The following is a 144,179-nucleotide window of genomic DNA, read 5'->3' as shown; positions in this document are numbered from 1 at the left end:
TGTATGCAGGGATGGTTCAACATTAGAAAAACAATTAACGTAATCCACCACACAAATAAAACAAAAGACAAGAATCACATGATTTTATCAATTGATGCAGAAAAGGCATTTGACAAAGTTCAACACTCATTCATGATAAAAACTCTCAGCAAAGTAGGAATAGAAGGAAAATTCCTCAACATAATAAAGGGCATCAAAAAAAAATTTTTTTTTTTTTTTATACAAAGCCAACAGCCAACATCACCCTAAGTGGAGAGAGCCTGAAAACATTCCCACTGAGATCAGGAACCAGACAAGAATGCCCTTTATCACCACTCTTATTCAACATTGTGCTGGAAGTTCTAGCCAGAGCAATTAGGCTAGATAAAGAAATAAAGGGCACCCAGATTGGCAAGGAAGAAGTCAAAGTATCTCTATTTGCAGATGACATGATCTTATACACAGAAAACCCTAAGGAATCCTCAAGAAAACTACTGAAACTAATAGAAGAGTTCAGCAGAGTATCGGGATACAAGATAAACACACAAAAATCAGTTGGATTCCTCTACACCAACAAAAAGAACATCAAAGAGGAAATCACCAAATCAATGCCATTTATAGTAGCCCCCAAGAAGGTAAAATACTTAGGAATAAATCTTACCAGAAATGTAAAAGACTTATACAAAGAAAACTACAGTACACTTCTGCAAGAAACCAAAAGAGACTTACATAAGTGGAAGAACATACCTTGCTCATGGACAGGAAGACTTAGCATTATAAAAATGTCTATTCTACCAAAAGCGATCTATACATTTAATGCAATACCGATCCAAATCCCAATGACATTCTTTAATGAGATGGAGAAACAAGTCACCAATTTCATATGGAAAGGAAAGAGGCCCCACATAAATAAGGCATTACTGAAAAAGAAGAACAAAGTAGGAGGCCTTACTTTACCTGATTTTAGGAACAGCCTGGTACTGGTACAACAACAGATACTTGGACCAATGGAACAGAATTGCAAATTCAGACATAAATCCATCCACATATGAGCAGTTGATATTTCACAAAGGCCCCAAAACAGTTAAATGGGGGAAAAGACAGTCTTTTTAACAAATGGTGTTGGCAGAACTGGATATCCATCTGCAAAAAAATGAAACAAGACCCATACCTCACTCCATGCACAAAAACTAACTCAAAATGGATCAAAGACCTAAATATAAAATCTAAAATGATAAAGATCATGGAAGAAAAAATAGGGACAACGTTAGGAGCCCTAATATATGGCATAAACAGTGTAGAAAACATTATAAAGAACGTAGAAGAAAAACTAGATAACTGGGAGCTTCTGAAAATCAAACACTTATGCTCATCCAAAGACTTCACCAAAAGAGTAAAAAGACTACCTACGGACTGGGAAAAAGTCTTTAGCTATGACATTTCTGATCAGCGTCTGATCTCTAAAATCTACATAATACTGCAAAAACTCAACTGCAAAAAGACAAATAAACCAATTTTAAAATGGGCAAAAGATATGAATAGACACTTCACTAAAGAAGACATTCAGGTAGCTAACAGATATATGAGGAAATGTTCACCATCATTAGCCATTAGAGAAATGCAGATCAAAACTACAATAAGATTTCATCTCAGTCCAACAAGGCTGGCATTAATCCAAAAAACACAAAATAATAAATCTTGCAGAGGCTGTGGAGAGATTCGAACACTTATACACTGCTGGTGGGAAGGTCAAATGGTACAACCACTCTGGAAATCGATTTGGTGCTTCCTTAAAAAGCTAGAAATAGAACTACCATACGATCCAGCAATCCCACTCCTTGGAATATATCCTAGAGAAATAAAAGCCTTTACACGAACAGATATATGCACATTCATGTTTATTGCAGCACTGTTTACAATAGCAAAAACATGGAAGCAATCAAGGTGCCCATTAAAGGATGAATGGATAAATTAATTATGGTATATTCACACAATGGAATACTATGCATCGATAAAGAACAGTGAGGAATCTGTGAAACATTTCGTAACATGGAGGAACCTGGAAGGCATTATGCTGAGTGAAATTAGTCAGTTGCAAAAGGACAAATATTGTATAAGACCACTATTATAAGAACTTGAGAAATAGTTTAAACTGAGAAGAAAACATTCTTTTGTGGTTACGAGAGGGGGGAGGGAGGGAGGGTGGGAGATGGGTACTCACTAATTAAATAGATAAGATCTACTTTAGGTGAAGGGAAAGACAGCACACAGTACAGGGGAGGTCAGCACAGCTGGACTAAACCAAAAGCAAAGAAGTTTTCTGAATAAACTGAATGCTTCGAAGGCCAGCATAGCAGGGGCAGGGGTCTGGGGACCATGGTTTCGGGGGACATCTAAGTCAATTGGCATAATAAAACCTATTAAGAAAACAATCTGCATCCCACTTTGAAGAGTGGCGTCTGGGGTCTTCAATGCTAGCAAGCTGCCATCTAAGATGCATCAATTGGTCTCAACTCACCTGGATCAAAGGAGAATGAAGAACACCAAAGACACAAGGTAATTACGAGCCCAAGAGACAGAAAGGGCCACATGAACCAGAGACTACATCAGCCTGAGACCAGAAGAACTAGATGGTGCCCAGCTACAACCGATGACTGCCCTGACAGGGAACACAACAGAGAACCCCTGAGGGAGCAGGAGAGCAGTGGGATGCAGACCCAAAATTCTCATAAGACCAGACTTAATGGTCTGACTGAGACTGGAAGGACCCTGGTGGTCATGGCTCCCAGACCTTCTGTTGCCCCAGGACAGGAACCATTCCCAAAGCCAACTCTTCAGACATGGATTGGACTGGACAATGGGTTGGAGAGGGATGCTGGTAAGGAACGAGCTTCTTGGATCAGGTGGACACTTGAGACTAGGTTGGCATCTCCTGCCTGGAGGGGAGATGAGAGGGTAGAGGGGGTTAGAAGCTGTCAAAAAGGACATGAAAAGTGAGAGTGGAGGGAGAGAGCAGGCTAAATCATTAGGGGGAGAGTAATTGGGAGTGTGTAGCAAGGTGTATATGGGTTTCTGTGTGAGAGACTGACTTGATCTGTGAACTTTCACTTAAAGCACAATAAAAATTACTTTAGAGAGGCGGGGCCAAGATGGTGGACTAGGTAGACGCTACCTCGGATCCCTCTTGCAACAAAGACTTGGAAAAACAAGTGAATCGATCACGTACATAACAATCTACGAACCCTGAACAACAAACACAGATTTAGAGACGGAAAACAAACAAATACGGGGAAGCAGCGATTGTTTTCAGAGCTTGGAGTCAGCGTCCCAGTCAGCGGATTTTCTGGAAAAACTAGTTTCCCAGTGATGGCTCGGAGACAGCAGTCCATATCAAACCACATAAAGAAGCAGACCATGACAGCTTCTACAACCCCCCAAACAAAAGAATTGAAACCTTTCCCAAATGAAGATACAATCCTGGAATTATCAGATACAGAATATAAAAAACTAATTTACAGAATGCTTCAAGACATCACAAACGAAATAAGGCAAACTGCAGAAAAAGCCAAGGAACACTGATAAAACTGTTGAAGAACTCAAAAAGATTATTCAAGAACATAGGGGAAAAATTAAAAAGTTGCAAGAATCCATAGAGAGACAGCATGTAGAAATCCAAAAGATTAACAATAAAATTACAGAATTAGACAACGCAATACGTAGTCAGAGGAGCAGACTCGAGCAATTAGAATGCAGACTGGGACATCTGGAGGACCAGGGAATTAACACCAACATAGCTGAAAAAAAAATCAGATAAAAGAATTAAAAAGTGAAGAAACCCTAAGAATCATGTGGGACTCTATCAAGAAGGATAACTCGCGTGTGATTGGAGTCCCAGAACAGGGAGGGAGGACAGAAAACACAGAGAAAATAGTTGAAGAACTCCTGACACAAAACTTCCCTGACATAATGAAAGACGAAAGGATATCTATCCAAGATGCTCATCGAACCCCATTTAAGATTGATCCAAAAAGAAAAACACCAAGACATATTATCATCAAACTCGCCAAAACCAAAGATAAACAGAAAATTTTAAAAGCAGCCAGGGAGAAAAGAAAGGTTTCCTTCAAGGGAGAATCAATAAGTTCAGACTACTGAGCAGAAACCATGCAGGCAAGAAGGGAATGGGACGACATATACAGAGCACTGAAGGAGAAGAACTGCCAGCCAAGGATCATATATCCAGCAAAACTCTCTCTGAAATATGAAGGCGAAATTAAGATATTTACAGATAAACACAAGCTCAGAGAATTTGCAAAAACCAAACCAAGGCTACAAGAAATACTAAAGGATATTGTTTGGTCAGAAAACCAATAATATCAGACACCAGCACAACACAAGGTCACAAAACAGAACATCCTGATATCAACTCAAATAGGGAAATCACAAAAACAAATTAAGATTAATTAAAAAAAATACTCATAACAGGGAATCACGGAAGTCAATACATAAAAGATTACAATAATCAAAAAGAGTGACTAAACACAGGAGGCATAGAACTGCCATAGGGAGAGTGATACACGGCGATATAGAACAATACAAGTTAGGTTTTTACTTAGAAAAATACGGGTAAATAATAAGGTAACCACAAAGAGATATAACAACTCCATAACTCAAGATAAAAGCCAAGAAAAACGTAACGACTCAACAAACATAAAGTCAAACACTACGAAAATGACGATCTCACAATTTACTAAGAAAAACGTCTCAGCACAAAAAAGTAAGCGGAAAAATGAAATTGTCAAAAAAAACACATAAAAAGGCATCAAAATGACAACACTAACCACTTATTTATCTATAATTACGCTGAATGTAAATGGACTAAATGCACCAATAAAGAGACAGAGAGTCTCGGACTGGATAAAGAAACACGATCCGTCTATATGCTGCCTACAAGAGACACACCTTAGACTTAGAGACACAAACAAACTAAAACTCAAAGGATGGAAAAAAATATATCAAGCAAACAATAAGCAAAAAAGAAGAGGAGTAGCAATATTAATTTCTGACAAAATGGACTTTAGACTTAAATCCACCACAAAGGATAAAGAAGGACACTACATAATGATAAAAGGGACAATTGATCAGGAAGACATAACCATATTAAATATTTATGCACCCAATGACAGGGCTGCAAGATACATAAATCAAATTTTAACAGAATTGAAAAGTGAGATAGACACCTCCACAATTATAGTAGGAGACTTCAACACACCACTTTCGGAGAAGGACAGGACATCCAGTAAGAAGCTCAATAGAGACACAGAAGACCTACTTACAACAATCAACCAACTTGACCTCATTGACTTATACAGAACTCTCCACCCAACTGCTGCAAAATATACTTTTTTTTCTAGCGCACATGGAACATTCTCTAGAATAGACCACATATTAGGTCATAAAACAAACCTTTGCAGAGTCCAAAACATCGAAATATTGCAAAGCATCTTCTCAGACCACAAGGCAATAAAAGTAGAAATCAAGAACAGAAAAACTAGGGAAAAGAAATGAAATACTTGGAAAATGAACAATACCCTCCTGAAAAGAGACTGGGTTATAGAAGACATCAAGGAGGGAATAAGGAAATTCATAGAATGCAACGAGAATGAAAACACTTCCTATCAAAACCTCTGGGACACAGCAAAAGCAGTGCTCAGAGGTCAATTTATATCGATAAATGCACACATACAAAAAGAAGAAAGAGCCCAAATCAGAGAACTGTCCCTACAACTTGAACAAATAGAAAGTGAGCAACAAAAGAATCCATCAGGCACCAGAAGAAAACAAATAATAAAAATTAGAGCTGAACTAAATGAATTAGAGAACAGAAAAACAATTGAAAGAATTAACAAAGCCAAAAGCTGGTTCTTTGAAAAAATTAACAAAATTGATAAACCATTGGCTAGACTGACTAAAGAAATACAGGAAAGGAAACAAATAACCTGAATAAGAAACGAGAAGGACCACATCACAAGAGAACCAACTGAAATTAAAAGAATCATATCAGATTATTAAGAAAAATTGTACTCTAACAAATTTGCAAACCTAGAAGAAATGGATGAATTCCTGGAAAAACACTACCTACCTAAACTAACACAATCAGAAGTAGAACAACTAAATAGACCCATAAAAAAAAAGAGATTGAAACGGTAATCAAAAAACTCCCAACAAAAAAAAGCCCTGGCCTGGATGGCTTCACTGCAGAGTTCTACCAAACTTTCAGAGAAGAGTTAACACCACTACTACTGAAGGTATTTCAAAGCATAGAAAATGACGGAATACTACCCAACTCATTCTATGAAGCCACCATCTCCCTGATACCAAAACCAGGTAAAGACATTACAAAAAAAGAAAATTACAGACCTTTATCCCTCATGAACATAGATGCAAAAATCCTCAACAAAATTCTAGCCAATAGAATTCAACAACATATCAAAAAAATAATTCACCCTGATCAAGTGGGATTTATACCAGGTATGCAAGGCTGGTTTAATATCAGAAAAACCATTAATGTAATCCATCACATAAATAAAACAAAAGACAAAAACTACATGATGTTATCAATTGATGCAGAAAAGGCATTTGACAAAGTCCAACAGTCATTTATGATAAAAACTCTCACCAAAATAGGAATTGAAGGAAAATTCCTCAACATAATAAAGGGCATTTATGCAAAGCCAACAGCCAATATCACTCTAAATGGAGAGAACCTGAAAGCATTTCCCTTGAGAACGGGAACCAGACAAGGATGCCCTTTATCACCGCTCTGATTCAAAATTGTGCTAGAGATCCTAGCCAGAGCAACGAGGCTAGACAAAGAAATAAAAGGCATCCGGATTGGCAAGGAGGAAGTAAAATTATCTCTATTTGCAGATGACATGATCTTATACACAGAAAACCCTAAGGAATCCTCCAGAAAACTACTGAAACTAATAGAAGAGTTTGGCAGAGTCTCAGGTTATAAGATAAACATACAAAAATCACTTGGATTCCTCTACATCAACAAAAAGAACATCGAAGAGGAAATCACCAAATCAATACCATTCACAGTAGCCACCAAGAAGATAAAATACTTAGGAATAAATCTTACCAAGGATGTAAAAGACCTATACAAAGAAAACTACAAAGCTCTACTACAAGAAATTAAAAAGGTCATACTTAAGTGGAAAAACGTACCTTGCTCATGGATAGGAAGACTCAACATAGTAAAAATGTCTATTCTACCAAAAGCCATCTGTACATATAACGCACTTCGATCCAAATTCCAATGTCATTTTTTAAGGCGATAGAGAAACAAATCACCAATTTCATATGGAAGGGAAAGAAGCCTCGGATAAGCAAAGCATTACTGAAAAAGAAGAAGAAAGTGGGAGGCCTCGCTCTACCTGATTTCAGAACCTATTATACAGCCACAGTAGTCAAAACAGCCTGGTACTGGTACAACAACAGGCACATAGACCAATGGAACAGAATTGAGAACCCAGATATAAATCCATCCACGTATGAGGAGCTGATATTTGACAAAGGACCAGTGTCAGTTAATTGGGGAAAAGATAGTCTTTTTAACAAATGGTGCTGGCATAACTGGATATCCATTTGCAAAAAAATGAAACAGGACCCATACCTCACACCATGCACAAAAACTAACTCCAAGTGGATCAAAGACCTAAACATAAAGACTAAAACGATAAAGATCATGAAAGAAAAAATAGAGACAACCTTAGGAGCCCTAATACAAGGCATAAACAGAATACAAAACATTACCAAAAATGACGAAGAGAAACCCGATAACTGGGAGCTCCTAAAAATCAAACACCTATGCTCATCTAAAGACTTCACCAAAAGAGTAAAAAGACCACCTACAGACTGGGAAAGAGTTTTCAGCTATGACATCTCCGACCAGTGCCTGATCTCTAAAATCTACATGATTCTGTCAAAACTCAACCACAAAAAGACAAACAGCCCAATCAAGAAGTGGGCAAAGGTTATGAACACACACTTCACTAAAGAAGATATTCAGGTAGCTAACAGGTACATGAGAAAATGCTCTCGTTCATTAGCCAATAGAGAAATGCAAATTAAAACTACGATGAGATTCCATCTCACTCCAACAAGGCTGGCATTAATCCAAAAAACACAAAATAATAAATGTTGGAGAGGCTGCGGAGAGATTGGAACTCTTATACACTGCTGGTGGGAATGTCAAGTGGTACAACCACTTTGGAAATCTATCTGGCGTTATCTTAAACAGTTAGAAATAGAACTACCATACAACCCAGAAATCCCACTCCTCGGAATATACCCTAGAGAAAACAAGAGCCTTCACACAAACAGATATATGCACACCCATGTTTATTGCAGCTCTGTTTACAATAGCAAAAAGCTGGAAGCAACCAAGGTGTCCATCAACGGATGAATGGGTAAATGAATTGTGGTATATTCACACAATGGAATACTACGCATCCATAAAGGACAGTGACGAATCTGTGAAACATTTCATAACATGGAGGAACCTGGAAGACATTATGCTGAGTGAAATTAGTCAGAGGCAAAAGGACAAGTATTGTATAAAACCACTATTATAAGATCTTGAGAAATAGTATAAACTGAGAAGAACACATACTTTTGTGGTTACGAGGGGGGAGGGAGGGAGGGAGGGAGAGGGTTTTTTATTGATTAATTAGTAGATAAGAAGTGCTTTAGGTGAAGGGAAGGACAACACTCAATACATGGAAGGTCAGCTCAATTGGACTGGACCAAAAGCAAAGAAGTTTCCGGGATAAAATGAATGCTTCAAAGGTCAGCGGAGCAAGGGCAGGGGTTTGGGGACCATGGTTTAAGGGGACTTCTAAGTCAATTGGCAAAATAATTCTATTATGAAAACATTCTGCATCCCACTTTGAAATGTGGCGTCTGGGGTCTTAAATGCTAACAAGCGGCCACCTAAGATGCATCAATTGGTCTCAACCCACCTGGATCAAAGGAGAATGAAGAACACCAGGGTCACACGACAACTAAGAGCCCAAGAGACAGAAAGGGCCACATGAACCAGAGACCTACATCATCCTGAGACCAGAAGAACTAGTTGGTGCCTGGCCACAACCGATGACTGCCCTGACAGGGAGCACAACAGAGAACCCCTGAGGGAGCAGGAGATCAGTGGGATGCAGACCCCAAATTCTCATAAAAAGACCATACTTAATGGTCTGAGTGAGACTAGAGGAATCCCCACGGCCATGGTCCCCAAACCTTCTGTTGTCACAGGACGGGACCATCCCCAAAGACAATTCATCAGACATGAAAGGGACTGGACAGTGGGTGGGAGAGAGATGCTGATGAAGAGTGAGCTAATAATATCAGGTGGACACTTGAGACTGTGTTGGCATCTCCTGTGTGGAGGGGGGATGGGAGGATAGAGAGAGTGGGAAGCTGGCAAAATGGTCACGAAAGGAGAGACTGGAAGGGCTGACTCATTAGGGGGAGAGCAAGTGGGAGTATGGAGTAAGATGTATGTAAACTTATATGTGACAGACTGACTTGAATTGTAAATGTTCACTTGAAGCTCAATAAAAGTTAATTAAAAAATTACTTTAAAAAAAAGATACGTCCACACACACACACACAAAAAAGAGTAAAGGGGTATGGAATCAAATGTATAAACACACAACTCCAAAGAAAAGTGGAGGAAGTTTCATTAATGGGGGAGGGATTTCAAAACTTTTCTAGTAAGCAGTAAGGGACTGGAAGTGTAGTAACTGAGAAAGCAGGGCAAAGAAAGATATAGGCATAGTCCACACATAGGAGGGGATCAGCTCAGGAGAAAGCCAATCTACCCTGCGAAATCCTGGAGAGGCTCTGGTTTAGAAAACACGAGGTCTGCCTGATGGTGAGAGTGAGCCCCAAGCAATAGGATAATTGAAAGTTTGCGTTAGATGCATCGACCTCCCCTAGTCTTTCTCTACGCTCCCCCATTCTTATGGGTAGAAATCACAAGAGCCAAGCATCTACACTCAGGCAAAACATTAGAGTTCTCCAAATAAATCAAAAATCCCTGAGCAAAAATCTCCACTTTTTGCACTTCGGGCTCCTCCAGCAGACTGTGTGGGTCCCCAACCAGTCACCTAAAAGGGAAGTCTAACAATGAACTTGACAAACCCTGTCCCTTACGCACTGCTCTCAACTAACCTTCTGTTGCTTTGTTCTTAAATCAATGGGCTGATAATGTTTGAACATTTGTGAAAAAAATGCTAATAGGTTTATGAATGGATTGATGAAGCAAATGGAAAAAACTAAGGCTAGGCACATTGCAAGTGAAAAAAAAAAAGCCAGTTAATTGCTGTTGTTGTGTTCTGTCAAATTGGTTTTGATTCACAGTGACCCTATATGACAGAGTGGATCTGCTCCCATAGGGCTTCCTAGGCCCTTTAGGGGAGAAGATCATCTTGTTCTTTCTCAAACCCCCAATCTCCTCAAGTGAGTACCAAATCCAGGAAAATAAAGCAAAAATGAGGAAAAAAGGTAATTATAGTACACTTCTTGGGTCTGTAGCAGCTACTTATTTACTAGGAATTGTGATATAAACATATTGGAAGTAGGAAAAGAGGGAAAGTCGAGGTGTGTGTGGAGGTGGATAAAATCTTATTTTACCATAATGAGATGTCAAACAATAATGTCTTGGCGGTTCCTCAAAAAGTTAAACATAGAACTGCCATATGACCCAGCAATTCCACTCCTGGGTATATACTTAGAAGACATGAAAGCAGGAATGCAAACAGTAAACCTGTACACCAATGTTCATTGCAGTACTTTTCACAATAGCCAAAAGGTGGAAATAACCAAAATGTCCATCAACAAATGAACGATAAAATGTGGTATATACTGTTTTAGAGTAAGAGCATGTACTGTGTTAAATTAAAAGTAAAGAGATTTATTGAAGGCTCAATAAATAAATAATGTTCAAACTGGGGAGATGCTTAGGCCACCATAGTGAAATCAAATGCTTGAAGGTGATAGAGTTAGAGAGGCATATTTATCTGGTAAAATCAGGAACTTATGGTACAGTTTTCTGTTTGGAAGTTACAAACTTAGGATAGTAAGAGGTGGGGCAACTCTAAGCAGGGATCTTAATATGATTGGTCTAAAGTATATATGTGGGCTACCTAGATTGGTTAGTCTTCTAAATTACAGAAGTATATGACTAAAGGGGGATTTACAGGGTGGTCACAAGGAAATTATAAGACATTCTTTCTGAGACCATTCTGTTAAGATAGCATCTTTAGCTACCATTCCCTGAGAATTGGTTGTGCAGCAGGTTTCTAATAAGGGGCTTGCATCGAGATCCTCCCTCAGGTACATTGTTGTCATATCCTTAACCACGGCGGGGGGGGGGGAACATTTCCTTAGTTAAAGGATTAAGTCTTCACAAAGGTTAAATGATTGTTGAGGAAGCAAGCACCGTTTCAAGATGGAGTCGGGGCTCAGGCCCTGGTCAGTCATTTTGATAAAGTCAAGCAGCTCAACTTGGGGGCTCTCACACATTCCCTCCTTTTGGTTAAGGATTTTATTGTCATTCTTTGATCACCATTATATGAATGCTTTCTTCTGCAGGGATTTATGATGGCAGGTAATCTTTTAGATGGCTATTTACTTGAGTAAGCTTTTAAAACCCCAGACACTACTGTTAGTAGTCAGACTTCATCTGACCTCTTTTCCCTGCCATGGCTTGGCATTCGGCTTCTGTGATCCTAGTTGGGGGTCCATGTGCAGTAAGGTCACATTGGAGGAACAACTTGACTGTTCAAAAGACTGGCCTAGGGTGTGAGCTTGAGTCTGTTAGGGAAATGAGCATCATCTATGTACGTGATACTTCTCCTAGGCATAGGTTAGTTTTCTGAGTAACAACATTGGTCATACATTTCATGCAGCATTTTACTATTCCAATAATTATTATGACACCAATCAGCATCATTAATCCAGTCAATAATAGTGATCTAACCAGGATCCAACTCCAGAAGGCAGCCAATTAAAAATATCTAGGAAAGGGAAGTTATGCATAGGAGTCGTTTGAAGCCAGGCAGCCCTTTGGCAGACTTGTCTGATGTCTTGTTTACTTCTCCCAATGTGTTTACCCAAGTACAAGAAGTATTGGCAACTGCACATACTCCTCCTTGCTGGGCTAAAATAAAATCGAGGGTAATTCTATTGTCTAACACAACTTTGACAAGGGAGTTTAAGGATTTTTGCTGTGCTTCTATGTTATCAGCAAGTTCATTGTTTACTTGTAGCACAGTAGTACATGAACTGTGAATATATTTTTCAAGTTCAGGTATACCAACAAGCAGTAAGAGGCCTCAGAGGAATGCCCATCCATCTGTCTGTCTATTATAGAGCTGTTGTTAGATCCCACAAGATCTCTTTAGTATCTGGCAAGAATTTTTAAATCACTGGTCCAATGGGTGCTCTCATTATAAGGCTCCAAGACTCCAACGGTCCCCAGGGTACATTGGCCATATATGCTCCATCTGTCTAAACAAGGTAATGACCAAGTGTAAGGCTCAGTATTGTCACTTTCTTTCAAACAGGCTGATCCACCACATAAAAATGTATATCCAGGGGGTGCATAAATCATTCCTGCTCCTGTCTGAGTATTGGGAAAATGGACAGTCTGGTTTGTTTTTTCAAGCCATTTTTCAGTAAGGGAGTCGTTGCAAATAGTCCTAATTCGGATTTTTCCTTAAGATGGGGGTAAACTGGATCTTCTTGATTGTTACAAAAGTCTACTACTGCTGTATAATATAGGCTATTGCCAATAAAGGGAATAGGGCACTCATTAGCATAAGTAACTTTAGGTTGTGTACAAATACAAAAGAGATAAAAGCAGAGCACTAAAGTATAAGTAGGGAAATTAAATGGATTCCATAGCCTGACATGAATGGCTAACTTGGGAATAGCACTGATATTAACAATGGCACTAAGTATAAAACTATGGTTAAAGATGGGCAATGCAAATGGGTCAGAATTGTCATGTCCTGCTTTCAGGATTTGATGTAGATCCAGCAATCAGCCAGAATATCAGTGCTACCTACTGAATGAGCTATTCTAGCAAAAGCATATTCTTTCCAATGGTTAATGAATGTCACAGTATATAATAAGAGAATACTTGAGGAAAGCTTCATAATGCCAAGAACACTAACCAGAAATAATATATGAAGGCAAATATTGTAAAAATAAGTTACAATAAAACAAGTTCCTCCTTCAGTTATTTGCATAGAAAGAACAAAATGTTAAAACAGAGGATTATGCCACAATAATGTAATAAGGCAATTTAAAAAAGTATAGCAAAAACTATAAAGCAAAGTCCAAAGACCTCAGCACCCTGCATAAGTGGGTTCCTAATTAAAATAACACAAAATAGCTATTAAAAATATGATAGTGATGAGGATTACTAATATAAGGTTGAGAATCATAACTCTGCCTTACCGATTAATGAAACTAAGCAAAGTCCAACGATTTCAAGAGCTTGCATGGGGTCTTGTTCTGTGATCCTGGGAGGAGCTGTCTATTTCTGAAGCCATCTGCTCCTGGCCACTAGGATGTTTAAGTCCCCAGTGGGTTCACAAGTCCAGGCAGGTTCTTTGGCTTTCTTTAACTGTTAAAGTTGAACTTAAGAGTTCACTCCTTCTAACTTGGTGGCACAAGAGTTGTTGAGCAGCACTAAGTAGGCTCCTTTCCAGTGAGGTTCTAAGAAGTGCTTTAGTTGATGCCTTTCCAATAGACAAAATCACCTGGGGGAAATTGTGGGTAATGACTGAGGTTTAGGTTCACCATCATTAAAATTCTTTAATTTGGGTGAAATAGGTTTTTGAATAATGTATCAGGGATTGGCAATATTTAAGTATATCTTGTAGGATTCAGTTGGGGTCTTTGTAAGCTGTATATGGCAAGGACATGGGTCTGCCAGTTACTATCATACGAGAGTGATTTTGTGTTTTCCAAATGGAGTAGATGTGAAATTTAGGAGGACTAAATGAAGAACGTTAGTCCAAGGCAGGGCCAATGATTCCCAAAGTTTAGCTATTGTGTTTTAATTATACTTATTTGTTCTTTCCACTAATCCAGAAGATTGTGGGTGGTATGGGCAAGTCTTCGATAAATTAGAAAAATCTTACATACTTCTTAGATCACTTTCCCAATGAAGTGAGTACCCCAGTCACTGCAGAGTTCTCAGGGCTCCCCAAGTAGGGATGATATTTTCTAAAAGCTTCTTTGCCAGAAGAGTGGCAGTAGCATTCTTGCAAGGAAAAGTTTCCACCCAATGTGAAAATAAACAAATCATTACTAGTACATTTTTATATCCATTTGTAGGTGGGAGCTGAATGAAGTCTGTCATTCAAGCAGAGTTCCAGAGAGTAATGGCTATTTCCTAGGAGACACTTAGAGATGTTTCCCAGGGTTGTAACAACGGCAAAGGGAACAATGGCTTGTGACGTGTTCAGCAGCTTCAAAAACTTTTCCCCACCAATATTTCTTTAAGGTTTCAATCAATCTGTTTCTTCCCATAAGGGAGTTCATGTGTATTAGCTCTGGCCATAAGGACATGCAAACGTTTAGGAAAGACAGGTTTTTGGTTAGGTCCTCTCCATAATCTAGTGGACATAAAAAAAGCCAGCCTGATTCTTTCCAATCTTCAACTTCTGCAATTGGGGGAATTTGATGTAATTTGAGAAGATCATCTGAAGTCATTTCATTAAGTGTGCAGTCTTCTATGATTACTTCATGAGTGTATATATTTCCCTCCTTTTCATCATGATCTGGTTCACCTGAGCTAGCATGATTATGCATGAAGATTCCTTTAGGTACTACAGGAGCAAAGTGGATTTGGGAGGCAGCCTGTTTAGTTGCTTTATCTGCTAGATTGTTTCCTTTAATTTCCTCTGTTTGAGGTATTCTTTTAGGCTGGTGAGCTTGTATTTTAACAACAGCAATATCAAAGGGAAGCAGAAGGGTTTCTAAGAGGTCTGCCACTAAAGGGCCAGTTTTTAATTGGAATTCCAGAAGGGGTTAGGAACCCCTTTGTTTTTGTATTCTGAATCTATACCGAGAAAAAAAAATGGTGTAAATAATTGCTGACTGTCCAGAAGCCAATTTGCAAGTCCTTACGAGCACAATCAGGGCCCTGGTGGTGCAGTGGTTAAGCGTTTGGCTGCTAACCAAAAGGTTGGCAGTTCGAATGCACCTTGGAAACCCTATGGGGCAATTCTACTCTGTTCTCTGTCCTGTAGGGTTGCTATGAGTCAGAATTGACTCGAAAGCAATGTTTTGTTTGTGTTTTAGTGAGCGCAATCAGTTCAGTTTGTTGAGCTGAAGTGACTTCGGGAAGGGCGCCATGTTTAAGAACTTCCATGGAGGTGATAACAGCATAGTCTCCCTGGTAATGAGAGCTGTTGGAGTGGGGCTCTAATACAACCCATCCACAAATAGAATCAAATCAGGGTTATAAAGAGGGGTTTCTTTTTAAATCCTTTCTAGGAGACAAAAGTAGCTCAGTTAAGACTAAGAAATCATGAGGATGGTGATTGCTGTAGTCTGGAGTGGGTAAAAGAGTAGCTGGGTTTAATAAGGCTACAGTGTGCAACCAGCTATTAGAAGCAGCCATAAGGAGGACTTCATATGAGGTGAGTCTGCTAGCTGAAAGCTGTTAGGTCAATGTTGAATTTAAAATAGCAGAAACTGCATGAGGTCCAAAGACAATAATAAAATTTCCTAAAACTATGTTTGCTGTTGCCTCCACTAGCCTAACGGTGGCAGCAACTGCCCTAAGGGAAGGAGGGTATCCTCTAGCAACAGAGTCTAGTTGCAAACTGTAACAGCTAACTGGCCTTCATTGTCCTCTATGCTTTTGGGTGAGGACTCCCAATGCATTCCCAGATACCTCATGTACAAAAGGTGAAAAATCTATATTATAATTAGGAAATTCTAAATCTGGAGTATCAACTAGAGACCTTTTCAATTTCTGTATGGCTTCTTTGCCATCCTCTGTAACTCGCAAAGGGTCTGGCCCTGAAGTTTTAAGTATTGATACAAAGGCTGTGCCAACAAAGAAAAGTTTGGTATCCAAGTTCGGCAATAGCTGCAGGGTCCTAAAAATCCTCTCAATTGTTTGTTGATGGTAGGGTCAGGGAAAGCTAAGATGGTCTCTTTCCTTTTGGGGTCAATAGTGGTCCCTTCTGCTAGGATCGTGTGTCCCAAATATTTAACTGATGGCTGAGCCAACTGTAGTTTTTCCTTAGAGGCTTTGTGTCCACTATTAGCCACATATGGTAGTAAAAGAATGGTGTCTTCAAGACAAGCTCATTGGGAACTAGAGCAGACCAACAGGTCATCTACATATTGCAATAAAGTAGACTGAAGGGCAAATTGCAAGGGTTTTAAGTCTGCATGCAAAATTTGAGAAAAATAGGTAGGGGATTGGTTGAAACCTTGGGGCATCAAGGTCCAGGTATACTGTTGATCTCTCCAAGTGAAGGCAAACAAATATTGGCTATCTAGTGTACAGGAATGCTAAATAAATCACTGCAAAGGTCTACTACAGTAAAATAAGTGGCCTTAGGAGGGACATTAGAAAGAAGTAAGTGAAGATTAGGGACTATTGTAAATCTAGGAATAACAATGTGATTAATGACCCTCAAGTTTTGTACAAACCGACAGCCTTGATTATTTGGTTTCTTAACAGGGAAAACAGGAGTATTTCAAGGGCTGATACAAGGAATAATAAAACCTTTAGCAAGGAAATCTTGGATAATAGGGGCAAGCCCTTCAGCTTCTTGTTTCAAAGGATATTGGGAAACTTTAGGTAACGGCTTGGAGGTATCAATTTGGATCTTAATTGGGTCCACTGATGGTATCTGGCCAACATCTATTGAAGTTGTTGTTGTTGGGTGCCGTTGAGTCAGTTTCGACTCATAGGGACCCCATGTACAATAGAATGAAAACACAGCCCAGTCCTGCACCATCCTCACAATTGTTGCTATGCTTGAGCCTATCATTACAGCCACTGTGTCTATCCATCTGATTGAGGCCTTCCTCTCTTTTGTTGACCCTCTACTTTACCAAGCATAATATACTTCTCCAGAGACTGGTCCCTCCTATTAACATGTCCAAAGTACATGAGACAAAGTTTTGCCATACTTCTAAGGAGCACTCTGGCTGTACTTCTTCCAAGACAGATTTGTTTGTTCTTTTGGCAGTCCATGGTATATTCAATATTCTTTGTTAACATCATAATTCAAAGGCATCACTTCTATTTCGATCTTTCGTATTCATTGTCCAGCTTTTGCATGAATATGGGGTAACTGAAAATACCATAGCTTGGGTCAGGCACACCTTAGTCCTCAAAATGACATCTTTGCTTTTTAATACTTTAAAGAGGTCTTTTGCAGCAGATTTGCCCAATGCAATACGTTGTTTGATTTCTTGACTGGTGCTTCCATGGTCATTGATTGTGGATCCAAGTAAAATGAAATCCTTGAGTACTTCAATCTCTTCTCCATTTATCATGATGTTGCTTATTGGTCCAGTTGTGAACATTTTTGTTTTCTTTATGTTGAGGTGTAATCCATAGTGAAGGCTGTAGTCTTGGATCTTCATCAGTAAGTGCTTCAAGTCCTCTTCACTTTCCGCAAGCAAGGCTGTGCCATCTGAATATTGCAGGTCATTAATGAATCTTCCTCCAATCCTGATGTCACGTTCTTCTTCATATAGTCCAGCTGCTTGGATTATTTGCTCTGCATACATACTGAAAAAGTATGGTGAAAGGATACAACCTTGACACACAGTTTTCCCAACTTAAATCTACATAGTATCCTCTTGTTCTGTTCGAATGACTGCCTCTTGGTCTATGTATAGGTTCCTCATAATCATAATTAAGTGTTCTGGAATTCCCGTTTTTCACAATGTTATCCATAATTTGTTATAATCCACACAGTCAAATGCCTTTGCATTGTCAATAAAACACAGGCAAACATCTTTCTGGTATTCTCTGCTTTCAGCCAAGATAAACCTGACATCAGCAATGGTATCCCTCATTCCACATCCTCTCCTGAATCCAGCTTGAATTTCTGGAAGTTCCCTGTCGATGTACTGCTACAACTGCTTTTGAATTATGTTGAGCAAAATCTTACTTGCATGTTATATTAATGATATTCGATAATTTCCTCATCCTGTTGGATCACATTTCTTTGGAATGGGCACAAATAAGGATCTCTTCCAGTCAGTTGGTCAGGTAGGTGTCTTCCAAATTTGTTGGTATAGATGAGTGCGACCCTCCAGTGCTGCATCTGTTTGTTGAAATATCTCAACTGGTAATCCATCAATTCCTGGAGCCTTGTTTTTCACCAATGCCTTCAGTGCAGCTTGGACTTCTTCCTTCAATACCATCGGTTCCTGATCATATGCTACCTCCTGAAATGGTTGAACATGGACAAATTCTTTTTGGTATACTGACTCTGTGTATCCCTTCCATCTTCTTTTGATGCTTCTGCATTATTCAATATTTTGCCCCTAGAATCCTTGAAATTCGAGCCTTGAATTTTTTCTTCAGTTCTTTCAGCTTGAGAAATGCTGAGTGTGTTGTTCTCTTTTGGTTTTCTAACTTCAGTTCTTTACACGTTTCATTATAATAGTTTACTTTGTCTTCTCGAGCTGCCCTTTGTAATCTGTTCAGCTCTTTTACTTCATCATTTCTTCCATTCACTTTAGCTGCTCTACATTCAAGAGCAAATTTCAGGGTCTTTTCTGTCATTCATTTTGGTCTTTTCTTTCATTCCTGTCTTTTTAATGACCTTTTCGTTTCTTCGTGCATGATGTCCTTGATGCCATCCCACAACTCATCTGGTCTTCAGTCATTGATGTTCAATGTGGCAAATCTCTTTTTGAGAGGATCTCTACATTCAGGTGGGATATATTCAAGGTTGTATTTTGGCTCTTGTGGACTTTTCAAATTTTTCTTCAGCTTCAAATTGAACTTGCATGTGAACAATTGATGGTTTGTTTTGCAGTCAGTCCCTAGCCTTGTTTTGACTGATGATATTGAGCTTTTCCATCATCTCTTTTCACAGATTTTTCTATTTGATTCTTGAGTATTCCATCCAGTGAGGCTTACATGTATAGTCACAATTTATGTTGTTGAAAAAAGGTATTTGCAATGAAAAAGTCCTTGGTCTTGCAAAATTCTATTATGTGATCTCCGGTGTCATTTCTATCACCAAGGTCATATTTTCCAAATACCTATCCTTCTTTGTTTCCAGTTTTTTACATTCCAATCACCAGTAATTATCACTGCATCTTGATTGCATGTTTGATCAATTTCAGATTTCAGAAGTTGGTAAAAATCTTCAGTTCCCTCATCTTTGTCATTATTGGTTGGTGTGTAAATTTGAACAATAGTCATATTAACTGGTTTCCCTTTTAGCCGTATGGATATTATCCTATCACTGACAGCATTGTACTTCAGGACAGATCTTGAAATGTTCTTTATGACGATGAATGTGATGCCATTCTTCTTCAATTTGTCATTTCCGGCATAGTAGACCATGTGATTTTTATGATTCAAAATGGCCAATATAAGTCCATTTCAGCTCATTAATGAATGTCTAGGATATTGATTTTTATGTGTTCCAGGCCTTATGCGAAGAACTAGAAGGTAGAACAGAAGCACTAAACATGTTATTGGAAACCCTGGTGGTGTAGTGGTTAAGAGCTATGGCTGATAACCAAAAGGTCAGCAGTTCAAATCCACCAGGTGCTCCTTGGAAACCCTTTGGGTGCAGTTCTACTCTGTCCTATAGGGTCGCTATGAGTCGGAATCAACTCTGTGGCAATGGGTATCAGGGTATTTCATTTTTGACAACTTCCAATTTTCCTATTCATACTTCATACATTCCACATTCAAATTATTAATGTAGAAGTAGTGGCCCATAATATTTCTAGTATGGAGGAAAGGCTGTCTGAATGGGTAGAAGAAGAAAGGCTGCATTACTGTAGAGGTAGGTTAAGTGCCTTTGGGTAACAAAAGAAATAAAAATCCCCCTTATCTGATTCAAAACCTGTTTGCTTACAGGTGCCTGGAAAATAAAATTTCTCCTTTATCAGTGAATTGAAAATGGCAATTCTATTTAGTTATAAGATCTCTCCCTGGTAGGTAAACTGGGGCATTAGGCAAGCAAAAATGAGTGCATGTCTTCAATAGGGCCTAAAGAAATAGGGACTGGTTGGGATGAGTCACTGTATGTACTTGATTAGTTACCCCCACAACTTGGGAAGTCTGTGTACTCCAAGGCAGGGGCTTCTGTAAACATTTGGGGTTTACTGTTGATGGCGTGACAGCAGTATCAATCAAAAATTTACAATATTGTCTGTTTACTCAGAAAGTTGTTTCTCCTTGAGGATTTAAAGCCACCATTGGGTAAGCCCCTGTAATCTCCCCAGAGCCTCTTCACTTCTGTTCATGTTGGGCTCAGGTAGGATATTCAACTTTTTTTTTTTAATTTTATGTAATCTTTCTTAAAATGCCCATGTTTCTTACAGTAATGGTAAGTGCCAGGTTTAGCATATTTAAAGGGTTTGAATTTACTTTGGTTAGGAGACTGTAATTGTTGTAATTGTAGGGCCTTTAAATTATTTGCCTTGGAGGTTTGAGTCTCCATTGTTTGAGAAAGTTCATGGGCTAAATTAGCCAGCTGGGCAATTGGAGCTGCTTTCCATTCCAGCTGGTGCCTTTTGACTAAGGCTGAAAGTTCATGCTGAAGGCTAGACACAAACACTGCATTAAAAGCACCCAAAACCACTGGGGTCAAAGGATCGAGACCAGAAAATTTTTGAAATAGTTGATTTTGGTAATCATAGACACTTTCATCCTCATTTTGTATAAAAGAGTCAATCTTTGTCCAATCTCCTACAGGGGGAAAGGCCTTATCAAGAGCACCCAGTAATTTCTTTCCCCTTTCTCAGGCTTCAGCAAGCAGGGTTTCAGCCATTTTGCCTGTGTCTAAGGCAAGATTGGCTTGAGGATCTTTTTAGTTAGCATGTTCTAACCACAATTGGGCATCTCCAGGGCTGACTAGCATATGCACTAATTGATAAAGGTCTGGCAATCCAGGCTAGTATACTTCAAGAAGGGTTTTAAATTCTTTAGCAAATTTATAATGGTCCTTATGCAAATTTGGAAAATCTTTAACAATACTATGCAATTCAGTGTGAGTTCAAGGAACAAAAGACATGCCAAGTTCATTCAGAGTTTCCCCAGTGCCAACTCTAGACCTCTGTGTGGGACAGAGCTTGAAAGGCATCTTGGGGATAGGTCTTACCATTTCAGTAGGTTCTTTAGGGAAAAAGGTGAGTTTGGAAAGGGTGTTAATAGGGGAGTAAGAAGTTAGAGACTTCAGCTGGTGAAGGAGCAGAGGGACTAAGGGTCTGAGGAATGGGAGTAGGTGCCTGACGTTCCATTTCTTTTTGACTCTGTTAATTTGAAAACAGTATCTTGCATGGAGGCCATTTGGCTCCCCTGGTGATTTTTAATGGCTTTCATATGCCAATCAAAATTGGCAGCCCATTGTGTTTGCCAAATTTGGGAGGCTTTCTTTTCTAATTGTGCAGGAGAACTAGTCTGTCCAGGTCAGAAAAGCCCCATATTGGCTACTGATTACCAAAAACTTGTTCATGTGAGTGGCCAGGGTGTCTGAAGACGGCCCCACTGAATCCTTAGAATGGGTATTCCCCACTTTTCTAAAACAGTAAACTGCACATGTTATAAAACCAGAATGTGCACTGAAACCTGAATGCATGCCAAAACTTGAATGTGCACTTAAGAAGACAAAGCGAGTACAAACTTAATGGGCTGAGACCTTGATTCTCCCAGAGGCTCTTAGGATCCTAGCAGGAGTTTGCCACAGGGTGGGGCTAGTGTTTTGCTTTAAGCAATGTGTACCTTCAGTGCATGAACTGTGGCTTGTAGCTGGCAGGCAGCCTAGTGCTCTTGCCCAGCTCACAATCTGGTTTATCCTGTCACTGGAGTCTTTAACTACTTTTATAGTTAGCGACTGCCCTTTCACCTATTACTGGTTGACCCGTGCCCAAGTTTTGTCTTGCAGCTTATAAGACCTAGGAGAATCATAGTAACAGCCTCACCAAACTCAATTTAGCAAGAAAATCATCAAACCACTCAGAGTATGAAGTGAAAATGAAAGTACAAGAAATCCACCAATAAATATTGAAGAGTTTCACACAAGAAAGCAGAGCTCAATTTGAGAGGCTTTTTACCTGAGAGGACACATGGGATTCTGTGGAGAAAGAAGGGTTCAAGGGGCCCATGCTGGTACCGAAGCTCCAGGTCCTCTATGTCCCGGGGGTCACCGAAGATAATATGCTTTCAAATCCCATGTATCTGACACTAAGAAATGTCTTAGAGTAAGAACATGTACTCTGTTAAAATAAAAGTAAAGAGATTTATGGAAGGTTCAAGACAGTTCAAACTGGGGAGACGCTTACTCCACCACAAGGAAACCAAACACTCCAAGGTGACGGAGTTAGAGAAGCATATTTGTCTGGTAAAATCAGGAAATTATGGTACAATTTTCTGTTTGGAAGTTACAAAATTAGGGTAGTTGGAGGCGGGACAACTGTAAGTGGGGATCTTAATATGATTGGCCTAAAGTGTATATGTGGGCTACCTAGATTGGTTAGTTTTCTAAATTTTACAGAAGTACATGACCAAGGGGGATTTATAGGTGGTCACAAGGAAATTACAAGACATTCTTTCTGAGACCATTCTGTTAAAATAGCATCTTTATCTAACATTCCCTGAGAATTGCTTGTGCAGGAGGTTTCCAATAAGGGGCTTGCTCAAGACCCTCCCTCAGGGACATTGTTCTCATATTCTTAACTTAATCACAGAGGAAAAAAACACTTCCTTAGTTACAGGATTAAGTTTTCACTAAGGTTAAATGATTGCTGAGGAAGCAAGCACAGTTTCAAGATGGAGTTGGGGCTCAGACCCAGGCCAGTCATTTTGATAGTCAAGTGCCTCTATTTTGGGGCTCTCACACATTAAGAAATGAAATTTTGATGCATGCCACAGCGTGGATGAACCTTGAAAATATCATGCTGAGCAAATTAAGTCAGCTGCAAAAGGACAAATACTGTATGATCTCGTTTATATGAAATAAGCAAATGTACAAAAATAAAAGATTATTAGCAGTTGCCAGAGGTGAGAGGTGAGAGAGAGGGGGGAACAGGGAGTTATTGTTTGGAGACATTGAGCTTATTTTAATGGTGGTGGAATACTTTGAAAAAAGATAATGATAATGGCTGCACAAAAATAAGAATGCAATCAATGCCATTACATTGTAAACGTAGAATTGTTGTATTGGTGAATGTTTTGATGTGTATATTTTCACAATAACAATTTTTTTAAAAGACAATCTCTCAAATTGCTAAATTAAGAAATAGTAGTATAAGCATATTGAGAAATATGGTGACCCATAAGTTAAAAATCATTTCAGCTACAGGTAACAAGAAAAACAACGGACAGTGGTTTTATTGATTTATTTTTTCAACTAACAAGAAGTCAAGGAACTGTTTATAACTTCTGCTTCATTAATATACTGAGTTTTCATCCTCATGCTCATTGCCTCATGGTCACAAGATGGCTGTCCCAACTCCAGGTAGTATGACTACATCCAAAGGCAGAAAGAAGAAGGAAGGAGACAGCACCAGCTCAGCATGTCTTTTTGCTCAGGAAAACAAAAGCTTTTCCAGAAAGGCCCTGGCAAACATATCATTGGTCATAAGTAGGTTGCATAGTCATCACTAGCTGCAAGGGAGGCTAAGAAAGCAAGTATGTGATTCTTCACCCTCTGAGTGGGAGAAGGCAATAGAGAAGAGGGTTGGGAATGGTAAATACCAGAAGAAACAGCTCAAAGGGTGCAAAGTAGTTGCCTCTAGGGAGCAGGACTTGCAGGAGGAAGGAGTGGAACAGGATGTTGCTGGTCAGGAGACATGCAGGCTCAAATTGCTGTTGTGCTGTTGACTCCTGTTGGATGAAAAGTAGTAGACTGGATGTTGGTGCCACTACAAATATTGTTATTTGTTTTAAAACTCCATTCTATGTGAAATGGGATGCTGATGACTATGATTGCCTTAAGTAGGTCATGGGGATCAGGCCAACACTGTGGGAGGCAGATGGGAGAATTTCCCAAAAAGAAAATGAATATGCAGAGGAGTGTATGCTGGAACAGAAAGTACATTTGGCCTGGGAAGGGGGAACAGAGCAATAACCACCTCTCTCTGACACCAAGGTGGGAGCTGGGGATCTGAACTGCAGTTAGGGATCATGTGGTCAACAACCAACCAGTTGGTAGAAGATGATCTTGCCCCCACAACATGATATCAGGCTTGGAGGCTAAGGAGAAGGATAGCCACTAGGCAGACCCCTTCAGAGGGACATGGGTGACATTTTCTAGGAGAGGTAATATCTGACATCCATTTAAAATTTCCCTTTTCAGTTTGGTAACGATTTGTTACCCTCAAGACTCCAGTAAATTTCTATTAAACACACACACAGAGAAAAGATATTGCACCCATAAAAGAAAGGATGCTATAAAGAAAAAGACACCTTTGGAAGATAAGAGTGTTTAGAAATGGGATTATTATAAATGCTGTCAATAAGTTGTACTCCTATAAAAAGTTGAATTGAAAAAAGTTGTGTGACAAATGTATTTACAATAATGACAAAAAAAGGAGTAGCTTTCAGGGGACAACTTAGTCAATTGGCATAACATAATTCACAAAGATAATGTTCTACCTCCTAATTTGGTGAGTAGTGTCTGGGGTCTTAAAAGCTTGCAAGCAGCCATCTAAGATGCAACTTTTTGTCTCTACTCATATTGAGCAAAGGAGAATTAAGGAAATCAAAGCCTCAAAAAATAAAATAGTCCACAGGGCTAACAGACCACATGAACCACAGCCTTTTCTATCCTGAAACCAGAAGAACTAGATGGTGCCCGGCTACCACTACCAACCATTCTGACCAGGGACATGATAGAAGATCCCAGATAGAATGAGGAAAAATGTACAACAAAATTCAAATTCTTAAAAAAGGCCAGACCTACTGGAGTGATAGAGACTAGAGGAACCTCCGAGACTATCACCCGAAGATACGCTTTGAACTTTGAATTGAAGCTATTTCTGCAGGTCATCTTTCAGCCAAACAGTAGATTGGCTTATAAAATAAACAATACCACCTGTGAGCAATGTGTTCCCTTGAACAATTAACTATATGAGACCAAACAGTCAACATTTACCCAAAAGCAAAGATGAGAAGGTAAGGAGGGGAAGGGAAGCTAGATCAATGGAAACAGAGCAGAATGGAAATGAGAGTGCTGACACATTGTAAAAGTTGTAACAAATGGCATGGAATAATTTGTATAAAAATTTGATGTGTAAACTTTCACCTAAAACACAATAAAATATTTAAAAATAAATAATAATAAAATGTAAAAAACAAAAAATAGAATATTAGTGTGTAAAAAAGGGGAGCATATCATAAATGAATACTTGTGCATAGAACATCTCTGCAAAAAAACACAGGAAGCCTCCAAATGGTAGCCTCCAAAAAGAGGACTTTGGTGCTGGCGGATAGGAGTGGGAGGGAGATTTTTCACTATATATTCTTTTATAGATTTTTTTACTTTTGAACCATGTAAATACACTTCTTAAAAAAATTTTTTTTCTTTTTTGGTTTGGTTAATTTACCTTGAACAAAATCTCTCAATGTTCCAATGATATTGAATTTTTTTGGTATCATAAGAAAAAAAAGAGTAGCAGCTGAGGTGTTTTATGTACAACCAAACACCTCATGGGCTTTGGTTCCTTGGTTTGGAGGTTTAGGGTCATGGTTTCATGGGACATCCCACTGAATTGGCCTAAGAACATGTTTAAAAACAAAACAAAACCCATTGCTGTCCGGTCAATTCCAAATCATAGCAACCCTAAAGGACAGAGTAGAACTGCCCCATAGGGTTTCCAAGGAGTGCCTGATGGATTTGAACTGCTGACCTTTTGGTTACCAGCTATAGCTCTTAAGCACTATGCCACCAGGGTTTCCAATAACATGTTTAGTGCTTCTTTTCTACCTTCTAGTTCGTGGAGTCTCAAAAGCTTGCAAGCAGCCATCCAAAGCATAATGATTGGTCTCTATTTGCCTGGAGCAACAGAGGAAGAAGGAGAGTCAGGGATAGGAGGAGGATATGGAAAAAAAAAATGTGTGGCTAATTGCCTCCATGAACAACTACCTCCTTAGCCACAAGACCAGAGAACTGGATGGTTCCTGGCGGCCATTACTGAAGATTTTGATCAAAGATTTTTTAGAAGAATCCTGATCAAGAAGGGGAAAATACAGAACAAAAATTCAAATTCTCACAGACTCCAGACTTTCTGGAGCCATGCAGGCTGGCTGAACCCCCCAAAACTACTGCCCTGGTACAATCTCTAATTCTTAAACCAAAAGTATCCCCTGAATTCTTCTTAAAATCAAACAATATTTTAGCTTAACTAGTAAAAAGTGCCTTGAGCATTATGCTGTTTTCAGAACTATCTACATAAGATCGAAACAGACGTGATGGCACTGGTTTTCTTTTTATTTTCTTAATATGGGGTCAAATTGACAACAGCAACTCAAAAGATTAGACAGAAATCTTAGGAGGCAGTGAGTTTATGTTAATGGGGGAAAACAACACAGAAAAGGAGGATGAGAATGGTTGCAAGACTTGAAGAATGTAATTAATGTCACTGAATTGTATATGTATAAACTATTGAATTGGTGTACATTTTGCTGTGTATATTCTCAACAACAAAATAAATAAAAATTACAAAAGAGCGTTTAGAAATGAAAAGTGATTGCCAAAATAAGAAAGTTCAATAGAGTTAAAGTCAAGAAAATGGGAGGTGGAGCCAAGATGGCAGAATAGAAAGACGCTTCTGGCGACCCCTCTTTACAACAAAGTCCCGAAAAAACAAGTGAAACAAGTATATTTATGACAAGCTAGGAGCCCTGAGCATCAAAGGCAAGCTTAGGAAATGAACAGAGGGGGAGGGGGAGGAAGAGACGGTTCAGAAGCAGAGAGAAGTACCAAACCTGAATTGCGGGGAGCCCTCAGGCACCATTCCCGGAATGGCGGCGGTGGTGGCCAGCTGGTCCTAGCTTTCGGCCGCAGTTTCCTCAGGGAGAAGCAGCCCAGCCACACAGCCTACTCACACCTCTGGAACCAGGGAAGAACGGCGCTCTCTGCAAAAGCTAAGTACTTGTGTATATTTTAACGCACCCCCCCCCCACCAAGCTGGCTTCAGCCGCTGAATTCCCTTAGCCTGAGATAGGCACTATTGAGCACCTAGACATCCTCCTGGCCCTGGAGAAAGAAAAAATTTGCATTTGGGGGAAAAGATAACTTGCCAGCTCCACTAACTGGGGGAGCTCAGGACAGAAGTGGCTTCTGTCCAGGCATAAGCAGTCCGTGGACTTTCAGCACTTTTCCCCTCTGCCTGGACCTGTTGGCAGACTCCAACCATTTCAGCTGTGCAGAGAAGAGGTGCGTGTTTGATGTTTGCCATTGCTTTGCCTATTAAACAGGGTCGTCACCTACCCACATCAGGGGCCTAAGGACTAGTAGCTCCACTCAGGTCACCCAGCCACCTGTGACAGGGGTACAAGGATAACTGGTACCTCCCAGTCCTTATAACCAAAAACATTGGGTGCCCATGGTCTGTCAGCAGAACCCACCCACCTGCACGCTCTAGGGAACAGGGATGCGCTTTCCTCAGAGACATTCGGGGGTTGGTTCTCCACACCCTGCCTTGTTCAGAGCGTGACCCCCTTGCTGCAACCAGATACCAGTACCTACACCAAACACCCCTGCCCCTCTAAGACTGTAGGACAGAGCCTGTACCACACACTTGATGATCAGCTACCCGGAAACCTGAGCTGAATTCATACAAGAAAACTGAATGGACCCCTAGACTGATATACCTGATAACAGCTCTAGCCATCTGGGGACCAGACGTCAGAGCTCCAAAAGCGAAAATAATCAAGCTAGCTCACTCAAGCAACCCATAGGTGTATACCAAAACAAAACAAAGAAGCTACAACACAGTAAGCAAGCATAAACTAATACAATAACTTATAGATGGCTCGGAGACAACAGTCAATATCAAGTCACATAAAGAAACAGACCATGATCACCTCAATAAGCTCTCAAAACAAAGAATCCAGGGGTCTTCTAGATGAAAGTGCATTCCTGGAATTACCAGATGCAGAATACAAAAGTTTAACATACAGAACCCTTCAAGACATCAGGAAGAAAATGAGACAATATGCAGAACAAGCCAAGGAACGCACAGATAAAGCAACCGAAGACATTAGAAAGATTATTCAGGAACATAATGAAAAGTTTAATAAGTTGGAAAAATCCATAGACAGGCAACAATCAGAAATTCAGAAGATTTACAATAAAATTACGGAAGTAGACAACTCGATAGAAAGTCAGAAGAGCAGAATTGAGCAAGTAGAAGCTAGAATTTCTGAACTCGAAGATAAATCACTTGGCACTAATATATTTGAAGAAAAATCAGATAAAAGAATTAAAAAATGAAGAAACCTTAAGAATCCTGTGGGACTCTATCAAGAGAAATAACCGACGAGTGATTGGAGTACCAGAATAGGGAGAGATAACAGAAAATATAGACAGAATTGTCAAAGATTTGTTGGCAGAAAACTTCTCTGATACCGTGAAAGATGAGAAGATATCTATCCAAGATGTTCATCGAACTCCACATAAGGCAGATCTTAAAAGAAAGTCACCAAGACATATTATAATCAAATGGGTAAAGGATATGAACAGACACTTCACTAAAGAAGACATTCAGGTAGCTAACAGATACATGAGGAAATGCTCACAATCCTTAGCCATTAAAGAAATGTAAAGGAAAACTACAATGAGATTTCATCTCACTCCAACAAGGCTGGCATTAATCCAAAAAACACAAAATAATAAATGTTGGAGAGGCTGCGGAGAGATTGGAACACTTCTACACTGCTGGTGGGAATGTCAAATGGTACAACCACTTTGGAAATCGATTTGGCATTTCCTTAAAAAGCTAGAAATAGAACTACCATATGATCCAGCAATCCCACTCCTTGGAAAATATCCTAGAGAAATAAGAGCCTTTACACAAACAGATACATGCACACCCATATTCATTGCAGCACTGTTTACAATAGCAAAAAGATGGAAGCAACGAAGGTGCCCATCAATGGATGAATGGATAAATAAATTATGACATATTCACACAATTGCATACTACGCATTGATAAAGAACAATGATGAATCTGTGAAACATTTCATAACATGGAGGAACCTGGAAGGCACTATGCTGAGTGAAATTAGCCAGTTGCTAAAGGACAAATATTGTATGAAACCACTATTATAAGAACTCAAGAAATAGTTTAAACAGAGAAGAAAATATTCTTTGAAGGTTATGAGAGGGGGGAGGGAGGGAGGGTGGGAGAGGGGTATTCACTAATCAGATAGTAGATAAGAACTACTTTAGGTGATGAGAAAGACAACACACAATACAGGCAAGGTCAGCATAACTGAAAAGCAAAATGAAAAGCAAAGAAGTTTCTGGAATAAAACTGAAATCTTCGAAGGCCAGTGTAGCAGGGGTGGGGGTTTGGGGACCATGGTTTCAGGGGACTTCTAAGTTAATTGGCATAATAAAATCTATTAAGAAAACATTCTGCATCTCATCTTGGAGAGAGGCATCTGGGGTCTTAAACACTAGCAAGCGGCCAACTAGGATGCATCAATTGGTCTCAACCCACCTGGATTAAAGGAGAATGAAGAACACCAAGGACAAAAGGTAATTAGGAGCCCAAGAGACAGAAAGGGCCACATAAACGAGAGACTACATCAGCCTGAGACCAGAAGAGCCAGATGGTGCCCGGCTACAACCGATGAGTGCCCTGACAGGGAAAGCAACAGAGAACCCCTGAGGGAGCAGGAGAACAGTGGGCTGCAGACCCCAAATTCTCATAAAAAGACCAGACTTAATGGTCTGACTGAGACAAGAAGGACCCCAGTGGTCATGGCCCCCGGACCCTCTGTTGGCCCAGGACAGGAACCATTCCCAAAGCCAACTCTTCAGATAGGGATTGGACTGGACATTGGGTTGGAGAGGGACGCTGATGAGGAGTGAGCTTCTTGGATCTGGTGGACACTTGAGACTATGTCGGCATTTCCTCCCTGGAGGGGAGATGAGAGGGTAAAGGGGGTTAGAAGCTGGCAAAATGGACACCAAAAGAGAGAGTGGAGGGAGGGAGCAGGTTGTCTCATTAGGGGGAGAGCAATTGGGAGTATTAGCAAGGTGCATATGAGTTTTTGTGTGAGAGACTGACTTGATTTGTAATCTTTCACTTAAAAAGCACAATAAAAATTAAAAAAAAGAAAACGTCCCAGAATATAGAATATAAAACAAAGCATGGAAAATATGAGAGAAAATAGAGGCAAAGACAAGTAATTCAACATCCAAATAACAAGTGTTCCAGAAAGCAAGAATGGGGAAAATAAATGGGAAGAAATTATCAAAGAAATGAAACAATGATTTCTCAGAGTAGAGGGACAGTAGTCTTCAGATTGACAGGGCACACCCACCCACTGCCCAGCAAAACAAACAGGGTGGAGTGGGGGGAGGACCCACTTCTGGGCACTTCATTGTGACATTCCAAAACACTAAATATGAATTTTGGGAAGATGGTGGTGTAAACAGTCTACCGTTTCAACCCTCCCCAACAAATAAAATGAGAAATACAACAAGGAAATGGTGCTTGGCTTTGAGGGCCTCTGAATCAGGGAGCAGAGGATGGCAACGGGGAACTGCAGACAGGCAAGAGTTAACAAATCAAAGAGTCACATACAGTAGGAAAATCACTTCTCCCACCATCCCTGTCCCTCCGCCCAGCCATGCAGGCCACCACCTGCTGTGACTAGGGATGAAATCTCAGCAAAAGAGCCTGCTTCCCTAACCACCACACCCCCTGCCTGTACAAAGAGACAGGACACCAAGCTTCTGCTCTAAAATCAACAAGGTAGACCTCCCTGGGGGTTCATTCAGAGCATGCCAGTGAATCCTCCATCTGGACACTGTCAGCTGCAAGGCTGCTGCAAATTACTACAGTGGGGTCTGTTCCTGCAGTAGAGTCTGCTCTCATTGTCAACAATCTACCTGCCTCCCTGAGACCCCATAGCTCACGCCACTGTAACCAACAGAACAGATCTCCCTGGGGGTCAGTTTGGGTCTGTCTGATGTCCCTTCCAGTCAGCACTGAGGACTGCTAAGGCAACAGTGTGCTAGGAAGCAGGCATCTTGAGTAGAGGCTACACTCACAGCCAACATACTACAGAGGGGGCTTTGATATCAATGAGGCCGGCCTGCCTGTGGGTCCATGTGGAGCATGACAGCCCCTCCCCCACCTGGACCCTGTCAGTTGCAAGGCTGCTGCCAATTGTTAGAGAAGATGCCCTGCAGTGGAGTCTCCTCCCATAGTCAGCACTCTGCCTGCCTCACTATTCACCCCATAGCTCAGGCCTCTGAAACCAACAGTACGGAACTCCCTGGGGGTCAATTTGGGTTAGTCTGCCCCCACTTCTGGTTGGCACTGAGGATTGCTGACTAAGGGTGCGTGTGCTAGAAGGCAGGCATCTTTAGTGGCGGCTGCACTCACAGCCAACAATCTACTGGGTCGGGGGCTCTAATAACAACAAGGCAGACCTCCATGAGGATCTGATCAGATCATGATACACCCTCTCCCATCCAATAACTACCGGTTGCCAGGCTGCTGCAAGGTGCTACAGAAGGCCCCTGCACTAGAGTCTGCTCCCATCGGCAACACTCTACCTGCCTCCATGCACATCTCATAGATCAGGTCCTTAAAAACAACAGGACAGACCTCTCTGGGGGTCAGTTTGGGTCTGTCTGTCCCCCTTTTTGGTTGACGCTTAGGACTACTGTCTGAGGCCACTGTGTGCTAGGAAACTTGTCTTGAGCGGAGGAGGCTGCACTCACAGACAACAGTCCACTAGGGGGATACTGATAGCAACAAGACAGACCTCGCTAGGGGTTCAACTGAAGCTTGACAGCCCCTTCCCCAACTGGTCACAGACAGCTACCAGGCTAATGTGAGTTGGTACAGAAGGCACCCTGCAGTGGAGGAGTCTGCTCCCATAGTCAGCGCATTACCTGACTCCCTATGCACCCTATAGCTCAGGCATCTGAGACCAACAGGACTTCCCTGTTCTCTCTCCCTTATGATTGGCTCTGAGGACTGCTCACTGAGGCTGCTCTATGCTAAGAAGCCAGCATCTTGAGTAGAGGCTACACCTACAGCCAACTTACTATGGGAGGGGGGCTCTGAGAGCAACAAGGCAGACCTCCCTAGAGGTCCATTTGGAACATGAGACCACCTCTCCCACTCAGTCACTGTCAGCTACTGAACTAATAGGAACTCCTACAGAAGGTTTCCTACAGTGGAGCCAGGAGGCAGATCACCAAAGTGGAGATTGCTCCCCCCGCCACCACAGGGCCACTGGGGCTCTGAAACCATAAAGACAGATATCTTGGAGGTCCTTCTAGGGAGTGACAACAACCCCTCCTCCTCCTGAAATGGAGGAAAGTCTGCCTGTGTATCCCCTGAATGCCAGCTCATATGTAAGCAGGCCCCACAGTGCAGGGAAGTAAGCCTCAGGCAAAACCAGAGGGCAACAACCAGCTGCAAAGATATCTTGCTGGGTACGGGTTTTCTCGGTGAAAATGTGGTTGCAGAAACAGAGACGGGAAGGGAGTAATAACCAGAGAGAGAGGATTGCACCCCCTGGTGGACAGATTGATTAGTTTGGGATATCTCGCCACAGTGGCAGTGCCCACAGGTGGACAGATTGACCATAGCATGTTCTCTGGTGTGCTTGGGAGACAATGAAAGTTGAAGACTGAGATCTAGAACTTTTGAATCCAAATTAAACTAAGGAGGGAGAAGGAGCTATCACAGAGAGGCAGCGGCAACAGTAAGCAAAGGCCAAAGGCTCTGCCCACCTAAGAGTTTTTTGCAGAAAGTAGTGGGGTAAAAACACCAAATACTGGGGAGAACTGAGAAAGTTAACACCCTCGAAAATTTCAGTGCTTCAACAAAAAATCACAAGACACATGAAAAGAAGAAAAACGATGGCCCATCAAAATGAACATGACGGAGGAAGTGAAAGTGCATCTATGGAGACCAAATAATGAAAAGAATGGAAGAATATAATACAACAATGTTAAATATAATTAAAGAGTTAGGGTCCATATCCTTATCAAAAGGAAGAAAATGCAGAACAGAATTTCAAATTCTCATGGAATACAGATTTTCTGGAGCCCTGGAGACTGGATGAACCCCCAAAACTATTGCCCTGAGATAATCTTTGAACCTTAAACCAAAAATATCCCCTGAAGTCTTCTTAAAACCAAACAATAGTTTAGCTAAACTAGCAAAAAAAAAAGTCTGCCTTGAATATTATGCTCTTTTAAGAACTATCTAATGGGATCAAATTGACAACAGCAGCTCAGAAGATTAGATAGGAAGCTTACAGGGCAGTGAGTTTATGTCAATGGATGACAAACAATTCAGAAAAGGAGAGTGAGAATGGTTGCACGACTTGAAGAATGCAATCAACGTCACTGAATTGTACATATAGAAACTGTTTTGCTGTGTATATTCTCAACAAAATAAATAAATAAAATAAATTATAAAAAAAGATTCTATAAAAAAATAGTACATCCCAGTGAATTGGCCTAATAACATATTTAGTGCTTATGTTCTATCTCCTAGTTCATTGCATAGTGCCTGGGGTTGTAAAAGTTTGCAAGCAGCCATTCAAGGTACAACAATTGGTCTTTATTCACCTGGAGCCACAGAGGAAGGAGGAGAGTCAGGAATAGGAGGGTATGGAATGTGTGGCTAATTGCCTCCATGAAAAACTGCCTCCTTTGCCATGAGACCAGGAGACCTGGAATGTGCCCAGCTACCATTACTGAACATTTTGATCAAAGATTTTATAGAAGAATCCTGATCAAAAAGGGGTAAATGCATAATAGAATTTAAATTCTCATGAACTCCAGACTTTCTGGAGTCATGAAGGTTGGGTAAACTGCTGAAACTATTGAGATAATCTTTAAACCTTAAACCAAAAATATTCCCTGAAGTCTTCTCAAAACCAAACAATAGTTTAGCTTAACTAGTAAAAAAAAAAAAAAAAAGCCTGCCTTGAGCATTATGCTCTTTTAAGAGCTATCTATATGGAATCAAACTGACAAAAGCAACTCAAAAGATTAGATAGGAACCTTAGGGGGCAGTGAATTTATGTTAACAGGGGAGGAACAACTCAGAAAAGGAGGGTGAGAATGGTTGCACAACTTGAAGAATGTAATCAATGCCACTGGATTGTACATGTAGAAACCGTTGAATGGGTGTATATTTTGCTGTGTATATTCTCAACAACAACAACAACAAAATAAATTTTTAAAAGAGTTAAGGGAAGACAGACAATGAACTAAAAGAAATAAGGAAAACAATGTAAGAACAAAATGAGGGTCTGAAAAAGAGATAAAAAACAAAACAGAAATATTGCAACTGAAAGGGACAATAACTGAAACGAGAAACACAATGGAAGGATTTAACAATAGATTTAAACAGGCAGAAGAATGAATTGGTGGATTAGAGGATAAGATAGTCAAAATTACAGAGGGTAAAGAGCAACAAGAATGGAACTCAAGAAGACTTAGCACAGTTTAATGGAATTATGGGATGACAACAACAAAACACGTAATATATATACATCATAGGAATTCCAGAAGGAAATGAGAGACAGAAGGGGACAGAAAGAATATTGGAGAAAAAATGATGACAGAAAATTTCCCCAATTTGACAAAGGACATGAATCTACAAACCCAAGAAGCTCAAAAAATCTGAAGCAGAATAAACCCAAAGAAATCTACACCAAGGCACATGATACTTAGGCTCTCAAAAGGTAAGGATAAAGAGAGAATCCTTAAAGCAGTGACAGAAAAGCAAACAGTCGCATACAAAGATCCCCAATAAGATTAAGTGCTGTTTTCTCCTCAGAAACATTGGAGGCCAGAAGGCAAAAAAAAAAGAAAAAACTGTCAACCAAGAATACTATACCCAGTGCAACTGTTCATCAAGAATGAGGGTGAAATTAAAACATTCCCACAAAACCAGGAGCTGAGAGAGTGCATATCCACCAGTCCAGCCATAAAAAAAAACAAAAAATACTAACAGGAGTTCTGCAGATGGAAGGGAAAAGACACTTGAAAGTAATTCAAAGCCATACATATAAAGACAGACCCCTAATAAAGGGAATTGAATGGACAACCATAAGGGCTAGTATCAAGGTATTCGTGCTTCATAATTCTAATTGTTTTCTCCTTAAGGCTTTTTTTTTATTATTAACTTTTATTGAGCTTCAAGTGAACGTTTACAAATCAAGTCAAACTGTCACATGTAAGTTTATATACACCTTACTCCATACTCCCACTTGCTCTCCCCCTAATGAGTCAGCCCTTCCAGTCTCTCCTTTCATGACATTTTTGCCAGCTTCCAACTCTCTCTATCCTCCCATCCCCCCTCCAGACAGGAGATGCCAACACAGTCTCAAGTGTCCACCTGATACAAGTAGCTCACTCTTCATCAGCACCTCTCTCCTACCCACTGTCCAGTCCCTTTCATGTCTGATGAGTTGTCTTCGGGAATGGTTTCTGTCCTGTGCCAAGAGAAGGTTTGGGGACCATGACCGCCAGGATTCCTCTAGTCTCAGTCAGACCATTAAGTATGGTCTTTTTGTGAGAATTTGGGGTCTGCATCCCACTGATCTCCTGCTCTCTCAGGGGTTCTCTGTTGTGCTCCCTGTCAGGGCAGTCATCGGTTGTGGCCGGGCACCATCTAGTTCTTCTGGTCTCAGGATGATGTAGGTCTCTGGTTCATGTGTCCCTTTCTGTCTCTTGGGCTCTTAGTTATCGTGTGACCTTGGTGTTCTTCATTCTCCTTTGCTCCAGGTGGGTTGAGACCAATTGATGCATCTTAGGTGGCCGCTTGTTAGCATTTAAGACCCCAGACGCCACATTTCAAAGTGGGATGCAGAATGTTTTCATAATAGAATTATTTTGCCAATTGACTTAGAAGTCCCCTCAAACCATGGTCCCCAAACCCCTGCCCTTGCTCCGCTGACCTTTGAAGCATTCAGTTTATCTCAGAAACTGCTTTTGGTCCAGTCCAGTTGAGCTGACCTTCCATGTATTGAGTGTTGTCCTTCCCTTCACCTAAAGCAGTTCTTATCTACTAACTAATCAGTAAATAACCCTCTCCCACCCTCCCTCCCTCCCCACCTCGTAACCACAAAAGTATGTGTTCTTCTCAGTTTATACTATTTCTCAAGATCTTATAATAGTGGTTTTATACAATACTTGTCCTTTTGCCTCTGACTAATTTCACTCAGCATAATGCCTTCCAGGTTCCTCCATGTTATGAAATATTTCACAGATTCGTCACTGTCCTTTATGGATGCGTAGTATTCCATTGTGTGAATATACCACAATTTATTTACCCATTCATCCGTTGATGGACACCTTGGTTGCTTCCAGCTTTTTGCTATCGTAAACAGAGCTGCAATAAACATGGGTGTGCATATATCTGTTTGTGTGAAGGCTCTTGTTTCTCTAGGGTATATTCCGAGGAGTGGGATTTCTGGGTTGTATGGTAGTTCTATTTCTAACTTTTTAAGAAAAAGTCAGAGAGATTTCCAAAGTGGTTGTACCATTTGACATTCCCACCAGCAGTGTATAAGAGTTCCAATCTCTCCACAGCCTCTCCAACATTTATTATTTTGTGTTTTTTGGATTAATGCCAGCCTTGTTGGAGTGAGATGGAATCTCATCGTAGTTTTAATTTGCATTTCTCTATTGGCTAATGATCGAGAGCATTTTCTCATGTATCTGCTAGCTGCCTGAATATCCTCTTTAGTGAAGTGTGTGTTCATATCCTTTGCCCACTTCCTGATTGGGTTGTTTGTCTTTTTGTGGTTGAGTTTTGACAGAATCGTATAGATTTTAGAGATCAGGCGCTGGTCGGAGATGTCATAGCTGAAAACTCTTTCCCAGTCTGTAGGTGGTCTTTTTACTCTTTTGGTGAAGTCCTTAGATGAGCATAGGTGTTTGATTTTTAGGAGCTCCCAGTTATCTGTTTTCTCTTCGTCATTTTTGGTAATGTTTTGTATTCTGTTTATGCCTTGTATTAGGGCTCCTAGGGTTGTCCCTATTTTTTCTTCCATGATCTTTATCGTTTTAGTCTTTAGGTTTAGGTCTTTGATCCACTTGGAGTTAGTTTTTGTACATGGTGTGAGGTATGGGTCCTGTTTCATTTTTTTGCAAATGGATATCCAGTTATGCCAGCACCATTTGTTAAAAAGACTATCTTTTCCCCAATTAACTGACACTGGGCCTTTGTCAAATATCAGCTGCTCATATGTGGATGGATTTATATCTGGGTTCTCAATTCTGTTCCATTGGTCTATGTGCCTGTTGTTGTACCAGTACCAGGCTGTTTTGACTACTGTGGCTGTATAATAGCTTCTGAAATCAGGTAGAGCGAGGCCTCCCACTTTCTTCTTCTTTTTCAGTAATGCTTTGCTTATCCGAGGCTTCTTTCCCTTCCATATGAAGTTGGTGATTTGTTTCTCTATCACATTAAAAAATGACGTTGGAATTTGGATCGAAGTGCATTGTATGTATAGATGGCTTTTGGTAGAAGAGACATTTTTACTATGTTAAGTCTTCCTATGCATGAGCAAGGTATCTTTTTCCACTTAAGTAGGTCCTTTTTAGTTTCTTGTAGTAGTGCTTTGTAGTTTTCTTTGTATAGGTCTTTTACATCCTTGGTAAGATTTATTCCTAAGTATTTTATCTTCTTGGGGCTACTGTGAATGGTATTGATTTGGTGATTTCCTCTTCAATGTTTTTTTTGTTGTTGTAGAGGAATCCAAGTGATTTTTGTATGTTTATTTTATAACCTGAGACTCTGCCAAACTCTTCTACTAGTTTCAGTAGTTTTCTGGAGGATTCCTTAGGGTTTTCTGTGTATAAGATCATGTCATCTGCAAATAGAGATAATTTTACTTCCTCCTTGCCAATCCGGATGCCCTTTATTTCTTTGTCTAGCCTAATTGCTCTGGCTAGGACCTCTAGCACAATGTTGAATCAGAGCGGTGATAAAGGGCATCCTTCTCTAGTTCCCGTTCTCAAGGGAAATGCTTTCAGGTTCTCTCCATTTAGAGTGATGTTGCCTGTTGGCTTTGTATAGATGCCCTTTATTATGTTGAGGAATTTTCCTTCAATTCCTATTTTGCTGAGAGTTTTTATCATAAATGGGTGTTGGACTTTGTCAAATGCCTTTTCTGCATCAATTGATAAGATTATGTGGTTTTTGTCTTTTGTTTTATTTATATGGTGGATTACATTAATGGTTTTTCTAATATTAAACCAGCCCTGCATAAAAAAAAAAAATTGCATACCTGGTATAAATCCCACTTAGTCATGGTGGATTATTTTTTTGATATGTTGTTGAATTCTATTGGCTAGAATTTTGTTGAGGATTTTTGCATCTATGTTCATGAGGGATACAGGTCTGTAATTTTCTTTTTTTGTGGTGTCTTTACGTGGTTTTGGTATCAGGGAGATGGTGGCTTCATAGAATGAGTTAGGTAGTATTCCGTCATTTTCTATGCTTCGAAATACCTTTAGTAGTAGTGGTGTTAACTCTTCTCTGAAAGTTTGGTAGAACTCTGCAGTAAAGCCATTCCTTAAGGCTTTTTAATAAGAAATGCATAAAAAGCAAGGATAAAATTGTTACAGGACACACGAAATATAAAGACGTAATTAGTGACAACAATAACAAAATGGAGGGTGGGAGACTGGTATAGGTATAGAGTTTCTTGTATGTTACTGAGGTTAAGTTGGTACCAACTTACCCTAAGGAACCCCGTTGCCATCAAGTCGATTTGACCCATAGTAGCCCTATGGGACAGATTAAAACTGCCCCATAGGGTTTCCAAGGCTGTAATTTTTATGGAAGCAAACTGCCACATCTTTTTCCTGTGTAGCAGATGGTGGGTTCGAAACGCTGACCTTCCTGTTAGCAGCCTAGTGCTTAACCACTGCACCACCAGGGCTCTTAACTTACCCTAGAATGTCAAAAATACAAATGTTTAAATGTAATATTCACGGTAATAAGAAAATATCTATAAAACATACACAAAAGCAAAGGAGAAAGGGACCAAAAATGCTCCCTACCATAAATCAACAAAATAAAAAATCAAGCAGTAGTAAAGAAAAACAAATCTTAAGACACACAAAAACCAAATATCAAAATGGCAGAAGTAAGTCACTTCTTATTGATAATTACAGTGAATGCAAATGGACTAAATGCTCCAATCAAAAGGCAGAGTGTGGCAGAATGGATTTAAAAAAAAATGATTCATATATAAATGCTGTTTACAAGAGACACACATTAGACCCAAGGGGACAAATAGATTGAAAGTGAAAGGATGGATAAAAATATTCCATGCAAATAATAACCAAAAGTGAGCTGGGGTGGCAAACTTAATATCAGAAAAAGTAGACTTTAAGACAAAATCTGTTAGAAGAGATAAAGATGGACATTACCTACTGATAAAAGGGTTGTCTTAGTTATCTAGTGCTGCTGTAACAGAAATACCACAAGTGGATGGTTTTAACAAACAGTTTATTCTCTCACAGTCCAGTAGGCTCCAAGTCCAAATTCAGGGCATCAGCTCTAGGGGAAGGCTTTCTTTCTCTGTCAGCTCTGGAGAAAGGTTCTTGTCATCAATCTTCCCCTGGACTAGGAGCTTTTCAGGACAGGGGCCCCAGGTCCAAAGGATGTGCTCTTCTCCTGGCACTACTTTCTTGATGGTTTGAGGTCCCCATATCTCTGTGCTGACTTCTCTCGTTTATATCTCAAAAGAGATTGATTTAAGACACAACCTAACTTGTAGATTGAGTCCTGCCTCATTAACATAACTGCCACTAATCCCACCTCATTAACATCATAAAAGGATTTACAAGACATAGGAAAATCACATCAGGTGACAAAATGGTGGACAATCACACAATACTGGGAATCATGGACTAGCAAATTTAACACACATTTTTGGGGGACACGATTCAATCCATAACCAGGGTCAATTTATTAAGATGATACAAAAATAATAAATATATATGCACCCAACATCGGAACACCTAAATATATAAAGCAAACATTAATTGGAGAGAGAAATAGATAGCACTAAAATACACCACTTTCAATACTGTACAGAACATCTACAAAGAAGATCAACAAGGAAACAGCAAACCTGAAGGACACTATAAACCAACTAGAGTTAACAGACATATATCAAACACTCCACCCAACAACAGCACAATATACACTTTACTCCAGTGCAAATGGACTATTCTCCAGGATAGACGACATGTTAGGTCACAAAGCAAGTCTCAATAAGTTGAAAAATACTGAAATCATACAAAGTATTTTCTCTGACCACAATGGAGTGAAACTAGAAATCAATAATAGAAAAAAAAAAACCTGGAAAATACACAAACATACAGAAATTAAACAACACACTATTAAATTACTAATGGGTTATGAAATCAAAATAAAAATCACAAATTTCTTAGAGTCAAATGAAAATGAAAGCACAACGTACCAAAATTATGGAATGCAGCGAAGGCAGTACTCAGAGAAAAAATACCAATAGATGCCTATATGTAAAAAGAAGAAAGATCTCAAGTCAACAGCCCAACTCTACAACTTGAGGAACTGGGAGAAGAGCAAACTAAGTCTAAACCTACCAGGAAAAAAGGAAAAAATAAAGATCGGAGTAGAAATAAATAAAATAAAAAATAATAGAATCAACAAAACCAGAAGTTGGTTCTTTGAAAAGATCAATAAAATTGACAAACTTTTAGTCAGGCTGACAAAAAAAAGAGAAAAGATGCAAATAACCAAAATAAGAAATGAAAGAGAAGACATTACAACGACCCAATAGAGAATTATTACAGAATATTATGAACAACTGTACAGCAACAAATTGGATAACCTAGATGAAATGGACAAATTCGTAGAAGCACACAACCTATCTGTGGTGCAATGAATTACCTAATATGGCCCTTCTAACCATGCACGGTCTTGTGACTCCCATAAAATGACTGGGTGGGACAATGCAAACAGGGTGGCCCACCAAGGGTATTGGGCATCTTGCTAACAATGCAAATGAAACCCTAACAAGAGGATTGGCCAGTTTTGCCATCCTAGAAGGCTTAAAGGGAGCCATTCCCAGAAGCAGGAAGCGGGCCTCGCTACCGTCAAGAAAGAAGAACCAGGAGTGGAGCACATCCTTTGGACCCGGGGTCCCTATGCTGAGAACCTCCTAAACCCAGGAGGCAGAGAGAGAGAGAGAGCGCGGTAACATCAGAGACGGTGAGAGACACCGAGGAGCAGTGGCAGAGAAATGGTGGCAGCAGAACCTGAAGACCAGCATGAGACGGCATGGTGGACTTCCTGGCCCATGAAGCAAGGCAGCTACAGTGAGTGTGTCAAACCACGGAACAAGAAAGCTGAAAGCTTTTCGGCAGGAGGCTTCCTGGCAGAGGGGGTGCCTCTGGGCACTTATTGTCAGAGTTAAAGAGCTTTGTAACACCTGTCTGAACAGGGCAGAGGCCAGGCCAGAGTGGGGCCAAGGGCCAAGAAAGGAGGCTTGTCCTGAGGGGGCCATGAGGAGTCTGTCCTGAGGGGGCCGAATGGAACCTGTCCTCAGGGGTCCAAGAGGAGCCCTGCATGGCCAAAAAGAGCTGAGAGAGCTGTCCTACATTGAAGAAAGGAGACTTTGCCTACATGCTTCCTGATACTGATCCTGATCCCTAGTTGTAACCTGTTACTTCCCTAATAAACCCCATAACCGTGAGTATGGTCTGTGAGTTCTATGTGGCCATTGCAACAAATTATCAAACCCAGCAGAGAAGTAGAGAGTACCATGGGAGGGATGGATGGTGTCAGACTGGTAAAAAGTTTGGAGGGTGGAAGTATGTTTGACCTCCACCTCACAGGAATCAGTCTTGGGCTGTTGATCTTGATTCTTTCTCCTCCCCCTTGTGAAGTTAGATGAGGAGGTCAGATGATGGCCCTACTGATTCAAGAGGTAATAGAAAAGTTTCAATAGACCCATAACAAGTGAAGAGATCGAATCAGTGATCAAAAACCTCCCAACAAAAAAGTCATTCTACCAAATATTTAGAGAAGAATTGACACTAGTCCTATTTAAAATCTTCCTAAAGATAGAGAAGGAAGGAACACTCTTGTCTTAATTATCTAGTCCTGCTGTCTATAACAGAAATACCACAAGTGGATGGCTTTAGCAAAGAGAGAATTTTATTCTCTCATAGTTTAGGAGGCTAGAAGTCTGAATTCAGGGCACCAGCTCCAGGGGAAGTCTTTCTGTCTCTGTTGGCTCTGGGGGAAGGTCCTTGTCATCTAACTTCCCCTAGTCTAGGAACTTCTCAGCACAGGGGCCCCAGGTCAAAGGACACACTCCACTTCTGGCTCTTCTTTCCTGGTGGTATGAAGTCCCTTACTCTCTGCTTGCTTCTCTGTGCTACAGCTCTTTAAGATAAAAGGTGATGCTAGCCACACTCCAGGAAAACTCCCCTTACATTGGATCAGGGCTGCGACCTGAGTAAGGGTGTTGCATCCCACCCTAATCCTCTTTAACATAATCTAATCTTGCCTCATTAACCACAGGCAGAGACTAGGATTTACAACACATAGGACAATTACATCAGATCAAAAAATGGTTGACAACTACACAATACTGGGAATCATTGCCTAGCCAAGTTGACACATATCTGCGGGGGGGGGGCACAATTCAATCCATAACAACTCCTTAATTCATTCTTTGAAGCAAACATAACCCTGATACCCAAACCAGACAAAAACACCACAAGAAAAGACAACTATAGGTCAATATACCTTATGAATATAGATGCAAAAATCCTCAGCAAAATACTAGCGAACAGAATACAACAGCATATTAAAAGAGTCAGACACCATGACTAAGTGGGATTTACTCCAGGAATGCAGGGATGGTTTACCCTCAGAAAATCAACCAATGTAATACACCACATCAATAAAACAAAGGAAAAGAACCACATGATCATCTCTATAGATGCAGAAAAATCATTTGATAAAATCCAACACGGTTTCTTTATGAAAACCCTAAAGAAGACTGGAGTAGAAGGAAAATTCCTCAATATGATTCAGGGCATATATGAAAAGCCAGCAGCCAACATTATATTTAATGGAGAAAGACTGAGCGCTTTCCCCTTGAAATCAGGAACAAGACAAGAGTGGCCACTCTCACCACTTCTATTCAATATTGTATTAGAAGTCCTAGCCCGAGCAATAACACAAGAAAAAGAAATAAAAGGTATCTAGATTGGAAAAAAAAAAAGAAGGAAAATTATCTCTATTTGCAGATGACATGATCCTATACACAGAGAATCCCAAAGAGTCCACAAGAAAACTTCTACAGCTAATATGGAAATTTAGCAAAGTTGCAGCGTACGAAGTCAACAAACAAAAATCATTTGGATTTCTATACACCAGCAATGAGAAAGCTGAAAGGGAAATTAGGAAAATGATTCTATTTAAAATAGCATCTAAGAGAATAAAATACTTAGGAAAAAATTTAACCAGGGATGTGAAAGACATACAGTGAAAACTATAAAACGCTGCTGAAAGAGATTAAAGAAGATTTAAAATAAATGGAAAGATGTTCCACGTTCATGTGTTGGAAGACTTAATAGTGTTAAGATGTCAATACTACCCAAAGCAATCTGTAGGTTCAATGCAATCCTGATCAAAATTCCAACAGCCTTCTTTACAGAAATGTAAAAACCAATCCTCAACTTTATATGGAATGGCAAGAGGCCCCGAATAGCTAAAGCGATGTTGGAAGAGAAGAACAAAGTAGGAGGACTCACACTTCCTGATTTTAAAACATATTACACAGCTACAGTAATCAAAACAGCCTGGCACTAATACAACAATAGACATACAAACCAGTGGAATAGAATTGAGAGTGAAGAAATAAACCCACACATCTACGGTCAACTGATTTTTGACAAGTGTGCTAAGTCCACTCAATGAGGAAAGAAGAGTCTCTTCAATAAATGGTGTTGGGAAAATTGGATTTCCACATGCAGAAAAATGAAACAGGATCCGTGCCTCAGACGATACACAAAAACAAATTCAAAATGGATTAAGAACCTACATGTGCAAACTAAAACCATAAAATTCGTAGAAGAGAACGTAGGGGCAATGCTGTAGGGCCTAGCTTTTAACAATGGATTACACATACATACATACATACCCAGTGCCGTTGAGTCGATTCTGACTCATAGTGACCCTATAGGACAGAGTAGAACTGTCCCCATGGAGTTTCCAAGAAGTGCCTGGTGGATTCGAACTGCTGTAGCTCTTAACTACTACACCACCAGGGTTTCCAACAATGGATTATCTAATATAATAACAAAAGCACAAACAGCAAAAGTCAAAATAAATAAATGGGACCTCACAAAAATTAAAAATTTTTGTTCATCAAAAGACTTTGCCAAAAGAGTGAAAAGACAAGCTACTGACTGGGAGAATATCTTCAGAAACCATATATTTGATAAGCATCTAATAACCAAAAACTGGATGCCAGAAGAAAACGGAGCAATGCCTTCAAAGTTCTACAGGAAGATGATGTTAAATCTCAAATTCTATACTCGTGTGAAGATGGAATAAAGGCATGTTCAGATATGCAAAGACTCAGGAATTTTATCTCCTACACATCCTTTCTGAGAAAGTTATTTGAGGATGTGCTCCATCAAAGCAATACAAAAAACAAACAAGCAAAACAAAAACCCTGGGATCCAGGAAATGGTGGATACAACAAAGGAAATCAGTGAAGGGAAGTCCCAAGATGACAGCCATGCACCAGACGTAGAGAACAACTAGTCCAGATTGGAGAAAGGGGATGGAGGGCTCCAGGAAGAAGGTCTCCTGGAGAAAAAAAGGCAGGGATTTGACAGAATACCTAATGAAATGGAGATTTTGGAAGAAAAAAATTGAATATATGATAAAGTAAAATAGTGAAAGAAAAAAAGAATTAGGAGCTTCAGGAAAAACAAAGGTGCTACAAGAAAAAGTACATTACTCGGCAATACAATGAACGATATTTACATAATCATATTAATATATCTGTTCATTGCATTTCAACTTTTAGAATTAAACTACAAAGCACAAAAAACATAATCATGATTACAGAACAGAATACAGTTATCAACTTTGACAATATAAAAGACCAGATGACAGAATTTGGGAAGTTGATAGTGGGGAAGAAGGCTGAAGGAAAGATATTCTCATCTAACAGAGCTCTGGTCCAGAAATATTGTCTCTAATTCATGAAACAAGAAATAAAACTGTTACTTAAATTCAGAAAGATAACCAATAAAATACAACTATATTAGAAGCAGGAAGGAAGGAGTTGAACATGGTATAAGTGAGCTAAATCCTCATCTGTCAGCATGACATATAATGGTTAATGTCTGAAATTGATTAAAAATGTGCACATAGCATATTATTTATAGAAACGATCAGAAGAAAATAACTAAAAGTGATTGCTAAAAGTGAGAGTGAGGGTCAGGATATGTGGGACAGTGGACTTGTTTTAAATAAGCCCTTCTGTAATAATTTGCGTTTTCTAAACAATGTACATGCATTATTTCTATTTTTAAATGAACATATATTTAAGAAATAATTTTTAAAAGCACTAAAAAGAGGATATTCCTGTCTCCATGCTCTTCCTCCCAAAATTCCCTTGTCCCTCCAGACCTACTGCGCAGACTATAAAAACGTTTGAGAAACCTTGAACTCTTCCCCTCCTGCCTCTCCCTTAAATGCAGCCGCTGCTCCAGCCGAACTGGAATGTTTGTTAACCTAAACATGCCATATTTACTCCCACCTCCTTGCTTTTTTGTTTCCTGGGCCTGGAATGCCCTTCCTTCTCATCACCACCAGTTGGAATCCTCCCTATTCTTCAAGGTTCAGCTCAAATTCCACCTCCTCCAAAAAAGTCTTCCTTAGTCCCCTGATAAAACCTCTCTCTCCCTTCTCAGGGGCTCCCATAAGTCTTCATTCCTGCCATAATTATGTCACTTATGTGTACTTTTTTCAAGTACATTACTTAGGTCAGTGTTTATCCCCCACCCTTCCCCAACCAAATTTCACACCAGCTGCCAGAGTGTTCTTTCTAAAATACCAATCTTATTCTGTCACTCCCTTGCTTCAAATCCTTCTATGGCTTCCCATTGCCCATAGGGTCAAAGCTAAACTTGATTACTTGGCTTCCAACATTTCTCCCACCTCAGGAGACAATGCCCAGCCCACCCAAAATCCATGCACTTTCTCACTCTTCTTATAACTTTGCTTACGGAGCTCCTCTGCTTGGAATAGTCTTTCCTCCCTTTCCACATGGTAAACATCAACTCTTTCAACACTCAGTTCAGGTACCCCCTCCTCTATAAAGGCTTTCCTGACTACTCTTCCACCCCTCCCCATCCCAGGGAGAACCATCCGATGCTTCCTATATGCTCTCTATGTGCCTCACTCAGACTTTTGTTATATCATATCACACTTAATGCACTCATGTGCTTACTTATGAGTCCCCAATTAGATTGTGAACTCCTGGATGGCAGGGAGTATGTTTTATCTTCCCTTTTATCCCCAGAACCTAGCACAGTGCCTGGCATACAGCTGGAACTCAATACATGCTTACTGAACGAATGGATGGGAAAACGATATGAGTGGGTAAAGAATGAGCAAAAATTGAGTAAATATATATTAATATACATATTAATATATATTGATTGAACAAATGAATAAATGAATGAGTTATGAGTGAGTGTAAGGGAATGAATGAATAACGAGTGAAGGAATGAGAAAAATAAGTCAATAAATGAATGAAAAGTGCCTGTGGCAGTGAGGGAATGAGAAAAAGAATGAATTCCCATCTCTGTCGTATTCAAAATCCACCTGGAAGACCTTCTGCCCTGCTTTCCACCCACCTAAACTGCACTCCACAGTGCTAACCTCCTTTAGATTACCAGGAACAAAGACAACTCAGGTTAGTAACGGGGATTTATTAAAGCATTCACAGGGAAATAAGGAAGACAAGAATAGCTACACAGGCAGCCTCACAAAAGAACAGAAACTTGAAAATGGTTCATGATCCAAAGCAGACCTAGAGCCTGGCTTGTCGCCCCTGAGCTGCAGGTATCTGTTGCTCCCTTCTCTAGTGTGTCCCTAAACGGTGACTCAACTACTTCCTGGCTCTATTTCTACTACTCCTACTGCTGCTAACTTCTTTCTGCTTCTCTCCTCTCTAGCCCATGGCTTTTGCTGCTTCACAGCTCCTAGATCCCCTGGCTCATGTAGCTTTGGTTTCTATTAATCCAGGGCTTCTCTGTGTTGGAGTTTCTGCTTGCCTTTTAACTGCTGCTGCCTCTGATTCGTGTTGCCAGCTACCTTGTGGCTCTTGCAGTCTCACAGCTTCTGCTGCCTCATGGATCTTGTTTATTCCAGCCTTCTGCTGCTTCACAGATCTCACAGCATTGTCTCTCATGGTTTCTACTCCCTCGTAGCTCCTGCTACATCACGGTTCCTATTACTTCACGGCTTGTGTCCATTTGGCCCATTTTGCCTTGCTGCCTGACTTCTGCTACTTTGTGGCCCCACGATCTCACAACACAAAATGTCTCATGACCTCTGCTGACATAGGGTTTCTGCAGCTTTCCACTGGTTTTTGCTGTCTAGTTTCTGGCTATCCACTTGTCTCGCTAAGTTCTAGTAGTTGTTCACTTCCTCTGAATGCCTCACATTCAGGCTTCTTGAAAGGAGATATGATTGTTTCATGTATCTGCCATTTCATACAGGCCATCCCTATGAGGCCAAGTTCTTACACCAGTCCACTGAATAGGCTGCTGGCCAGTATAGAGATTGGCTGTTCTTGAGTCCCATACTATCCCAGTCTAATCATATATAGCCAGGATTGTGAGGCCATATGGTACAGAGCTTGCAACTTATGCTTAAGAAACCCCTAAAAAGGGTCTGTGGTTATTGCAGTTTTGATGAGGGTTTCCAGAAGTGAGAAATGTAATTGGCAAGCATCTTGTTTGGCTCGTTCAGAACATTAACCTTCAAGGCTCAACCTAAGTCCCACATTCCCCCTGACCACCTCTGCCTGTCATGATCTACAATGGGATAGATCTGGCTCCACCATGCCCTAACAGTGGGTCCTTGGGCAAGTTCCTATCCCTCTGAGGGCCTCAAGAAAGGACTGGACAAAGTCTCTAAGTTCCCTTACAGGTCTGACATTTTGGACATCTCAACTTTGTTATTGTATAAGGGATGTCAAGTCTTACCTAGGAAAGCCCTCAAAAATCTTTGAGGTAGGAAAAAGGGAGACAAGAGTCCTGGTCTGGAAAAGCCTCACTGCACGCAGGAAGTGCTTAGCCAAGATTTACTGAACTGGGTGAATGAATCAATGCAATGGTTCAGGGTAGGAAGGGAGCACACAGAGAATGTTTAAGTGAGACATTCCAGTTGCTGAGTAGGCTAGGAGATTCTAATTAAGAGATGAAGGAGAATGATTCAGATAGGGCATGAATCTTGGATATTAATGGATACTCATTCTATCCTCTCAGTCACCCTTCACATCCAGTAATTAGTCCCCAACTCCAATTCATCATCTCCCCTTGACAGCTCACACCTTATCGCCTCCAATCCATTCCTACTGCCCTTGCCTTAAAGCAGGCCTCCTGTCTATTGCAACAGCTTCCCAACTAATCTCCCCGTTTCCATTCTCTCCCTTACAAAAGTATTCATTCACACGTTCAAAAACTATTGGGTGCCTGTTATGTGCCAGACATTGTGCTTATTGCTGGGAATATACCGGTAAGCAAGACATCCCCAGGCCCATCCTTGTGGTGCTTACGCCTGTTCAGAAAGACAAAATAAGCAAATACACAATACAGTGTGAGAAGTTGAATAGCAGGGAAACTATGGTCGTATATAGCATGAGCATCTAACCTGATCCATTTTCACATTGGCTGGCCGGAAAGAAGTTGGTTAAATTCACATCTGATCTGGACTCTTTACCTGCTTAAAACCATTCCATAGCTCCCCCACTGCCTTCAAGCTTTAGTTCCCAAATTTGGCTGCAGCTTAGTCACTTAACAAACTTTATAAGCACTCAAAACCACCCGACTTACTTAAATCATTTTTTTTTTTTTAATAAGTTGAGGTCCAGATTGCCCCATGTGTTTCTGGTATACAGCCAGTTTGGAAACCACACTGTCCCACAAGATAGATCTGAACTCCTTAGCCAGGGACTCAAGACCCTCTGCAAATCTGGTTCCTGACAACCACTCCAGCTTCATTTCTTGCTGCCGTCCCTTCCCCAGCAAACTTTATGCTTCAGTATTTCTAAATTGCTTTGCTGTTTCTTACCTTCAGGACTTTTTGCATACTGTTCCCACTAGGTGGAAGTCCCTTCCGCTTCCTCCTCGCTTGGCCAACACCTACCACTCCCTCAAGACTTAGCTCAGGTGTTACCCCTAAGACTAGAAAATACCTTCCTTGAATCTGTTAGAGGCCCATTTTTCTGCACTCCTGTCACTGATCAAACTGGGTGCTTTACCACTGTTTATGAACTGCTTCCCCCACTAGACTGTGAACTCAAGGGCAGGGTAAGAGTTGACAATGTACCATACTGTGACTGCCAGAGTGAAGTGCCCAGTTAAAGGTACATACTCTTGTGGAGTACTCTTCAACTCCCTAGACCAACGCTTCGAAGTACAAGGGAGTTAACCTAGCATTCTCCAACAAGCTCTAGGCGTTGCCTGGAGACAGTAGGAGGCAGTGTGGAACACTGGCAAAGGGTGCTGGGCAAGCACTAAGATCTGAGTTTTTAAGTCTAGGCTTTGCCACTGAACCACAAGTCATCTCACCTCCCTGATACTCAGGACTTAAGTTCTCTAAGCTCATTTGTAGCACTGTGTTCCTGTGTGCCAGGGCCTTAGCCCAAGGCATCATGTGTAATCCTTCTCACCCTGTAAGGTAGGGAGAGATTACTTATCCAGATTATCATCCATACCCACTGAATCAGATTCCCAAGGGTAAGACCACAGAAATTTATTTTTAACAAGCCATTGGATGTGGAGGTATGGCAGGGGAATGATGCTTTTTAGTATAAGCCCTTCTATACTATTTCATTTTTTAACCCTGTGTATGTATTGCCTTGGAAAAAGCATAGCTAACGTTGACAACCACCTGTATAGTGAAGAAATCACTATGCTGAACTGGGGGACCTGGGTTCAAATCCAAGCCACTATCTGCTACCTGGATCACTCTTGCTGACTCACTTAACCTTTCTACCTTGCTACCTCTAGAGTGATGATCCAGGCACTAACTAAATTTCTTTAAACATATTTAATTTCTCTCTGCACTGCAAGGTAAGGTGCTCATTATTTCCTTTTATAGATGGCGAAACTGTGGCCCAAAGAGGTAAAATAACTTGCCCAAGTTTCTACAGCTAGGATTTGAACCAGATGTCCAAGTTGTGCTCTTCCATATAATCCAGCATTCCCCAAAGTATGGTACATGTAGCACTGGTAGTTATGTGACTTTTTTGGTTAAACACAGATGAATTTAGTTTGTTTTAAAAGCTATGCATTTTAATATGAATTAGAAAAATACATAATTAGCACATCGAACCTGTTGATTTCATGGATATCACTGCTTAGGATGAAACTAAAGTAGGTAACAATGCTAGGCTGAAGATAACCTCAGGAAAAATATTGAGTAAACAGAGGGGCAATTTGGAAGTATAAAAGAAAAAGAAATCAAAGACAAAAATATAAAAATCCTATGACTCTGCAATTCCACTTCTAGCTATTATCCCTACGTAAACTTTCACACATGTACTTTCACACATCTACAAGGATACTCCATGTAGCACTTTGTATTAGCAAAAACTGAAAACATGTTAATGTCTACCACAACAGAAATGGGTAAGTGAAATGTGGTACAGTCATACGTGTAGTACAGTCATATGACGGCAACCTATGCAGCCATCTACATGTAGCAACGTGCATAGCTCTCAAAAACATTAAGAAAGCAAGTTGCAGAACAATTCAGTATACCATTTCATCAAGCACACACAATGTTTTCAATGAATTCACACCTGTATGTAAAAGTATTAAAGTCTAGATGGATGTACAACAAACCTAACAGCAGTTAAGCATGAAGAGGGGGAAGGTATCAGGATTGAGAGCCGCAGTCAAAGGAGGCTAGCTTTATCTGTTTAACAATCTGATTTCTTAAAAGGAGAATGGATTCATGCATTACTTGGGTAATCAGAATTGACTTAACTTTTATAACACACAAAGACTCACAACAATCCTATAGGACAGAGTAGAACTGCCCCATAGTTTCCAAGGAGTGCTTGGTAGATTTGAACTGCTGACCTTTTGGTTAGCAGCCGTAGCCCTTGATCATTATACCACCAGAGTTTCCTATAGGGCCGCTGTGAGTTGGAATTGACTCGACAGCAGTAGGTAGGTTAACACAAAAATATACAGACTAAAATAAGCCAAAAGTCTGACAGTGTATGTTAATGAGTGAAGGCTGAACTCACCGCACCAGGCTTCGGTGCCCCTGCAAAGTCGCCGCAACTAACCAGATTATCTTGCAAAAGGAACCTCAGAGCACGTTATGCTGGGATGTGGCACAGGCTCTCTCTCCCCTACTTCCTCACAACCCACGTTGGGGCTCAGTAACTGTTACTACTGATGGCTGAAACTATAGGCTTCCTTAGGCCCTTCACTTACCAGGTAACCCTATCAGTGCTGTGGGACTTTCCCAGCAACCAGAGCATTCAGCAACTCCAAGATTTAAAAGCTCCTACTGTCCCTAACAGCCAGGATCAGAAATCCTCAGGGTCCAGGCATGAAAAGGTTTATACTCTGAGGAGTTAGCACCTAGTGAGCTCCAGGCATGGATAAGGCCTCCAGTGAGGAGCCTTACATCATTAAATCCTATGAGGTAGGTAATATTGTTAGACCCATTTTACAAATGAGGAAATCGAGGCACAGAAAGGTCAAATGACTTGCCCAAAGTCAAACAACTAGTAAGTGATAAAAAATGGGACTAGACCTGTAACTGTCTGTCCCTTGCTCTGCTCCTAGCGCCTGATTAAACCCTACCAATTTGTCAAGATTCCACTCAAATGTGAACTTCTCCAGGAAGCCTAAAGGTGATCTTCCTCTTCGAAAATACGATGTTCCCTTACATATGACATTCTACTAATCACAGTAATTCATGAGCCCATTTCATCTCCTTACTAAGACGGCAGCGATCACATCTGGTTCAGCTCTGTATTCCTAGCATACCAAAAAAAAAAAAAAAAAAACCAAACCCAGTGCTGTCAAGTTGATACCGACTCATAGCGACCCTATAGGACAAAGTAGAACTGCCCCATAGAGTCTCCAAGGAGCGCCTGGCAGATTCGAACTGACCCTTTGGTTAGCAGCTGTAGCACTTAACCACTACGCCACCAGAGTTTCCATTCCTAGCATAGAGCCTCACAAATAAGCGGGTGTTCAGTATGTGTTTGATGAATGAGTGAATTAATACATAAATGAATGAATGAATGAATGAATAAGGGCAGTTTCAGCTCTGAGGTGCCATCATCCTAAGCTCTCTTGGAATCAAATTCAGCCTAGGCTCCTTATAAAACAAGTCTCCAATATCTTTTATTATTTTGCAAACACACCCACATACACACGAGTACACACATATATCCACACACATATACCTATACACACAGTGGGCAAGGGGCCCATGATTATGGGTAATAGGGGGAGTGGACAGGAAGCAGGAAGTGGACAGACGGCCCTGTTCAACTCAGTTCAGTTCAGCTCAGTTCAGCACCTCCTTCTAGAGGCCAGGATGCTCCCTGTAGCTCAGGAACTTTTGGTCCAGACCTAACATCACCTCTGTTCCTCTTCATGCTTGATAGCAGTGCCTAAATTCCCATGACTATACCAAACACAGCCAGGAAGTAGGGGAAGGTGGGGAGCCAGATAGCCAACATTGGGAGAGGGGCAGCTGAGGGATCCAGACAGGATGGGAGGGCAGAACTGCTGCTACTGCTCATTGGGGTTGGGGTTGGCATCTGGGTACTTGGTGAGGTCGAAGGTCAGGACTTTGCTGATCACACAGTCCCCTTGCTGAAGGAGGAGGGAGAAAAAGAAAAACATAAGGAGAGAATTAAGAGGGGTCTAGCACCTCAGGACTGGGGACCTCAAACCCTCCTCCCTATATACCTGCCTAAAACCCAGGCAATGGGTCTCTCTGGGTGTGAGAGGATGTGCTTGGTCCCATATGTCTTCTATCCCTGCCTACCTCCACACTCACCTTTTCTCCACTGTCTGGCTGCCTCTACCTGGCCTTTCCACCTCTCCCCAAATGTAATGGCCCTGACCAGGTGGGCTGCCTAAGCCTCCAAGGCCGGGCTCCAACAAGCCCAGATGGCAGTTCAGGATATGATTCCCTATGCTCCCCGCCCCCCTTACCCCTCCACTGCCTTCTTCCCTTCCTGCCCTGGGGAATCAGCCAGAGAATGGGGCTGGCTCCTAAGCCAGGCCTGCCCTACCTCGGGATAGACTCCAATGAGGCTCTCAGCCTTGGTGTAGAACTCCTCCTTGAGAGAGATGACGATGGCCTGGAAGTTGCAAGTCGACTGCTCCTTGATGTAATTTGCCACCTGTGGGAGGGGCCGCTGGGTACTTAGCAGGGCTCAAGCCCTAACATTCCCCTGTCTTCCAGTCAGAACCAGTAGGCAGAGGCAGTGAGGTAGGGGGGTGGAGGGTAAGGAGAAGAGAGGCTAAGAGAAGGAGGCCGAGGCCACTGACAGTACCACAGCATGGATGACCCTGAGCCCAGCCTCCCAGGCATAGAGGGCAGGCAGCAGGAATGGCTAGGGCGCACTCAGGAGTTACTCCCTGAAACCCAGCCCCAGCCTGGGGGCCTCCCTCCCAGGCCCCCACTTTTCTTGCACCCACCTTGCCAATGTTGGTGTTATCCAGGGCAGCATCGATCTCATCCAGGACGAAGAAAGGGGCTGGCTTGTAGCTGGGAGGGAACCAGTAGGTGAGCTGACACTGAAGCAGGGGCAAGGAGGGGTGGGACAGCCCCAGGCCCCATCAAACAGGCCAGCTTCCCCCTCCACTTCTTCAGAAACTAAAAAACACAGGTCCTAATGTTGTGTGGAGCCCTGGTGGTGCTGTGATAAAGACCTCGGCTGCCAACCAAAGGTCAGCAGTTCAAATCTACCAGCCGCCCCTTGGAAACCCTGTGGGGCAGTTTTACTCTGTCCTATAGGGTCGCTATGAGTCGGAATCGACTCGATGGCAACGAGTTTGGTTTTTTTTTTAAATGTTGTCTGAGCCCCTAAAGGCCAATGAATCAACCAAGCCCTCCTCTGAACCCAGCCCTGTGCTCCAGGATCCTGTAGAAGAACCAGAACTGGGGAGAAAGTGCTCCTAGGTTCTGGCCAGACTGACCAAGCTGTCTAGAGTCCGCCCAGCACACCCTTCTCCATGCTGTCATATCTTCCTGCCTCAACACATGCTATACCCTCCGTTAAGAATGCCTGCTGGTCTCCCTGGCAAACTTCTATTTGGTCTTTATGTCTCTTACTCTTGAAAGCCTTCCCTGACCCACCCACGCCTTCCTCCACATTGGATTAACTGTCCCTCCTCTGTGCATCCACAGTGCCACTGCTCACCTCAGTAACAATACTTAGCACACTGTCTGTTTACACGCCTGGTTTCTGCTAGATTGTGAGCTCCTCCAGGACAGACACCATGTTCAACTCATCTATGCCTAATCCCTCCACAAGGTCTGGTACAGATCAACCCTCAAGAAATGCTTGCTGCTTGAGCATTATACTTTCTTAAGAACTATCTATATGGGATTGAAGTGACAACAGTAATTTGAAAGATTAGGTAGGAACTTTAGGAGGCAGTGAGTTTATGTTAATGGGGGAGGAACGACTCAGAAAAAGAAGGTGAGAATGGTTGTACAACTCTAAGAGTGTTATCAATGTCACTGAATTGTACACATAGAAACGGTTGAATTGGTGTATGGTTTGCTATATATGTTCTCAATCACAAAATAAAAATTTTAAAAATAAATAAAGCAATTTAGGTAGAAAAGAAAGAAATGCTTGCTGAATGATGCTGCATAATCAAACACTAAGTCGTGTGGGTCAGGCTCAAGTACTATGGGCATTTAGGAGGGGGAGGTCAGGGTATGCCACAGTGGTCAAAGAGGGCTTCCCAGAGAAAGGGGAGGGGAGAATAAAAAGTGTGAAGGGGTGGAAAGTGACAGTCAAGCTAGATTTGCATGGAAAGGGCTTATTAGACAGTAACCATGTGAGCAAAATCCTGGAGGTGGGACTGAATATATGTAAGGGCCAGTAAGGACATGCTGAGTGGATGAGGATGCATGGGGGACACAGGTCCAGGAAAACCAAGCCAGATACACTGCAGTAGGTAGAGAAACAGGGATGCAATCTAGTTTCCACTAGAACATCTTCACCTCTGAAGATCTCTCCATATCCTTGTGCCCAGAGCCTCTGGTAGCCTCAGTTCAGTCTCTCTGCCAACTGCTCTGGGGAGCAGCCTTACCTGTGGATGGCAAAGAGCAGGGCCAGAGCTGCCACTGTTTTCTCCCCCCCTGACAAGTTGTCCATAGGCCGGAAGCGTTTGCCAGGAGCTACGCAGTTATAGTTGATGCCATCCAAGTAGGGCTCCTCAGGGTTCTCAGGGCCCAGGAATGCCTGCGGGGGGGCAGATAGGTTAGGATCTGGATCTAGGGTCTAGATAGGAATGGCAACAGAAAGTCTTGAGGGAAGGGTAACTGAGAATGGCAGGAATTGGCTGAGTAAGGGGATCCAGCATACCTGGGCACTGCTGTTGCGGGACAGGGCCTTATAGATCTCATCAATGTTGGTGGCCACAGATTCAAAACAAGCATTGAAGCGGTCAAAGCGCTCCTTCTTGATCTGTTCAAATGCCTGCTTGGCCTTCTTGGCTCGCTTTCGGGCTGCCTCAAACTCTGCCACAAGGGAAAGACAGGCGACCCCTCAGTGCCCTGGCTCTGCCAGGGCTAGGGACCATACCCTGGCAAGAATGATCTGCAAATGACAATCTGCAGAGTAAGTACATTCCACGGAGGGACAGAAATGCCTGGAGAGGGTCCCAGGAAGAGGGTACCACAGGCCACATAAACATCGATTCCTCCCTGGACTCTATCAGCAACCAGCTGTGTCACCTTGGACACACACCTCATTTTCCCTCTCTGAACCACAGCAGTTTTCTGCTCTATAAAATAGGTGTTATGACCTCTACTGTTCAGGGGTATTAGGAGTTTTAAATAAGAAAGCATGTAAAAATGGGAGCGGTTGTAATATATAAGGACAGCCTCCTGCCCTCATCTCAGGTCCAAATAGAAGGGGGAACCTTACCATCTGAGGTCTCCTGGAACTTGTCTCGGACACTTTCCAGCTTTTCCATAGCCTTCATGTTGGGGGCAGCAATGCGTTGGAGTACACTCTGCTGCTCATTCAGCTTCTGCTGCAATGTGTTCATTTCCTGCTTGATCTCCTCCTCAGCCTGGGCATCCTGTAAGGCCCAATCCCCCACAGAGATGCTTTACTGAGTGGGCCCTGGGCACCTGCTCCCATGCAGTAAGCAGGTTCTTCCTTCCCAGCTCAGCTCCTCCCACCAGGTCCTGCCTTCAGTAGCGATTCCCACCATCCCTGGAAATTACAGGCTGCTGCTGCTCTCTCTCATCTCTAGCCCTTCTCCAGGTCCTGTCATGTCTTTTGTCTTTCAGGAGATGGTACCCCTCTCTGGCTCTCAGCCCTGGTCCTGAGCCAGCATCATCCCAGGATGACCTAGAGGCTTCCACACAAGCTGTTCTGGACTCCGCTTACAGCTCCACATTGAATAAGGCAGCTCACCTTTTCTGCTCAGACCGTTACAGTTGAGCAAATTCCACTTGAGTTTGGTTTTAGGTCTATGGATATTGCATATGCATGTCTGGGCCTGTGCCTTTCTGCCACTTTCAGTCAATAAATATTTACTGAATGCCTACTAAGGGCCAGGAACTGGGGAGCCTCATATCCAGTGAGCCATGGTTCCCATGCTCACGGAGCTCATGGTTCTAGCAGAGGCATGCATATAAGAAATCAGAATACTGCAAGATGAATGCTATAACAAAAATTAGCAGACAATGTTGGGTCAGCACACAAGAAAGGCACCTAACTCAGACCCTGGGGCCAGGGAAGGCTTCCAGGAACATGCCTATGCTAAGGTCGATAGGATGAATGGATGAAGACAGAGAGAAGGAACAGTGTTCTAGGCAGAAGGGAACATCACATGCAAATGTCAGGGGTTATCCTCACGGTTCACTCAAGGAATTTAAGCAATTCAATACGGTGATTGTGCGTCTCTCTGTGTATGTGACTGTGCATGTGCACAGTGTTCAGTGAGAGCACAGGAAGAGAAGAGGCTGGAGAGACAAGCAAAACACACACTATGAAGGGCCTTGTTAAGAGGTTTGGACTTTATCCCAAGGGAAGTGAGGGAGGTGTCCCTCAACAGTTTCAAGCACAGGAAGGGCATGAACAGATTAACATTTTAGAAAAACCCTCCTGAAGATCTCTACATACTGCTATAGAGTGGTCTCCAAAATATATTTTTAAGTGAAATACGAAAGGTATACAATAGTATGCTATGTTTAAGAAAGGAGTGGCAAGAATATGAATATATTTGTATTTTAAAATCACAAGAAAAAAGGATAATCAAAAAACCTAATTAAAATGGTTACCTATAGTGGAAGGTAAGGAACAAGGAAGGTGAAGGGGACAGCCAGGCTTGTCTTCATGTACCTTGTTCTCTACTTTCAGTTTTAGAACCATATGAAAACGTTATGTGATTATAAAACAAAACTAAATGAAAATGTGAAGACCACTGGGTAAAAAATTATTGGGGAACAGGACAGTCACACAATGTCAAAGAATTCATCCTAACAATTACTCACTAACTGCAAAGGTAAAAATGTACATTGAGAGTTGAGAGAGGTGGCAATGAACACCTTAACTAAGGGATCAAACTTAACATCACTACTAGTAGGACACCCTGACATTACGTGCTTCCTGATGTGGTGCAATACGAAGTATACAGCCTCACCAATGAAGTGTTCTTGCCCCAAAATATTTAACCTGAATCTATCAAGCCACTAGACTAGACCGAACTTCCCATTTACAGGAAATACAAGGAAGAGCAAGTTAAACAATTCTGTAAGGAAACCAACATACCCGTAATGTGGGACATTCTACAACTCATGTGGACTCTCCAGAAGGTCAATGTCATGGAAAAAAAAAAGTGAGGGGACAATTCTGTATTAAAAGAAACAAAAGAGACGAAATACCAAAAGCAATACATGAATCTTGACCAGATCATAGTTTAAAAAAAAAAAACTACCACAAATACACTTTTGGAACAACCAGGGAAATTTGAATATGGACATTATGGAATTAATAATAATTATTAATTTTATTGGATGTAATATGGAATTGTGGTTTTATAGGAGAATTCCTTGTTCTTAGCACACTGAAGTATTTTGGGCTGGAGTATCATGAGGTCTTCAACTACCTTCAAATGGCTCAGTAAAAACCAAAAAAAGTGCGTATGTAGTGGGGAAAGAGGCTCTTCCAATCCTTGTATTTCCTATAAATGGGAAGTTTGGTCTAATCTAAACCAAACCAAACCCAGTGCCGTCGAGTCAATTCCGACTCATAGCGACCCTATAGAACAGAGTAGAACTGCCCCATAGAGTTTTCAAGGAGTGCCTGGCAGATTTGAACTGCCGACCCATTGGTTAGTAGCTGTAGCACTTAACCACTACGCCACCACGGTTTCCTGGTCTAATCTAGAGGCTTGACAAATTCAGGTTAAGTATTTTGAAGCAAGAACACTTCACTGGCAATGCCGTGTGCTTCATATTGTACCACATCCGGAAGCACATATGTCAGGATGTGATGCTAAGTTTGATCTCTTAATGAAAGGGAAGGAAGAAGACAAGAAAGATGAGAGACAAAGCAAATGCAGTAAACTCATTCACTGGTGAGTCTAAGGCGAAAGCTATATGGGCATTCACTGTACCATTCTTTCAACTTTGTTGTAGGTTTGAAAATTTTCAAAATTAAATTTGAGGGGAAAAAAACAAATCAAAATGCTAAGAGAAATTCCTAAAAATTGGAAAAAATGAAACAAAGAAACCTAACTATATGCCAGTTTGGTTAAATATTAGAATTATTTTAAATTACTTTACAACATAGGAATGCACATGCCCAATGAAACATCAGCTTAATGTCAAAAAGAACCTCAAAGAAATCTTAAACATTATTCAATAATCAAATTGTTAGTGGTATCTTTTTTAAGATAAAATTTATAGTAAAATATATGTAAGAAAACATTTGTTATTTCAACCTTTTTATGTGTGCAATTCAGTAACATTTATTACATCAACCATGTGTGCAACCATCACCATTATCCATCTCCAAATTTTTTCATCACTCTTAACAGAAACCTGTTGCCTCTTAAGCAATCATTCCCTCTTTCCTCCTCTCCTGGTAACCACTTTGGTCTCTATGCACTTGCCTATTTTAGATATTTCATATAAGTGGGATCATACAATTTTTGTATCTGATTTCACTCAGCATGTTTTCAAGGTTCATCCATGTCATAGCATGTATTCAAACTTCATTTATCTTTATGGCTGAATAATATTCCACTATATGTATATAGAGGATCCCTGGTGGCGCAGTGGTTAAAGCATTCAGCTATTAACCTAAATGTCAGTGGTTCAAATCTACCAACGGCTCTGCAGGAGAAAGATGGGGCAGTCTGCTTCTGCAAAGATTTACAGCCTTGGAAAGCCTATGGGACAGTTCTACTCTGTCCTTTAGGGTCACTATAAGTCACAATCGACTTGACAGCAGTGGGTTTGGTTTGGCTATATATATGCCTCATTTTGTTTATCCATCCATCTGTTGATGGGCACTTGGATAATTTCCACCTTTTGTCTATTGTGAATAATGCTTTAATGAACAATGCTGTACAAGTGTCTGAGTCTCTGCTTTCAAGTCTTTTGCGTAGATCCCTAGCAGTGGAATTGCTGTCCCTGGGTGCTGCATACGGTTAACCTGCATGGCTGCTAAATGACAGGCTGGAGGTTTGCATACATTCAGAAGTGCCTTGGAAGAAGTCCTGGCAATCTACTTCTGAAAAATCAGCCATTGAAAATCCTGTGGAGCACAGTTCTACTCTGACACACATGGTATTGTCCACGAGTCAGAATCAACTTGATGGCAACTGGTTATGGAAGCAGTATCTTATTGTGATTTTCAAACTTCTATACATAGAGTAAGATAAAGTAAATACGTTATTATGTTAATGTTGTTAGGAACCAAGATTTACAGCAAGAGTAACTGGAGACTCAAACATACAATCAATGATGTTAAACTGTGAAAATTACAATTTCAATTCAAAGTATCAAAATGAACTCACGACGCATTTTCCTTTCGAAATAAAATATGTATTTCGTAGCCAAGTCTACTAAAAAGTTTTAGGAGCACTGACTAACTCTGCAGTCATGAGCACTATCGTATTCAGATGGCAGTCATTAAACAATCCCACTGAAAGAAGCCAGAGCTTTAGGTAAAATAGCTAAGTCTAGGTCTGAGGCAGAAAATGTAGAGGATGAGCCTGGACTATTAGATTATATCAGGAAGCAAGGAAAATATCAAAAATTACAAGGATTGTATCAAAATGATTCTGAAGACAACCTGAATAAGTTCCCACTGGCCAAAGATGGGACAACTTGAACACCAAAAAATTACCACAGCAGATTAAAACACACCAATTAACATTTATATCCGTAAGTTCGTAATTACACAAAAATAACTCAGTGGACAAATCTTAAGAATGCCAGGGAACCAACTCTTTAGTCTATAAACTGGTAAATAAAGGGAAAGAATCAAGCACAACATTTTGCCTTTCCTGTACAAACTGTGGAAACCCTGGTGGTGCAGTGGTTAAGAGCTAAGGCTACTAACCGAAATGTCTGTGGTTTGAATCCACCAAGCACTCCTCGGAAACTCTGTGGGGTCACTAAAGGGTTGCGATGAGTAGGAATCTACTCGATGGCAGTGGGTTTGCTTTTTTTTGGTATACAAACTGTACCTCAGGGTAATGAAACAATTGATGAGAGAAAGTATATATAGTATTCTAACTAATAAACAAAAAGAAGTGATAGAAGATCACCATTTTGCAACCCTTGAATTGCTGGATCTAGGCAATGACCATCGTGGCTGCTAAGCGCGCGCACACACACACACACACACACACACACACTATGTACCTCCTGATGGAAGTAACACCACCACCTATGAAGTAGCCTTGACCAAAACAAAAACCAAATCTGAATTCGATCAAGCCTCTGTCCAATATAATGACCACTAGCCACATGTGGCTAAGCATGTGAAATTCGGCTACTGTGACTGAGGAACTAAACTTTTATTAATTAATTTAAATTGAAAAAGTGATTCAGCTACTGGAAAACTTTTAGGTATATTTGGAACAACTTGGATATGGTGGCATAGTGGTTAAGAGCTATTAGCTGCTTACCAAAAGGTCAGCAGTTCAAATCTACCAGGCACTCCTTGAAAACCGTATGGGGCAGTTCTACTCTGTCCTATAGGGTTGCTATGAGTCGGAATTGACACCTACGGGTTTGGTTTTTCAGTTTTGAGAATGCAGATATTTTTCAATTGTAAATTTAAAAAAATCCAAATACAGATCAAGTATGTCTGATGAAAACTTAAGCATTCAAATTGAAATGTGCTGTAAAGTGTAAAACACATACTGGATTTTAAAGACTTAGTACCAATAAAGAGTGTTAAATATCTCATCGAGGAAGCCTTTCCCAGCATCTCCATAATGACATTAATCCTGGATCGTGCCACTGCCTAGTTTCATGTCTTTTTCTCCAACTTAATACAATCAGCACGTTTTGAGAACCTCCTGTTTGCCAGCTCCCTGGCTGAACACATATTAGAGGTAAACAGAAACACTGTTTACTTGTTAAAATAATATTCTTTGGGATATATTAGGCTTAACAAACTATAGCATTAAATTTAATTTCTTTTCACTTTTTTAAAAATGTGGCTACTATGAACTCCTGAAACTACTGCCCTGAGATAATTTCCAAACTTTAACCCAAAAATATCCCTGAAGTCTTCTTAAAGCCAAACAGTAGTTCAGTTTAACTAGTAAAAATGTCTGCCTTGAGCATTATATACTCTTGTAAGAACTATCTGTAATGGATCAAAGTGACAACAGCAACTTGAAAGATTACACAGGAAGCTTAGGGGCAGTGAGCTTATGTTAATGGAGGAGGAACAACTCAGAAAAGAGGGGTGAGAATGGTTGAACAACCCGAAGAATATAATCAGTGTCACTAAATGGTACCTGCAGAAACTGTTGAACTGGTGTACGTTTTGCTGTGTATATTCTCAACAATACACATTTTTTAAAAAAATGTGGCTACTAAAAAATATTACACACGTGCTTCATTTTATTTCTATTGAAAAGCACTGATCTATGCCTAACTACCCGCTTACAGGAACTATGAGGGAAAGCGGGTATTCCATTTTATTTTGGGGGAGTGTATTTTAAACATCACTGGGATATAACCAATACAGAATGTAGTAAATCCTACAGGACTAATGACCCAATTTCTTCAACAACAAAAAATACTGTGAAGAAAAATAAATATAGAGAGGAAGGGGAAATTACAGATTAAATGAGACTTATGAGCTGTATCAACCAATCACCACATCCATCAATCATTTATCTACATATTTATCAATCTATCTACCATATTTTTACACAAATAACATGTGCCTTCTATGTTTGTTTGCCAACCACGACTGCCCCCCTCCCCCAGAGGTATTTTTTGTAAGTGCTGCTACACTTTTCTGTTAAAAAAAAAAAAAAAAGGCATAGTGTGCTTAGGAAAATACCTTGCAGGGGGAAGGCAAGGCTGGCAAACAAATGTAGAGGGCACATGTTATTTGTGTAAAAATACAGTATCTGTCTATCTTACTTGGTTCCCAACTCAAACAAGCAAATTGTGTGTGTGTGTGTGTGTATATATGCATGCATGACATTCAGGGAAATGTGAATATTAATTACTATATTAAGGTACGATAATGGTATTACTTTTTCAAAGGATACTTATCTCTTTGGGAAATACATTCTGAAATATGAAATGATATGCTGCCCAGGATTTATTTTAAAATAACCAGGAGGGAAGGGGAATGGAGTATGTGGGGGTGCAGATGAAACAAGTTTGGTCATGAGTTGATTACTGCTGAAGGTGGTGATGGCTACATTAGGGACAATGTACTATTTTACTTTTGTGTATGAAATTTCCTATAATTAAGAACTAAAATTAGCAACAAAAATCAGCTTGAAGTGGCTCCCATTGGCCAAGGGTGGGACAATTTCAGCATCAAGAAGAAAAATGACTCTAACAGAGTGAAACATTCAAATACGTAAGGTTATAAGGAACAAAAAAAAATCCTCATTGGTCACCTTTAAAGTTACAAGGGTATATAACTCGTGACTCTGAAAGTTGGTAAATAAAAGCATTAAGTATTTATCCTACCTTTTCTGTACTAACTGTATTTCAAACAAAAAAAAAAAAAAAAAAACCAAACCCGTTGCCATCGAGTCAATCCTGACTCACAGCAACCCTATAAGACAGAGTAGAACTGCCCCATAGAGTTTCCAAGGAGCACCTGGAGGACTCAAACTGCCAACCTCTTGGTTAACAGCCATAGCACTTAACCACTACGTCACCAGGGTTTCCACTGTATTTCAAGGAATGGGAAATACAGTGGGAAAGTTCTTTTCAGAATTCCAACTAATGAAGGAGACGTGACAGAATTAGAAAATTACCACTTTGAAACCTTTCACAATGATCACCAATGGCTATTAAAATCAATTCGTGAAAGGCTGATAGGGAGCTTTATAAAGGATGGATAAGGTTAACACGTGAACCTAGTGATTGTGGTTTTTGGTTTTTCTAACGTTGCATTATGTAAATTTTCAAACATACACAAAAGTACGAAAAATAATATTATGAGCCCCCATGTACTCATTCAAACCCCAAAACTCACTGCGGTCAAGTCGATTCTGACTCATAGCGACCCCATAGGGCAGAGCAGAACTACCTCAAAGGGTTTCAAAGGATATAATCTTTACGGAAGCAGACTGCCACATCTTCCTCCCTTGGAGAGGCTGGTGGGTTCAAACTGCTGACCTTTCAGTTAACAGCTGAGTGCTTAACCACTTCAATTATCAATTCATGGCCAATACTGTACCATCTATACCTTCCAACTTCCTCCCTATACTCAATTACATTAAAGCAAATCCCAGACAGATCATTTCATCTGTAAATACTTCAGTATGTATCTCTACAACAGGGTTTCTGAACCTCGGCACTACTGACATTTTGGGCCAGATGATTTGTTTTTGTGGGGGGCTGTCCTGTGTATTTTTGGGGCGTTTAACAACATCCATGGTCTCTACCCACTAGACGCCACTATTAACACCATCTCAGCTGTGACAAGCAAAAATGTTTCCAGACTTTGCTAAAAGTCCCCAGGAGGCAAATTTCCATTCTCCCCGCCAACTGAAAAGCACTGTTCTAAAAGATAAGGACGTTAAAAAATATATATAATGACAATACCATTGCCACACCTAAAAATATTAACAGTAATTCCTTATCATCATAAAATATCTGGTCAGAGTTCAAATTGTCCTGTTTTAGAAAAATTTTTTACAGTTTTTTTCAAAATCTGTATCCAATAAGGCACATACACTGAAACTGGCTGCTGTCTCTTCAGTCTCATTTAGTTTATAGATTCTTCCTCTCTTTTTTCTTTGCAATGGATTCAAATGAGGTCCACACATTTTACAACTGGTTAATTTGTCTCTTTTAGCTTCTAACAGTCCCCTCCCTCTTTATTTTTTTTCTGCCCATTTATTTATGGAAGAAACCAGTTCTTTTATCCTTTAGAGTTTCCCACAGTCTGGATTTGGCTAACAGCATCCCTGTGCTTTTATTTAACATGCTCCTCTGGCACAGGTGTTTTCTTGTAATTGGTGGATCTAGCCGCTTGATGGGATTCATGTTTGAGTTTTTGTCAAGAATATTTCATAAGTAATGTTGAACACTGATTAATTTTAACATCACAGAGAGAGACAACTGATATCATTTATCTGTGGATGTGATGCAAAAGGAAGTTCACAAGTACACAGCACCATCTACGACATATTCCTAGAAAAAAATAATGAACTTGAATCCAATCAAACCCTAGATTTAACTACCAGTTTATAGAACAAAGGAACCCTGGTGGAGCAGTGGTTAAAGCACTTGGCTGTCAACCAAAAGGTCAGCGGTTCAAACCCACCAACAGCTCCATGGGAGAAAGATGTGGTAGTCAGCTTCAGTAAAGATTTACAGCCTTGGAAACCCTATGGGGCAGTTCTACTCTGTCCTAGAGGGTCACTATGAGTCGGAATTGACTTGACAGCAGTGGATTTGGTTTTTTGGTTACAGGAAATACTGGGGATAGAAGAACATGCTAAATAATGTCAGAAATGTGATCAGGAAATTCTACAGGACAGGTGACAAGAGTTTATTTCTTAAATAAATGGGAAGAAAAAAAGAGGGAGGGGAAAATGTTATAGACTAAAAGAGACATATCAACCCATTGTAACACATGGACCTCAGCTGAATCCCGATTTAAACAGAAACCTTTAGAAAAAAGTTTTCATGGGACTTCCATGGAAATCTAAACATTTGCCAAATATTACATGATATTATGGAGTTACTGTTAAAATTTTCTAGATCTGATATTGTGGTTATGTTTTTTTTTTTTTTAAAGAGTTCTTATAGTCTAAATGTTGAGGTAATTATGGATGAAATAATGTCTAGAATTTGCTTTAAAATAGTTCACTGGGGGAGGGAAGGGGTATAAGAAATGAAACTGACCATATGTTGCTAATTGTTAAAACTGGGTGATGGGTACCTGGGGTTCATTATATATTATCCTCTCTACTTCTACATATGTTTGACATTTTCATAATAAAAAAGTTTTAAAAAGATTAAGTCCCTGTGGCTTAATTTTTAGAATGAGGAGGTATGGATTATAAAGCACTAGAAACGATTGAGAAGCTCCTGCAGTATAGTCTATGTGAGGGATGAAAATGGCCCGAAATGGTAGAAACAGAAAAAAACAGACTTTATTAGACAGGAGCATGTTGTGTGTGTGTGTATATCCAGGCTTAAGGTATGTACACACATGGAAGGGGGGAAGGGGCAGGGACACAAGCAACTGAGAGTGGAGGTGGGAGATGTACATATGCCTTCGTGTGTATAATGGGGGAGACCCTAGGTCACAATTTAATCCTCCCTTCTTGCCAGCTCTCCCCTCTTTCCAGCCATGGTCTCCATAGGGCCCAGAGGGCTTGACTTTCTCTCTGGACAGCTAGGAAGATAGCTTCCCACCCCACATCTCCCACCCCTGTGACTGATTCTCACCTTCAGATCCTCACACAGGTCACCGTAGTCAATCTCGATGAGGGCCTCTCGTGCATAGATATTGGAAGTTCTCTGGGAACCACTCACTGAATCCTCCCCCTGGGAGCTACCCTGCAATGATGAGAGAGAGGGAGATTCTAACGAAGCAGACCAGCCATGAGAGTGCCTCTGGGGAGGGGAGATGCTGGGGGTTCCTTTGCAGCCTTCAATGTCTTTGAGAAAGCACCTTGCTAGAAAGCAATGTGGTAGATGGAAGAGCAGCTCTGAAGGTAGAAAGACCTTAGTTCAAAACTGGGTTCTACCACTAATAGTGTGATCCTAGACAAGTTATTCTCTCTGATCCCATGTTCCTTCACCAGTAATGTGCGGACAATGCCTGTCTGGCAGGGCTATAGTTAGGATGAGAGCTAATTATGTCATGTGCTACTATGATGCCTGGCACATTTCTGGTATTTAAAATATTTTATTAAACTAAACAGAAATGCTATTGGGAGGGGGAGTGAGAAAGACCTGGGAGACTAAGATACATGACCAGGTCTAAGACAATATATATGCAAACCTCCTCTCAGTTAACATTCCCCACCCCTTCACTACCAATCTTCACTTCCAATGGATACAATGCCTTGGCTCCCCTATTGGCTAGTGTCCCTCTCTTTCCTATAGCTAAGTTTCCTTACCGCTGCACATTGTTGATGTCCCCTACCTCACCCTCTCCTGGCCAACTTCCCTCAATGTAGCTATCAACCCTCAGGTCCCACCAGCTTCCTGTCTTCCTCTGCTCTTGCTCTTGGCTAACGTCCCTCAATTCCCACTTTGACATCCACCACCCAGTGAGGTTAACATAGCTCAAGTCCCTAAAGTTAATGAATGACCTCATTCTCTCCTGGCTTACTTCCCTCACCACCTGCCTCTCTACCCCCAATTCAACTTCCCTCTCACACCAAGCCTATTTATTGCCTTTCACCCCACCTGCCTTCATAACCTCACTTTGCTTTATTGTCCCTGCATCGCTCCTATGTCCCTCGCCATCCCCTGCCTATCACACTTCTCTCTCTCACCTGCCCCTCCTGGCCACTGTCATTTCTCAGCACTGGTTAATGTTGTTCATAGCCCACTTCCATCACCAGCAATAATTCTCACCTCTTCCTGACTAATATCGTCCATGGTGCCCTTAGACAGTGGCAACTTGATGTCCTGCATCTTGCAGGCCTGTAGCAGGTTGTGGCGGTCACTGCGCTTCTGTTCAAGTTTGGTCTCAATGGCTGTCACCTCCTTCTGTAAGTGGGTCATTTCCCTAAGAAGGTCCAGGGAGCTGGGTGAGACCCAAATCTGGCAGGCTGCCTGCTCTACCTATTCCTCCCACCCCGAACCTGAACCCACTCACTTGTTGGCACCTCCCAGTTTCTTACGAATCTCCTCCATCTCGTGATTCTTGTCATTCACTTCTGACTTCTTGGCCAGGTGCTGGTTCTTCAGGTCTTGTAGCTGGGCCATGGTCTCATCTATTATCTTCATGTGTCTCTGCTCCTCCTGGTCCCAGCAGGGGAACAGGACAAGAAGTGAAGGCTTTCCTCAACTCACCTTAGGATCTTCTCCCCTACCCCCACCCTTTTCGCCAGGCAATTTGCTGGAGCCTCTCTTCAATGAGCTCTGCTTCCACAAACCCCTAATCACCCCTCAAGCCTCTTTTATCTTTTTTGAAATTATTTGGTTGCCTTCCCCCACCCACCCCAATTATACAAGACGCTTGTTGTAGAAAAGTTCAAAGTATACAAAAAGTATAAAGCAGGGAGAAAAAAAATCACTAGTAATCCTACCACCCAGTGCTAACCAATTTACATTTTAGCATATTTCCTCCCAGCATTATTTATAGACAGCTTTACATAGTTCCCTCCCATATTATTTATAGACAGTTTTTACATAATTGGGACTAGACTGTAGTTAAAACTCTGTATTTCTTTTTTTAATTCTGACTTAATGTTATTTTTGAGCATTTTTCCACATCAAATACTGCCTGTCATGAGCAGTATAACAACATCCATGTTTTTAAAGAAGCACATATAAACAATACTGTATATTTTCTATGAGAACACATATACGAATGTAAAAGTATTTCATTAAGTATATACAAGGTCTTGAATACAAAATAAGCCAGGGTTGCCTCTGGGAAGAGAATAAGGGACTAGAATTGAGAGTGGTCAAAGGGGATTGTAGCCTTATAGTGTTCTGATTTTTTAAAAAGAGAATTTTTTCTTCTCATTTTGATCCTAAAAAGTCACATAAAAGGTACACACCTGCAAGTTACCCTAAGACGGTTCATAAGAAACAATCATATGCATATACAGAGGGAATGAAAATTGAAATGTGGCAAAATGTTAATGACTGATGAACCTTGGTGATGGATATATATCAGAGTTCTTTGTACTATTCTTGCTACTTCTAAGTTTAAAACTATTTCAAAATAAAAAGGGAAAAAGTCACACAAATATATTATTCTGGATCATCTAGATGTCCACCTAGTCCTAACCTGGATTTTACTCCCCAGGGTACTTAGCATTTAAGATCCCAGTGATACCAAATAGTAAACTTTAGGAGCCAAGAGTAATGAAACAAAGAGGCAAACAAAAAACAAACACAGGCAGACATAAAAGTCAAATGGTATGTTCAAACCAAGTGATGACCAAACCACTTTAGGAGGGGATGCTGTAAGGAACAAAGGTTTCATAGTAATTTAAAGAGAAAAGGTGTGGAAGAACTGAATTATCACATAGTACACAGTGGTATGGGCATGTTAAACTCAAAGGAACTGACTTGTAACAGTCAGTAGTATTTACACAGTGGTATGGGCATGTTAAACTCAAAGGAACTGACTTGTAACAGTCAGTAGTATAGTCGCACCGTGAAAAGTGATTCGATTTCAGCAAAACAACATCACCTGTTGCAGTGATTTAACATGGTTAATTTGAATTTTATTAGTTTTGCTAGTATTTAATGTGTAAGTTTGTCTTGGTTTTTGGTTAAGTGTTTGAAGTATATACATTTGTATATGTTTAAGTAACATTAAAAAAAATTTTTTTTTGAGCAAACACTGGGGATCTTAGGGAATATTTTTCCTTTAAATGGGGCCCATGTACTACTAAACTTTGAACAACACAAATACTTACATGAATGAAATTTATTAAATTTCTAATTCCCAAGGGGTATTGGTAATTTCCAATTTGGAACTAAATAATGCTTGCAATAAACATCACCCTATGTGCACAGAGCTTTGCCAGTATTTTGCGTTATTTCCTCAGGTATAACTGAGTATTCTGAATACTCTTGACCAAATACTGGTCTCATGCAGTATGGCCAGTATTGAGTATTATCTTTTTTTGAATTTAAATTAATATGATAGGAAACAAATTACATCTAATTGTTGCCTTAATTTGCATTTCTTTGATTACTCATAAGGCTAAATTATTTGTAACGTTTATGGACCATTTGAATCTTTTCTTGAACTGTCTGTGCCATTTACTTATTTTTTTTCCCCTTATTTCGGTCTTGATGTTTTTCTTACTGATTTAGATGAGAGATTCGTAAGTTATTGATATTAGCCTTCTGTCCACCATATCTCTTGCAATATTTCCTCCCAGTGTTTAGCCTGTCTTTTCATTTTCTCCTTCCTTACCTTCTTGAGCTTTTCTATCTCATTCTCATCTTTTTTTACTGTCTGTTCCCACATGTGCACTTTATCTTGGTCCTCCTTCAGTTGATTCTTTTCAAAATCCAACTGGATGCCCAAGCGAGTCTTCTGATTCTCAAACTCCAAACTGCGGAGAGAAAGGGAAACTAGGCTCAGGGCTCAAGGACCCAGAGTAACTGCAGAATGTCAGGCACCACTCAGCTCATCCACTCATATTTGTTACTGTTGTGTGCTGTCGAGTAGATTCCAATTCATAGCAACCCTATATAACAGAGTAGAAATGCCCCATAGGATTTCCTAGGCTGTTATGGAAGCAGATTGCCAGGTCTTTTCTCCCATGGAGTGGCTGGTGGGCTCGCTTAATCAGTCTCACCAAGGACCCAGAGTTACTACTGAATGTCAGGCGCCACTTAGCTCATCCACCCACATGGCCCCATAAAACTCTCCCCTGAAGTTAGGAAACTAAGTTCCTCAGCCTAGCCCTATGGATAGGCACAAGGTCAGGGAGATTGGGCTAAACCCCATTCATTCCCCTTGAACCTCTGGAGGACTCTCCAGAGTCTTCCCAAGTTCCTAGAAGGAGGAACAAAAAAAGGCGCATCAGAATCCACCAGCTTTTATAATACCTATTGATAGAGCTTTTACACACCTTATATACATTACCTGTAATCCTCACAACAGTCCCACAAGTAGGTGTTATTATCCTAATTTTACAAATGAGGAAACTTAAGCCAAGAGGTAGGAGACCTGCCCAAGGTCACCAGCTAGTAAATAGTACATGTGAGATTCAAACCCAGGTCTAACATCAGAACTTGGGCTTTTTTCCTATACTACCATTGCAATACAATGTAGTGGTTAAGAGGATCAGTATCCCAGCTCTGCCATTTACTAGTGTAATCTCAAGCAAGTTAAAATTATACCCTTCATGCCTCAGTTTCCTCATCTTTAAAATGGAAATAATAAAAGTACTAACCTCCACTGAGAATTTTTTTAATTAGTTAATATGTATAAAGTCCTTAGGCATGTTAAACTAAAAGGACAGTGCCTGGCAAGCAGGAAGTACACAATAAATTTTAGTTACCATCATCATTGCTGGGTACACTGGTTGTATTCAGCTCATCTTTGCCCAAAGGTTTAGAGTCTTCGACAACCACCCCCCCACCCTTCCCCAAGATTCCTGAACCTCTTAAGAGCTTGGCAGTACAAAATCATGGACAAAATACTGAGTTCCCCATTTTGATGGAAGATTCTATAGAAGAATTCTGATCAAAAGGGAGAATACGCAGAACAGAAATTTCAAATTCTCATTGACTCCAAACTTTCTGAAGCAATGGGAGCTGGATGAATCCCTAAAACTAATGCCCTGAAATAATCTTTAAACCTTAAACCAAAAATATCCCCTGAAGTCTTGTTAAAACCAAACAACAGCTTAGCTAAACTAGTAAAAAAAAAAATGTCTGCCTTGACCTTTACGCTCTTTTAAGAACTATCTACATGGGATCAAAGTGACAACAGCAACTTAAAAGATTAGATAGGAACCTTAGGGGGCAGTGAGTTTATGTTAATGGAGGAGGAACAACTCAGAAAAGGAGAGTGACAATAGTTATACAACTCGAAGAATGTAATCAATGTCACTAAATTGTACATGTAGAAATGGTTGAATTGGTGTATGTTTTGCTGTGTATATTCTCGACAACAATAAAATTAAAAAACAAACAAACACGGGGTTCCCGTTATTGCCCTCCTCCCCATCTCTTCAGAAACTCAAAGTATATGAGAATATGGAACTAGCAGGCCAAGCAGGGCTAACTTCCAACTGCTTGCCCTCCTTCCCCCCGTTATCAGGTGACAGATGCTGCCAGATGTTATGCTAGCAGGCTTAAACCCATTAGTCACTATAATCCAAATGGAATGTAATTAACTCCAGAATTTTGAGCTATGCAATTTTAAATTCAATCGCTTAAATATGACTCATAAGGCCCTCTGTGATCTGGCCCCTGCTGACCTCTCCACCACTCCCGCCTTTCTCCTGGCCCCTTTTTATGCTCCAGACATTCAAAACTACTTAGCTTCCAGAAAAAGCATATTATCTCACACCTTCACGCATGCTGTTTTCATTGCCTGGAAATCCCTTCTGTCTGCTGCCTGGCTGGCTAAATCCTACTCACTCTTTTGGTCTCCAGTTCATCACCCTTGTTCTGTAAAACCTTCCCTGACTATTTTGAGCAGGCTGAGAATTTAGTTTCTACTGCCCATTATTGGGTTCCTCCCTTTTTGGACTTCCAGTTCGAAGATGAGTTAATCATATCTCACAGTTTGTAATACCCTTATGATCACTGCCTATGCAAGACCCTTCCTTGTCCCTTTGTTTCAATTCCTAAATTCCTACTCCCATTACCTTCTCTACTGTAAGCATGTACCCTAAAGTGACACATACTTATATACATATGTATATATCCTTAAAAATGCATATCCTTATGTCACTTTGTTTTTAAATTTATATATGTATATAAATGTATATATCCTTAAAATGCACATCCTTACGTCACTGTTTTTAAATTTATATATGTATATAAATGTATATATGTATATAAACGTATATACCCTTAAAAATGCATATCCTTACGTCACTTTGTTTTTAAATTTACACAAATGGATGGTGTTATAAATTTCACTCTTTCTTACTTTTTAAGCCAACACACCAGATTTATAATTTATCCATGTTACTGCCTATAAATCTAGTTCTTACTTTGAACTGCTACACACAATTCTATACTCTGTATATTCATCACATTTAACTTATAATTTCCCTCAGTGATGGCCACCTACATCACCACCAACTTTCCCACTACCACAAATTATGCCCATGGGTCTCTTTGTGACCCTGTGGCAAGACTCTCTCTAGAATACATACCTAGGAGTGGGTTACTAAGTCACAGCACATATTTAAACTTATTTTCACCAAATACTGCTAGGTTGTTTTTGAAAACATCTGTACCAGTTTACATTCTCACCAATAGTAGTACATAAGAGTTCCTGGCTACCCATGACAACAATACTCATTATTATTCACCTCTTATACTTTTGCCAATCTGATAAGTATAAAACGGTATTCTCATTGTTCTGATTTGCATTTTTTATTCTTATAAATAAGACCAAACACCTCTTCATATTGTTGTTAGCCATTCGAGCTTCTCTTTCCATGAACTGCCAATTCATATCCTCTGCCCATTTTTCTATTGGGCATCTTGGGCTTTTTTTCCTCCTGTTGATTTGCAGTTCCTTGAAAATTTCCTCTGTATTTTGAATCTACCTCAATTACAGCACCGATCAGACTGTTCTGAAATTGTTGATCTACTTGTTTGTCTCCCCGACTACTCCTGAAGACAAGGAGTCTCTGATTCAATTCCATATCCCTTGAGCCTGGCTTAGGGGGCAGAAGAGCAATGAATCTTTATTGTATGGGTGAAGGGCTAGATGAACTGTTGCCTAAGGCACAGGGTCCAGGGAGTGACCTCCTTCAAAGCAGGGAATGTGTCGTGTTCATCTCTGTCTTATCTCTACCTTTCCCAGCCCCTTGAATACCTAGCAAGGAACAATTTGGCACAAGGTAGGTATTCAAGAAAGGTTTGTTGAATGAATGAATAAACTAAAGTTGGGAAGAAAGGAGAAACTGTTGCTTTGTTCTTGCTATTCTTCCAACCTAGAACTTCTTTCCTCCCCCCTTATATCATCCATCAGAATAATAACAATAACAGCTAATATTCATTGTTCTTAATATGTGCTAAGTATTATTCTAAGTACTCTGGAAGGATTTTATCTGCTCCTCCCAACAATGCCATGTGACAAGTACCATTATTATCCCATTTTACAGATAAGAAAACTGAGGCTTAAGAGGTCAAGTCACTGCCCAAAATCACACAGTTAATGAATTGTGGAGGTGGGATTTTAACCCAGAAAACCAAGTCTAACACTGGCACTCTTAACCACTATACTATGCCATACTACCTCCCTTATCTCCCTGTTATTTAAGGCCTACCTCCAATAAACTTCCATAGTTCTAAGAGCTGGTCCCTTCCTTATGATGGCATCTGACTTTCCAAGGATGTCAGGCTAGGTGTTCAAGGGCATTCTAGTCTCCCCTTCTACTCACACTTCCACCTACCGCTTCTTGGCGATTTCATTCTGCCTCTTCACCTTCTCTTCCTCAAACTCCCGAATGTTGCGCACACCAATCTCCCGACAAAACTCTTCAAATACCTCATCTTCTACCTGAGACGAGAAGCCAGGGAGGGCGGAGGCTTTTTTAGAGTCCTGCTTGCAGTCCCAATCCTGCTCTGATATACATGCTATCATGGCTCACCCTGCTACCAACCTGGTTCATCTTCTCCTTCAAGTCTTTCATTTCCCGCTCTCGGCTCTGAATGATTCTTTTGATATCATTGATGCGAGGCCCAAAGTTGGCTAGTTCACTCTCCAGCTTGGACTTTTCCTACAGGAAATGAAGTTGAGAGAGAAAGAGACCAGGCTCCTTGGAGGAAAAGAGCTACACTGACTACGCTGGTCCCATGGTTAGGAAGGAGTAGCTCTCCATACGCTGACAGAATCAGAACTCAGCTCCATTGCTCTAGTCAAATTACCCATCATTTCTCAATTGAACAACATATGACTTCCTTCCTGGCCTCCATTTTGGCCAGATCCTGTTGAAGAGCTGAGCACAGGTCCACAATTCCTTATCTGTAATGCCTGGGGCCAGATACGTCTTGGAATTCAGGCTTTATCAGATTTCAGCAAAAGGTAAAACAATATATGTACTACAGATTACGTAACACCTCCAGGGTGGTCTGGGAAAGTACCCCATAATCAAACGCATTACTATTTCTGCAGGTAAATGTCTCACTATTCACATTAAGCGGTTTAAGACTATAAATGGCCTCACATCTATTCAGATCAGGTTTTTGTCACCAATTTACACACACACACACCACAAAAACCCTTTTGTTTTCCGAGCTTTCTGAACTTTCAATTTTGGATAAGGGATTATGGACCTGTATTAGACGAGTGGACAGTTGATAATGTTTGTACCAACTCTAACAATGCCCTCCCCTATTCCCCTTTCCTGGTTTATTTTTCTCCAAAACACTTACTACCTTCTTATATACTGTATCATTTACTTATTTTAACTTCTCTCCACTTGAATATACACTCCATGAGGGCTGGGATTTTTGTCTGTTTTGTTCATTGCCAATATCCCCAATACCTAGAACAGTACCCTCACCTACAGGGATTGAAATGCTCAATGAGGAAGCTCAATTATTTGTTGAATGAATGAGTTATGCTAATAAAAAAAAATAGCACCTAATATTTACTAAACACTTACTACGCGACAGGAACCAGTCTAAGCACTTTACTTGCTGGGAGGAGAGGAGGAAGTGGGACAAGTTCTCCACCCCTAGAGAAACCTAGGCTAGGAATGTGAGGATGGCCTTTGGAGGACAGGGATGGAAGCCAGACCACACCTGCAGATTCAGGGCTAAATGTCGTGTCTTGGTCTGTTCTAGGTCACTCTGTGAATACTTGAGCCGCATCTGCAGTCCATGGGCCTGAGACTGCACCTGACGCAGCTCTGCCTCTTTCCGCTTTGCTTTCATCTGTTCCTGAAGGGGATAAGAAAGAAGAACTGTGGTAAGAAGACAGCCAGTCTGGGTTTTGGGACCCGCCCCCCGCCGCCTACTCCTAGGGACAGCACTGCTTGTGGTTTACTTTCAGTTCCTCTGTCAATCGCTCCTTCTTCTCTTTCAGCTTGTCTACTGCTTTCTCATCCCAGCGTCGTGCCTTGGCCTTCAGGTCGCTGGCCCCACCAGAGATTACTCCTGACTTCTGGAACAGGGTCCCATCCAATGCCACTGTCTACACACAATAGGGAGAAGAGAAGAAGAGGGGTTGAAGCTGAGTAGAGGAACCTCCAGTGCTGAGCCTGTCTAGCTCCAATCTAGGCAAGGGAATCCATACCTTATGGCGCTGGTGGCCTCCAAAGGCAATGCGGCGGGCATCCTCCACATTGTCACAGACAAGGGCATTGCCACAAGCATACTGCAGGGCCTTTTTGATGTGAGGTGGCTCATAGCGAATCACATCAATCACTAGCTTGGCCCCCTTGAGCTCCCGGAGTTTCTCATCTGTAGGCTTTACCTGTGAAAAGAAGCTTGGTAAGTGGAAGAACACGGAAGGCTGGGAGGAAGGGCCCCCTCACACTGCCCTGACCCCCTTCTCACAAACCTTACCTCCAGGTAGTCAAGAGGCAAAAAGGTCTCAGGCTCTCCACGCTGCTCCTTGATATACTGAATACAGTCCCGGCCTGTCTTCTCAGAGTCCACAATAATGGCATCCATGTTCTTGCCCAAAACCTTGGTTACAGCAATCTGATACTTCTTTTGTGTTGGCTGGCAGAGGTCAATGAGGCGGCCGTACTGAGTAAAGTAGGAAGGGAAAACTGAGGCATGAGGCTTTCAGGAACTGGTTCAGAAATTCCAACTCCCAGCTCAGAAAGGGGCACAGGCTAGAATCTGTACCAGGAATATAGTTCATGCAATTGGTGAGAAGCCTGCTCTGGTTCCAAAGGAACAACTGCAGACTCATGACTGAATCCAAAATCATCTTTCTAAACCTAACTTTTACCATTTCACAGACCACTGCCACTCAGGCACTATACTAGGTATCTTATATATATTACCTCAAATTATCACAAGAGCTTAGCAAAATAAATCTCTTTTACCATTTCACTGTGGAACCAAGCTGAGTTGAACCCAGGCACAGGATTATGGCAACAGAGTGGGAAGGCACTACACAAGGGCATAGGTACCAGGAGGCGGGGATTGTTCGGGGCCATCTTGAAGGCTGGCTACACAAATAATAACTTCCTCATAGGACTGCTAAAAGGACTAAATGAAATAATATGTACTATTATTAAATTAAATGAAATAAATAATCCTCTAGCCCCAGTCAAACTTTGAGATGACTGCAACTTCATTAGAAACTCTGAGCCAGAACCAAACAGCTAAGTCAGTCCCAGATTTTGGACCCTCAGAAACTGTGTGAGATAATAAATGCTTGTTGCTTAAGCCGCTTCAAAAAAAAAAAAAAAAAAAAAGCAACGGGCTGGCTGGTACATGCCAACGGAGCTCAATAGAAGACTGCATGCACAGAACTTTCTAAATATGAAGGCCTCAAACCTAACTTCCTGGGAGAATAATCCTGGCCTTGCAGGCCCTCCCCTTTCCAAAGTCTTCTCCACTTCTCCACCTCCTACAGAGGCAGAGACACAGCAAGACAAGCCCTTAGGAAGACACAACTTTTGTGATGAAAAGAACATAAGCTTCAGAATCTGAACAAGTTGGGTTTGCAATACAGCTCTTCCATTTATAAACTGTGCTGCTTTGGGTTAAGTAATTTAATCTCTCTCAGTCTCAATTTCCTCAGCTATAAAAAAGGGGTTAGCAACTCTGCCCTCACAGGGATGCTGGGAAAATTATATGATAGTCAGTGTAAGAGTAGGTGCTCAGGAAATGAGTTCCCTTTCCACTCTTACCACAGAGCCAGGGTAAAGGCGCTTGATACTTTCCATGATCTCTGCCTTTCGCTGTTGGCGGCTGCTCTCCTGGCGGTCGATGCGGGCATCCCCCAGCTGCTCCATCACCTGGTTAAGCTCCTTATTGATCTCGTCAATACGCCGCTTGGCCATTTCCACCTCCTCTGTCAGCTCCCCCTCTAGCTTCTTTTGCTCCTCTAGAGACTGCCTACAAACAGAGGGAACAGGTTACACTGGCTGGTCAGAAAATATTCCTGGCTGAGAGGGACTCTAGGGGGACTGCCTGGGAAGGGGCAGAACAGGCAGGGTCACAAGAATAAGCTTGGAAGTAAAGGAGAAGGGAAGGTGGCAGAGCCACATACTTGCTAGTGGTAATGTATTCCTCCAGTTTCTCAATCCGCTTCTGATTCTCTTCAATCTCCCGCAGCTTTTGCTTGATCTTTGCCTGAGAAAGAGAGAAATATACTCCATTGCCAGAGGCTGATGAGCAAGTTAACTCCAAGACCATAGCTCACTACATGCTCCCTCATCCAAGGGCCCAACAATCCAGGACAATCCTTCACAGATGGTGTTCAGTTTAGAGCTGCTAAATGATGGGGGCCTCATAGGGATCCAGAACCTCTCACAAGTATTCTATCCAGCCCAGGCTATCTATCTTCCTTGCCAACCATGGAGGCTCAAACCAAGGCAAAGAAAGCTTTACAGGACTTCTGCACCTTTGTTTTCTCACCTGAAATATGTGGGTAATCTTTACTTCATAGGTGCACATTATGTGCTTATTACAGTATAGCTATAATATGAATAGATACTCCCTGTTCCCATCGAGTTGATTCCGACTCATAGCAACCCTACAGGACAGAGTAGAACTGCCCCAGAGTTTCCAAGGAGTGCCTGGTAGATTTGAACTGCCAACCTTTGGGTTAGCAGCCGTAGCTCTCAACCACTACGCCACCAGGTCTTCCATAGATACTTCACATTCTCTTAAATATTTAAAAGATGTGCTTAGCAGACTGTCTGGAACATTGCAGGTTCTTGAGGCACTATAACAACTTCATATTATAATTACTCTTACTATTATTGACATTAGGGAGGCAGTAAGTAAAGTATACTTGATAAAAGCATGGACTCTAGAGCTAAACTGCCCAGGTTCGTATCCTGATTCTGCCACTTAATAATTTTGTGATCTTGGGTAAATTACTTTACCTCTGTGTCGTAAATTCCTCATTTGGAAAATGGGGATAACAGTGTCCCACCCCATGAAGGTAGTCATAAATGAGGAATTAAATGAGTGAATACATATAAAGAATAGTACCTGGCACACAGTAAGTGCTTGATACATGTTAGTTATTATTATTATTGTTACTCCTATCACTGAGAAATCCTTTTTTCTGCAACATTATCCCTAATTTTGTAACTCATGCCCACCTCTGTCTCAACTTTCTTTCGCTCTTCCAGATCTAGCCGGTCCTGGTCAGCTTTCTGGTCTCGATTGAACTTCTCCAGCTCCTGGGCCAGGGTAGCTGCTCTCTTGCTGGCTTCTTCTTTCAACCGGTGGTACTTCTTCACCTGTTAGGGACAGGGAAGGAAGACAGGGATGACCAATTCAGTCCATGTCAGCCCAGCAATCTCCTCCCCCTAACTCTTCTAAGGGCTTACCTGGTTCTCCTCCAGGGTCAAGTCTCTGCCCTGACTCTGGCTCTCCTCTTCCATCCGTTCCTCAAACTCCTGTCGGGCTTTCTCTACCGACAGCATCTCCTTCTCCAGCTCATCCATGTCACCTTTACGCTTCTTGTAGTGCTTCTGAGCATTCTGCAGGGACTTTTTGGCTGCTTCCAGCTTCTTGATTTTGTGAGAGGTATTCTCCTTGGCTTTGATGTACTGAGGCCGCTTCTGGTTCAACTCTGAGTCCTTTTCCCTTTTGCCAGAAGAGAAAACCAGTCAGCACTTTGGTAGAAGGGAGGGCACCCAGGGTATTTACTCAAGTATTTTTTACTCTCCAGCCAGCCTCATAGAATTGCCTAAAAGAACAAGGGTCTGGTCTCCCACGGATGCTCACGAAGGGGCAGTCTGACTACCTCCTGGAGCCTATAGCTTCAGTCTGGCATTCTTGCCACTCCACAAGGTAAAGCTACTATCCCCCACCTCAACCCTTGCCAGGCCAGGCCCCTTATTAACAACTCCCAATACCCTGTGTTCACTTAGTCATCCCTGTCTGATCTAACCTTTTCAAATCCCTGTCCTTTAAACTTTTAGCTCTAGTTTTCCTCTTCCAGAAAGGCCTTCCTGGTCACTCCAGTGGCTGGGCCTCCCATATATCTCTGGCTCTTATTTGGCAAGGCCACCACCTCTTTCAAGTTCTCCTGAGTACCTATGATACCTAGAGTCTGGGTACTTAAATATTCTATTTGACAAAAATGCATGCTAAGAACTGTGCCTGGTCTGGCCAAAGCAAGTCAAGCAGAAGACAGAGAAACTAGTATGTGCACTGGACTCAAGACTCAGAGGAGCCCTAAAGAACAGCATAGCCTCTTGGTTTCTCCCAAATCACAGACCCAGGCCTGTCTCTTACTTGATCTCCTTCTCAATCTGCTGCTGCTCCCGCATCATTTTGCCCAGCTCCTTCTTCTTCTCCTTCAGCTCATCCTCTACCTTGTCCATACGTTTCTTGTCCTTCTCGATTTCCTTGTTCTTAGAGGCCAATTCCTTGTTGAGTTTCTCAATTTCCACTTCATTGTGGTAAAGCTTAAAGAGCTGCAGCTGTACCTGAGCTCGTACCACCTCATCCTTCAGGCGCTGGTAGCGGTCAGCCTGTGCAAATAGGGACAGGGGTGCATCAGTAAGCCATTGGTTCCATCCTGGCCCATCAGAGCCAAGAGGTTGCCTGGCCACCTACCTCCTCCTTCTCCTGCTTAGCCTCCTTGCGTTCAGCTGCAATGTTTTTCTTGCGATGGTAATTAAACTGAGTATCCTCTTCGGCCTTCACCATTTCCTTCTTTCGCTTGTCATACTCTTGGGCCAGCTCCCCAGAGCGACTGATCTCTTCAAACAGAGCTGTCCTCTCTTTGGGGTTCTTCATGGCAATAGATTCCACAGCACCCTAGTAAAGATCAAAACACATTCCTCACTTAAGACTGTAGCCATTCCAGTTCCCCTACCCACCCCCACTCATTCACTCATAAAAAGTTTGCTGACCTCCCCACTGAGTGCCACATTTCACACTAGGCTTTGAGGACACGCTCCCTGCCTTTTGAAGAGCACAGGGAGCAAAAAAGAAACAAAAACAACACATTATGTTATGTACACAGTCTGTTATGTATATGTATTTATGTATGTGTGTGTGTACACACACACACCCACACACCCATCCTTGGTGGCACAGTGGTTAAGAGCTTGGCTGCTAACCAAAAGGTCAGTAGTTCAAATCCACCAGCCACTCCTTGGAAACCTTATGGGGCAGTACAGAAAAAGGGACTAAGTGAAGCTTGTAGATAGAGGGTACAGATCAGTCTGGGAAGGCTTCCTAAAGGTAATGTCTAAGATGAATTTTGGAAGATGTGGATGAACTAACCAAATCCATAAGAGAGAAAAGGTTATTCCATGTAGAGGAAACAATATGCAAAGGCCTGGAGGCCAAAGAAAGCAGGTAAATTCGAGGAGCCATAACTGGTTTAATCAGGCTGGAGTATAGGGTTGGAGAATTTTGGCAGATGAGGCTCATGAGGTTGGCAAGAACCAAATAATGGTGTTTCCTGAATGACAGGCTTGGGAGTTTGGATTTTATTCTAAGCAATACTTCTCAAACTTCAGCATGCAGCATAATAACTTGGAGAGCTTGGTAAAACACAAATTGCTGTGCTCCTTTAAAAAATCACCTATATGAGACCAAATACTTTAAAACAAAGATGAGAATGCAAGGGGGCAGGGAAATTAGATATAATGGAAGCAGAACAACCAGAATGAAAATAATGAGAATGTTCAGCATTAAGAATATAACCAATGTTACTGAACAATTTTTGTAGAAATTATTGAACGGGAACCGAAACTGCTGTGTAAACCTTCACCAAAAACACCATAAAATATTATTTAAAAAAAAAGCCACAAATTGCTGTGCCCCATTTCAAAGTCTATGAGTCTGTAGGTCTAGGATGGAACCTAAGAACGTGCATTTCTAACATGTTCTCAGGTGACGCTGATGCTGCTGGTCTGGAGACCACAGTTTGAGAACCATCATCATAAGACAATGAAGAATCATTGAAATGCTTTAAGGAAAAAAGGGACAGACAGATTTGTGTCTTCATAAGATGAACCTAACCTAGGGCATGAACTTGAAGGGGCCAGCCTGGAGTCAGGAAGCCCAGTGAGGAAGCTGGTAGATTAGTTCAAGGGAGAAATGATAAAGCCTGAGATGGAACAGACCCAGTGGGGGCAGAACAGGGGCGGGCAAAAAGCAGATATCCAATAATTGTTAAAAATGCCCACCTGGCCCCCAAACTATTGCCCTAATATTTAAACCTTAAACCAAAAATATTCCCTGAAGTCTTCTTAAAAACAATAAAAAAAAAATTAAAGCTTAAACCAAAAATATTCCCTGAAGTCTTCTTAAAAACAATAGTTTAGCTTAACTAGCAAAGAATGTCTGCCTTGAACATTATGCTCTTTTAAGGTCTATCTACAGTATATGGGATCAAATTGACAATAGCAACTCGAAAGATTAGATTGGAACCTTAGAGGGCAATGAATTTATGTTAATGGGAGGAACAACTCAGAAAAGGAGGGCGAGAATGGTTGCACGAATTGAAGAATGCAATCGATGTCAGTGAAATGTACATGTAGACACTTGAACTGGTGTGTATGTTTTGCATGTATATTCTCAACAAAAACAACAAAATATATTTTTAAAAATGCCCACCTGGAAGACGAGGAAGTTACGAGCTTTGATGAGAATGCCCAACTTCTCTAATTCCTCACTGTACTCATGGAGCTGGACTACTTTGTTGTTGATCTTGTACTCAGAAGAACCCCCTGCAAAACAATGCATGAGCAGCCAGCTGAGGGTCAGGCCTCCCTCCTACCCCGGGCAACTAGTCCAGCCACCTCCCTGACTAGCCTCACCCACCAACAATGACGCGGGCAAAGGTGCGGTCCTCAGCACCTTCCTCAGAGTATACCATGCTGACAAAAGCCCGATTAGCAGCTGGCTTGCCTACAGGAGCTCCATGGATCAGGTCCCGCAGGGTCTTTACCCGCAGGTTGCTGGTCTTTTCACCCAGCACAAAGCTGATGGCATCCATGAGATTTGACTTACCTAAGGGAGGAGGGAAAAAAGCAGAGGAGGGTAAGTCAGGAAGAAAAGAAGGTGAGAGGAAAGGAGGAAAGGAAACACTGAGAGGAGCTGGAATGTCTCCAATCACTCAGTGCTCAGACTGATGGGAAGCGAGAATATTCCTTTTCCCCCATAAAAACTGGGCCCAACCAAAGCCCTGGGTCAAGGACTTGGACCAAAAGTCCCCTTGGTGAATAGGAGGGGAAAAGGAGGAAAAATCACCAGTTAAGGGTGGTAAAGAAATTTGGGAACAGACAGTGGTAATGGTTGAACAATATGATGAACATAATTAATGTTGCAACAAACAAAAAAACAAAGTTTCCTTGTGGTTATTACATACAGTAGCCAGAAACCAGAAGCCTGTCTAAAGTAATGGTATATTCACAGACTAGGTTGCTCTACAACCTTTAATGACATGGGAAAATGCCTACAATAGGTGAAACAAGCAAGATACAAAATTCGATATACAGTTTGATCTCAACCATGTTTCTTAAAAAAAGGCATATTGCGATGCGGTATGATATGACATACAGAGCATCATCTATGAAGTATCTTGCCAAAAATGTTTAACACGAATCTAAACACAGCTGCAGACCTATGTTTCAGTTGCCAGTAAGTACAGCAGATAGAGGAACATGATAAATAACACCATGAGGAAACACTCAGACAAGCACAGAATGTGAGATGTTCTACAAGACAATGTCTTAAAAAAAAAAAAAAGGTTGAGGGAACCATTCCAGAACACAAGAGATTACTGAGGCAAAACCAAACGCGGTGCACGAACATTGACTGAATCCTGGGTACAAAATAAAAAGATATTTTGGGGAACAATTAGGGAACCCTGACTATAAATTAGATAATCAAGGAAATGAGCAAATTAATTTTCTTAAGTGTGAAAATGATATAGGGGTAATACAGGAAAATTATGATTTTAGGAGATGAAAGATGGAATGTCATTACGTCTGCAATTTACATTCTAATGATTAAGAGAAACAGACACGTTTGAAAATTATTCATTATAAAAACTTGGGGAGAAGAAGAGACCTAAGAAAACATTCAAGAACATAAACAGTATGACATTGGTTGTTTCCAGGAAGGAAACTAGATAGCTAAAGTTTCCCTGACAGGGGGAGGGAGTCACTGCTTTTACTGTATATCCTCTGGGATTTGAAAATTTTTATACCATATGCATATATTAGCTACTCACATAAATAAATGAGGGTTTTTTTTTTTGCTTTTTTAATTGTGCTTTAAGTGGAAGTTTACAGTTCAAGTTAGTTTCCCATCCAAAAATATATACACACATTGTTATGTGACCCTAGTTGCTCTCCCTATAATAAGACAGCACACTATTCCTTTCCTCCCCGGATTTCCCCTGTTCATTGAACCAGCTCCTGTCCCTTTCTGCCTTCTCATCTCACCTCCAGACAGGAGTTCCCCATGTACTCTCATGAATCTACTCGAGCTAAGACACTCCTCACGAGTATTATTTTATGTCTTACGGTTCAATCTAATCTTTGTCTTCTGGAATGGTTATAGTTTTGGGCTAACAGACAGTCCAGGAGCCATGTCTTCCAGGGTCCCTCCAGTCTCAATCAGACCATTAAGTCTGGTCTTTTTACTAGAATTTGAGTTCTGCATCCCACTTTTCTCTTGCTGTATCAAGGACTCTCTGTTGTGTTCCCTGTCAGGGCACTCATTGGTGGTAGCCAGGTAACATATAGCTCTTCTGGTCTCAGGCTGATGGAACCTCTGGTTTATGTGGCCCTTTCTGTCTCTTGGGCTCATATTTTCCTCGTGTCTTTGGTGTTCTTCATTTTCCTTTGCTCCAGGTGGGCTGGGACCAATTGATGCATCTTAGATGGCCTCTTGCTAGCTTTTAACACCCCAGATGCCACTTACCAAAGTGGGATGCAGAACATTTTCTCAATAAACATTGTTATGTCAATTCACCTAGACGTCCCTTGAAACCATGGCCTCCCAACCCCCGCCCCTGCTACTCTGTCACTCGAAGTGTTTGGTTGTATTTAGGAAACTTCTTAGCTTTTGCTTTAGTCCAGATGTGCTGAGTTCCCCTGTATTGTGTGTAGTCCTTCCCTATTGCTAAGATAATTCTTGACTACTGTTTAGTTAGTGAATACCCCTCTCCCTCCCTCCCCACCTGCGTAACCATCAAAGAAAGTTTTCTTCTATGTTTAAACCTTTTCTTGAGTTCCAATGGTGGCCTCCTACAATATTTGTCTTTTGTAACTAATTTCACTCAGCATAATGCCTTCCAGATTCCTCCATGTTATAAGATGGTTCACGGATTCATTGTTCTTTATTGCTGCATAGTATTCCATAGTGTGAATATACCATAATTTGCTTATCCATTCATCTTTTGATGGGCGCCTAAGATGTTTCCATCTTTTTGCTATGGTGAACAGTGGTGCAATCAGCATGGGTGTGCATATATCTATTTCTGTGAGTGCTCTTATTTCTCTAGGATATACTCCAAGTAGTGAAATTCCTGATTTATTTATTTCTATTTCTAGCTACTTAAGGAAGCACCAAATGGATTTCCAAAGTGGTTGTACCATTTTACATTCCCACCAGCAGTGCATAAGTGTTCCAGTCTCTCCACAACCTCTCCAACATTTATTAATTTGTGGTTTTTGGATTGTTGGGATGAGATGGTATTTCACTGGAGTTCTGATTTGCATTTCTCTAATGGCTAATGATCCTAAGCATTTCTTCATGTATCTGTTAGCTGCCTGAATATCTTTGGTGAAGTGCCTGTTCATATCCTTTCCCCATTTTTTAACTGGGTTGTCTTTTTGTTGTTGAGTTTTTGTAGTATCATGTAGATTTTAGAGATCAGGTGCTGATCAGATTTGTCGTAGTCAAAAACTTTTTCCCAGTCTGTAGGTAATCTTTTTTCCTCTTTTGGTGAAATCTTTGGATGAGCCTAAGTGTTTGATTTTTAGGAGCTCCCAGTTATCTAGTTTCTCTTCTGGTATTTGCATATTGTTAGTAATGTTTGTATACTGTTTGTGCCATGTATTAGGGCTCCTAGCGTTGTCCCTATTTTTTCTTCCATGATCTTCATCATTTTAGATTTTATATTTAGGTCTTTGATCCATTCTAAGTTAGTTTTTGTGCATGGTGTGAGGTATGGGTCTCGCTTCATTTTTTTGCAGATGGATATCCAGTTACATCGCACCATTTATTAGACTGTCTTTTCCCCATCTAGTGGCCTTTGGACCTTTGTCAAATATCAGCTGCTCATAGGTAGGTGATTTTATGTCTGGATTCTCAATTCTGTTCCACTGGTTTATGTATCTGTTGTTGTACCAGTACCAGGTTGTTTTGACTACCGTGGCAGTACGATAGGTTCTAAAATCAGGTAGAGTGAGGCCTCCCACTTTGTTCTTCTTCAGTAATGCTTTACTTATCTGGGGCCTCTTCCCTTTCCATATAAAGTTGGTGATTTATTTCTCTATCTCATTAAAAAATGCCATTGGAATTTGGATGGGAATTGCATTGTCTCTGTAGATCACTTCGGGTAGAAGTGACATTTTCACAAGGTTGAGTCTTCCCATCCATGAGCAAGGTATGTTTTTCCACTTCTGTAGGTCTCTTTTGGTTTCCTGCAGTAGTGTCTTGTAGTTTCCTTTGTATAGGTCTTTTACATCTCTGGTTAGATTTATTCCTAACTACTTTATCTTCTTGGGGACTATTGTAAACGGCATTGATTTGGTGATTTCCTCTTCAACGTTTTTTGTTGGTGTAGAGGAATCCAACTGATTTTTGTATGTTTATATTGTATCCTGATACTTTGCTTAACTCTCCTATTAGTTCCAGTAGTTTTCTTGTGGATTCTTTAGGGTTTTCTGTGTACAGATCATGTCATCTGCAAATAGAGATACTTTCACTTCTTCCTTACCAATTTGGATGCCCTTTCTTTCTTTTTCTAGCTAGGAATAAGAGTGGTGATAAAGGGCATCCTTGTCTGGTTCTGTTCTCAACGGGTAATGCTTTCAGACTCTCTCCATTAGGATGATGTTGGCTGTTGGCTTTGTATGCCATTTATTATGTTGAGGGATTTTCCTTCTATTCCTATTTTGCTCAGAGTTTGTTTCATGAATGGGTGTTGGACTTTGTCAAATGCCTTTTCTGCATCAATTAATAAGATCATGTGGTTCTTGTCTTTTATTATGTGATGGATTACACTGATTGTTTTTCTAATGTTGAACCATCTTTGCATACCTAGTGTGATTCCCACCTGGTCATGGTGATTTTTTTTGATATGTTTTTGAATTCTATCAACTAGAATTTTGTTGATGATTCTTGCATCTATGTTCATGAGGGATACTGGTCTGTCATTTTCTTTTCTTGTGGTGTCTTTACCTGGTTTTGGTATCACGGTTATGCTGGCTTCATAGAATGAGTTTGGGAGTACTCCATCCTTTTCTATGCTCTGAAATACCTTTAGTAGTAGTGGTGTTAACGCTTCTCTGAAAGTTTGGTAGAATTCTCCAGTGAAACCATCAGGGCCAGGGCATTTTTTTGTTACGTTTTTTAATTACCTTTTCAATCTCTTCTTTTGTTATGGGCTTATTTAGTTGTTCTACCTGTTTGTGTTAGTTTAGGTAGGTAGTGTGTTTCTAGAAATTTGTCCATTTCCTGTAGGTTTTCAAATTTGCTAGTGTACAATTTTTCATAGCATTCTATTACGATTCTTTTAATTTCAGTTGGGTCTGTTGTGATATCACACATCTGATTTTTCATTCAGGTTATTTGCTTCCTCTCCTGTTTTTCTTTTGTCAGTCTGGCCAATGGTTTATCGATTTCATTGATCTTTTCAAAGAACAAGCTTTTGGTCTTGTTAACTGCTTCAATTGTTTTTCTATTCTCTATTTCATTTAATTCTGCTCTAATTTTTATTATTTGCTTTCTCTGGTGCCTGAGGGTTTCTTTCGCTGCTCTCTATTTGTTTGAGTTGTAGGGTTAATGTTTTGATTTTGGTCCTTTCTTCTCTTTGGATGTATGCACTTGTTGCTATAAATTGACCTCTGAGCACTGTTTTCGCTGTGTCCCAAAGGTTCTGGTAGGATGTGTTTTCATTCTTCAATCTGTGAACTTCTTTATTCTGTCCTTAATTTCTTCTATAACCCAGTCATTTTTGAGCAAGGTATTGTTCAGTTTTCATGTGTTTGATTTTTTTTTTCTGTGCTTTTTCTGTTACTGATTTCCACTTTTATGGGTTTATGACCAGAAAAGATGCTTTGTAATATTTTGATGTTTTGGAGTATGTTAAGGCTTGCTTTATGGCCTAATGTGTGGTGTATTCTAGAGAACATTCCATGTGTGTTGGAAAAAAAAGTATACTTGGCTGCTGTTGGGTGTTCTGTATATGCCTACAAAGTCAAGTCGGTTGACTGCGGCATTTAGGTCTGCCATGTCTTTACTGAGCTTCTTTCTGAATGTTCTGTCCTTCACCAAAAGTGGTGTGTTGAAGTCTCTTACTATCATTGTGGAGCTGTCTCACTTTTCAGTGCTGTTGATGCTTATGTATTTTGGAGCCTTGCCATTGGGTGCATAAGTATTCATTATGGTTATGTCCTCCTGGTGTACTGACCCTTTAATCATGATATAGTGTCCTTCCTTATCCTTTGTGGTGGATTTTACTTAAAAGTCTATTTTGTCAGAGATTAATATTGCCACTACTGCTCTTTTTTGATTGTTGTTTGATACATTTATTTCCATCCTTTGAGTTTTAAATTGTCTGAGTTTTTGAGTGTATGGTGTATCTCTTCTAGGTAGCGTATAGATGGATTGTTTTTTAATCCACTCTGCCACTCTGTCTTTCTTGGTGCATTTAGTCCATTTACATTCAGCATCATTACTGATAGGTATGAGTTTAGTGCTGCCGTTTTGATGTTTTTTGTTGTTGTTGATAGTTTCTTTGCTCCACTTCATTTTCTGTGCTGAGTCATTTTTCTTTAGGTATTTTCATCTTTTTCATTGTTGTTGACTTTGTATTTGCTTAGTCTTCATGTTTTTCTTGCTTTTTATTCTGATGTGTAAGATTGTTAGTTTCCTTCGTGGTTACCTTAATATTTACCCCTCTTTTTCTAAGTTTAAACCAATCTTTTCTTTCTTTATATTGCCTTGACTTCCTCTCCATATGAAAGATCCATGCAATTTTTTAGTCCCTCTTGTTTTAATGTTGTCATCTTTTACATATTGATATCTCTCTTTTCCTATTTTCAGTGTTTTAGCTTAGATTTACTTTTGTGATTTTCCCATCTGAGTTAATAACTGGTTGCTCTGTCCCGTGTACTAGTCTTGGGTTGTTATCTGATGCTATTCATTTTCTAACCAGAGGACTCCCTTTAGTATTTAATTTTGGTTTGGTTTTTGCAAATTCCCTAAACTTCGTTTATCTGGAAATGCCCTAATTTCAACGTTATATTCGAGAGCAGTTTTGCTAGATATATAATTCCTGGTTGGCAATTTTTTTCCTTCAAGGCTTTATGTATGTCATCCCACTGCCTTCTTGCCTGCATGGTTTCTACTGAGTAGTCCGAGCTTAGTCTTATTGACTTTCCTTTGTAGATGACTTCTTGTTTATCCCTAGCTGTCCTTAAAATTCTCTTTTTATCTTTGGTTTTGGAAAGTTTGAATGTCTTGGTGACTTTCTTTTGGGATCTACCTTGTGTGTGGTTCGATGAGAATATCAGGGAAGTTTTCTGCCAAGGAATCTTCAACAATTCTCTCCATATTTTCTGTTATCCCTCCATGTTCTGGTACTCCAAGCACTTGTAGGTTATTCCTCTTGATAGAGTTCCACGTAATTCTTAGGTTTCTTCATTTTTTTAATCTGATTTTTCCTCAAATAACTTGGTGTCAAGTGCTTTATCTTCAGTCTTGCTAATTCTGCTCCTATGACTTTCTATTGACTTGTGTAATTCTGAAATTTTATTGTTAATCTTCTGGATTTGTTTGCTGTCCCTCTACAGATTCTTACAACCTGTTAAATTTGTCATTATGCTCTTCTCTAATCTTCTTAAATTCCTCTATTGCTTTATCTGTGTGTTCCTTGCCTTGTTTTGAGTTTTATCTGATCTCCTGAAGGGTTTTGTACACTAATCTTTTGTATTCTACCTCTGGTAATTCCAAGAAATTCTCTTCATCCAGAAGATTTCTTGATTCTTTCTTTTGGGAGCCTGCTGAAGCCATCATGGTCTGCCTCTTTATGTGATTTGCTAGTGACTGCTGTCTCTGAGCCATCAATAAGTTATTATAGTTACTTATTTTATGTTTGTTTACTGTGTCCTAGTTTCTTGTTGTTTTGATATGCTCAGATAGGCTGCTCGTGTGAGCTAGTTTGATTTTTTTTGCCTTTGAAGCCCTCAGGTCCTGTTACCAGATGGTTAGATCTGTTACTAGGTATGTGAGCCCAGGAGTCCATTTACTTTTATTATATGGCTCAGCTCAGGTGTCCAGGTAGTCAGTCACCACATGTGGTGCAGGCTCTCATCTACAGTCCTAGACGGCCGAGGGTGTTTGGTGTAGGCATAGCTATCTGGCTGCAGCAGGGGGTCACGTGCTGAGCAAGGCAGAGGGCTGACAGCTGCCCCTGAGAGTCTGGGAGGAAAGCGTGTCCCTGTTCCCTAGAGCATGTAGGTGGGTAGGTTTTGCAGCCGGACTGTGGGCACCCAATGCTGCTGGCTGTAAGGACTGGGACGCCCCACTTATTCTTGGACCCCTGTCACGGTAGCTAGGTGGCATGGGTGGAGCCATCAGTCTTCAGGCCCCTGATGTGGGTAGGTGAGGCCCCTGCTTAATGGGCAGAGCCGTGTCAAATGTCATGAACCTGCCACTTCACCATACAGCTGGTACAGTGAAGTTAGGCTTCAGGTATATACCCTGTTGTACTGTGCTAATGAGGGCCTATGCTGTTGTAATTGGCCCATACAGGTCTATGCAGGGGTAAAAGACATTCAAAGTCTGTGGACCCCTTATGCCTGTGCCTAGGCAAAGGAGCTGTGCCTGCCCTGAGCTCCCAGCTTAGGGGAGCTGGCAGATTATTTCTTCCTGTTTGTTAATTTGTTCCCTCTCCAATGCTGGGAGAACGGCTCAGGGTGCGTGATGGGTCCTACTTCTGGCCCAGGGGATGCGGCAGTCTCTGAAGCCGGCCTGGGATCCAGTACAGAGCAGGGAGGGGGCAGGTAAACAGGAGAGAGGTTTTTCCCAAAGGGGTGTTTCTTGGGTCTGTGCGGAAGATTAGATGCATGTACTTATCTTTTAACGACTGAGTGCCACTTTTCACTGGTTCTGGAGGGTTGAGCAGACTCTCCAATGCTCGGTCTCTCCCAATGTGGAAAACGCACCCAGAATGCCACTGCTTGCCTCACTGTGCATGCCAGCGGATCCTGCCTTCAGGTGCCGGTTCCTGCTGGGTCAGGTCTGGCAACTCCTCGCTGCTTCTGAATCATCCCTCCCTTCCCCTGCTGCTCAGTCCAATTCCTCAGCTTTGCCTTTGATGTTCAGGGCTCCTGGATTGTCACATTATTATCAATATACTTGTTTTTTGGAGTCTTTGTTGTAAGAGGCACCACAGGAAGTGGCTGACTACACCACCATCTGGGCCCTGCCTCCAATAAATAGCATTTTTTAACATTAAGACTGGCTATCAGTTCAAACCCACCCAGTGCTGCTGCAGAAGAAAGGCCTGGCAATCTATTTCTGTAAAGACTGTAGTCGTTGGGTGCCATCAAGTCAACTGAGCCTCATAGTGACCCATGTGACAGAGTTGAACTGTCCCATAGGGTTTTCTTAGTTATAATCTTTACAGAAGCAGATGAGCAGGCCTTTCTCCCATACAGTCACTGGGTGGGTTCGAACCAGAACCAGAAACCTTTGGGTTAGCATTACAGTCAAGAAAACCCTACGGAGCACAGGTCTACTCTGTCACATGGCATTGCCGTGAGTTGGAGTCGACTCAACGGCAACAGATTTGGTTAGTTGGTTTTGTTTTTTATCTTTTCAGAAGTGGAGTTAGTCTTTACTTTCTTTGTATTATAATAAGAAAAAAAAAACTCACGTTTAAAAAAAAGTTTAGATGGGGGAGGGGCCCATTTAACATTTGCAAATTCTACCTCATGACACTCCCCAAACATGATTTAAACTGAGGACGTGATTTCCAACGTCTTTATAACCAAACCAAACCCACTGCCGTCAAACTGATTCTAACTAAAAATGACCCTACAGGACAGAGCAGAACTGCCCCATAGGGTTTCCAAGTCCATAACCTATATGGAAGCAGACTGCTTCATCATCCTCCCACGGAACAGCTGGTGGTTCAAACGGCCAACTTTTTGGTTAGCAGCTGATCACTTAACCACTGTGCTAACAGGGCTCCTAACACCTTTGTAATCAGCCATAAAAATGGAACCCCAGGTCTTTCCATGGGAACAATACAGGACAGTGATTAACCGCTTGGGCTCTCCCAAGACTTGAAAGCAGGAAGTCAAAAAGAGACTTGTACACCAGTGTTCTCTGCACCACTATTAGCAATAGCCAAAAGGTAGAAACAACCTAAATGGCCATCACAAATATGGAATACTACTCAGCCAGCAGACGAAATGAAGTCTTGCTTGATACACGCTACAGTATGGATGGAGCTTAAAGACATTATGCTAAGTGAAATAAGGACAAAAGAACAAATATTGTATGACCTCGCTTACATAAAAAAACAAGACAAGACAATGTACAGAGACCAAAGTTTATTAGTAGTTACTGGGACGAAAGAAAAGGGGAAAAGGGGGACTAATGGTGATGAAAAAAATCACATTGATTAAGGGTAGGGTTGCACAGTTATCGTAACTACTGTCAATAAGTTGTATACCTGTAAAAAGCTGAATTGTGGTAGATATATTTACAACGATAACAACAAAAAGTAACTGTTGAGTCTAAAACTTATGTACAACCAAAAACCTCATGGGATTTGCTTCCTTAGTTTGGAGATTTAGGGTCATGGTTTCACCAGACATACCAGTTAACTGGCCTAATAACATGTCTAGTGCTTCTGCTCTACCTCCTAGTTCCTTGTGTACCAACTGGGGTCTTAAAAGTTTGCAAGTGGCTGTCCAAGGCACAATTGGTCTCTATTTGCCTGGAGCAACAGAGGAAGGAGAGTCAGGAATAGGAGGATATGGAATGTGTGGCTAATGAGACCTTTGCCACGAGACCAGAAGAACTGGATGATGAAGATTTTGATCAAAGATTCCATAGAAGAATCCTCATCAAAAGGGAGAAAATGCAGAAGAGAACTTCAAATTCTCATAGACTCCAGGCTTTCTGGAGCCATGGGAGCTAGATGAGCCCCTGAAACTATTGCCCTGAGATAATTTTTAAACCTTAAACCAAGAATACCCCCTAAAGTCTTCTTAAAATGAAGCAATAGTTTAGCTTAACTAGTAAAAAAATGTCTGCCTTGAGCATTATGCTCTTTTAAGAACTATCTATACAGGATTACGGGATTAGGAAACCCTGGTGGCGTAGTGGAGAGGTTGGCAGTTCAAATCTGCCAGGCACTCCTTGGAAACTCCATGGGGCAGTTCTACTCTGTCCTATAGGGTCGTTATGAGTCGGAATCGATTTAACAGCAGTGGGTTTTTTTTTTTAGACGGGATTAAAGTGACAACAGCAACTCAAAATATTAGATAGGAACCTTAGGGGGTGGTGAGTTTATGTTAATGGAGGAGGAACAACTCGGAAAAGAAGGGTGAGAACGGTTGCACAACTCAAGGAATAATCAATGTCACTGAACTGTACATGTAGAAACTGCTGAACTGGTGCACATTTTACTGTGTATATTCTCAACAACAAATTAAAAAAAAAAAAAGCTTGGGCTCTCTCACTCCTAGATATATACCCTAGAGATCTAATAGAAGAGACATGAACAGACATATGCACACCTATGCTCACTGCAGCCCTATTTACAGTAGCAAAAAGGTGGAAACAACCTAAGTGCCCATCAATGGATGAATAGCTAAGCAAAATGTGGTACATACATACAAGGGAATACTATGCAGCCACAAAGAATAATTATGAGTTCTAAAAACATTGTAACATGGATGAATCTGGGGAACATTATGCTGAGTGAAATAAGTCAATCACAGAAGGACAAATATTGTATGATCTTACTCTTATAAAAAGACAAGAATAGGTATATATCCAGACACCAACTTTCATTGGTGTTTACCAGGGATGGGTGGAGAAGGGAGGGGGAATCATTCTCTGGATACTAGACACTTGTTATTTGTTACTTTTGGTGATGGAAAAGGTAACAGTAAATACGGGTGAAGGGTGCACAACTTGACCAAGGTAAATGATGTCACTAAGAAGTACACAAGAATAAAGGATGTTTTTGGTAAATGTAATGACATACAGAATTTTGCAACAACCAAAAATTGTAAGTGTGGTTACATATATACGTACATATGCATATACATGTATAGGTAGGCATATGTGGGTATATAATACATGCATGCACAGGTGTACACAGCTATATGCATATGTATATACATGTATATGTACACGTGTATGTATTCATATATATAATAAAGTGTACAGGGAGCACAGTTACAGACACTTCTTAGACATAAGCGAATACCTCATGGGACTGGTTTACTGGGTTTGAAGGCTTAGGATCATAGTGTTGTGGGACAATTCGGTCAACTGGCATAATAAAGTTCATGTTCTACATCCTAGTTTGGTGAGTATTGTCTAGGGTCTTAAAAGCTTGCAAGCAGCCAACTACAGGTCTCTACTTATCTGGAGCAAAAGAGAAAGAAGGAAACAAAAGACTCAGAGAAGAAACTAGTCTACAGGACTAATAGTCTATATGAACCACAGCCTCATCTACCCCGATACCAGAACTAGATGGTGCCCAGCTACCACTACCAGCTGCTCTGATCAAGGACACAACAGATGGATCCTGACAGAAAGGGAGAAAAACGTAGAACAGAACTCATATTCTTAAAAAGTCCGGACTTACTGGACCAGTCGAGATGAGAGGACCCCTCAAGACTATCACCCTTAGATGCCCTTAAACTTAGAACCAAAACTACTCCCAGAGGTCACCTTTCAGCTGAACAGATTGGCTCATAAAATAAAGAATATCACCCATGAATGTTGTGCTCCTTTAAAAAATCATCTTTATGAGACCAAAGAGTCAACGTTTACTCAAAAGCAAAAATGAAAAGTTAAGGGGGCAGGGAAACTAGATTTCTGGAAACAGAACTATCAGAACAGAAATAATAAGAATGTTGACACATTGTGAAAAATATAACCAACGTCACCGAACAATGTATGCAGAAATTGTTAAATAGGAACCTAATTTGCTATGTAAAGTTTCGCCAAAAACACAATAAAATATTATAAAAAAAAAGAGCTTGGACTCAAGTCCAATAGACCAAGCCCTAATCTTAGTTTCACTACGTCTTAGCTGTGTGACCCTGGGCAAATGGCACAGTATCTGTAACCTTCCATTCTCTCACCTGGAAAATATGAAAAAACATGACTCATGGGTGAAACATCTAAAACACAGCTTGGCACATATTGCTCTGTTGGAATGGAAGGAGCATAGGCTTTGAAGTATGACAGGAATGGCTTCTGATCTTCGCTCTGAGGACCAAAGGCAAGTTATCACACCTCTTTGTGCCTCAGTCTCCTCATGTATAAAATGGGGATAATGGTATCTCACTGTGAGAAATTAAATGTAAAAATCCCAATAAATAAAGTACTTGACACATAGTAGGTACTCAATAAGTGGCAGTACTATCCTAATTTTTTTTATCCTAACATAGGTCATAACTCTTAGCTCTGTCTCCCTCATCAGAGCAGGATTAGCATATCACACAGACCAAGAGTCAGTCATTTAGGTACCAATTTCTAAACTTTGGGCTTCTCTACTGCTTCCCAGGGATAACAGGAACATCTTACAACCAGAGGTCTCTCTCTACTTAGAATCATTCAATATTGTAAACATTTTCACAACATGTGTTATAAGATGGGCACTCGGGTAACAAAGTTAACAAAGGTAAAACATTTCAAGGAATGTCTTCTTTGGAACACTTATAGACCAGTGATAAAGATATGAAAACAAAATGCCATGAATACAAGACAAAAAAAATAAACATTAATGTGTACCAAGTGTCTACTATTTGTGCCAGAGAGGAAGAGGAATCACTGACTGAGGAGAATCAAAAAATGTCTTGTGGAGATCGGCCTTGAAGAATGGGGAAGGGGGAATTAAGGATAATGGCTTTTCTGAACAGCTGGGTATACAAATCTACCAGTGCTGAGGGAACTGAATGTAAGAGGTACACCTTGGCTCTTTCCACAGGGGTCACCGCACTAAAACTCTAAGAAACTGGGGTAAAACACTTTAGCCCAGTGTTTCAGGAAGAGGGGGGAGTGGTTTTGGCCCCCAGAGGACATTTGGCAATGTCTGAAGACATTTTCAGTTGTCACACCTGGAGAGTGGGGGTGCTACTGTCATCTTGTGGGTAGAAGTCAGGGATGCTGCCAAAAATCCTTCTGTGTATAAGAACATCCCCACAATTATCCTGCCCAAAATGTCAGTAACATTGCTGTTGAAAAACCTTGCTCTAGGCAGACAGCGGAAACCCTGGTGGCGTAGTGGTTAAGAGCTACAGCTGCTAACCAAAAGGTTGGCAGTTCAAATCCACCAGGCGCACCTTGGAAACTGTGGGGCAGTTCTACTCTGTCCTATAGGGTCGTTATGAGTCGGAATCGACTCGACGGCAGTGGGTTTGGTTTTTGGGTTTTTTAGGCAGACAGCCACACCCAGGCAAGACTCCAAGGAAGGTATTCAGTATGAACTACAGTACTTCAGCAAGGGCAGCCTCTCAGGTTAGGAAATGATTCAGCTAGAACATCTCTGGGGTGGAGGCACACAGCAGAATTCCAAATGGACCACTTCTGAGGGTAGGTAGGAAGAACCATGGTGTATAATTTAGAGACGGGGAATTAAGACATGAAACAGTCGCCTTATATTACCACCCTTTCCAAAGATACACACGTTCCTCTATCACATCAACTTGTTCTATTTCCTTCACAGCACTTATTACAACCTAAAATTATCCTATTTTCTCCTTTATTATCATCTTTCCCCCCTGGAATCTAAGTCCCCTGAAAGTATATATAGAGTTCGCTTATTCTACTCTGTTTCCACAGCACCTTGAACAGCTCCCAATAAACTGTACGCATTCAATGAACATTTGATGAGTGAGTTCTGGCTTTTGACGGCGTCATAAGGTGTGTGTCAGGGGGAGGGGATCGAGACCCAAAGCACCCTGGAGACTCAAACGCTGGGTCCAAGATTCAAAAGTGCCGCCTTGGGAGAAGAGTAAAAAAAGGGGAATTGATGCGAGGCGGGAGGGGGCGCTGAGCTGAGGCAGAAGTGTACCGTTTGGGCCCCAGAGGCCACAGGAAGGATACCAGCCATCCCACGACTTCCGGAAAGGTCAAGTAAGGCGGGAGGAGCCAGATCGAGAGGGTCCGGTGGGGTCAGCGGCTGGCGGCCAACTGGGGACGCGCCACTTTTGGCGGGAGGGGTGGTGGGCGGGGCAACGTACAGTTCGGCCCGTACCACTCGGACCCGAGCGGGGACCGCACAAAGTACGGACAACTGACGCCTGGGGAAGAGGTTCGAGTAAGAGCACCCGAGTAGAGAGAGCAGGTTCGGACCGAACCCCTTCAGAAGGGGCAAAGAGCACGTTAGGGTTCGCGACTTTTCAGGTGGCATTGGCTGGGTTGTACTACTCTGTCGCCGGACAGGGGGTCCAGGCCGGGACGTGCGCGAGGCCGCGGCCAGGTTTATCTCACCAGAGCCATTAGGTCCAATGATGGCTGTGAACCTCTGAAATGGTCCGATGATCTGTCGCCCCTTATACGACTTAAAGTTCTCGATCTCAATCAGTTTCAGGAAACCCATGACGCCGAAGGCGCCGGCAGCGGTACGAGAGGCCGCGCCGTACGCCCTAGAACTCGGTAGCCCGCGCGGGAAACACCGCAGTGCAAGCCGGGTGGACGGCAAGTCTCGCGAGAATGAGTCCAACCCAACGGGATTTCCGGTGTCCGTAGCGAGCGAGACCACGGGGCGGGGCCTTCGGTTTAGCGTGGAAGTTTTGTGGATCCGTTGCCGGGGCGCGGGCTTACGACAGGCATTTGAGCCCCACCGCTCTTTACTGTTGCCTTGGCAACACAAACCGCTGCTGCAGCCGAATGTATCCTTGAGGAGGCGGTGTCGGGAGGTCTGGCGAGACTAGAGCCCACTGTTTCTGAAAATCAGAAGTCGCAGCAGGTTAGGCCCCGCAGGGCAAGAGGAAAATGGGAGCTCGGCTCTGGCTTTAGCCTGGCCAGCTAGAGGGCTCGGACAAGGGATCGGGAATTAGAAGGACACCGGGGAGCCGAGGGCTGACGGGAAGGAGGGACCGGCGGGAAGATCGTTGTTAGGTGAGCTCAGACTTTGCTGAGGGTGGGGTGGAGTTGGAGGAGGGATGGAGTGTGAAGGAAACTGTGGGGACTCCGGGCGACAGGGTTGTAGGCTGGGGAAGCCTGTGGTCTGAGATACAACCTTTGTCGCCTGCCTCCCTCCCTCCTGTTCTCCAAGCAGAATTCTGAGACTGCCACCATAGCCCAAGAACAGACTTGGACCTAAGCCACTTGTTGGCTACTTGAACCCAGACCCAACCTGGGAGCTTCAACACCGGGACTCCTTGACGAGAAAGGTATTTTGAGTACCCCCAGGAATCAGGGTCCCTAAATCAATGCTCCCCACCTGACTAGGGACCTGCAGTCTGGGTAGGAGAGGCCCTAGCCTGTCCCCTTGAGTTGCTACCTCCTATCCTTCTACATCAGCCACCAGAGATATTAATATGAATATGTTATCCACTCACTTAAAACCCTTCAATAGCTTCCCTCAGGACAAAGCCTAGAGCCCTTAGCCTGGTATTCAGGGACCTTCTTGGCCTCTACTTTGTCTGGGATCAGAGATGATGACTTTTGAGCTGGACTCTGAGGATGACAAGAAGCTTACCAGGTGGACAGAGACAGGTGGGGATGGGAGGGCAGCATTCCAGACACATGGACTATTGTATACAAAGAGTTATATGAGATATCATGAAGTAATACTTAGTTGTGTGTCTGGAACTAGGCTTTTAGATTTTCTTTTACCCTTCAGGATGGCCTTGTCTGTCCTCCCTACCAAGTATGACTCCTAGGAGAACCCCTAGAATCTGCGAGTGGCTGGATGAGTCAGAATTACTTATTGATTATGGTGGCAGATGGAGCAGGTGGGCTGGGGTTGGTGCCATTCTCAGGCTTAGACATGAAAAGAGTTGGGTGGCTGCCATAGCCATTCCTGTGACTTTAAAAAAAAAAGATGTCTGAAGGCTGGAAAGAGTCCTAAAGACTTAGGACAAGTTCAGGAAAGTGAGAAAGCCTGGTTGACAGGATTTAATAGAGGAGCCATAAATGAAGTTCAGTTTGGAAAAGCAGGAGCAGGCTGAGGGGATAAAATGACCAAAGGACAGAAATCTCATAATTCATAGAGAACTATAGTTTCATCTCTAAAAGATGAGATGGAGCTAGGGGAAAAAATTAAGTTCTTATCACACACCATACACAAAATACAGTTCTAAATAGACTAAAAACTTAGATGAGAAAAGCAGAACTTTAGAAATTTTAGAAGAAAATATAGGAGAATATCTTTATGACCACAGGGTAAGGAGGGATTTCTCCAAATATAAAAACTACTAAGGTGTTGCAGTGCTTAAGTGCTCAGCTGCTAACCAAAAGGTTGGCGGTTTGAACCCATCAGCCACTCTGCAGGACAAAGGACCTGGCAATCTGCTCCCATAAAGATTACAGCCTAGGAAACCCTATGGGGCAGTTCTACTCGGTCATATAAGGGTCAGTACTACTGAGTCGGAATCAACTTGATGGCACACAACAACAACTAAGCTTAAAGGAAAAGTGGTAATTTGACTACATTCAAAATACATCTTAAAGAAAGTAAAAAGATAAGCAAGTGCACACAGAAAGCTTCAAAAGTACTGGTAATGTTCTATTCTCTGGGTGCTATGGAGGGTTCACAGGTGTTCATTTTATTGTTGTGCTTCATAACTTGCATGTGTGTTAACCATATCTTTCTATGTATCAATTGATACCATAAAAATCATTGTAAAATAATAAAGTGAAAAGACAAGCCTCACGTTTGGAGAAGATATTTGCCGCACTTAAATTAAGAAATGATTGTTGTTGTTAGGTGCCATCAAGTTGGTTCTGACTCACAGAAACCCTATGTGCAACAGAATAAAACACTGCCCGGTCCTGCACATTGAGCCCATTGTTGCAACCACTGTGTCAATCCATCTTGTCAAGGTCTTCCTCTTTTTTGCTGACCCTCTGTGTTACCAAGCGTGATGTCGTTCTCCAGGGACTGGTCCCTCCTGATAACATGTTCAAAGTATGTGAGATGAAGTCTTGCCATCCTTGCTTCCAAGGAGCACTCTGGCTGTGCTTCTTCTAAGACAGACTTGTTCGTTCTGGAAGTCCATGGTATATTCAGTATTCTTTGCCAGCACCATAACTCAAAGGCATCAATTCTCCGGTATTTCTTATTCATTGTCCAGCTTTTCCACGCCTATGAGGTGACTGACAATATCATGGCTTGGGTCAGGTAGGTATACCTTAGTCCTCAAAGTGACATCTTTGCTTTTCAACACTTTAAAAAGTATTTTGCAGATTTGCCCAATGTAATATGTTGTTTGATTTCTTGACTGCTGTTTCCATGGGCATTGATTGTGGACCCAAGTAAGATGAAGTCCTTGATAACTTCAATATTTTCTCCACCCATCATGATGTTGCTTAAAGGTCCAGTTGTGATGATTTTTGTTTTCTTTATGTTGACGTGTAATCCATACTGAAGGCTGTAGTCTTTGATCTTCATCGGTAAGTGCTTCAAGTCCTCTTCGCTTACAGCAAGCAAGGTTGTGTCATCTGCATATCTCAGGTTGTTAATAAGTCTTCCTTCAATCCTGTTGCCCCATTCTTCATATAGTCCAGCTTCTTGGATTATTTGCTCAGCATACAGATTGAATAAGTATGGTGAAAGGATACAACCCTGACGTACACCTTTCCTGACTTTAAATCATGCAGTATCCCCTTGTTCTGATTGAACGACTGCCTCAGGTAAACATCTTTCTGGCATTCTCTGCTGTCAGCCAGGATTCATCTGATATCCCTCGTTCCACATCCTCTCCTGAATCCAACTTGGATTTCTGGCAGTTCCTTGCCGATGTACTGCTACAATTGTTTTTTTATGTTCAGCAAAATTTTACTTATATGTGATACTAATGATTGTCTTGGTCTTCTAGTGCTGCTGTAACAGAAATACCACAAGTAGATGGTTTTAACAAAGAGAAATTTATTCTCTCACAGTCTAGTAGGCTACAAGTCCAAATTCGGGACGTCAGCTCCAGGGGAAGGCTTTCTCTCTCTCTGCTCTGGAGGAACTTCCTTTTCATCAATCTTCCCTTGGTCTGGGAGCATCTTAGCACAGGAACCTCAGGTCCAGAGAACATGCTCTGCTTCTGGCACTGCTTTCTTCGTGGTATGAGGTCCCCATGTCTCACTGCTTACTTCTCTTTTTTTTAATTTTTATTGTGCTTTAAATGAAAGTTTTGCTTCTCTCTTTTATATCTCAAAAGAGATTGGCTTAAGACACTGTCTAATCTTGTAGATCTCATCAATATAACTGCCGCTAATCCATCTCATTACATCATAGTGATAGGATTTATAACACATAGGGAAATCACATCAGATGACAAAATGGTAAACAATCATGCAATACTGGGAATCATGACCTAGCCAAGTTGACAGACATTTTTAGGGGACAGAATTCAATCCATAACAATGATATTGTTTGATAATTTCCACCTTCTGTTGGATCACCTTTCTTTGGAATGGGCACAAATATGGATCTCTTCCAGTCAGTTGGCCAGGTAGCTGTCTTCTAAATTTCTTGGCATAGACAAGTGAGCACCTGCAGCACTGCATCCCTTTGTTGAAACATCTCAATTGGTATCCTGTCAATTCTTGGAGCCTTGTTTTTCACCAGTGCCTTCAGTGCAGCTTGGACTTCTTCCTTCAGTACTATCAGTTGTTGATCATATGCTGATTACTGGTTATTGGAATGCAAAAGTTGGAAACAAAGAAGAAAGATTGATAGTTGGAAAATATGGCCTTGGTAATAGAAACAATGCTGTAGATCGCACAACAGAATTTTGCAAAATCAATGGCTTATTCATTGCAAATACCTTTTTTCAACAACATGAACGGCTACTATACATGTGGACCTCACCAGATGGAAAACACAGGAATCAAATCAACTACACCTGTGGAAAGAGACATGGAAAAGCTCAATATCATCAGTCAGAACAAGGCCAGGGGCATACTGCAGAACAGACCATCAATTGCTCATAAGCAAGTTCAAGTTGAAGCTGGAGAAAATTAAAACTAGGCCGTAAGACCCAAAATACGACTTTGAGTATATCCCACCTTAATTTGGAGACCATCTCAAGAATAGATTTGACTCATTGAACACTAATGACCAAAGACCAGAGGCGTTGTGGCATGACATCAAGGACATCATATATTAAGAAGGCAAAAGGTCATTAAAAAGACAGGAAAGAAAGAAAAGGCCAAAACGGATGTCAGAAGAAACTGTGAAACTTGCTCTTGAATGTACAGCAAGCAACTAGAGCGAATGGAAGAAATAAGTAAAAGAGCTGAACAGACTTCAAAGGATGGCTCAAGAAGACAGAGTATTATAATGAAATGTGCAAAGACCTGGAGTTAGAAAACCAAATGGGAAGAACACACTTGCCATTTCTCAAGCTGAAAGAGCTGAAGAAAAAATTCAAGCCTCAAGTTGCAATTTTGAAGGGCTCTATGGGTAAAACATTGAACAATGCAGGAAGCACCAAAAGAAGATGGAAGGAATACACAGAGTTACTCTACCAGAATGAAATGGTCCATGTTCAGCCATTTCAGGTGGTAGCATATGATCAAGAAATGATTAGTGTGTGGAATATGTAAGGAATTCCTAAAATTAATAGGAAAGAGACAAACAACCTGATTTTTTTTAAATGGACAGATATGAATAAGTACTTCACAGAAGAGTAAACAAAAATACCCCAAAACACATGAAAATATGTACAACCTCATTAGCAATAAGGAAAATTCCAATTAATCAATAATTATAATTTTATACCCACAACTGGCAAAAATTAAGAAGTCTGATAACCAAGTGTTGGTTAGGATGTGGAGTGACCAGAACTCTATACACTGTTGTAAACTGATATCAATATAATATGATTGTATTGATGCAATTTAGCATTATCTTGTAAAGTTAAGTATGCATATACCCTGCCATCCAGCACTTCCACTCCTAGGTATATGCTAGAGACTCTCCCACCTGTATATATAGAAGTCCTTTTTAATCTACAGTTTCCCCCTTCCTCTTTTTCTCTTGTATTTCTTTTTAATAAACTGGGTTGTTTCTTGAACCTACTTCATTCAGGCTTTTATTGCCACACTCTACCAAAATTGCTCTGTCACTGTCAATAACCCTCATGCTACTAAATCAGTCAAGTTCTCAGTCCTCATCTCAATCCATCATCAGTTGATCACTCTCTCCTCCTAGAAGCACTTTATTTCCCTTGGCTTCTAAGACACCACACTCTTTAGGTTTTTCTTTCACTTCACTGACCACTCCTCCTTAGCTTCGTGTGCTGGCTCCTCATCTCCCTGTCTCCTCTGCCCTGGCTTCTCAGCTTTCTGGGGTATTCTTATCTATCTACACATCCTTATAGATCTCATAAATTCTCACAGTCTTAAGTTTCTTTGTATCAGTCAAGATAGGTTAAATTATGCTGAGGTCACACACAACCCCGAAATCTTAGTAGTTTACAAAAACAAAGGTCATTTCTCACTCATTCTTGTCAGTTGTGGGCTGAAACAGCAGCCCTTACCTGGGATACTGCCTGGGTTACTCATAGTCTTGTAGCAGAGAGTGAAAAGAAAAAGTAGCCATCCTGTAATAGCTTTTAGTACTGCTTGGGCATGACAGATGTAAATTCTCTTCACACTGCCAGGGCAAAGCAAATCATGTGGCTAACCTTGATGTCAATGACGTGGGATGTATAATCCCTCGGAAGGGAGGAGCACCAAATATTTTTGAACAGTAATAAAATTTACCATACCATCTGTATGCAATCAATTCCAAGGTTTATGTTCTCAGCTCATATCTCTCTCCTAAACTCTAGACATCTCTACTCGGATATCTAAATAGACCTCTCAAACTCAACATGCCCAAAACTGATCTGGTCCTTCCCCCCCATACTTGCTCTGCCCGCACAAACTGTTCAGTTAATAGCAACTCCATCCCTCTGATTGCTCAGGCCCAAATGCTTGAAGTTACTCTCTCACACACTCTCACAATCTGCATATCCAGTCTGTCAGGAAATTCTGTCAGCTCTGCCTTCAAAATATGTCCAGAATCTAAGCAACCAAGGTGTCCATCAACGGATGAATGGGTAAAGAAATTGTGGTATATTCACACAATGGAATAGTACGCATCGATAAAGAACAGTGACGAATCTGTGAAACATTTCATAAGATGGAGGAACCTGGAAGGCATCATGCTGAGCGAAATTAGTCAGAGGCAAAAGGACAAATATTGTATAAGATCACTATTATAAGATCTTGAGAAATAGTACAAACCGAGAAGAACACATACTTTTGTGGTTACGAGGAGGGGAGGGAGGGAGAGGGTTTTTTACTGATTAATTAGTAGATAAGAACTGCTTTAGGTGAAGGGAAGGACAACACTCAGTACATGGAAGGTCAGCTCAATTGGACTGGACCAAAAGCAAAGAAGTTTCCGGGATAAAATGAATGCTTCAAAGGTAAGCGGAGCAAGGGCGGGGGTTTGGGGACCATGGTTTAAGGGGACTTCTACGTCAACTGGCAAAATAATTCTGCATCCCACTTTGAAATGTGGCATCTGGGGTCTTAAATGCTAACAAGCGGCCATCTAAGATGCATCAATTGGTCTCAACCCACCTGGAGCAAAGGAGAATGAAGAACACCAAGGTCACATGACAACCCAGAGCCCAAGAGACAGAAAGGGCCACATGAACCAGAGACCTACATCATCCTGAGACCAGAAGAACTAGTTGGTGCCCGGCCACAATCGATGACTGCCCTGACAGGGTGCACAACAGAGAACCCCTGAGGGAGCAGGAGATCAGTGGGATGCAGACCCCAAATTCTCATAAAAAGACCGTACTTAATGGTCTGACTGAGACTAGAGGAATCCCGGCGGTCATGGTCCCCAAACCTTCTCTTGGCACAGGACAGGAACCATTCCCGAAGACAACTCATCAGACATGAAAGGGACTGGACAGTGGGTAGGAGAGAGATGCTGATGAAGAGTGAGCTAATTATATCAGGTGGACACTTGAGACTGTGTTGGCATCTCCTGTCTGGAGGGGGGATGGGAGGATAGAGTTGGAAGCTGGCAAAATTGTCATGAAAGGAGAGACTGGAAGGGCTGACTCATTAGGGGGAGAGCAAGTGGTGTACGGAGTAAGATGTATAAACTTATATGTGACAGTCTGACTTGATTTGTAAACGTTCACTTGAAGCTCAATAAAAGTTAATAAAAAAAAAATATGTCCAGAATCTGACCACTTCTCACCACCGCTGCTGCTAACTAACCTGGTCTGAGTCACCATCATCTCTTGTCTGGGCAACTGCAATAGCCTCTTGACTGATCTCTCTTCTTCTAGCCTTGCTCCCTCCCCCCGCCAGTCTAAACACAGTAGCCAGAACCAAAAAAAAAAAAAAACCAAAATCGTTGCTGTTGAGTCAAAACCCTCCAATGGCTGCGTGTTTCTCTCAGGGTAAAAGCCAAGGTCTATGAAGTCTACATAGGCTTATAAAGCCCTATATGATCTGCCTCCCCCCGCCATCATCTCTCTAATATCATTTCCTACCTACCTCTCCTTCACTCATTCCAGCCAGACTTGCCTCCTTGCTGTTCCTTGAACATATCCCTCCCATGCTTCCACCTTTAAAACCTTCGCATTTGCTGTTTCCTCTGCCTGGAATGCTCTGCCCACAGATATCTGCACGGATAATTCTCTCAACTTCTTCAAGTATTTGCTCAGATATTACCTTCTCAATTATGCATCCCTGACTTCCATATTTAAATTTATAATATTCCCCCATTTCCCTAGTGCTTCCAATTTCCCTTATTTTGCTCTATATTTTTTCCCTTGTTGCCATTGATTCCACCTCATGACAACCATACATGTCCAGAGTAGAACTGCTTCATAGGGTTTTCAAGGCCGTGACCTTTTGGAAGCCGATCAACAGGCCTGTCTTCCAAGGCACCTTTTGGTTGGTTCAAACCCCCAACCTTTCAGCTAGTAGTAGAGTGCTTAATTTTTTGTGCCGCCATCATCTTCTTATGAACTATTTAATGTACATATTATGTTTTACTCTTTATTGTCTGTCTACTCCCACTAGAAAGTAACCTCCATGAGAGCTGAGATTTTTGTTTTGTTCCCTGATATCTCCCAAATACTTAGTAGGCACTCCACAAATATTTATTAAACAATGGATGAATGTTGAGTGAAAAAAAAAAAGATGCAGAAAGTACATACAACATGATATTTTGTGAAGTTTGAAAACGAGAAAACTTGAAAAAAAATTGTTCAGGGACTGAACTCACACACACGATATATTTATAAATGTAAAAAAATTTGCATAGTTGTCACCTCTTGGGGTTAGGATGAGGGAGAAAAGACAGGACACTCCAATGGTGTTGATAATGTTCTATTTCTTAGGTTGGGGAGTTGGTCCTTGGGTCCTTCTTTTATCATGCTTCCTAACTTACATGTGGGTTTTATATATTTTCTTGTCTGTATCAAATATTTCAGTTAAAAAATGGTGGAAAAAAATGGGAACCAGCCACAGGAGTTGAAGAATAGTGTTCCAAACAGGAACACCACGTACAAAGGTTCTGAGGTGAGAACAGTTGTGTTGGAGGACTTGACTGGAGGCCAGTATGCCTGGAGCACTGTAAGCAAGGGAGACAGTTGCAAGAGTTTAATGGGATTGTGCAGGGACTGGATCTTGAAAGCCCACAGTAAGGAGTTTGGATATGATTTTAAGTGCAGTGGGAAGCCATTGGAGGATCTTAAGCAGGCGAGAGATATGATCACACTTGAAATAGTTTTTTTGGCTGTGGCTTTAGCTCATGCATATGCCAAAAGTGGGTTTCCCAAAATGAGGACACAGGAAAATTTAAGTCCTATAGCCTTCCATTTGGTGAAAGAATAAGTAATAAAAAATAAAGGGGGAAATTTATTTCAGAAAAGAAAGCTTATTCTGGGTTTCTGTTATAAGTGGGCTGCAGGAGACAACAGAGGAAGCTGGAAGAGTGGTAGACTGTGGCAGGAAGGTGATAATGGTGGGAGCCATCAGAAACAAATTGGGAATGTATTTTGAAAGGAGTGAGGGAAAGGGTTAAAGGATGCTTCCTGGGTTTTTGACCTGAGCAATTTGGTGAATGGTGGTGCCATTTACTGAGATGGGGAAAACTGAGTAGAGCATAATGAGAAAGGGGGCAGTGTTACAAATGAGTTTGAGGCTAGAAGGTGAGTAGAGACAAAGAATCTTATCTAGCAAAGGAGTTTGGACCTTACCTTGTAGGCAGTGAGTAAAAACAAACAAAACCAAACCCATTGCTGTTGAGTCAATTCCAACTCATGGCAACCCTAGATGTTTCAGAGTAGACTGTACTTTCTAGGGTTTTCGATAGCTATAATCTTATGGAAGTAGATCGCCAGGCTATTCTTCCAAGGCACTGCTGGGTAGATTCAAACTTTGTTTTTTAAGTTGCTTTTAAAGATTTTAAGCTGAGGAGTGTCATGGTTAGGTTTGCTTTCAGAAAGATCACTGTGGTAGCCAGTTCAGAGAAAGAACTAGAGAGTATAACACTGGAGTAAGGGAGGCCAGTGAGGCTCCCAGGGATATTGTGTGGCACCAGATTGTGAGACCTGAATTAGGAAGGTGACAGCAGAGATGGAGAACACAGATAATGCAATATATTAGGAATTAAAATCAGTAGGAATAAATACTATAGGAGGAAAGAAAGGAGGGAGGCATAATCAAGGATGATGGTAAGCACTGATTAGCCATTTTGCTTCACCTTTGCTCCAAGATGTATAAGGTAGGCCTCTCATCAGATCCCAAGGAGTTGGCAGCCATTGAGGCTAGAAAAAATCGAGAAAAGGAGCGACAGAGCCGATTCTTCAATGTGCGGAACCGAGTCATGGGGGTGAGTGGGCAGCAGGAACTATTTCTCGGGACCACGGGCCTGAAGAGGAATATTGCAGGGCCCATTATAGCCCTTTCCTTGATTGCAATAGGCCCTAGAGCTGGAAATGAAGGAGAGTAGAAGGCACCCACCCTACATGCCTGGGAAGTCTGGGGGAAGAAGAGCCAGTGACAACTAACTCTTCTTGGGTCACCTCTGGACCATGTGGCCTGGTTCTCAAAGTACAAGCAACATGGAGCCAAAAGAGGTCTAAAGAAATATTTGGTATTGTATATGCCTAAACTACCTCTGGAGGGCTATATAAGAAACTGGTAACCTGAGTGAGGGACACTTACTCTTCACTAAATTGTATTCCTTTTTGTAGTATTTTGGAACATTTTAAATGAATTACAATCAAAATAAAGAGAAATTATTGATAGTTTAGGGGAAAAAAAAAAGATCATCAGATGAGTGTATAGAGGGGGATGGAGCATGGTATTCTGGAAAAGACACCAGACTTATGTTCAAGGGCCAGGTCTGCTGTTTACTAGATGTGTGTCTTCTCTGAGCTCCAGTCTCCTTCTCTGTAAAATGAGGCTAAATAAAGGAAGTTTTGAGATGACGAGTAACATATGGTAGTAGGTCTGAAAACCAGAGCTTAGCACCTGACATGAGTAAGTAGTTGGCTTAGGGATGAGTGGTCTGATTGAGATCTATTTGGCAAATGTTTCCTCAGACCTTGCTCTGTGCCAAGCAGTGTGTTGGGTAGTGGGGATAAGGCCCAGTTTGCCTTTTAAAAGGGCTCACAATCTAGTGAAGGAGATAATAGATACAGACTTCAGTATAATGTGGACAGTGGGTCCTACAATCCATGGGAGTAGCACCAGCCAGAGGGATTAGGAAGGTGAAGTCTGAGCTGGTCCTAAAGGATGAATAGCAGATCAGATATAGAAGGGAGGAAAGAGTGTTCCAAGGGGAGAGCAGCTTGTAAAAGACCTATAGGTTTGAAACAGCCTAAGATGTGCAGAGAACTATAAGCAGAGTTTCTAAGGCTACTGTTAGAGTGGGACAAGGGAAGAGATGAGGATAGAGAAGGGGGCACAGGCTAGATCATTGGAGGACTTAGAAGCCATGCTCAGGTATTGGAACTTCATCCAGTAGGTACTGGGGATCTATAGGATTTTGGATTAGGTAAATTATAAACAGTTTGTTGTTGTGCATCCAAGGCCTCTAATGGGCCCCTACCCTTACTTAGCTCATTTCTTTGGAATCAGGTGGATGTTGAAGCACTAAATAGCCAGGTTGCAGAGCGAAAACTTCAGGAGGCAACAGAGCGGAGCAGGGATGCAGCTTATGGTAAAAGCCCAAGGCCAGGGGCTGGGTGGGGCGTTGGGGAGGTAATGTAAGGGCCTGAGTGGGCTGAAGTTGGGCAGCTGTGGCTGTGAGTGGGGCATGAGGGCTGGGGGTGGTAGGGTAAATCAGATGGGCCTTGGGAGCAGAGGCCATACTGGGTGGGCTCTGTCTCTCCCATGGTGCCTTCTTCATGTCCCTGCCACTACCTCTAGGTACCAACCAGGTGCAGTATGATTTAGTAGCCCAAATGCTAGAGAAGGAAGAGGCAGAAAGGACACGTCGGTTGGCCAAGAAAACCCAGGAGTTTCAGGAGCAGAAGCAGCAGCTCAAGAATAGACGTGAATTTGACCTTTGGGATCCAGACAGACTTCAGAAGGAGTTTCTAGCCCACCTTGGTGACAGGGATCCCCACTGTGGCCCAGCCAGCCTCCAGTGCTTTTCTGGAGAGGATCTGGACAGGGCTACATGCCTGCGAATGCAGCAGGACCAGTTCAGGTACAGCCTGGAGAGGCAACTGCAGGAACAGCAGCGAGCCAGAGTTGATGAAAAGTGTGCAGGTAAGCAGCAAGGCTCTCTAGACTCAGAGATATAGGTGCTGGTGGGAAGTTGTCCTGAGCCAGGTTCAGTACCCAGGAGACCAGAACTGTGTGGGGAGGTCCAATTCCCCATGGGGCTGATGTTGAAAGTTTAGATTATGCAGACCCCAACCTCCCTGACTTCCGTCTGTCTGACAGTGTAGCCATTGCTCCTTGATTAGCCGTTACTCGGAGGCAGTGCAGTACAGACAGACCTAATGGCTCTGCCACTCACTAGCTGGTTTGGGAAAAGTTTATTTTCTTCTCTGTACTCTGGTTTCCTCATCTTTAAAACGGATAATCCATACCACATAGAGTTCTTAAGAGAATAAAATGAGATACTGTATGTAAGGTATAAGCATCAGTGCTCAATTTTTTACTGTATTGGAGCTCTGGTCATCCAGTGGTTAAGTGCTATGGCTGCTAACCAAAAGGTCAGCAGTTCAAAGCTGTTCTATTACACCATTTATCATAGTTGTAACTAATTATGGATGTATTTGTTAATGTCTGTCTTCACTCCAAAATGTCAACTCACTGAAGATGAACCGTATCTATCATTACCACCCCTGTATCCCTAGTTGCCTAGTACAATGTCTCCCACGGTGCCAGGAGCTCAGTAAATCATTGTTGAATTAACAATTGAACAAAATAAACAAGACAGGGGCCCCTGCCTTCCAGGAACCCACAGAGTCACGCCTTTCAGAAAGTCACAGTTTAGATTAAAAGGAAAAGATATGTACACAAGTCACTCATCAGCAAATATTTATGCTTTAACCCTGTGTTATGTACTGTGACAGATACTATGATAGTATATATAGGACATGGAAGAAACATCAATATGAATGGTCAGTTCTCATAAGGACAGGGAGGCACAGTGTGCAGGCTGACTGTCAGGAACTGAGTTTGGAAAGTTGTATAAAATTTTGCTGGAGTGGGGTAAGGAAACAGAAAAAAGCCATTCTAATTTTTTTAAGCAGAGAAAGCAGCAGGAACAAGAGCACCAGGGCTGTAAATGGTCTGTGTATTAAGGGTATGTTGTAGAAGGTCAGAGGAAGAGAAAATGCACAAGAACCTACTACACCAAACTAAGAAATTTTGACTTTATCATGTAGGCAGTGGGTAACTACTTAAGGGTTTTAAGCAGCAGAGTGACAAGACCATCAGCAAATATTAAGCTACCTACTTTGTGCCTGGCACAGTGAACAAAACAGAAAAATCCTGGCTCTCATGGAATTCACATTCTAATGCGGGTAGACAGACACAATAAACAAGATAAAATAATGAAGTATATAATACGCAAGGTGGAGATAATTGCTAGAAAGAAAAACAAAGCACAAAAGGGGTATAGGGACTTTTGGAGGGAGGTGGACAGTTGCAATTTTAAATAAAGCCTTACCGAGGTAACATTTGAATACAGTTCTGAAATGAGGGAGTGAACCATTCAAATACCTGAGGAAAGAGCTGTCCAGGCAGAGGAAATAGCTAGTGTAAAGGTCATGAGGCAAGAGAGAGTGTGCCTGGAAGGTTCAAGAAATAGCAGTGGGGCCAGAGTGGCTAAAACAGAATAAACAAGGGGGAAGAGTGGTAGGAAGTGAGGTCAGAGAGGTGATAGGAGCCAGATTGAATAGACCAGGTAGACATGGTGAGGATTTCAGCTTTTACCAAGGAAGATAGGGATCACAGGGTTTTGAGCACTGGAGTCACATGATTCGTGTTTTAGCAGATAATTCTGTCAGCCAATTTGGCAGTTGGATTACAAAGGAAGAACCAGAGGCAGGGAGACCAGGTGGAAGACTACTGAAGCCAAGAAGAGGTGATTGGCAGGCAGGCATGTAGCTGTATGATCCTGAAGTTCAGGGGCAGTCTGAGCTGGAGGGAGAGATCTGGGAGCCGTCAGCATGGAGGGGTAAATGAACAGAATGCTAAGTGTAGAACGTGGAGAAAGAATGAGCCAATGATGCACTCTGTGAGGACAAGGGTCAGGGCTGTCCTATTAACCACTATAACCCCAGTGATTTAAACAGTGTCTGACACACAGTGGATGTTCAGTATCTTGAGTAAATGAACAAGTAGAGGAAGAAAAAAAAATTTTTTTTGAGATGCCCACAACAAAGACTGGGAAGGAATCAGGGACGTAGTAAGAAGAGATGCATAAAATAATGGTGATGATAATAGCAGCAGCAGCTAACCTTTATTGAGTGCCAGACATTGTGCTAAAGCACTTTATACTTATTAACTCATTTAATACTTACAACAGCTTTGAGGCAAGTACTAGTATTACCTTCATTTTCAGATGAGGAAACTAAAGAACAGAGATGTTACGTAACTTGCCCAAAGTCATATACCTAGTGGGTGATAGAGGCAGGAAGTGAACTCAGGCAGGCTGGTCCTAGAACCTGTGCTTTCAACCACTATGCCATGCTTGCCTTCTCTCAGTCACCAAGTGGAGACTCAGAAGCCAAGGGAGGAGTTTCAAAGAGAGAGTAGTCAATAATGTCAAATCCCCTGGAAACTTCCAATCAGATAAAACAGAAACTGTCTAATGGATTTGGAAATTAGGAGTATTTGGTGATTTTTGTCAGAGCAGTTTCAGTGGCACTGTGGGGCCAGCTGCCACTTGGCAGCAGGCAGACTTATGAGAAGGCAAAGTGATGCTACAGGGACAGCAGAAGGCTCAGGGAGAACATGGAGTTTAACAGAAGGGCCATGGACTAAGACCTACTGCTTCCAGATTATATAACCTTGGGCTATTTACTTAACCTCTTTGAGCCTCTCAGTTTTCCCATCTGGAAAATGGAGCTGATCCTTTGCTCTCTGGGTTGCTGTGAAAATTAAAATGAAACAATATACCCCTATCCTCTCTTCCTCTCCTACCCTTTAGTCTCTGACCTCAGTGTCCCTGTGCTTCTTCAAAACCAAGCCTTCAGCCTTTGCTCTTGACCCCATTCTTCCCTGCCTCGCCCTGGGCTGTGCTCCTTCAGGTATTCCCTGTCCTGTGTTTTCAACGTTTCCCCTTCTACTGACCCATTCTGTACAGGCTGTAAACATGCTTAAATCTAACCCATTTAAAAAAAAAAAAAAAAAAACCTCTCTCAACCCTGTGATCCTCTGGATACTGAATTATCTGTTTTCCTTTATAGCCATAATTTTTCAAAAATCTGCTGCTACTTACTGTCTTTTCTTCCTAACTTTCCAGTCACATCTCAACCCCCTGAAGTCTAATTTCTACCCGCACAACTTCACTGAAACTACTCAATTACCAATGTCCTTTGTGTCATTAGGTACAAGAGGCTCCTTTTAGTCTTTTTTCCTTGACCAGACCTTTCTTGCTGCATTTGACCCTGATCACATCTTCCTTTCTTGATACTCTCTGTTCCTTTGGCTTCCATGACACCACATTCTGCTCATAGCTCTTTGACCACTCCTTTTCTGTCTGCCCTTTGTGTGCTCCCAAAATGCCCTGTATATATCTCTGTCAATGCCTTTACCACATTGGGGTACAGTTATGTTTAATCTGTCTCCCTCACTAGATGAGGAGCTCTCTGAGGACAGCGTCTAATTCAGTGGTATCCTTAGAGCCCAACGACATGTGGACACAGGGTCAGAGAAATGAAATGATTTACCCAAGGTCACATACCTCAGAAGCGGCAGAGCTAGGCATTAGGACCCAAATCTCTTTGGGAAATCTTTCAACTAGTCACTTGAAAAATTCTCGTTGCTGCCACTTTGGCTATCCCTAGCCCCAAAGAGTAGCTCCTTCCACATCCCTACAACTCAAGATACTACCCCCCTCCCAAGCATATATATACATAAAGCTTTGAACAAACGGTTGAATGAGTGAACCAGAAATGGAGCAGGCCAGTACAGTGCCCAGGCCATATTTCTGTGTAGATACGCTTAATGACCAGCTGCGCCTAGGCATGGACAGGCGGGCCACCCACCTGGCAAAGCTGGAGGAGTCCTGTCGAAAGGCCATGATGTGTGCTGTAGCCAATGTCAACAAAGCCCAGGTATGACCTGAGCCATCCAGCGCACTGCGTTCCCCTCCACCCCCAAACAAAGTCCTGGAGAACCTTAGCCACATCATTCCTCCCTCTGCCTAAGGACTCCTCCCTTCACCTAAGGGTTCTCTTAGGGCAAAAGATGCCTCTCCCCACCTCCAGACTCAGGATGATGAGAATAGAGCACTTACTACCTTCCCACCCCAGTCTCTCAGTCTAAGGGCTTCCTGAGGGCAGAGAAGTTCCTTGTCTATTTACCCTTCTCCCCACCCCAGGGGTCATTAAGAGGCTATGCAGTGTCTGCTCCTTCTCTCCCTGAGATAGAGGATAGGGCCATATAACTCCCCTGCCTCAACCACTGAGAGTTCCCCGAGGTTGGGCATTCAAATGTTCACATTCAGGCGGCCCCACCAGGTAGCTGAGCTGGCTGAGCGGCAGCGCCGTGAGCATCATTGCGAACAGGAGGCCAACCTTGTGGATATCCAGAACCAGATCACAAGTGACCTGCTGACCGAGAACCCCCAAGTCGCCCAAAACCCTCTGACTCCCCACCGGGTCCTGCCCTATTGCTGGAAGGGCATGACTCCAGAGCAGAGAGCTGCTATCAGGAAAGTCCAAGAGGTGCAGCGCTGTGAAAAGGACGCACAGTGCCAGGCCAAACAAGCACTGGATGCTGAATGGGAAAGCCAGACCACGCACTTTGCCCAGGCAGCGATGGAGCTGGAGCAGCAGGAGAGAGAACTGTGTGCTGAATTTCAGAGGGGACTGGGCTTCTTCAACCAGCAGCTGGCTAAGGAGCAAAAAGCCCAGTGAGTTCTAGGGAGTAGCAGTGGGGATGAATGCAAGGGAGGGTGGGGAGGGACGTTGAGGGCCAGGGAGAGAGAAAGCACATCAGCTGAGGACTCTGGACTTCTTTCACAGGCAGAATTATCTGAATTCAATAATCTACACCAATCAACCTACAACCCAATATCACCTACAGTTCAATACCAGCAGCCGCTGAGCTCAGGATGGTCTTCTCCCCCTTCTCCATCAAGCTCACAGAGGGCTATGGGTCAAAGAAGAAAATACTGCATATCCCTACCCACAATTCATTCCCCAGTGGGGGGCACTGAGTCAGTACCCCCGCCTTCTACCTAGGTAATAAAGTTTTTCACTGAAATCAAGGACTTGTGTTGTGATAAGACAAAGGTGTGAGGTACTGCTTCTCCCACCCAACACCAGGGCTCCTTTACCCATTTACCTTTCTTCCCCATGCCAGTACCCCCCAGCACATAGCGCCTCCCACTCCCTGTGAGAAATACAGACTTTATTAGGCACAAAGGGTGACTGGTGAGCAGTTACAAAATGGCTGCTGGGATTCCTCTCAAGCTGGAGTCTAGTACCCCAAAGGAATGGGGGGCAGAGGGGGATGCATTCTTTCTGCCCTCTCCTTTCAGGGCTGCATGCGGATGGCACCATCCAGCCGGATGACCTCTCCGTTGAGGAATGGGTTCTCGATTATGGCCTGTACCAGATGAGCATACTCAGAAGGGTCACCCAGTCGGCTGGGGAAGGGCACCTGGCTGGCCAAGAAGTTGCGCACCTTGTCTGGGAGGCTCGTCAGTAGTGGAGTGCCAAACAGGCCTAGACAAGACAGCCAGAGTCAGAGACCCACACTTGCTTTCACATTCACCTAGTCCTTCCTCACCTTAGCCCTATTTCTTGGTATGTTCCTAGGGCCCAGAGATGGGGGGCTGCCACTACTTAGGTGGTACTTTCCCCTCTCAATTGCCCATAGATCCCCCACAGTCCCAGGTATTGCAGGGAGGGAATATGTCTACCTGGAGCAATGGTCATCACCCGAATTCCTATGGGAGCCAGATCCCGAGCAATGGGCAGTGTCATACCCACTATGCCCGCCTTGGAGGCAGAGTATGCAGCTTGTCCAACCTGGAGAAGAAGGAGTGGAGGTCATAGGTGGGGCCCCAACAAGTCACTGAGGAGGCCCAAGCCTTGCCCCTGCCTACATACCTGGCCCTCAAAGGCAGCCACACTAGCAGTGTTGATGATGACTCCACGTTGGCCTCCCTGGTCTGGTTCATTCTGGCCCATTTCTCCAGCCACCAGGCGGATCACATTGAAGGTACCTACGAGATTCACCTGGAGGATGGGTAGAGACATAGTGTAGGACCTGAGGCAGGGGCAGCCTTCTGTCCCCTAAAAGCTTTGGGGTACCCACAGCCAGATAGATGCCTCTTCTCCTACCCAAGGAGAACCTCAAGGTCTTACATTGAGAACTCGCTGGAAGTCCTCCAAGGTATGGGCCTGGCTCCTCTTTAAGTTGTATGTCTTGATGGCCACTGCAATGCCTGCACAGTTGACTGCGACATCCACACAGCCAAACTTTTCTTTTGCTAGAGTCAGGGCTGCTTGCACATCCTTCTCTGAGGTCACCTTCAAAGGGAGAAGTGGAGATGTTATTGCTTCTCCCAGCCCACGATTAAATCTAGGGTGAGGGTGGGGGTGGAAGGCAGGCCAGAAGTGTATAAGCAAGGGAGAAGCCAAGAGAAAGTTATAGTGGAACTTGAGAGAGGAGACTGGGGCTAAGGTGAAAATGTCAGATCCTCTAGGGCAGTGTTTCTAAAGATTTTTCAAATCCGCACACAGTAAATTCACATACTCCTGGAGATGCTCAGTTGCTGTGGATCATAGCACTAATATATCCCTGTTTTGAGAATTATTGATATGAAGATAAACTAGCTTTTCTGTGTCTCTACCTGCTTGATTTCATCAAGCTTTCTGTAGTTTCATAAAAACAAGTTCTCCCACTTACTAAATATAAAATTACAGGACACAATATGCATTTTCAAACTACACATACCCCCTCCAGGAGATTCTGATATGTCCAATCCCCGTCCCCATTCTTGTGAATCCCGGTTCCCATCCCACAGTGCTTGATGGCTCAGGCCAAAAGGGACAAGGACACAAGCTCACTGCCCACATAGATGGCACTCTTATGGGAGGGAGCCCATGGGCTCTCAGGCCGGTGTGGTGTTCGTAGCCTCGGGCACACCCTGGGAGAGGAGAGTTGGCCCCACTTACATCGCCTGGGGCGAAGGCGCAGCTTTTCCCTAACTTCTTGGCTTGGGCAGCCCCATCCGAGTCGGGCAGGTCCAAAAGTACAGCAGAGGCCCCCTGCCCCACCAGTCGCTCCGCGGTGGCTAGGCCTAGACCCGAGGCTCCTCCGGTTATCACGGCAACCAGGCCCTGTTAAGAGGGACACTGTCAGGTGCTACTGCCCGGACCACCCCAACCCTTTCATCTGTCCTTTCTCCAGGCTTCTGCGGGCCCGGGAGTGGGAGCCGGGCGGCTTCTGGTCACCCTTGCGGCGTGGCCCAAGTGTGCCTCCTCCCCTCACCGGCTGGGATCTCTGGGTGATTCATCCCCAGACATCCCACCCTGTCACCCCCACCATATGTGCTTCGGAGTATTGACCTTCATCTCCCGAGCCCAACCGCCACCAAAACCAGGTCTAGACAAGCATGACCCTTTCTCCCAGCACCGATTTCTTCCCACTCGTTCCACGGCCGTGCCGTCCCAACTGAGCAAAGACCGTTCTACCTTCACGCTGCGACACGCAGCAGCCATCTTGCGCAGAACCTCTTCACAGGCAGGTCTGCGCGGGCGCTCGCTGATTGGCCAAGGTGGAGCCACGGGGCGGGGCCGAGGAGGTGGGTCGCCAGTCGCGCAGAAGGTCTGGGCCAGTGTCTACTATTGTTACTGTCCTCTGGCGAGAGCGCAAAGCCCTGACAAGGTGTCCTTAGAGAGTTATTTCGCCCAGTGAAAGAACCCAATAGCTGTACCACAATACCACCACACCCACCGCCTTTTGGCAGGTTGCCAACTCCGCGGGGGAGGGACGTGAGAGTGAGTCCCTTTCTCCTTAGAAAAAACCGTCATTCATGTACAGACATATTTGAGAGACTCCTGTATGCTAGACCTCGTGAGGGACACTGGTTGTTATTGTTAGGTGCCGTAGAGTCGGTACCGACTCATAGCGACCCTATAGCACAGAGTAGAACTGACCCATAGGGTTTCCAAGAAGCGACTGGTGGGTTGGAACTGCCGATCTTTTTGGTTAGCAGCTGAGATCTTAACCACTGTGCCACCAGTGCTTCAGGGATACCCAGAGGAATAGTAAAAGGTTTGTGCCTTCCAGGAAGGCACAGTCCAGATGGAGAAAGAGACAATTGTAATACAAACAGATACAAAGGAAGAAACAGAGAGTCAGACACTAGGACATAGACATGGAAATTCAAAGATGGAGAATCTGAGATACAGAAAGGCACATAGAAACAAATATGTTCAGATAGAGATAGAGAGGAACAGAGATGCCGAGACAGGATCACAGAGATACGCTTAAGGGTCAAAGACACTAGGAGACAGATGTTCTGAGGCAGCTACTGAGAAGCACAAACACAGAGAGGCATAAACAGAGAAGCAAAAACATCTTTCATCAGCTCAGCCTTTGCTACTCTCTTCTGTCTGTGTCTAATGTATTTTAAGCCCAGAAGCCCAAATCAGACTCTGCAGACTGGACCTCAACCAGAGATTGTCATTTAAGACCCAGGTCTCTGGTCATCCTAGAACATCTTTCAACCAGCTTCCCAACTAGAATCTTGAGCCCAATTAATCCCCCAGACATCTAATCTGTCTTCCATACTTTCCCCCAATCCGAGGTCTTCAGGCCATAAATCTTGGTCTACCTTTTTCAGCCCCATACTGCTTTAGGTTTCCTCTGTCTGAATTATCTCCCCACCTGCTTTCCCACCCAGGAAGTCTTCTCTCTGGGTCCTCTAGTTGTTGCCAGCCACTACACTCATGGTCACTACACCATATTCATCATGTGCACCTGGTTCACAATCTTCATATCTACTTGAAGTTCTCCCATCCATTCACACTACTCTTCACCTGGTCTGATAAGCTTCAGCCACAATGACCTCCTCTCTGTCTTTGCACTAGCTATTCCCTCTGTTTGGAATACTCTCCCCCTGATCTTTGCATGACTTCCTTTCCTGGGGGAAGGGTCATTCAGAACTAACTTTATATGTCACCTCCCCAGAGGGGTCCTCTCTGATCTCTTAAACTGTAGTTACCTGGTCACTATACCTAATTCTCTGTGAAACACAGGTCCATAATCCTTTTTTCCAACCTTGGGGCCAGATATGTTTTGGAACTTATAATTTTTTTTTCAAATTTAGAAAGGAATAATTGTACCTACTCTATATTACATAACTACCAAAAAAGGTCTGGAACATCTATTGGAAACCTGAACCCACCAGCTGCTCTGTTGGTGAAAGATGTGGCAGTCGGCTTCCATAAAGATTTACAGCCTTAGAAACTCTATGGGGCAGTTCTACTCTGTCTTGCAGGGTCGCTATCCACAATGAATTTGGTTTTGGGGTGTATACAGGCTATAATGCGTGTGTATGGTGTCTTCAGAAGTACCTGGACCATAAAAAGTGGTCAGTCAGTAGTAGTACCAGGCATGCTTAGTGCAGGGTGCTCCACCCTAGGCCACTTGAGCCCTGTGAGACTGTTTTGATGGCGGGGATGTGGGGCACAGTGGGGAGACCCTGACCCAGCATCACAGGGAGCCCAAAGGTGGCCCTGGCCCTCAAAGGGCCTGAGGGAAACACAGAGTCTTGCAGAGGTCCCTTCCGTGCCTCTATAGTCCCACCTATGACAGTGATGAATTGATCTGCCACTAATCATGACCCTGTGATGATTTTCTTTGTCCTCTATAGTAGATAATAGATACCATGACTGTGATTCATTGGATTCCTTTGGCCTCTGTACTGGGTACATGCTGATGAATGATCAAATGATTGTCTTTGTCTCACGAGCCCTGGTGGCACAGTGGTTAAGAGGTCAGGCTGCTAACCAAAAGGTCAGCAGTTTGAATCCACCAGCCGCTCCTTGGAAACCCTAATGGGACAGTTCTACTCTGACTCAGTGGCAACATGTTTGTTTGGTTGTTTTTAACCTTTAACTTAAATCAGATAACATGTATCATGGAGCATTTCCTTCTTTGTTTTACTTGGTACACTTATTTATTAACCAGCAGAGAAACTTGTGCCAGTTTTTCTATCACAAAACTAGGTAAAAGAGAAATCGAACCTTGTCCTAGTTTTCCTAAATATGACCAAGCCCTTAAGATTTAGGAGGTCTCCACATCAATCCCTCCTTTTGATCAAGGATTTCAGCTGAACATCCTTTGATCACACTGTCATTGTCTTTTGTATGGCTTTACATTATCTTCAGCATGGACTTGGCTTTCCTAGGTGGTGGCCCATAAGTTTTGGGTCTTTAAATTCACGGCTATTTGGTTTTGCTGTTCAAGTTTATTGTCTGTACTCTCTGCCAGATATCATCTGGTTATTCACCATTCTGTATATTGGTTTTCACCATACTGTGTGGATTCAGGATACATCTATTGGAGACCTGAACCAAATTGAGAAGGTATAACTTGGCCTTTTCAAGAAAGCTAGTTTTAGGTGCAGGACCAGCCACTGTGTTAGAAAAGTGTACAGAGTCAATATACATTAGTTGTTTTGGAACATGTTTTTGCCTGACCTTGGCTACACATCTCATAATACATTTGACTATGCCAACAATGATTACAACAATTATTAACACAGTTATTCTAATTTGCAATAAGGTTCGTAACCATGATCCTATCCCTAGTGGGAGTTAACTAAACAGGTCAGATACCTATGGCATCTGCATAGGGGGAACTGAATGTAGCCATACTGCTTGTTGGCCTACTTTGTGTGTATCTTTTTTTTTTTTAATTATTATGAGGCATAGTAACAAACAGCTTAAGAAAGGCTTTATAATAGAGGAAAATTACCTAGAAGAAATAAACAAGAGCAATTAGCACACAAATGACCTAAAAACTAAAATAGGGTCCATTAAATAAGGGCATATATGAGTAAACAAGAATGGGTGTGACACGTAACTTAATGATTATTAAAACACTAATAAGAAAAATATAAAGGAAAGTTTTTAGGTTAAAACACATGGAAAGGTTTAGCAATACAAATCTGTCTTAGCAATTAATAAAACCTAACTGATAGACCAAAGCTACTTTAAAAATAATGAGGGTTAGGCACAAAGCAATAATTTCAATAACTTTCATTCAGCAAGGGCAAGTTATTAGCCCACAGACATTGAAGTCATTTAAGACAAAAGGATAGCAAATACTGTTGTTGTTAGGTGCCATCCTGTCGATTCTGACTCATAGAGACCATATGCACAACAGGACAAAACACTGCCCGGTCCTGTGCCATCCTCACAATCATTGCTGTGCTTGACCCCATTGTTGCAGCCACTGTGTAAATCCATCTCACTGACCCTCTACTTTACCAAGCATGATATCCTTCTCCAGGGACTGATCCCTCTTGATAACATGTCCAAAGTATGTGAGATGAAGTCTCACTGTCCTTGCTTCCAAGGAGCATTCTGGCTATACTTGTTCGTTCTTTTAGCAGTACATGGTATATTCAATATTCTTCGCCAACACCACAATTCAAAGGTGTCGATTCTTCTCTTAGAGCTTCTTTATTCATTGCCCAGCTTTTGTATGCATATGAGGCGATTGAAAACACCATGACTTGGGTCAGGTGCACCTTAGTCTTTAAAGTGACATTTTTGCTTTTTAACATTTTTAAACAGGTCTTTTGCAGCAGATTTGTCCAGTGCAGATCTATCATTTGATTTCTTGACTGCTGTTTCCATGGGCACTGAATTTGGATCCAAGTAAAATGAAATCCTTGACAACTTCAACCTTTTCTTCATTTATCATGATGTTGCTCATTGGTCCAGTTGTGAGGATTTTTTTTTTTTTTTATGTTGAGGTGCAATCCATACTGAAGGCTGTGGTCTTTGATCTTCATCAGTAAGTGCTTCAAGCCCTCTTCACTTTCAGCAAGCAAGGTTGTGTCATCTGCATAATACAGGTTGTTAATGAGTCTTCCTCCAATCCTGATGCCCTGTTCTTCTTCATATAGTCCAGCTTCTCGGATTATTTCCTCAGCATATAGATTGAATAAGTATGATGAAAGGATACAAACCTGACGCACACCTTTCCTGACTTTAAATCATGCAGTATCCCCTTGTTCTGTTTGAACGACTGCCTCTTGACCTATGTACAGGTTCCTCATGAGCACAATTAAGCGTTCTGGAATTCACAGTCTTTGCAACGTTATCCATAATGTGTTACGACCCACACAGATGAATGCCTTTGCATAGTCAATAAAACACAGGTAAACATCCTTCTAGTATTCTCTACTTTCAGCCAGGATCCATCTGACATCAGCAATAATATCCTTTGTTCCATGTCCTCTTCTGAATCAGGCTTGAATTTCTGGCAGTTCCCTGTTGATGTACTCCTGCAACCACTTTTGAACGATCTTCAGCAAAATTTTACTTGCATGTGATATTAGGGATATTGTTTGATAATTTCTGCATTCAGTTGGATCACCTTACTTTGGAATAGGGACAAATATGGATCTTTTTCAGTCAGTTGGCCAGGTAGCTATCTTCCAAATTTCTTAGCATAGACAAATGAGCACTTCCAGTGCTGCATCTGTTTGTTGAAACATCTCAATTGGTATTCCGTCAATTCCTGCAGCCTTGTTTTTTACCAATGCCTTCAGTGCAGCTTGGACTTCTTCCTTCAGTACCATCGATTCTTCATCATATGCTACCTCCTGAAATGATTGAACGTCAACCAATTCTTTTTGGTACTGTGACTGTGTATTCCTTCCATCTTCTTTTGATGCTTCCTGCGTCATTCAACATTTTCCCCCATAGAATCCTTCATTATTGCAACTCAAGGCTTGAATTTTTTCTTTGAAAAAATTTTCTTCTCAAAAGAAAAGGCCAAAATGGATATCAGAAGAGACTTTGAAACTTGCTCTTGAACGTCGAGTAGCTAAAGTGAACAGAGGAAATGATGAGGTAAAAGAGCAAATACTAGAAAAAGAAATATGAAAGGTCTGAGAATTGTATATTTATGTGGTCCAGTGTTTGGGAATAAAGGGCTTATAAGCCTGATCTTGCACCTTGGGATGAGTTGTCCACACCAGATTTCATCTGTTCCTCATTCTAGTGGCTTTTAATTTTAGTTTCAGTCTTTTAATTGGTTGAACTGTCCAAGTAGGAACAGCAGCTTTCTTCAATTGGGAAAGGTGTATCCAGGTCTTAACTCTGTAATTTAGTGGCACAAGGATAAGCACAGGGAACTACATATGGTCCTTTTCAATGAGACTCCAGGGAATCTTTCAATTGATGTCTTTTTAAATATATGTATATATATACAGTCCTCTGGAACAATATTGAGCAGATTTTGAGATTTTGGTTTTTGGTTGTCAAAAGCTCCTTTAACCTATGAAAACATTCTTTAGAGTATTGGATTAAAAACTGACAGTATTTAACAATATTAGAGTTAGTTTAAATAGCATAAGGGAAGGCCATTTGGTTTTGAAGAACTACTTATCTTATTACAGTCATTTTAGCATTCATTTCTTGGAGTCTAAGAGCAAATCACTTAAAACACTCTGAATATATCTAGTGAGACTTTTGACATGTGCTATGACATCTTCTAATCCTATTTGAGGTACAGAAATAGATGTTAAATGATTATACTATTGAAATACAGATCTGTAGTAACAAGGGAAAGAAAAGAAAATATTCTTATATAAATTTTATAGTAATTCTTTTAGTTTACTCAGTTCTATGTAGCCAATTTTGGTTCCATGTTATTCTGGATTAGGAGTAACTTAAAAACTATGTGAATTCTACATAACAGTTTTAAAATCTTGATTTAATCCAATTATATTATATTCAAAATATTATGTTCTTCTTTATGAGTCTGATACAGTCCATTTTGTTGCATTTTCAGTGAATTAGCAACGTAAAACTTATCTGTGAATTATAAACCTAAAAATGGCTATGATTATGATTAGCTTATAATAATAGTTTTTGTTTTAAAGTGAAAAGACAATGGGAATTAACCACAAAAATAATGGAAAGCCAAATAAAGTTAAATAAAAACTTTAGATAAAATGTTTGTAAACATAATGATTAACCTTATTCCTAAAAAGCTTTAGATATGTTGTTGTTGTTGGGTGCCGTCGAGTCGGTTCCGACTCATAGCGACCCTATGCACAACAGAACGAAACACTGCCCGGTCCTGAGCCATCCTTACAATCGTTGTTATGCTTGAGCTCCTTGTTGCAGCCACTGTGTCAATCCACCTCGTTGAGGGTCTTCCTCTTTTCCGGTGACCCTGTACTCTGCCAAGCATGATGTCCTTCTCCAGGGACTCATCCCTCCTGACAACATGTCCAAAGTTTGTAAGACGCAGTCTCACCATCCTTGCCTCTAAGGAGCATTCTGGCTGCACTTCTTCCAAGACAGATTTGTTTGTTCTTTTGGCAGTCCATGGTATATTCAATATTCTTCGCCAACACCACAATTCAAAGGCATCAACTCTTCTTCAGCCTTCCTTATTCATTGTCCAGCTTTCACATGCATATGATGTGATTGAAAATACCATGGCTTGGGTCAGGTGCACCTTAGTCTTCAGGGTGACATCTTTGCTCTTCAACACTTTGAAGAGGTCCTTTGCAGCAAATTTGCCCAATGCACCGCGTCTTTTGATTTCTTGACTGCTGCTTCCATGGGTGTTGATTGTGGATCCAAGTAAAATGAAATCCCTGACAACTTCAGTCTTTTCTCCGTTTATCATGATGTTGCTCATTGGTCCAGTTGTGAGGATTTTTGTTTTCTTTATGTTGAGGTGCAATCCATTCTGAAGGCTGTGGTCTTTGATCTTCATTGTTAAGTGCTCCAAGTCCTCTTCATTTTCAGCAAGCAAGGTTGTGTCATCTGCATAATACAGGTTGTTAATGAGTCTTCCTCCAATCCTGATGCCCTGTTCTTCTTCATGTAGTCCAGCTTCTCGGATTATTTGTTCAGCGTACAGATTAAATAAGTATGGTGAAAGAATACAACCCTGACGCACAACTTTCCTCACTTTAAACCAATCAGTATCCCCTTGTTCTGTCCGAACAACTGCCTCTTGATCTATGTAAAGGTTCCTCATGAGCACAATTAAGTGTTCTGGAATTCCCATTCTTCGCAGTGTTATCCATAATTTGTTATGATCCACACAGTCAAATGCCTTTGCATAGTCAATAAAACACAGGTAAACATCCTTCCGGTATTCTCTGCTTTCAGCCAGGATCCGTCCGACATCAGCAATGATATCCCTGGTTCCACGTCCTCTTTTGAATCTGGCCTGAATTTCTGGCAGTTCCCTGTTGATATACTGCTGCAGCCATTTTTGAGTGATCTTCAGCAAAATTTTGCTTGCGTGTGATATTAATGATATTGATCGATAATTTCCACATTCAGTTGGATCACCTTTCTTGGGAATAGGCATAAATATGAATCTCTTCCAGTCAGTTGGCCAGGAAGCTGTCTTCCATATTTCTTGGCATAGACGAGTGAGCACTTCCAGCGCTGCATCTGTTTGTTGAAACATCTCAATTGATATTCCATCAATTCCTGGAGCCTTGTTTTTTGCCAATGCCTTCAGATCAGCTTGGACTTCTTCCTTCAGTACCATCGGTTCCTGATCATTTGCCACCTCTTGAAATGGTTGAATATCAACTAATTCTTTTTGGTATAATGACTCTGTACTCCTTCCATCTTCTTTTGATGCTTCCTGCGTTGTTTAATATTTTCCCCATGGAATCCTTCACTATTGCAACTCGAGGCTTGAATTTTTTCTTCAGTTCTTTCAGCTTGAGAAATGCTGAGCGTGTTCTTCCCTTTTGGTTTTCCATCTCCAGCTCTTTGCATATGTCATTATAATACTTTATTTTGTCTTCTTCAAAGGCCCTTTGAAATCTTCTGTTCCGTTCTTTTACTTCATCAATTCTTCCTTTTGCTTTAGCTGCTCGACGCTCAAGAGCAAGTTTCAGAGTCTTCTCTGACATCCATCTTGGTCTTTTCTTTCTTCCCTGTCTTTTCGGTGACCTCTTGCTTTCTTCATGTGTGATGTCCTTGATGTCATTCCACAACTTGTTTGGTCTTCGGTCACTAGTGTTCAATGCATCAAATCTATTCTTCATATGGTCTCTAAATTCAGGTGGGATATTCTCAAGGTCATATTTTGGCTCTTGTGGACTTGCTCTGATTTTCTTCAGTTTCAGCTTGAACTTGCATATGAGCAATTGATGGTCTGTTCCACAGTCGGCCCCTGGTCTTGTTCTGACTGATGATATTGAGCTTTTCCATCGTCTCATTCCACAGATGTAGTCAGCTTGATACCTGTGTGTTCCATCTGGTGAGGTCCATGTGTATAGTCGCCGTTTATGTTAGCGAAAGAAGGTATTTGCAATGAAGAAGTCGTTGGTCTTGCAAAATTCTATCATTTGATCTCCGGCATTGTTTCTATCACCAAGGCCGTATTTGTCTGTCAGTTTGTCGTACTATGGGGTCTCGTGTGTTGCTGTGATGCCACCAGTATTCAGATACCAGCAGGGTCACCCATGGAGGACAGGTTTCAGCTGAGCTTCCAGACTAAGACAGACTAGGAAGAAGGACCTGGCAGTCTACTTCTGAAAAGCATTAGCCAGTGAAAACCTTATGAATAGCAGCTTTAGATATAACACATAATAATTTGAGATATTGTACCATATAGTTAACATATATCAAGAATATATTAAGCTAAACATTTGAATAGTAACAAAAACTTTATAAGCAAATGATGTGAATTCTCTGATTCAAATTATTGGATTGATGGTGCTAGATTTAAAAGAAACAAGTAGTGACCAAGTTAACAATTGAAATAACAAAATTATGACATAATATCATATGCTTGTTGTTTAGTACTAAGCATATAAATTTTTAACTCAAAGAAAATTTAATGCGTTTTCTGATTTGACATGTATATGTAATTCATAATATATTAAATAAATCCTTTTTATTTTTTATAAAACAGAAACAAGTCTTTCGCAGCTTTCCATGAAGTTTTAAACTTGTCAGGTGTTTGATCTAGATCACTGAGAATCAATACTTAAGTTATTTTAAATAAAAGATTTTAAAGGTTAAAAACACTAGTTTTTTCAAAACCATGCAGTATTGTTTTGACTCAGGCATCTTTTCCTAATGAGAGGCTGAACTCTTGTCTTCCAGGCAGATTACATAAAAAATAAGCAAATTTTTAACCAAGTAATCAAAGAAAATTTTGTCATTTTAACAGTAAGAAACATAATTTCTTGGTTTTATAGTTTATTTGATATTAAAAGTTGTTAAAAATCTCATCAAATTTTAAACAGACAAAAATTTTGATTATAATTTTTGTACAATTCTTTAAGTGACAGCAACGAACATTTTTATCAGCAGACATAAATATATATGTGTATATATATGTTTTTCTTTGTGACATAAAAACAAAAGCATATAAACTTGGATATTAATTTAATATTCATTACTAAAAGCTTTAGGAAATTATTTTAAGCTTATATATCACAAAATATAACTACTGTTGAAATAAAACTTTGTTTAACTTTATTTTTATTTAAACTGTTATCATTTTATTTTAGGTGTGTCTCGTGATTTTTACATTTTGGCTCATGGTTAAAAACAAAAAATGTTTATTCAATTTATGTTCAGATGTTTAAGCTGGTTTAGATATTTTGAAAGACAAAAGATAGCTGAACTTTTTTTCTTTTATTACTCTCTTGGTAAGCAGTTTTTGCCTTTTCTTTATTAAAACTTTTTATTTACTGTGATGGTTAAGGTTGTGTGTCAACTTGGCTGGGCCGTGATTCTCAGTGGTTTGGCAGTCATATAATGTTGTGATCACCTTCACGATGGGATCTGCTGTGAATAGCCAATCAGTTGAAGGGAGTTTACTTGGGCATGTGGCCTGCATCAAATAAAAGTGAACATTCTCGCAAGGCTTGGGGGCTTTTTGCTTGCACTGGATATTGCAGCTGGCTCCTGTTCATCTGACCTCTGGTTCTTAGGACTTGAGCTAGCAGCTTATCTATGGTCTTGCCTGCCGATCTTAGGATTCATTGATCTCCGCAGCCTGTGAACAAGGGCCCTACTTTCTGACCTGCCAATCTTGAGTTTGCCAGCCCCTGTGGCTATGTGAATCAGAAGAAATCTCTATCATGACCCACAGATTTCGGACGTTTCAGCTTCTACACCGCATGAGCCATTTCCTTGATACAAATCTCTCTGTGTATATATATTATGCTTTACTGGTTTTGCTTCTCTAGAGAATGCATGCTAAGACATTAGGTACTGAGAGTGGTCCTAGAGAAACTAAATTGTAAGGGTGAGTATTCTAAATTGGTTCTCAAGTCTGGTTAGCCTTAAAGATGTTGATGACTCTGCTTCCAGTAGGTGGCGTAAGATGGTGTGATGGTTAAGATTGTGTGTCAACTTGGCTGGGCCATGATTCTCAGTGTTTATATGTGATCACTCCCATGATTGAATCTCCTGTGAGCAGCCAATCAGTTGAAAGGAGGTGTGGCCTCATGTGAATATAAGCAGACCTTCTGGTTTTTTTGCTCACTCTGGATCCTGTAGCTACCTCCTGTTCATCTGACCTCCGGCTCTTGGGACTTGAGCTAACAGCTTATCTGCAGATTTTGGGATTTGTCCATCTTCACAGCCTGAGAGCAGGAGCTCTGCTCTCCGACCTGCCGATCTTGGGTTCGCCAGCCCCTGTGGCTTCGTGAATCGAGAGAAGCCTCTGTCCTGATCCACAGACTTGGGACGTTTCAGCCTCTACAAATGCATGAGTCATTTCCTTGATATAAATCCCTCTGTCTATATATTTATATGCTTTACTGGTTTTGCTTCTCTAGAGAGCACAGCCTAAGAGGTGGAAATACAAATATGAAAAATATCACCACCAATAGATCAGGTATTGGTGAAAGGCAAGGCTCTGAGTGATTTTGTCAAAATAAGAAGTATAAGGAAGCAGTTTGGTTCGTCCTACTTTCACTAGATAAACTAGTGAAAGAAAGGGATGTGCTCAGGGATTCAGTGTCAAGGCTCAAGTGCTGCATAAATGACATCAAAGTTTCCATTTGTGCTTTGAAAGAAAGCCTTATTTCTTGTAGTAACAGAGCTGATATTGCTGAAAACCAAACCCAGAGTCTTATTGTAAGGGTGACTGAATTACAATGCCAACTCAACTGCCAACCTTGAGAGGTGTTTAAAGTTAAACTGAGGGCATTGATTGGGAAGAAATGGGGTCCTGAAACTTGGGATGGGGACATATGGGCAGATTATCAGGAAGCTGGAGACACTGAGCCCCTAAATTCCATTGAATTACTCCTGCCAACAGAACCAGCCCTCTCCCATCTGAAGAGATTACTCCATGATTATCTGCTAAACCACCCACCCCAGTAAAACCATTAGTCCCTCCACCCCCATCTAATGATATTAACCTAGCTGCGTCTAAAGAGTCTTTGTCTGATTCATTGCCTGGGGCATCGCCTGAGGTAGATGCTTTACAAGACAATGTTGAACGTTCTCAAAACATTTCCCCACTACCAATTTTGTCTCCTAGACCTATAGCTAGACTTAAGTCCCAGCAAGCCTCAAAAGGTAAGTACAAAGTGTGATCCAGGAGAAGTTAAGCTACACTCCAAAAGAAATGCTTGACTTTTCTAATATGCACAGAGACCTGGGGAATATGTGTGGGAATGGCTATTAAGGGTGTGGGATAATTGTGCAAGGAACATAAAGATGGATCATTCGGAGTTTATTGATATGGGCCCACTAAGCACAGATTTCACATTCAATGTTTCAGCTTGAGAACTTAGGAAAGGATCTAATAGTTTATTTGGTTGGGTCACTGAAGCATGGATTACATGGTGGCCTACACTAAATCAAGTTGAAGTACCAGACCTGCCTTGGTATACTGTAGAAGAAGGTATCCAAAGGCTTAGGGAAGTTGGCCTGTTAGAGTGGATTTATCAGGTTAGACCCACAGACCCACACATGGAGTGCCCAGAGGACAAACCTTTTATCCAAACTGTGAGGAACAAAATTGTCAAGGGAACCCCAGCATCATTGAAAACTGTCGATTGCTATTTTATCTAAGTCAGATCTGACAGTGGAAACTGCCCTAACTGAATTAAGATTCCTAACCATAATGGGGCTGATTGGACCCCGTGATTGTAGGGGCCAAGAGGTGGCACTCAATCAACAAAAATAAGGTGGGCATGGTTACAGTAATGGACAGCAGGTTCAAAGCAGTAATCAGAATAGTCTGACTCGTATGGACTTCTGGCATTGGTTATGTAGTCATGGTATCCCTAGGAGTGAAACAGATAGAAAATCTACTAAATATTTACTTGATTTGTACAAGCAGAAAAATTCTAAGTCAGGTGAACAGCAGTTTAACTTGAATCACTAGAGTAGGAGTCACGGCCCCTCAATCAATTCCCAGACTTGAGCAAGTTTAAAGACCCACAACCCCTTGAATGAATGGAAGGCTGGGCTCTCTTGAGGAAGGACTCCAGTACACTGCCAAAAATTTATACAGTTAATCTTTCTCTCAGCCTTCCCCAAAGGGATCTACAGCCTTTTATGACAGTAACTGTTCATTGGGGAAAAGGAAATAATCAGACGTTTTGGGGATTACTGGATACTTGTTCTGAACTGACACTAATTCTAAGAGATCCAAAATGTGACTGTGGCCTACCAGTCAGAGTGGGGGCATATGGAGATCAGGTTATTAATGGCGTCTTAGCTGGTATTGACTCAATGGCAACAGGTTTCGGGTAGCTCATGTCCATCTCACAGTAGGTCCTGTGATTTCCTCTAATGATTTCCCCAGTTCCAGAATGCATAATTGGAATAGATATACTCAGCAACTGGCAGAAACCCCACACTGGATCCATAACAAATGGAGTAAGAGCTATTACAGTAGGTAAAGCCAAGTGGAAGCCATTAGAACTGCCCCTACCTAGGAAAACAATAAACCAAAAGCAATAACAGCATTCCAGGAGGGATTGCAGAGATTACTGCCACCATCATGGACTTGAAGGATGCAGGGGTGGTGATTCCCACCCCATCCCCATTCAACTTGCCTATTTGGCCTGTGGGGAAAAAAAACAGATGTATCTTGGAGTTTTACAGTGGTTTATTGAAAACTTTACCAGGTGGTGACTCCAATTGCAGCTGCTGTACCAGATGTGGTTTCATTACTTGAGCAAATTAATACATCTCCTGGTACCTTGTATGCAGCTATTGACCTGGTTATTGCCTTTTTCTCCATACCTGTTTCAAAGGACCACAAGAAGCAGTTTGCCTTCAGCTGGCAAGGCCAGCAATACACCTTCAGTTGCCTACCTCACAGCTACATCAACTATCCAGCCCTATGTCATAATTTGGTCCACAGGAACCTTGATCCCCTCCCACAAGGCATCACACTGGTCCATTACATTGATGACATTATGTTGATTGGACCTAGTAGGGAATAAGTGTCAATGACTCTGGACTTATTGGTAAAACATTTGCATGCTAGAGGATGGGAAATTAATCTCACAAAAATTTGGCACCTTCCACCTCAACGAAAATTCTAGGGGTCCAGTGGTGTGGGGCATGTCAGGATATTCCTTCTAAAGTGACAGATACTGTGGTGGTTAAGATTGTGTGTCAACTTGGCTGGGCCACGATTTTCAGTGTTTTGGAAGTTATATAATGTCGTGATCACTTTCCTGTTGAAATGTGATATGTGATCACCCCAATGATGGAATCTGCTAAGTGGTACCGGTGGGGGTGGGGCCTGTGGCGGCTCACCGCCCCCTCACCCTTCATCTCTTGGCCTTCCGCCACCTATTTCCTTCCTGCTTGCCTTGCAAAGGTTGTTGGCTTGTTCTGGATCCAGCAGCTGTCTCTTGTCTGACCTCCAGTTCTTGGCACCTGAGCTAGCAGCTTACCTGTCCATCTTGGGGTTTGCCGATCTTCACGGCCTGCGAACAAGAGTCATGCTCCCCGACCTGCCTATCTTGGACTCGCCAGCCCCTGCAGATAAGTGACTCAGGAGAAACCTTGTGGTCTTGCCTGCCAACCTCAGGGATTCCTTGACCATCACAACCTGTGAGCAGGATCTCTGCTCTGCAACCTGCTCATCTTGGGTTGACCAGCTTCTGCGACTCTGTGAATTGGGAAAGGACTCCATCCTGATCCAAGGACTTGGGACGTTCTAACCCCTACAATTGCGTGAGTTGTTTCCTTAATATAAATCTCTCTATATAAATTTATACGCATTACTAGTTTTGCTTCTCTAGAAAACCCAGCCTAAGACAGATATGTAATTGCATCTGGCTCCTCCCACAACTAAAAAGAAGGCACAAAACCTAGCAGGCCTCTTTGGATTTTGGACGCAACATATTCCTCATTTGGGTGTGCTACTCCAGCCTATTTATCAAGTGACTTGAAAAGCTGCTAATTATGAGTGAAGCACAGAACAACAGAAAGGCTTTGCAACAGGTTCAGGCTGCCATGCAAGCCTCTTTGCCACTTGGGCCATATGATCCAGCTGAACAATGGTGCTTGAAGTGCCTGTGGCAGATAGAAATGCTGTTTGGAGCCTTTGGCAGGCTTCTATTGGTGAATCACAGTGCAGATGTTTAGGATTGTGGAGCAAAGCCCTGCCATGCTCTGCAGGTACCTACTCTCCTTTTGAGAAACAGCTTTTGGCTTGTTACTGAGCCTTAATAGAAACTGAACACCAAGTCATCATGTGGCCTGAGCTGCCCACATGGTGTTGTCTGATCCACAAAGCCATAAAGTTGAATGTGCACAGCAGCACTCCATCGTTAAATGGAAGTGGTATATCCGAGATCGGGCCCAAGCAGGACCACAAGGCACAAGTAAGATGCATGAGGAAGTGGCCCAAATCCATGGTCTCTACTCCTGTCACATTACCTTCCATCTCCCAGTCTGCACCTATGGCCTCATGGGGAGTTCCTTATGATCAGTTGACTGTGGAAGAGAAAACTCGAGCTTTGTTTACAGACGGTTCTGTGTGATATGCAGACACCGCTCAAAAGTGGACAATGGCAGCACCACAGCCCCTTTCTAGGACCTCCCTGAATGACAATGGTAAAGGGAAATCCTCCCAATGGGTAGAACTTCGAGAAGTGTACCTGGTTGTTCACTTTGCTGGGAAGGAGAAATGGCCAGATGCATGACTGTATACTGATTCATGGGCTATGGCCAATGGTTTGGCTGGATGGTCAGGAACTTGGAAGGAACGTGTTTGTAAAATTGGAGATGAGGAGGTATGAGGAAGAGCTATGTGGATAGAACTCTCTGAATGGGCCAAAGAAATGAAGATATTTGTGTCCCATGTGACTGCTCACCAAAGGGTGACTTCAGCAGAGGAGGATTTTAACAACCAAGTGGATAGGATGATGCGTTCTGTGGAAACCTCTCATCCTCTTTCCCCAGCTATTCCTGTCATTGCTCATTGAACTCATGAACAATGTGGCCATGGGGGCAGGGGTGGAGGTTATGCACAGGCTCAGAAACATGGACTTCCACTCACCAAGGCTGACTTGGCTACAGCCACTGCTGAGTGTCCAATGTGCCAGTAGCAGAGACCAACACTTACTCCCGATATGGCACCATCCCTCGAGGTGATGAGCCAGCAACCTGGTCGCAAGTTGGCTACACTGGACCATTGCCATCATTGAAAGTGCAGTGTTTTGTTCTTGCTAGAATAGACACTCTGGATATGGATTTGCCTCCCCTGAGTGCTTCTGCCAAAACTACCATCCATGGACTTACAGAATGTCTTATCCACCGCCATGGTATCCCACACAGCATTGCCTCTGATCAAGGGACTCACTTCACAGCAAGTGAAGTGTGACAATGGGCCCGTGCTCACAGAATTCAGTGGTCTTATCATGTTCCCCATCATCCTGAAGCAGCTGGCTTGATAGAATGAATGGCCTTCTAAAGGCACAATTACGGCACCAGCCAGGTGGCACTACCTTGCAGGGTTGGGGCAATGTTTTCCAGGAGGCTGTATATGCTCTAAGCCAGTGTCCAATACATGGTGCTGTATCTCTCATAGCCAGGGTTCATGGGTTCAGGAATCAAGGTGTAGAAATGGAAGTGGCATTACCCACTATTAGCCCTAGTGACCCATTTGCAAGATTTTTGCTTTCTGTCCCCGTGACCTTATGCTCTGCAGACCCAGAGGTCTTACTTCCAAAGGGAGGAGTGCTCCCACCTGGAGACACATCACTGGTTCCGTTGAAGTGGAAGCCAAGAATGCCACTTGGCCACTTTGGGTTCCTTATGCCTCTGGATCAACAGACAAAGAAGAGAGTTACCATACTGGCTGGTGTGATTGATCCTGATTACCAAGAGGAAATTGGGTTGATATTACATAATGGAGGTAAAGGAGAGTATGTTTGGAATGCAGGATATCCCTTAGGGCATCTCTTAGTACTACCATGCCCTATGATTAAAGTCAATGGAAAACTACACCAATTCAATTCCAACATGACTACTAATGGTCCAGACCCTTCAGGAATGAAGATTTGGGTCACCACACCAGGCAAAGAACCATAACCAGCTGAGGTTCTTGCTGAGGGAACGGGGATACAGAATGGGTGGTAGAAGAAGGTAGTTCTAAATACCAGCTACAGCCACATTACCAGTTGCAGAAATTGTTATGAGTATTTCTGCCTGTATGCATGCATCAGATATTTTTGTTTTCTTCAGTTATAAAATATAAGATGTAAACAGGGCTAGTGCATTTCAGTTGTATGTGTGTTCATTGTATCATGTTAGGCACAAGTATGACTTTATAATTATCTTTATTCAGAGATTACGTATGGTTTAAGGAGATGTGTACAGGTGCCAAGATGCTAAGGGGAGGACTGCGATGGTTAAGGTTGTGTGTCAACAGGTCTGGGCCATGATTCTCAGTGGTTTGACAGATGATGTTGCGATTACCTCCATGACAGAATCTACTGTGAGTAGCCAATCAGTTGAAAGGGAGTTTCCATGGGCATGTGGACTGCACTGAATATAAGTGGACATTCTGGCCAGGATTGGGTGCTTTTTGCTTGCACTGGATCCTGCAACTAGCTCCTGTTCATATGATCTCTGGTTTTTGGGACTTGAGCTAGCAGCTTACCTGTCGTCTAGCCTGCCAGTCTTGGGATTCATCCATCTTCAAGCCTGTGAGCAAGAGCCCTGCTCTCTAACCCACAAATCTTGGGTTTGCCAGCCCCTGTGGCTACGTGAATCAGGAGAAGCCTCTACCTGACTCACAGACTTGGGACGTTCCAGCCTCTACAACCACATGAGCCATTTCCTTGGTATAAATCTCTCTCTCTATATATATTTATATGCTTTACTAGTTTTGCTTCTCTAGAGAACCCAGCCTAAGACATTTACCCAGTAAATACCAAAGCTCTTTTGTAAAAATGAACTCACTGATTTTTGAAAATTACCCCTTTTCTTTAAATAAACATATTTCACATAATATCTAGTTTAATTTACTTAATAAGGTTTTGCTTTAAAAATTGACATATTACAGAACATAAAAACTTTGTTAGAATAAATTTACCTTTATTAATTTTTGGAGATATTTGGATTTATGTATGCTTATTTATTAAAATAATTAAAGTTCTTTGAAAAAATGTTATAACTTAATAATACATCTGGAGATAAGAAGTTACTATATTTTCATTACCCTGTCGCTTGACTGCTTTAAAGAATAATTTAGAATCATTTGTCCCTTTTAAAGCCTTGTTATACTAATTAAAATAAATAATCTATCCTTTTTCAGTGCACTTTTCTAAATAGACTAATTCATATTAAAGTTTTTTAGAGTAGCTACTAAAGGCCCAGATGGACAAGACAAAAACTCAGTTTCACAAAAATCAGTAACTAAGGCAAGCTTTCAGGACAAAACAAAAGGCACCGTGGCAGGACTTTGGCCTTGCCCTTTTTTTCCCTTTTTTGCAAGCATTTAGCAAATATGTACTCTGTGAGTAAGCAAAATTAAAAACAGCTGTGGGGATGGTTATTTTCAGTTTCTCACCTTTTACAGTAACCTCCACAATGCCTGATTATGCACCCTGGTTTCCAGGAGCATGACTTTAGGTCTCTTACCCCTTAAAGTAGCCTCCACAATGCCAAATTGTGAGAAGCGACCTCAAATGTGCAGCAAACCCAGGTCAAATAAACTTTAATACGAACTTGCAAGTGGAAAAACTAAATAAGTGCATGCCAGACATGGCATCCCTCATCTTACTAAGTAATACCAGACCCAGTGCCGTCGAGTCGATTCCGACTCAGTAATAGCACGTGCCAACAAAAGAAAGGTGGGCTAAGCTAAAATGCACACTTAAAGGAACAACAAACTACATGGTGGACTTGTCATGCTCAAAGTTTCGAACCAGAAACAGAAACAAAAGACCAAAAGCTTGGCAGTTATTCAAACCACGAGCACCCCGAAAGTTAAGAGAAGTCTGTCAAACTGGTTTGCAGCTTGTTCAGCTGCAAATGGGAAAGTGAAAGAGGACTTTTACTAGGCACCTGAAACTGCTGCTTGTCATTTAACTTGTTGATTTATTTTAGAGTCCCTTTTTTTGTAATCCACTGTGCAGAAAAGTTAATTTTACCGAGTTCAAAATTTTCCCAGACTGGCCATTTGGTTTGGTTCCTAATCTATGGCAAGTGCACATCATTTCTGAAGCTAAAGGGCATTCCCCAGTTTACGAGAGTTCAGCTCTTGCAACCTTACATTTCAGAAATCTGCAGATACAACCACACATCACTAGATGAAGTGCAAACATCACCTTTGAGTAATTTCAGAGAAAAACTGCCCGTACAAAAGACAAAAAACTACCCTCAGTTTTCTCCCAAGCCACAAAGAAATATTCTTTGAAAGTAGATTTACCTCTGTACCAACTGAGATGCTCAAATGTAGACAGTACAAAAAAGGGAAAGCTTAATAAGATATCCGAGAGAATCCGAGCAGAAAAACACAACAGAGAATCATACTGTAAATTAGGGTGTTCAAATCCAAGAGTGCTTACCTTTGTGGGGTTCCCAGGACCCGTGGAAACAGTAGGGCACAAAGGGCCCAGTTGCTGGCGCCTGCTCCATTCCTCCGCCCCTGGAGGGTCCCACTGAAGGAAGATGGCTTTGGAATGTCATCCTTGTTGTCAAAATGTCATAGGGGAAAAAGACCCCAGGCTCAAATTTAATCAAAAGATAATTTGATTAAGCCAAGACAAAGGCAAAGACAATCATTCGAATGAGGGAGACCATTAGCATGTACCCAGTACAGAGGCTGACGGAATCCACTGAATTACGGCCATGGTGTCTATTATATACTATAGAGGACAAAGAAAATCATCACAAGGTCATGACTGGTAGCAGGTCGATTCATTGCTGTCGCTGTTGTAGGTGGGACTATAGAAGTGCGGAAGAGACCACGACTAGGATATGTACATAATTACAGGTTAAAAGAGTTACAGGATTGGTTCTGGGGGTTTAATTACCTGGCTACGTGCTGGCTGGGGTCGACTCACTGTCATGCGATCCTGAGTTACAGTCACAAGGTGGTTATAAGACAATACCAGGACACAAATTTTTTACTTAAATCAGATAACGTGCATCATGGAGCATTTCCTTCTTTGTTTTACTTAGGTACACTTATTAACCAGCAGAGAAACTTGTGCCAGTTTTTCTTCACATAACTAGCGGAAGTAGAAATTGGACCTTATCCTAGGTGTCCTTACTATGGCCAAGCCCTATAAGATTTCCCTACATTGTACTCTTAGATTCACTGTGCTTTTTTGTTATTCATTGTTTCATTGTATTAGAGGGACTGCTGGCTAAACGGAGTTGGCTGGCTAAACGGAAGAATTCACCCCAAGACTCCAGTATGGAGCTGTTCCATAGACAGAACGAAGTTGGGAAGAGGAGGCCTTGGAATTGGAAAGAGGGCGCAGGGAGCACAGGCCCAGCTTCACACCACCAACAATGGCCTCGCCCTCCCTGCAGGAGCGTACTCGGAATCTGCGAGTGGCTCCCCGCCCCCACGAGGTCCCTGGCTGGGTCGGTCCCTCCCCTGTATAGGTGGTGTCCGGGCATGCGTGCCGCGCTCCCCCCCAGTTCTTGTGTTTGGGGTGGGGCCGGACTGTACTTGGCGAAGGCGGCGGTATAGTTGTGGGGAGGAAGGCGGCCTGGCGCGTAGGGGTTGGGCTGTTAGGGAACATGGACAAAGTCGTGTGTGACAGCGATAGGTCACAGGGGATTAGTGCGTTTTAGGCAGAGACGGCGTCCCCAGAAGGAGATGGGCTGTTACAGTTTGCGGGACCCCTCCAGGAGACCAAAAACCAGAGGGAAGAGGGGACTGGATGTGTTAGACCCCGAGGAACTCATCTTCAGCCCGCATTCACATCTCCATGCTTAGAAGGGACTCGGGTCCATTCGCCACAAATCATCCCCAGGACAAAAGGCTAAATTTGGGTAGTAACCGCGGCGCCCGCCCACTCCAGCGTCCTCCAGTCAGCTCCAGGGACCAATCCCACACTCTGGGAGTGCTCTGGATCAAAAGGGGGGGCCCTAAGGGCTGGGTGAATTTGAGAGACCTGCTGTGTAGCCGCTCGTGTGGGCCGGGAGAACCGCTGCTCCCTAATTTGCCACTGAGGCCAAAGAAGATCCCCAGACGGGCCTTGCAAGCGCCACGAAGGCAAAAGGGCAGGAGTGAAGGCCAGCGTTCCCGAAGAGCAGGTCACACGCAGTGAAAGCAGTGAACAAGGGTGAGGTTGGGGTAGGAAAGGGTGGGACAATTAAAGTCTGAGGTCTTAGAGACAGTTAGGGGCCAGATCACAAGTACTTATGTACCAGCAGGACTGCCCCATAAAACCTGCAAGTTTTCACTGTACAGGGGCACCTGCCTTGAGGGGATGAAGAAGGGGATCTAAAATTCAACCTGCACTATGTCGAGGAAGTTGTGCAGTGCATCCTGGTGCAGGGCTGCATCTGCCAGGAGAAGGGGGTGCCTTTTATAATAACCACAAGGGTCTGCTCACCAAACTGTGGGCTAGGGCGTTGCATCCGCCCAGAGGGGCACCTTTGTCTAAATAGCATGAAGGTACTGTATAGACTAGCTGTGGCTTGTATGCCAGGCAGTGGGCTAGTAGTTGCCAGGGTAGCAGGTTTTTATAAGAGTTGAGGCAGCCATCCCAAAATAAGATAGCCATAAGAGGTGAATTTATTTATTTTTTTTTATTACAAGGCCCATAACATTTATGTAGTGAGCATGTTCAACACTTCCATGGGGAAACTGCAACAACTGTACAAGAAGATATGTTCAAGTACTGGTATTTGAGAGTGACTTCATCTAGGTGAATGAACTCAATCCTCTTTTCCCCCTCCTTGTGCATTCTCTTCCACCCCTCCTCCCAAGTCCTTCTTCCTTCTGCACTGTGGAGCCCTGGTGGTGCAGTGGTTAAAGTGCTTGGTTAGTGGTTTGAATCCACCAGCCCCTCCATGGGAGAAAGACGTGGCAGTCTCTTTCTGTAAAGATTTACAGCCTTGGAAACCCTATGGGGCAGTTCTACTCTGTCCTATAGGGTCTCTATGAGTCAGAATTGACTTGACGGCAATGAGTTTGGGTTGGATGTACACTGTATGCAAAGATGTCTTCAGTGATGTTTCCAAAACCAGGCAGAAGAAACACTTTTTTTAAAAAATGTATCGAGTTGTTGATTTATACATCTCTATCTTACAAAACGGAAACCCTGGTGACGTAGTGGTTAAGAGCTACAGCTGCTAACCAAAAGATTGGCAGTTCAAATCCACCAGCTGCTCCTTGGAAGCCCTACAAAACGGAAACCCTGGTGACGTAGTGGTTAAGAGCTACAGCTGCTAACCAAAAGATTGGCAGTTCAAATCTACCAGCCGCTCCTTGGAAACCCTATGGGGCAGTTCTACTCTGTCCTATAGGGTCGCTATGAGTCAGAATTGGCTTGATGGCAATGGGTTTGGCTTTTTGGTTTATCTTACAAAACAGACTTGAAGCAGCTGTTAATTGGAAGATTTATCATTTCCTGCCAGTTTTATCAAAATCTTCACATTTTTCTACATTTACTTAAGAATTAATTAAAAAAAAATAAAACATTAAAGATACAACTGAACCCCTGTAAAGGGTAATGCTATTCAGCTATATACATCCCCTCCTAATGGAGTCAGCTTTGCTCTTCCCCAAAGCATGCTGAGGATGAACTCGGACTGAGGTACAAGGCCAGGAGTGGCATGACTGAGTTGGTGGCCAAGGCTGAGGAACGCCTTAGCAACAAGAAGAAAAACATCTGGGCCTGGACGTGAAGTCCCTGGGAACGCTGGCTGCCCAAGGACTTGGGAAGAAAAACAATAAGCCTTAGTCCCAGCTGGAAGGGCGTATAAGCTTGTGTCCCCTGCTAGGCAGTTGTGGAGCGTTAAACTGGTCCAGCTGCTGCCCTGGGCCAACTGTCCCAAAAGTAAGCTCCCTAATAAACCGTATGTCATGATCGCTGTTCCAGAGTCTTTCTTCGGTCTCTTGGAGACGTAGCTGACCTTGGGTCCAAGTGCTGCTGGGTTGTTACACAACAACCCCCTTCAGTAACCTTCCCCAAGTGCATCCCTCCCCCCCACCCACAGTTACCATTGTCATGAATTTGGAGTTTATCATTCCCATATGTTTTGTCCTTCAGCTTTACATGAATGTATCCATAAATGTTTCATAGAATTTTGTGAACATTATGTAATCTTGTTTTGCATGGTATTAGCACTATATGTACCCTCCTGAAGCTTGCTTTTTTATTACTCAAAGTGTTTTGGATATTTGTCTATGTTGGTAGGTATCTCTTCTATTTACATGGTGCTCTCCAGCATCCAAAGGACTTTAGTGTTCATTATTTTCCGTGATCCTCACAACAAATCTGTAAAGTAGGTAGAACAAGTATTCTGATCCTCATTCTACTGAAGAAGAAACTGAGATCTGAGTGAAGTGACTTGCCCAAAACCACAAAGGGGCAGAGCCCTGGGCTCTCAGGCTCCCAGATCAGTGTACCTTCCACTACTCAGTTGCCTTCTGGATGATACTGTGAGTCTTATCATCAAGGTAAGTGTGAACAACCAAAATAAAAAAACCAAACCCATTGCCGTTGAGTCGATGCTGACTCATAGTGACCCTATAGGACAGAGTAGAACTGCCCCATAGGGTTTCCAAGGAGCACCTGGTAGATTCGAACTGCTGATCTTTTGGTTAGCAGCTGTAGCTCTTAACCACTACACCACCAGGGTTTCCATGTGAACAACTAGAGGGCAGGCAAATGAGAGGGACAAAAGAGTGGAAAGGAGGGTAGGAAAGAAGGGAGGACAAAATAGAAGGGAGAGCTAGCTGAGGAAGCTCTGTGGCTATCAGTGATTCTCAAACTTGGACATTCATTGGAATCACCTGGGGAGCTTCAAAAACTGCCAATGCCTGGGATCCACCCCCAGAGATTCTGTTGTATTGGATTGCAGGTCAACATTGGCAGCAGCAGGATGTTTAAAAGCTCCCTAGCTGATTTTAATGTATAGCTAGGACTGTGAACCACTGACTAAGCAAAGCAATTTGACAGGCAGTGAATTGGCTGAGGGGGCAGTACTCAAGGCTGGCTCGTTAACTTTAATGAGATCTTAGACCTCAACAACTGGCTTGATAATGCAGTGTAAATAAGGTATTAAGATCTTACACCTAGATTCTATTGATAGAAGTGGACTAGAATGAAAACCCATTGCCATCGAGTTGATTCCGACTGATAGCGACCCTATAGGGCAGAACAGAACTGCCCCATATGATTTCCAAGGCTGAAATATTTATGGAAGCAGATTGCCACATCTTTCTCCCAAAGAGCAGATGGTGGGTTCGAACCTCTGACCTTTTGTTTAGCAGCCAAGCGCTTAACCAACTGTGCTACCAGGGTTCCTGGACTAGAATGAAGGAGGTAATAATCCCATTTCCTCAGTACTGTTCATACATGCTGTTCGTATTGTGTTCAGTTATCTGGGCTTTACCTTGAAAGGGAAACCAGCAATTTTCAGAACGAATGACAGTAAACCCCACAGAGCAATACAGTTCTGAAAACATTCTCTAAATATTTCTTTTATGCAGGGCCTGTGCTGCGGGGAAGGAAGATGGAGATGAAAAAATCATACTCCTTGCCCTCAAGAAGCTCAGACTAATGGGCGACCCAGACAAATAAATAGACAACACAATGTGCTACTTAGCTAGAGATTAGTCCAAGGTGCGAGGGACAGAGGGCAGAGAACACCTAACTCTATCTTGGGGAGATTGGCAGAGGGGCTCCAAGAAGGCTTTACAGGAGTGATGCATGAGCTGAGTCTTTCAAAGGATGAGGAGTTGGTTAAAGGCGTAGTCCAGGTTTCGGGTTGTGAAGAGCACGTGCAAAGGCTCAGGCATAAGTGTGGCTGCAGAGGGACAAGTGGTCTGGTGTGGTAGAAGCACAGGGAGTAAATGTATAGTGGAAGAAGCAGGTGATGAGGCTAGAAAGGTGGGCCTTGTGTGCCATGTCCTGTATGCAGCAGGGAATCATCAAAACGAGGAGTGTGGTGAGAACTGAAGTCCTTATGGAGGAGAAGGTGTAGGGTAACGCTATTCAGCTATATCCATCCCCTCCTTAACAGAATCAGCTTTGCTCTTCCCCGAAGCATGCTGGGGATGAATTCAGGATGGACTCGAGCTAAGGTACAAGGCCGGGAGTGGCATGACTGGGCCAGTGGCCAAGGCCGGAGAATGCCTTAGCAACAAGAAGGAAAACATCTAGGCCTGGACATGAAGTCCCTGGGAACAGTGAGTGCCCAAGGACGTGGGAGAAAATGATGAGCGTTGGTCC

The 144,179-nt window shown here is 42.0% G+C and overlaps 3 protein-coding genes across 10 annotated transcripts; 1 reads left to right on the top strand and 2 right to left on the bottom strand.

Moving 5' to 3' along the window:
- Positions 1–51,148: 51,148 nt before the first annotated feature.
- Positions 51,149–98,868, bottom strand: SMC1A (structural maintenance of chromosomes 1A). 2 transcript variants are annotated; one of them, XM_049872583.1, is made up of 25 exons: positions 98,663–98,868; positions 83,552–83,740; positions 83,345–83,457; positions 81,329–81,532; positions 81,005–81,243; positions 80,092–80,350; positions 79,861–80,001; positions 78,798–78,880; positions 78,436–78,643; positions 77,132–77,317; positions 76,860–77,039; positions 76,611–76,757; positions 76,367–76,504; positions 75,223–75,339; positions 75,013–75,119; positions 70,833–70,974; positions 68,547–68,692; positions 68,303–68,456; positions 67,163–67,273; positions 56,946–57,102; positions 56,382–56,536; positions 56,107–56,258; positions 54,478–54,547; positions 54,069–54,179; positions 51,149–53,643 (listed from the first exon to the last, which is right to left on the bottom strand). In XM_049872583.1, exons 1-25 carry the CDS (start codon positions 98,769–98,771, stop codon positions 53,560–53,562), a joined length of 3,702 nt encoding a protein of 1,233 aa, XP_049728540.1. In that variant the 5' UTR covers positions 98,772–98,868; the 3' UTR covers positions 51,149–53,559. The 2 variants fall into 2 exon arrangements, with proteins under 2 accessions (XP_049728540.1, XP_049728542.1); XM_049872585.1 differs by lacking the exon at positions 83,552–83,740.
- RIBC1 (RIB43A domain with coiled-coils 1) lies at positions 98,855–116,324 on the top strand. Of its 7 annotated transcripts, XM_049872610.1 has the most exons (10): positions 98,855–99,140; positions 99,453–99,567; positions 101,473–102,452; positions 107,851–107,938; positions 109,137–109,253; positions 110,507–110,588; positions 110,798–111,142; positions 115,052–115,170; positions 115,576–115,970; positions 116,083–116,324. In XM_049872610.1, exons 4-10 carry the CDS (start codon positions 107,858–107,860, stop codon positions 116,162–116,164), a joined length of 1,221 nt encoding a protein of 406 aa, XP_049728567.1. In that variant the 5' UTR covers positions 98,855–99,140; positions 99,453–99,567; positions 101,473–102,452; positions 107,851–107,857; the 3' UTR covers positions 116,165–116,324. The 7 variants fall into 7 exon arrangements, with proteins under 7 accessions (XP_049728567.1, XP_049728568.1, XP_049728566.1 ...); XM_049872611.1 differs by lacking the exon at positions 101,473–102,452; XM_049872609.1 differs by having other exon boundaries at positions 99,453–102,031.
- Positions 116,325–116,453: 129 nt separating this feature from the next.
- Positions 116,454–118,871, bottom strand: HSD17B10 (hydroxysteroid 17-beta dehydrogenase 10). Its single transcript, XM_049872636.1, has 6 exons — positions 118,765–118,871; positions 118,246–118,410; positions 117,433–117,597; positions 117,175–117,303; positions 116,985–117,093; positions 116,454–116,787 (listed from the first exon to the last, which is right to left on the bottom strand). The coding sequence occupies exons 1-6, from the start codon at positions 118,789–118,791 to the stop codon at positions 116,597–116,599; spliced, it is 786 nt and encodes a 261-aa protein (XP_049728593.1). The 5' UTR covers positions 118,792–118,871; the 3' UTR covers positions 116,454–116,596.
- Positions 118,872–144,179: the final 25,308 nt, after the last annotated feature.

Source organism: Elephas maximus, chromosome X (genome assembly GCF_024166365.1).
Source record: "Elephas maximus indicus isolate mEleMax1 chromosome X, mEleMax1 primary haplotype, whole genome shotgun sequence".
In the NCBI taxonomy this organism is placed as follows: Eukaryota; Metazoa; Chordata; class Mammalia; order Proboscidea; family Elephantidae; genus Elephas; species Elephas maximus.
Note: the sequence above shows the minus strand (reverse complement) of the source record. Positions and strands in the feature narration are given on the sequence as shown.

Excerpts from the sequence above, each read along its gene's own strand:
- SMC1A (XM_049872583.1), bottom strand. The coding sequence starts at position 98,771 with ATGGGTTTCCTGAAACTGATTGAGATCGAGAACTTTAAGTCGTATAAG. Across the intron at positions 68,693-70,832 it reads AGATAGAAAAGCTCAAGAAG|GAGGAGCAGAGACACATGAA; the intron begins GTAAGGAAGGAG and ends TGCTGGGACCAG. Across the intron at positions 68,457-68,546 it reads AAACTGGGAGGTGCCAACAA|GGAAATGACCCACTTACAGA; the intron begins GTGAGTGGGTTC and ends GGACCTTCTTAG.
- RIBC1 (XM_049872611.1), top strand. The coding sequence starts at position 107,858 with ATGGTGGAAAAAAATGGGAACCAGCCACAGGAGTTGAAGAATAGTGTT. Across the intron at positions 111,143-115,051 it reads AGTTGATGAAAAGTGTGCAG|ATACGCTTAATGACCAGCTG; the intron begins GTAAGCAGCAAG and ends ATTTCTGTGTAG. Across the intron at positions 115,171-115,575 it reads CCAATGTCAACAAAGCCCAG|GTAGCTGAGCTGGCTGAGCG; the intron begins GTATGACCTGAG and ends CGGCCCCACCAG.
- HSD17B10 (XM_049872636.1), bottom strand. The coding sequence starts at position 118,791 with ATGGCTGCTGCGTGTCGCAGCGTGAAG. Across the intron at positions 118,411-118,764 it reads CTGCGTGTCGCAGCGTGAAG|GGCCTGGTTGCCGTGATAAC; the intron begins GTAGAACGGTCT and ends CCCTCTTAACAG. Across the intron at positions 117,304-117,432 it reads ACTTCCAGCGAGTTCTCAAT|GTGAATCTCGTAGGTACCTT; the intron begins GTAAGACCTTGA and ends CCCATCCTCCAG.